This window comes from Folsomia candida, unplaced genomic scaffold (assembly GCF_002217175.1).
Source record: "Folsomia candida strain VU population unplaced genomic scaffold, ASM221717v1 Fcan01_Sc027, whole genome shotgun sequence".
Classification (NCBI taxonomy): Eukaryota; Metazoa; Arthropoda; class Collembola; order Entomobryomorpha; family Isotomidae; genus Folsomia; species Folsomia candida.
This window is the reverse complement of record NW_019091219.1, coordinates 1,917,110-2,026,224: the sequence shown is the minus strand read 5'-3', so window position 1 is coordinate 2,026,224 and position 109,115 is coordinate 1,917,110. Positions and strand designations below refer to the sequence as shown.

Genomic DNA, 109,115 nt, shown 5'->3' with positions numbered 1-109,115 from the left:
TCTGATTTTACAATGGACTATCTGATCTGATCTGTTATCTGTTCTCAGAATCAGATCAGATACTTCTCGTATCTGATCTGGCAATTATCTGACCTGATCTGATATCTGATCTGAATTATCTGATCTGTTCGGAACTATAACCATTAATGTACTACAGCTATTTTAAAATTATATGCAACCAACCCCTTTCAAAAATTTAGGAAAGTAGATGGAAAAAATGAGAAAGCCAATGTACATTGGGTAACATAAAAATTAGACCATAACTTGCATTTGACATTTGATTACCTATATGAATACGAACGTTATCATGCTTCAAAAGTTGCAAAATTCGAAAATCGGAGGTTTATTGACCTACACATAAATAATTAAAAACTCATGGCTCCTGCAATTTTATTTCTGACTACCTGACGATAAATTTTGCTCCTAGAGAAGAGCTATAATTTCAGCTTTCGTTGTCCGAATAAAAAGTATGGGTACCAGGAGATTTTTGGGGTCAAAGTTTGTGAGGGAGTGGCTTATACGGAAAGAGCGGTAACAAAATATAGCCATTGATAAATCGAGAAGCAAAGTGAGACATGATTCTACTACGACCTTGACGCGCGATAGTAGTGGACACGCTTCGAGTCCACTCTACCTCTTGCAAAATATGGAAACGGGTTTCGTTGCACATTTCCTTCGATATTCCTAAATAGTTGTAGAGAGCTGAAATTGACTAAATATGAAGCAAATTTCGAAATACCGATTTTACGACATCCACGACATTTACGACTAGTGGAAAAATATGAAGTGGAATTGAAATAAAATTAATCATTTATAATTCGACACATTAATTCGAGCTATACGAGGCTACACTGCGGGTTTGTAAGTTAATCTCACACACAGTAAGTCACGTCTCTACCATTTGGACAGTTCTTATCGACGGAATAAATTTTGAAAAATGCATAAATTTAATTTCTATGATTTATATGTGCATGCAATTCCATTTTATCAAAGTTAAGGAAAATTAACTTGCTTAACAATTAATAAACCGTTGCAAACGAAATGTAGCAAAGTGGTGAAGCGGACACGGTCACACGGCCATGGCATTTGAAAATAATGGCGGTTTCTGAAATCCCCCCCCAACTACGGCTAAGACAGTGGTAATAATAAATTCGACAATTTTCGACTTTGGCATCGTCTGCACTGTTACACGGTCATCACACGTCGAAATAATGTCGATTTCTGAAATCTCCGTCCAAAAATACATCTAAAATTGTGGGAACAAAATTCGACACATTTGAACGTTGGCGTCATCTCCGTGGCGCCGTGATTTATGACCTACAACGCCCATTTTCGAACACCCCTTAATGAGCTGAATAATATGCATATACTTCATCTAATATTTAAAAGCATAAAAAACTAATTTAGCAAGTTAGTTGTGGAAATTCAAGATTTTTAGAGGGACTGGGGCGCCTCATATGCTTGCCCAGGGCGCCAAAATCCAAGATCGGGCACTGGTGGTGTGACGGCCTAATGGTGGTTATCGAGGCTTTGATGGCTTTGCTGCCTGATGGTTATCAACGCCTTGCTGCGTGATGGTGGTTATCGGGGGATGGCGGCCTGATGGTGGTTATCGAGGGTTTGCTGCCTGATGGTGCTTATCGAGGGTTTGCTGCCTGATGGTGGTTATCGAGGCGTTGCTGCATGATGTAGTTATCGAGGGTTTGCTGCCTGATGGTGGTTATCGAGGGTTTGCTGCCTGATGATGGTAATCGGCGTGTGGCGGCCTGATGGTGGTTATCGAGGCTTTCCAGCCTGGTAGTTATCAATACTTTGCTGCCTGATGGTTATCAATACTTTGCTGCCTGATGGTTATCAATACTTTGCTGCCTGATGGTTATCAATACTTTGCTGCCTGATGGTTATCAATACTTTGCTGCCTGATGGTTATCAATACTTTGCTGCCTGATGGTGGTTATCGGCGTGTGGCGGCCTAATAGTGGTTATCGAGGCTTTGCTGCCTGATGGTGGTTATCGAAGCTTTGCTATGTGATAATGGTTATCGGGGTGTGGCGGCCTGATGGTGGTTATCGGGGTGTGGCAACCTGATGGTGGCCATCGAGGATTTGCTGCTTGATGGTGGTTACCGAGACTTGGCTGAATGTTAGAGCTTATCGGGTGTGGAGGCCTGAGGGTATGTAATATTTACATACCCTCAATTTTTAATTAGAGAATGACTACGTATGCATTCTGTATCTATGTAAGTAAACCCAGACTGATAAAGTTTTTGTTTTGTTTTTGTTTGTTCGAACAAAACAGAGATACTACTCTGCTTTGCCTGCAACTTTTATTCATATAAAAATTTATTTTGTAGTAAATTGACAATCATTATTATTTTGGGGAGATGTTACGTATGTACATAGGATTGGGAAAATGCGTATGTAAATATTTAAGGTGCAAGTTAACTGGCGCGTATTTAGGAAATATTTATTAAACCCTTAACCTAATAATCTACATAGTGATTTTGCTACTAATAGATTTTAACCATTCCTCTCCTACTAATTCATGGAATGAATCTCCTCCTTTAAGGAGGAGATTCATTCCAATTTCCCATTCTTCCTTGCGAATTGCAATTGCAAATTGCAATACTGAGTGGTTGCAAACCACTCAAAAAATCAAACCAGGGTTTGATTTTTTTAAATTAGAGTTTCCTACATAATTAATGTCTATGTCAGCTTAGCTTGCAATACCTCAAAAGACGGTTATGTAACTAGAGTACGGTTATTCTTTACAATTATGACCTTAATTTTTTACAGTACAATTTGAGTGAAATATTGAATTTTTTTGGACAGATACATCAGATTCATGGAAAAATAAAAGATGAAATGACTTCGGAAAACGTAAATACATAAAACGCAAATTTTGCATGAATAACACATCTTGGGGTATTGCAGATTTTAACAAAACGATGAGCAAGGAAAATAAAGTATGGTGATCTTAATATATAGTCTATCGGGATACTTACACAATGTGTGAGAGTTTTGAGAGGCTGACCCGTGACCATGAAGGTTTTGTGTGGGTCATAACCGGCACTCTTTGAATAGGGAGCTATGTACAACGTGGAATTCTGTACTTAACCATGCAAATATTATGTAGACGTTACTCATGACAAACATTAATCTCGTTGACGTTATATTTCATTCTGAGCCTGGGTAAGTGGTAACAACTCAGATCGAGCATAAAAGTTCAACAGAATTTTAAGACAAAGTGAATCAGATTACATTTTTGCAACAAAGTTGATACGGAATGTAGAAAATTGTAAAGACGAAGTGCTTGTGTACTTCAGTACACAAATTTGTGTAGTTATTTTATTTTCCGTTCACGGCGAAGTACACACATTTGTGTAGTATTTATTTGTCCGTTGACGACGAAATACATACACAAATGTGTGTACTGCAGAAATTTCCTTGACACCAAAGTTTTTTCAAAAAACGAATATTTCTTCGGTATTTTGTGGAAAACTCGATGGTGAAAAGTGGATTTTTTTCGACATTTTTCTCCCAAAATTCTGGAATTTTCCCTATACCGACCAATGTTAAAAAGTAGATTTTTCGTGTTTTTCGTCAAAAACTCGAATATTGGAAACTGGTGGAAAATTTTAATTGGTTGCTATCAGGTGTAATTATGAAATCAAAATCGTACCGAAGGGAAATTTTATTTAAAAATTAGTTGTTCTAAAGAGGTTAAAAATGATTTCGTAGCAAATATTTTGCAGAAATTGTCAGAAATTTTGATGAAAATTTAGCAAATTAAACGAATTTTTAATATTTTTTACGATTTTTTATTGGTTATGATTAGATTTTGCTAATTTGCTCGAATTGTGTAAAACTGGAAATTTTGATATTTTAAGAACGGTGGAAGATTTTCAGGGTGATTTAAAACCAATTTAGGGACCTGATAGTATCCGCATGGATAATCCAATTTACCGACCAGGTGACCGAAATGCATGAAAAAGAGACCCAAAAGTTTGACTGGAAATTCAGTTTTCAAACAATTTTGAGGAGATTTTGGGAGGTTTCCCTAGCAGAGCACAATGACAAGGTCTAGTGTACGTTGGTCAAGGTGGTTAGAAAATTTGTGGAAAAAAGCTTTAAAATTTTGAAAATCTATGAGCAGTGGCAGTGGGAGGAGCCAGAGAAAGTCTGCCGGTTCATCAATGTTACTTATAAAGGTTATACATAAATAGTAGTAAGTTGACCAGATGAAGTCAACATGTTGAAATAATAGATGGAAAACCCTGAAATACAGTGGCACTATAGATAATTAGTTTTTGTTACCTCGCTTTCGCCAATGTGATTGGAAACTATAGGCAAATTCCTTTTCTGGGTAAGCTAAACCCTATTTATTCCTTCGTTATCTTGAGCTATCCACAACTTGTTTTAATATTTATGAGATGGCGAGAGCAGCTTAATCGATACTTATTTATGCAAGCAAGTGTTACATACAGGTGTAGATATGCATGCGAATTATTTAGCCAATTCTCTATGTTTAAATTACTCTACCTCGTCATTGGGGATAATAATAATAATAACAATAATAATAACAATAATAACAAAAGTTATTATAATATCAGAATCAGTTAACAATGTCACTGAAGGTATGGCTAATATTGTTTTCCATTTTGCACAAATCTAACGAACGAGAAACGTTTAATGATTTCCTTAATGTCTTTACTGGTTGCACATTAGAAATATTCACGAGTAGAACTTACCTTTATGACGACTCCCGTTTATGGGTAGCGGACGCCAGCCTTACGTTTCCGAAGACGGTGAAAGATATAAAGTTGGAGATCGGCTTAGTGGTTGAAGCGCGGAGTAACGAGACGATTGAGGAAAATTTGTTGTCGCAGAAAAGTCATGAGTCGGTGAGGGCAAAGAATTATTGCCGAATTGGATTTATTGGCTTGCAAGGTTATGAGGAAAGGGAATATGGTCATAGTGCTGCAAACCTGTTCTCGCTAATGTATCGAACTCCTGAACCCCAACATGTCTTTATTCGCGTTGGAGTTCCTCTACCAGCTGATTTCGTAATGCCGACAATTCAGTTCGCATACCTTTGCGATAAGTTTGAAGGAATTACGTGTGAAATGTTTGTCCGGGGAAATACCATCTGGATATTTCTTCCAAAATCATATTTGGAGCTTGTCTTTATTGACAACGATAATACCTATTTTCCACAGGAAATACAATTTTCCTCTATATCAGCAGCATCAAGGAGACGGCTAAATTTCGAAAGAAGGCATCACGGAAGATTTAGCAACATGGAAGGCGTTCAAGTGGACGTTGGTCAAATAGGTTACAAAGGATGAAATAACTGGGTATCAGAAAATATGTGGGACATACAGGATCAAGAACTCGCCGATTCCATTGATATGCGTAGTGGTAACGCTAGGCCGTAATTTAAATATCACGTTGGGATTGGAGAAAAGTAGTAGTAATTTTTGGGTACATTACTCCATTATTAACTTAGTCTTCTTAGATGATTTCAACATGCGAAAATTATTCGACATGCAACCAAAATTCATTTCTCCAGCTGGTGGGTATAGTGAAGTAAAAACGGTTGTCTTTAGCAAAAAGCAGCAACCCGATGGTTTTGCTTTGTTAACGTCATTCGATTACTATACTTGGACTTGCCTGTTTGTGTTACTACTTTGCTTAAACCTACTTTTCAATCATGCTGGAAAACAAGCTATTTTCACATGGTCCATTTCCTCCGTACTTGTGAGGAGTTTAATGGAGCAGTCATTTGATATGGGGAAATCCTACGAACGTTCGTTCGAATTGTCCTAATGAGTTTCACGATCCTTTCGATGAACCTCGGAAACCTGTATCGTGGAACGTGTACTTCACAGATGACTACTAAAACCTTGCCAATTGTGCAAAGTGATTTAGAAAGTATAGCATTTTCCTCGCTAGCGATTGTAACTACTGGGAAGGATGACGAAAATTATCCAAACGGCACGAAGGAGATATACTCTTTTTTCACTGATATAATGCAAGAAAGATTAATTGGAGCTTCCCACGATTCTAATATTTACAAGATCTTAAAGAAATTTAGGGATCGCACAATTTTGTTTTTATCACCCTGGTATGATTTTGCACTTAATACAAGCAAGAATCATGGAATTAAAACTAACACTGGTTTCCAGCATCTGAAAGAAATATTTGTGTTCATTGATGACGAATATGCATGCAATGCCCTAATTAAACTTTTTAGATTTAATGATGTATATTTTCCAATTTCTTACCAGAGTTCAAATTTGTTTACGGAAAGGCAAATGTTTATTACAAGCAACCAAAAGCTTGCCAGAATTCTAAGTCCAGGTTTTTATGGCTTGCACGAATCTGGGATACTTCAATGGTGGAAGCACCGTTTGGATTTGAAAATGATGTGGTAGGGCTTGATCATTTTGTGATGTTTGGGTATTTATTGGTATTTTTGTATGCCTCATCTATATTTATAGTATTATATGAATTATTTTGGAATCGTAAAAAGATAAAGAAATATTGAATTGGTTCAAGTAACTTTATCATGTGTACCTAACCTCGATGTTTAACTGAAGAAAGAAATTAGAGTTTTTGAGTTTTATAGAAGTGAGAACTAATATCTGTAATTAAGGTTAGGGTATCACTGGAGGATTCGTTTTAACTGATTTGTATTAACAATACCTGAAAGAGTCTACCAAGGCTAATTTATATCTTTGAAAGTAAGTTGTTTTCCTTTCATAATTACACTTTAAAATTGCGGTGGTTACATTGTACACGAAATATGTTTCTCGAATTCTAATATTAAGGTTTCACAAAAATTCATTCAATAAAATTGTAATCTAAGAAAACATGGCCTCAACTCTTTTGAACTGTCAAAATGCATACTCCTCGAACTGCGCAATGAATCAAACGAATCAGTTCGAGTGTATGCAAACATATGTCAGTTACCCTTCTGACGGACAAGATAATACACTTTGCACATTCTTAAAAATCATCGTTTAATATAAAAGTATAACTTGTTGTTGCTCTTGTAAATTGAAAGGTTTATTACCCGAAACGTTTATCTTGACAACATTTCATCCAATAACAATTTATCGTGCCGATTCGCACATATATTTATATACTTACGTACTTATTATTACTCTGCGAATACAACCTATACTCCTAACGAATAGAATCCTGTGAAAAAGGAGCAATTCAGCTAGATATTAATAATATGATATTATTACAATTGTCAATTATTTTAAAACTTTCCTCCTCCGCATCTTTCGTAATTCCGGATGTTCCCTAATTCTTAGGGACAAAGGTCGCTGCTAACATCTTTTATCGTGTTGTACTGTTATATGTGTGTCATTTCAATTTTACAATTTTACAATTTTACGATTATCAATATTATGTAACCATTTATGATGTGCAAAGGCTGTTGGCTATGATGCAATAAATCAATTATTATTATTATGTGTGTCATTTCAAAACATAATTAGCATAAAAGCATAAAAATATTAGCATCAAAGCATAAAGTCAACACAATTTCGACAGTACCGGCACACCCAAGTTCAGAGAGTGTGGTCAGGGTGAAAAAATTTGAAATTCTTGTTTCTTACATAATGATAATACGAATTTTGCAGCTTAATTTGAGAAATTAACAAATCCACAATAATGATATGTACCATATTGCAATGTTTTGCAGCTCAACTTCGTACTAACCTAAGAACTTATAAAGAAATGTGATATTTTAGTCCATCATATATTCCAGTAATACACAGGAACATTTTTCTGCAAACTTCAATTCCCAAGCAAACGCTAGACAAACCAAGTATAACTCCACAGAGAATAAATATAGTAAAAATGCTTCCACTCAGGGCAACAGGGTCAGTTCCATCGGGTTCATGTTCCCTTGCCTTTTTCTCCCGTCCAGTTAAATCTCTTGCCCACTGTTCTTCTTCCAATCTCCTCCAAATGCCAGATTCAAGCATGGATTGAAAATTACGGGGAATGTTAGAGTTGTCTAAATCCACAAATACTAGTCTTAGGAACGTAACTTTCAAGATGTCCCGGCTCCTTTGCCACCTCTTCCAGTAGTAGATCCTAGATAGGTACATGAATTCTTGCGTGAGCTCATTCGACCCTGCGCACCATACAGTTTTTACACATTTCAAAATTTCGGCTGTAATCCGTTCAGAAATTTCTTTTTTGGGCTTAGTTTGATTCCTCTCGCTTAAGTCGCTCAGTTCTCTTGGATGTTTTGGACTTAGAAAGTGCATTTCTGGAGTTGTTGGAACGTAAAAATTACCAAACATAACCTCACGTTGAAACTCTAGAAAAACGCCCATTAAAAATTTGAAAAACTCGTTGGGTGGTAGGTAAGCCTGTCCTGCAAAATATGGAGGGTATATAGCAGGGGCTGAAAGGAGACGAAAACAATTATCCGATTCTAGTGGGTTCCACAGCTTTTTTGATTTTTCAATCCCCCTTTCTTTGTAGTAAAGAAAACGAAAACGATTTTGACCTTTAATATCTTTGGCACTGGTAGTAATTTCAACTTGCAATTTTGTGAATTAATAGGCACTAGAGTTGGTATTGTAAGTGCAAAATTTCAATGCTCTAGGGTAAAAAGCAGACCTTCAACTAACCCCTTTGAAGGAATGACATAAGAGTACCCGTACTAATGATTCCTTTCGTATTAACGTGCCGGGGACTAGATAAGAGTATGTATGCACTTATTAAACTAAATATTCGATTAAAACGGACTTCTTCCGCTGAGCTCCAATAAACAGTTCGAGAACAGTGTAATTATGACTTTAATACTGACGACACTAATTTATTATCGACACTCATACAAATTAATCGAACAACAATGCTTCTCCATCAAAGGCTGAAAGAAGAGAGTATTTCCTCTCACATAAAAAAGGTGAAAGGCACGCACACAGAAAAATGACGTATTATTTTAAAGAGAGGGTTAAAAAGCTGGGGAAATAAGATACTCGGTCTACAATACCCCTAAGAAAACAGTGATAACTTTTTCTGTTCCAGACATAAATTAGCCGATGTAAGCAAATGGAGCACTTGTTGATAATAAAGATGTTAGGAAATAGCAAATTGTGTGAGCCCTTGTCTGTAGTACACAATGCAGTTTAACTTTTGATAAAAAATAGCTATGTAGAGTTTCAGAGTAAAAGTTATAACAGCCCAAAATTTGTCAAAATTTCGCTAATTTTTCCCAAGTACCTCCATTACAGGAAATTAAACATTTGTAGTCCAAAATCTGTTTGCATTACCATCAGTAATGTCTCCTCTAACTGCAAAAATAATAAACATGAAAACAGTTCAACTATTGTGATTTATAAAATTTCATTTAACACAAAAAAAACTTTATTCACGCTTTTTTTGTACAAATCCACCTAGCATGTAATGAATTTAAAAAAATTGGGAAAATTTGAGTTATTTATGAAAGCCACATATATGCCAAAAATTTTCGTACCACCCACATAAAATTCCATAAACAATTCACAATTCTAGAAGGTTTTAAAAATATTCTGAAACTTTAAATTTATGCAGTTTTGGAAAGTTTTAGAACAGAACTATTTTTTCGTATGCATATATCTCTGGCGCCATTTAGAATAGCGAATTGAAATTTTGCACCCATAATGCTGACTATAAGGTGAACAAATCGTAAAACTTTCAATTCAAAATTTCTACTAGTGCCAAAGATGTTAAAGGTCAAAATCTTTTTCACGGATGTCGACTACCGTCAGGAGTAGAAGGTCACTACTTGTCGGGCCCCGATTTCGATCTCCTTTGGATATGTTGTAGTACTACATGAGTGTAGAAAAAGTGAAGGAGGGTTAGACTCCATGAGCCCATTTACGCCCGCCACACCCCCTCAAAGGCGCCCAAACCCCCAGAGTTGCCGCACTAAAATCATCGCCAAAAATCGAGTTTTGGTCAGATTTTCAAGAAATTTACATTTTTGTGATCCCAGATAGTTGCTCTATCATATCCAATAGCAAACTCAACTTTTTTGAAATTTTCAATATTTTCGAAGATTTTCTGACCAAGGGTATGTATTGAAAAAATTCGAAATTTCAAAAAAATTGAGTTTGCTATTGGATATGATAGAGCAACTATCTGGGATCACAAAAATGTAAATTTCTTGAAAATCTGATCAAAACTCGATTTTTGGCGATGATTTTAGTCCGGCAACTCTGGGGGTTTGGGCGCCTTCGAGGGGGTGTGGCGGGCGTAAATGGGCTCATGGAGTCTAACCCTCCTTCACTTTTTCTACACTCATGTAGTGCTGCAACATATCCAAAGGAGATCGAAATCGGGGCCCGACAAGTAGTGACCTTCTACTCCTCAGTAGTGGTAGTGATATCTTCATGTGCTATTTCTTAATCAAGTTAATTACTGGTTTGCATCCAGTTACACTAAAAAAAGATATTGAAAATACAGAAATTAATTAAGTCTAAAGAAAATTATGCTTACAAACGCCGTCCACGGCTACTTCCGTAATATGTACGAGTTCGCACATTTCTCGATATTTCTCGGATGCGCATTAAATAAAAATTTTCGTCAAAGATTTGTTGTATCATGTTTTCATCTAAGGTATTCCAGATTTTCATTGAGTAATAACGTAATGAATTTGTAAGTGTGAAAGAGTCCTGTGTGCATATGTATGTATTTACTTACATGCATGATTGATAAGTAAATATGTATCTAAATACAGATTTGTGACTCAGCCAAGGGTTTAGTATTTTGATAAAATTGCATTTCAGGGTCCGCAATAAAAAATGTGACCATTAAAGTCAGAATATCCACACTGTGTCCAAGCAGGACTTGGAAGGTTAGATTGAAACATGAAATCCTACCGATATCTTTCCTTTTTGCTGTATAAATAAGTACAACATATGTATTGCATAACATCAAAACTCTTTAAATGCAAAAATTAAGTATTTCAAAAAGAGAGCAATTTGTTTAAGTACATTTTATTGGAATTTATTTAGAAACTCAGTCTAAACCTTTTGCATAAGTAATAACACTAATTATTTGTAAAAATTGAAAACCGACTAAATTTTTTTATCTCTTCCCATTACCGAAGTCTAATTGTTTAACTTTTCAATTTGATTGTTCTATTTTCACATGATTTATAATTAAAATTAATATATTTGCAAATTTTACATTTTCAGTTAAAAAGTAGCAAGTCTTGTTTTGAGCTTTATTGAGTAAAAGTTTATGTAAGTAAATATTCTACGATAATTTTTTCTCAGTTGTATTTCGAGAATTTTTATTATAAATATGCATGCACGTCAAAATTTCTTTACATAGTACATATGCCTGTACATAGTTCCAAATTTTAGATATTAATGTTTCTCTAACCTAAATCATTGAATGAATTGGTGGCAGAATATGGGAAAACAGTCTTGGTGAAAAGCAGTACATAATTTTTTGGAAAACAAAAAAATGCATTTGAAAATTCCCTAAGTCATTTAAAATTGAAATCCTCCCTTTTCGTCTTCCCCAATTTCTGTTGTTGGTGAATATAAATGTTAGCTTCTTCTCTTTCTTGTTTCGAAAGAGTTGATTTTTCAGCGAACTCTATTCATGGGGTCGTGTATTCGTCTTACTCTCGTACTGTACAATATTTTGCATATATTATTGCTTACAATATTCACTTCTTTTTCTTCAAGTGTTCCGCTACAATGTGCTTATTGAGGTGGGTTTGATTGGATACGAACTTTCCGCACATGCGACACACCATAGTTGGATGATATTGTTTGAAGTGGAGCTCCATCTGAGTGCCTTCATTATTATTGCAAGTAACATGGATGATGTCGGCACAGGCCGGGCAGGCAACGGTGAATTCTGTCACTAAATATATTTCTCCATGCTCCTCTTTACAGTGGAGAAAAAGCGCGGACCCCAAAAGAAATTGTGCGGCGCAAAATGGACAGGGCAGAGGAGTCGTCTGGTCAACTAAGTGGTTGAGAAATTGGTGCCTGATAATTGGAGAGACATAAATTAGTATTTTTGTTAGTTGACTGCGACTTTAAGCCAAGTAGTCAGGAAACATTCTTCAAATTTAAAATGTTAGCAAAGCCAGAATTGAATCGGTTAGTCTCCGACTTCCGAACCTACCCGAATAATTCGATTCGCTTGTATATTTTTTCAACTGAAAGATTCGGTTAGGACGGACATTTTTCGTGAAAAAATTTGGATGTAGCTCGGATGTATTAGAAAAATGTGTAACCGACTAAACTCTCGTCAAAACGCTAAAAAACTGCAATATTTTACAGTTGATTTAAAAAATTCCTCCCATTTGGTATTCATTGTAGTGAAAATCAAGTATGCAACTCATGGGAGCGAGTAATTTAATACGAAGCAAAAAACATTCCGTTTTGCTTAAAAAACCCTTCCTGAGTACTTGGCTTTAACTTCCATATTTTTACTGAAATGGGTGACTCATTCTTCCCAAGTCCGTTTAAGTTTTTATCATTAAACTCTAAATTTCTCACCTCAAATATTCCGTTAATGAAGGAGAATCCGCTTCACAAGTTTGACACTTGTAAAAGAATGACATCGATTCGTCCTCATCCTCAACACACTCATCACTGGCTTCATGATTTTCTTGTGGTAGCTGCTGATATAATTGATTCACTTTACTAATTTCAATTTTAATGTCGTTTCCTCCCACAACAGTATCATCTGTCGTCTCTTCCGCGAGATGTTCAAAGTCGTCGGAAACTTCGTGATTTTCGAAATCTTCTTCCATTTCATGGTCAAGGGGATCTTCTTCCACTTCGTTTTCATGGGCAATTTCTTGCATTTCAGTTTCATGGGGAATTTCTTCCATTTCATGTTCCGAAAAATTTTCCTGAATTTCATTTTCAGGACAATGTTCTTCTAATTCACCTCCATCTTCACGTACATTTACTTTCACCTCGTGTGCTATTGGTGCTGACACAATTAATTTTGCAATATGTTCTATATTATTAACCTCTTCCGCCTTTACAGAACGCTGTCCTTGGATTTCTTCCCTCTCTGGAACTTCCTTCTTAACCACAATCTCCTTACAATCAGTATTTCCATTCTTTTCCGCTTGTTGCAAATGGTGCGATAGGGCATCCTTAAAGTAAAACTTAGCCCCACAACTACACCCAAACTGTTCCAAAACCCCGATCAAATCTTCCACTAAAGTCTTACTTTTTCCCGTTTTTAAACTAATTTTCGTTCTTTCTGTTAGCTCCTCCTTCTTCTCAATTTTTCTATCTTGTCCAGTAATCTTCTTGATCCTCGTGTGGTACGCCATGTGACCTTTGTACGTTTTCCACGTGTGAAAAACTCTTTCGCAAATATCACATTTTTTCCCAGTTTTTTCAATCTCCTCTCTTTTAAACCGTTTCTTTATCTCTTTTCCTCCTTTCCCCTTTCTTTCCAAGACTTTGTGATACGTCAAATGCCTGATGTACCCTTCCCGATCGGCGAACCTGCGTTCTGGGCACTTATCGCAGTTGTATTCGTCCAGATAAGGCACTTCTTCTTTCCAGTGCCGCTGCCTTGGCTGGATTACCCTGTCCCCCTGCCCCTTCTTGAGGAGGATGGCGTGATACCGCATGTGATTTCGAAAGGTGACACGTTTCCAAAAGTTTTTTGAGCAGGTGGAACAATGGAATTGTGAAGAAGTTCGGGGCGTTGGGTTGGAATTGGGGAAAAGTTTCATCTGTTTGCGGTGTTCGTTCCACTGCTCTTTTGATAAAATGACGCGGTCTTGGCCCTTCTTTTGGAGGGATTTGTGATGCTTCAAGTGGACGATGAAGGCGTCCCGGTCGGGGAAGAGACGTTCCGGACAAATTTGGCAGGTGTACGGGGTGTCCTGCTCGGGAACGAGGTGTTTCCACGTGTCGATGCGTTCTCTGGGGGGCGGACTAGGCTCAAGGTTTGGGTGGACTTGTTTTTCGTGCTCGTTTAGTTTTCGGACGCTTTCGAACTCTAGAGAGCACACGGAACAGGAGGATTGCTTCCGGTTTTGCTTGGACCATTCTTCTTTGCTGAGGACGGGACGGTCGCAGCCTTTCTTTTTTAGACTGCGGTGAATCATGAGGTGGGAAATGAAGGAGTCGCGGGTGGGGAATGAGCGGTCGGGGCAGGTGGTACAGGTGTAGGAGGGGAGGTTGTGGGGGATTTCGGATTTCCAGGTGGAGGATGAAGTGGGCGTTGCGATAGGGCGATCGCAACCTTTTGCTTGGAGTTGGCGGTGGTAAGACATGTGGCCCCTAAAATAAAAATTCAGCATTTTCAAAATTAGCAGGTACCGTAACCCGGCGTAGAATATTTAAGACAGCGGGCTCAGTTTTTCTCAAGTACTCTATAAAACTCAAAGTCATGGGGTAATTGAGACAGCTCAACTTCCCCAGTGGCGTGAAATGTTCACACTATTTGAGTTCATCACATGGAGTACATTACCTGAACGGGCCGAATTATTTTATTATTTTACACCTGTTATTTTTATTCTGGCGTGAAAATCATACGAAATTCAATTTCAATTTCGAATTCAATTTCGAATAATTTAAACGCCAAAATAAATATATCTGGTGTCAAAAAATAAAATAATTCGGCTCGTTCGGGTAATGTACTCCAATAACGTGAAATGGAGATTACGACACTTAATTTCCTGCCATTTAAGCGTTTAGATTTTATTGTACAAGCGCCACGTAAGAGCCTATTATAAGTTTTCTGAGTTTTTAAAATTTTAATTTTAAAAAACGTTTTCATTTCCCGATGTCAATTTTTTTTTATCTTATTCTAGAAAGTCAAAGGCATCTATTTTCTAAAATTTGACCTCGGGAAATGCAAAACGTTTTGTGTGAATTGACTTTCAATTTAGCAGTATTTAGCATTATCTTTTTTCAAATTTTAAAAAATAGAAAAATTTTAATGCACGAATTGGGTCCTAATGAAATTAGGAATACAATGATATAGGAAAGTATATGGTTTTGATGGATGGTTTATTCGTAATTTGAGAGAAAAAATAAAAAAACGAAATTTAAAATTTGTCATAATTTCGTCAGAAATTGAAATTTCGAAAAATGCGTTTGGGGTAATATTTTTCATCCCATAAAGAATTAGTATAAAAAGTTTGAGTGCGATCGGAGATTTTGATGCGCTCTCCATCGGAGTACTTGAGAAAAACTGAGCCAGCGTTTCCTTTTGTGCGAACACATTATCCATTATTTTTATGCATCGATAGTACGTAAAATGCGCAGAAATCCGAGGATAAAGGTGTGTTTATACTTCACGTTATCTTCTAATCCGATTTTTTGATTGGCAGACTACGACAACTAAAAATTTTACTCAATCAAATAATCGGATTTGGAGGAGAATGTGACGATAACGTGAAGCATAAACGCACCTTAAGGTTTCTCTTCGGGTATGAAAACTGCATATAATTAACTCCCGAGATTTTGGTAAACATTATGAAGTAGCACAATCTCTTACAACGGTGGGTAGATACTACTAGATTTTGCGCGTTTTAATGCATTTTAAAAAACTTTTCCGGATTTTTAGTGGGTATTAAACGTTACAAAACCTTTTTATGTCACAATAGACACTGCTTAAATTTTTAACTAATTTTCATTTCGAAAATTTAAAAAAATATATTTGCTCACCTAAATTTACCCTTATCGTTGAAATTCTTATCACAAGTCTGGCAATACAAATCTTGCTCGTCTTCCTCCTCCCCATCGTCATCTTGGTCATTCCTCTCCTTCTTCTCCGCAATTGGTCTGTCCATCCCGTCCCTGGCCAGGCGGGCATGGGCCCTTAAGTGATTTACGTATTGCAGTCTGTCCGTAAACGTCCTTTGGCACATTTCACAAAAATACGAGCCTTGCATCGGAATGTCGGGGCGCAACCGTTCCATTCGGAGTTTTCTCTTTTCTTCCGCTTTCTCCAATTCGTCATGGCGTCTCATATGGTAGCGATAAGCATCTCGAGATTTTCCTGGGTACACCTTATCGCATTTGGAACATTTGTACTCTTCCAAGCGAGGAATGGAAGAGCGTCGCTGTTGTAAGTTTGACGAATCTGGCCGACCTTCGCGTTCTTTCCGGCGGTGGAATTTCAAATGGCCTAAGAATTTTGTGCGGTCGTCAATTTCCTTTTGGCAGTTGGCATAGAAGCAGGTGTACTTTTCCTGCAGGAAAAATCAAACAAAATTATTATTTAAATATTGGCTTTAATGTCATAAATGAGTAAGAATAATCCAAACCGAAATTTCGAGGGACAGAAGAATTTACTCAGATTTGCAGTTTAGAGAGATGATTTTTTTGATTCCAACCGTGCCAATGATTTGATTTGACGCACCCCCCCCCCCTTTCTTAGGGGCCGAAATTTGCGAAAGTCTCGATAATGAAAAAAAAATATTCAGATGCCACAGGCACCAAAAGATTCGTAATTTTTTTTATCTACAACCATAATCGAAAGTTTTACGAAATTCGACAAAATAACTCCAACTAATTGTTCAAATATTAATTTTTGTAGTTTCTAGAAATGTAATTTTTGTATCTTTGGAAATTCCGATTTTGACTATTTTTACTGAAATGCAATATTTGTCTGAAATTCTTTGCATAAGGGACCGTCCATAAATTACGTAACGCAAAAATCGCGATTTTCTAGACCCCATTGACATGTGTAACATTATGTTACTAACATAGGCATGATATCATTAGAGCCTTAGCCCCCCCCCGCCCCTTTCCCCTACTTAATTCATGGACGTCCCCTAATTGAGATTGACCATTTTATTAGTCAAGACTTTACCTGTATTGGGATCGCACTCGACAAGAACATTTCTCCCTTGGTGCGGATAGGTCTGTCTTCTCCGTATTTCTTTCTCAAAAAACTATGGAAATTTCGATGGCCTGTAAACTCTTTTGCTGTAGTGAAAGTACGCCCATTGCAAATTTGACACGTGAACACCCCATCTTTGCATGAGGAAGTTCGCACCCCCACGCCGGTGAGGATTGCGCGACCGACGCGTTTATGGTAGTTGAGGTGAGCGCGCAAGAGAGAAGGTCTCGCGAAGGCGCGATCGACTTCGACGGAAAGGCAGATAGGGCAAGGGTATGGTTTCGGTTTTGGCTTGGGTGGGGGTGCGGGTGGGCTCAAGGGGTCGGACGGGGTGAGGTTGACGTAATCTTGAGAGATGCTGGAGGTGCAGGTGGAAGAATTTTCTGAAATGTTTAAGATAAGTTAAAATGGCATGAAATTATCGGACAAATTGTAAATCATTGCTGAGGCAACAAATGCGTTCCGTTGTGCTAAGTTCACTCAGAATGCAGGTCTTTAACGTGTAAAACCCAGATTTCTATCTAAGTGACCAATTTTTATTGCCATAAAAAATTAGTACATATTCGATTTTTTTATTTTTCGTCATGCCATAATTTGGGGGATTTTGGACTTACTTGATTTGTAAAAAAATTAATTATCCGGAATTTGAATTTCAGAATTTTTGTCAGTTTCGAAATCAATAACAGTCATAAAAATTCCTGGAAACTATCAAATTTTCAAAAACTATTGGAAATTGATAGAAAAGGATTCTCAAAATATTGACTAATTTCCGAACCCACGATCGGTGAGAATAATATACAAATTAATTTGAGAAGAGAAGGGTTGCACAATTGAGTAATATTTGATTAGGGACTGTGCAGAAAATATGTGATCGATTTTGGGGGGTAAGGGTCAAGACTGCTATCTTTCCCATGTTAATTATGTATAACATGGGGCATATAGATCACATCAAAGGGTCAAAATTTCCTAAAATTTATCACATGCTTTATGCACGGCCCCTTAGGAACGCTCTTTTGTAATATGGGCACGCAGAATGGCCGAGTTGCAAATCAAATATTTATTTTTTACATCGTCGGTACTTTTTTATGGAAGAATTTTCCCCATTATGAGATTTTCAGATATCATATTTTGTTCAAAAACTCGCCATCTGGCGCAACATTATTATGAAATTCGTTATTAAACTAATGAAACATTGGGGGTTGTTATATCTTGTTATTTCTCATTAATATCATTATAAACTTTGTAAGTAAGTTTACCGAAATCTATTGCGAGTGGGTCCGTGGGGTCGGGTTGGTCATCGTGGCTGCTTTGGATGAATTCCATGTGCTCCACGATTGGCAGTACTTCTACTTTGATGTCGATCGTGTCATCACAAAAATATTCTGTAAACAAACAAATGGATAAATGCATAAGGGCTTAAAATCACTTTATAAATTGCAATTGTTTGGTTGCCCCCGTCTGTCCGTCTGTCCGACGATAACTTTAGACCGGACTCGTATTTCGAGATTCGGTGTCTTAACATTGTCTAATTTTTGTGACGGACAAGTTTGAAGATGGGTCATGGTGTGAGTAAAGAGGTCAAACATGTTGCATTTTTTGCTACATTGCGTTTGTATGTATTTACATATTATTAACCTCTATGGTACTACTGATTTTTAAATAAAATACCCTTCAGTGAGATGTGGATTTGATAATTGCCCTTAAAACTTTCAACTAGTAAACAAATTTTTAGCGCAAACCACAGATTAGGATATAAACCAGGAAAAATCAACTTATCAATCAAAATATCGCACAAAATTCACTTTCCATCATGATAGAGTTTTTACAAAATACCAAAGCCATACTCTTATTTAGAAATCTTGGTGCAAAGGTAATTTATGCAGTACACATTACACATATGTATTTGTCTTGGTCGTTACTGGAAGAATGAAATATTATTTCATTAACCTCTCAACCACGAAGGCACACATTTTTGTATTTAATACAAAAATGTGTGCACTTCGTGGTTAAGAGGTTAATGAATTGTTTAATACATAATGATTACAAGATTTCCCTTACCAGACGTTGTCGTTGGGGGCGGGGGCGGGGGCAATAATGGGGGGGATGAGATTTTGAGTAATTTTTCATCCGCCAATTTCTTCTCGTCCTGCGATACTAACACCACCCACACCCTTCCTGTGATCTCTTTTATATCCATTCTACAAATAATTACAATCCATAATTTTAAATTACAAATTTTGTACATGTTTAAAAATTTCTATTATTTTATTCCGCTCTTTTCACTTACATATTCCCGTTTTTCCTTTAACCTTTCCTTTCACTTTGATATGCCAGCTACGCCGTACTTTATCTTGTGCAATGTTCCTTTAATTTATGAAATTGTTTCGCAGCTTTTTACGTTTTGCAATTAAATTGTGACTGTTTCGCTGTTTTACATTCACAGTTCTGTTCCCTGCACTCTTATACGCGTAGATATTTTACCATTCCAGCTGCAAGCACTTTTCTGCAGAGTGTAGCATGGATGGATATGCTGGAAGTGAGTATTGAGGAGATGAGAGGAGAATGGGGACAAATAAAGAAGTAGGAATAAAATGAGTGGGATAGAGCGTGGAGTGCAGTGGCAGGATTGAGTGTGAAGCAAACAGCAAAAAAGAAGAGAGTAGGGGAAACAAGCAGAACTACGTAAAGAGGATCGATGCAATGTTGAATGCGAGTATTTACTGATTGTGACGCTTCATTTGCAGAGCAAGTAAATATGTAGATAAGTTGACCGTAGATGTATGTCTTTGTAATTGACTGTCCGGTGAAGAATAAGCTGTATGGAAAAATAATGGTGTGATTACACACACAAGTTTTATTGCTATGCAGATATGTACATATGTATGTATGTAAGTAGAGATTGAATTAAATATGTATCTACACGGATGCTCGAAAGATTGAGTATGTAGCTACATACATACTCAATCTTATATACATATAAGTTTGCATGTATACACATATTTATGTACAAGTATTCATATATAACTGCGATTTAGTTGACTTATGAAGCTCAAATGTATGTAGGTACATATGTGCCTAAAATTTGGGGTTAAAATAAATCTGTAATTATGTAAATGAAAATAGGAAATAAGGTACAAAATATGTTTTCAAGCTGCATTTGATTTGAAATGCAAAATTGTAGTCTGTACCAGATTATATTTTCTCAATTCACATCAGTTCGGTTTTTTAAATAGTTGCGTATTGCCACACATACATATATTATGTATATGTATCTGGATGGATGGATGTATATATGTGCATATTTGCTGATATTGCCATCAAGTTATGCAAAAATTAATTAGCGTACATAATTCTGACTCCTGCACTTTGTGCGGCGACGAATAAACAAATCTGTGTAGCAATAGTGGAAATTAAAATCAGCTTGAAAACCTACGGAAATTTTTGGATTTGAATTTTGTCTTATAATTACAATGCAACTACATACATACGGGACGGAGCGGTTTGTGAAAAGCGAAAAATGGGGATGTGAATCGGTGCATAGATTTTCAGTCGACAATCCATACAAGTTCGGGATTGTACAATCCATACAATCATACAATCCATACAAAATATGTGAACATGTGAACATGTGAACTTGGTCCCGTAATAATTTCCCTCAAACGGGTCAGTACACAGAAAGATTAATGAAGTACGATTCTAATTTTTGGTTTGCACTTTTGATATAACTCGCCAGAAAATGGTGGTGTAGCTTGAAAAAAGGAATCATTGTAAGATACGCGTGAATATTTTTGAGAACGGTTTTCACCCAAAGTTTCCTAAGCAGTTTCCCTACAACACAGGTCGAAAGTGTCATTTTAATTGACCTTTTATTGGCATACATATGCGTGCGTATTTTTGATAAGGTTGAATTAAAAATTGAAGCAAGCCCGACGTACATACATAATTAGTCGTTTCCATTAATTCAACATAAAACCAAGTTATGTATCTTATCCTACGGCGGAGTTCTGATTATTCTAGCTCATTAATATTGACAATATTTTGGCATTTTTGCCACTAGGCTTATATTTTTCTTGGCACGTAGGCAAATATATTTTCGTGGCTAACTTCTACATATTTTGCAGTACATGATACACACGGTACATAATATGTCAAAATGGTGAAAAATATATTCATATTGAGGGTATTCATTACGAGTTCGCATGTTCGCATCGCAACATAACTTTTTCGACATTGCGAATTTTGCGAAGCAACGAAGTGAAGACACTTCGCAAATGAAAAAGTTCGTAAAATTTTATTAAAATGTCTCGAATTTTGCAATGGGAAAAATACGTTAATTTCCATTAGTTACCGAAATTTTGCATCTGAAATTTACCAAATAAGAAAATTCAAAAATTTGAATGGCACAACTTTGGTAACTAATGGAGATTTATGGACTTTTCCCATTGCGAAATTTGTGAAAAATATTTTGCGAACTAAATACTAGCCTTGGAGATGCGCAAGTTCGCAAATCAATTTTCAAGCCAAATTGTTTTGCGAACTTGCGAACTTTATTTTTTTGCGAACGTTGCCAACGATGCGAACTCGAAATGAATACCCTCAATATTTCTGACAAACTCGATTATACACGGTGTTGTTCCCTTAACAAGTTTCAACCACAATCCCATGTGTTTACTACAAGTCAGTTTAATGCAAGAGCTCGAAATAACTTTTCCATTCGTTCCATTGCTAAATTTACAGTACAATCACCACTTATTGTTCGCTCATCGTAGCGGGATTGCCGTGAAACACTTGTATTCCGAAGATGCAATTAATTTAGAAACTTTTCCATTCTGGAAGACAAGTTGTATCGAAATCGTCATATTTTATGAAGTTGGCGATAAGAATTTGATTTTTTATCATCTTAACATTTGGGGATTTCAAAGGAATGTCGTATTATTCATGGTATTTTCAACCTTTAGTTACAACGATTTGGCAAGGACTTCCAACTTTTTCGCTAAACTGTGCACTTATACTGTGCCAATCTATTTAATAAAACTAGATTTTGGACAACTAGACGCAGATGTCATGATGAGTACAGTGTTATTCAATCCGTCACACTATTCAGGTGTGAAAGGTTGGGAAATGTTCCCTGAAAAAGAGGGACAAATCGCCTCAAAGTTTCCATCCGGAGACGAGTTAATCAAATCCAGACGATTGTTCGACTACAATCAGAATCTGTTCAAATTACCGCTACGTTCCAGTTGGGCGTATTATATTGAAAACTTTGATTGTGAAAATCTTCGTTATTTTGTGTCCACCGGGTCACCCTGTTTTGTGGGATACGGAGCATTGCAGGCCCTTAAGAGGAGGCTAAATTTTACATTTTCTGCATCTCGGTAACGCAAATTTAGTTAATTAAAATATTTAAACACAGGGTGGATAAAATGTCACGCTACAATAGAGAATGTTTCAATGGGAAACCTGTAAATCTCCATTAGATACAAGATTTGGGATTGAGATTTTTATTGATTATTATCGAAACTGATGGAACACTGATGATAAAATTCCTAAAATGTTGAATTTCAGAGACAAATTTTCGGTAACTAATGGAGATTTAAGATTTTTTCCCATCAAAAAATTGTTCATTGTACCGTGACATTTTAACCACCCTGTACATTCCTTTATTCTTAATGATTGTCTTCGTAACGATGTATCGAACAAATTCTCAAAGTTTAAAATTGGCAAACAATCCGAAGACTTGCGTCTAGAAATCGGGGATAAATATCACATTGAAAAAACTTTGGATTATTATATGCTTTACTGCCAGAAAAATCCGACATTGTTGTCCCTCAAAATCTCAAAGTTTTTCACTATTATTGACCCATGGATTTGGTTTGCGTGTATTTTACTCTCACTATTTCTTGGGATCACAAAGTTAGGCGGATATTCCGACATTGCTGCAACATTTCTGAGAGAACCGATTCTAAATGGGTACATAGATAATTATTTGTTTAATAATTATCTAGGGTAAGTGGATCAAGGATAAGTGCCAACGGACTTTTCCTTTTGTACACGAGCCTCTGGAAATTAGTGGATGAAGCGGATGTTCGGAAAAATCCTGTATCAAAGCAGGATGATATTGGGGCAATGGGAAATCTTTTTGTAGCGTTTCAATTATTCTTTATCTTCATCGGGATCGCCATTCTGAGTTTTCTGGGAGGAGTTTTATTCTGGAAGGGTGGTTTCCATTTTAAGATGATTGTAACGTTTGCTAACTTTAGAAATCCCGTATTCAAGCTTCGAATAGTAGAATATTTATATTTTACGTATTTCTTTGGCGTCTTTAATCATTAATTTTAGGAAACATTTTTGATTTTTAGAGATATGGTAAATACATATGTTCGTCAATGTTCCGTTGCGGTAATTTTTTGACAATTCTTAACAAGTAAACCCTTATCGAGTAGCATACTTGTAGTTGCGAGTTGTATTTTCACATGACAATCATAAATCCGTACCAATTTTGATAAGAGAAGCTATGGTCGGAAGGACAGATTGACAGACAGACAGACACCACTGGTATATAAACTATGTACAGGTTATACATAAACTTTGGATTTGGTTGAAGTCGGGCAGGCATAGAGTAGTGGTTGATTAGGCAAATATGGATGGGGCCAATTAGTTCCCTTACCGGTGATGAAATTGTTATAGCGGTTAATGTATCATTACGATTTCTCTTTTTTGAGAACCTAGTTATATCATAGAAAATTGCAGAAGTTGTAGGTCAGGTGGCTCAATTGGCAGGTGTCTGCATTATTTACATACCCTCTTACTTACCCGCATTTGTTGTTAAACTAGCCATTTGCAGGTAAAGGTTGTCGCATTCTCATAAATTTTAAAACGTGGCCACTCTACTTGCAGCACGAACCAGTTCAAAGGCCAAAATGGGAATTGGTCCCTCATTAAGGATTTACCACCAGCTTCACTCCCGGGCTGCACGTAACATGACCCTTTTCTTGTCGAGAAGAAGCGCTACAATTTTAACGAAACACCTAACCCAACCGAATACGCATATGTACACAGGTATTTACGTAATAGAGAGGAGTCGAAACATGTATTTCCATACCGACACACTTTTATGTACATAGCTTCACGGCATTAAAGGCATATTTATGTATGTATGTATGTAGGTGACACTTAAACATGTCCATTTGAAGAGAACAAGTCCCAGGAGAATAATTGCCAATTAAAATTAATATGGGCCGGGTTACAAAACGGGGAAGGAATAGTGCTTAAAAGTTCGCGTGCATCGGTACAATCGAGGGATTTATGGATGAAAAAAGGTTTAATTGGGTAAATGTGATCTTGACGTCTCACTTTATTTTAGAAATTACACTTTAAATTACAAATCAAAAACTGAATTGTCACATATTCCTGGCTGCTTAACTTACTGGCTGATGTAACAGTTAAGTAAGGGAAAGTATCCGTTACACGGGTAGTTTTTGCTTTTAAAGGAAATTTATTAACACACTGTAAAAAAGGGTAGAATCACATAGGTACTCCGTACTGGTAGAAATTTTGTACCGATTTGGTAGTAATTTTTATCTTAGTGGTAAATTTTCATTACTATAGCCTTACTAAACCCTAATTACCATGCCGGTAGAGCGAAACGTGCACTCAAGACAGTAATATCGGATAGCATTTTCTAAGAGTTCATATTTCTGAAAAAAATCCATAACTTACAAAATGGGCTTTTTTAAACGCCACGTTCTTTTTCGCTTGAAAAACGCTCTGTTAACGAGAGCCTATAAAATGAATCTGTTCACCCTGGAAGTGATCTGTGCCTTGTGCATCGTACCCTTCAAAATATCGTGGGAGGAGGATAAGGTCGCCGAAGTTAAGGGGAAGTTGAGACGGGTCGTGACAAAGACGATGTATTGGTTTTATTTCGGAAGAACGGCTCACTTTCTGACGGGATTTGTGTTAAGGATGGCAGGGCTGCAGAGGGGTCCTTCCGGCGAGTATGACATGACGAACAAGCTGCTGGACTATGGGTGGCTGGGGCCCATCATGTGCACGATCTTGTTCCGTTTTGAGTTGACGAGGAAGGCGAAGGAAACGGTGGAGATGATGAATGAGGCGCATAGGCTGGAGAGAGAGGCGGAAGATGAAGGTAAATATTAGTATAAAACTATGTATATTTCAAAAGGAGGTGCACTTCCGGATATTTTTCTAATAGTTAAGATGGTTTGGATATAACTTAAAAGATGAAAAAATTATTTTTCACGTATTTAAAAGATTTACTCGAGGTGAAATCACTGTCTAGTTCTGCAACAAGCGACAAAAGCTCGATACACATTACATTGTGCGTTTGTATTTTGCACAATTTTGCAGAAAAATTCGATAGGGCATATATATTCTGCAGAAGCATGTGTACAATTTCTGTAGATTTTGCATAAATCGTTGCGCATACAGCTACGTATTCAGCCGAGCATTAAGCCAAATTTGTTCAAAGTTTTTTTTATCGTTTTTAATTCTACACTCAAAATAAACTGGTGTCAATCCAGTGCGGTGTTGTCACATATAGACACCACGCGGTGTTAATGCGGGCAATTAACACCGCGCGGTGTCTATATGTGACTTCACCGCGCTGGATTGACACCAGATTATTTTGAGTGTACACAAACTCGTGTTGAATTATAAACTTTCTTTCGTATAAGATGAGTTTACCCAATTTAGATAGATAATGTCAAATTTTCTACATTTCTGTTGTTAAAACAAATATGGAATTTATATATTGTGCTAAATACCTGAATTCCAGGATTGAATACGGTATACACGAAAGGGTTTTTCGGCAAGATTTGGCAGATTCACACATATTCGGCGTACTGGTGCATTGCATCTCTTCCCCCGGCGGCCGGCATGTTTTCCATGGTCAACCCGTGCGAACCCATCTTCATTTCGTGGAACCTGCTCGCCTGTAACTCGACGACTTGGACGCCCTCTGGGGACGAGGATTTCACAATCATCCTCATTTCCGGGGTGCTCGAAACTGTATTCTGGTACCAGTTGATCGCTACTGGCGCCATGGCGAATTTAGCGACCATGTTTTACGTCGCCTTGTCCTTGAAGACGTTTATGGTATGGGCGGCAAAGTAAGTTGGAGTTTGGGATAAAATAAAGCTAATGCTCGAATAATGCTAATAATTTTAAATTTCTTAAAGTGCTTTCTCAATTCTCGTAATTTATGTTAAGTTTTCGGTATGTACAGATGTTAAATTCTTAGAATTAACGTTAAATTCTTAAATATATGTAGCAGGTTGCAATCAGTAGATCAAGTTTTGCTTATGCCTCAAAGACTCTGTTTTGAAATTTCTCAGATTGAATTCCTTGAAATGCTTTCTCAATTCTTATAATTTATTTTACGTTTTCGGAATTAATGTGAAATTCTCAGAATTTACGTGAAATTTTAAAATATTGCTGGGTGAAATAAGTAGCGCAATTTTTGCTTATGCATTGGAAACTCTAATCTTCGAAAATGTTGTAAAATTTCTCAGAACGCACTTTTTTAATTTTCTACAGAACTAAAACCGCCTACTTCGAAAAAGTTACGCTACAATATTATCGTCGCTATCAAGTCTACACCACTCTGGTGAATTATTGCATGTCACACGTCATCACGCCCACGATGATTTTCGCCTGGACGACGATCCTCATCATCGGATGGTACACCCTGCTCCGCTTTTATGGTCGAGTCTCCTTCGCGCTGTACAGTATCCATGCTCAGCTCACCGTCAACGGGGTGATGTGCCTACTGACCGAATTCAAAAGCGCGGGAGATGCGTACGAAGGATCGCGAAATCTTATTTATAATTGGCGCTTTTCTGTGGGGAAAAGTAGCAATATGAAATTGTCGATGCGACGGTTGCAAAGTTGTTCCCCGCTAAAAGTGCGGATCGGTGCGACCAATTATTTTGAGAGTAGGACACCCATGATAATTGGAAGTTTTTGTGTGGATCAAATCACCAACCTTATTTTGGCAGAAGCGAAATAATATTGTGGAACATTTAGGAAATTTACTTCTTTTGAAGTAATTTTTGTGGCAGGAAACGTTTGGTACAAAAAGTTCAAATTCAAGACCTAAAATTCATGCTTAGGGGCCGTCCATAAATTACGTAACGCAAAAATCATCATTTTTTAGACCCCCCTCCCCCATCGTAACGGCATCGTAACGCTTCTCGACTACCCCCCCCCCCTCCCCCTTCGTAACGTAACGTAAATTTGATTTCACCGCAGGTAATTTCTTTAACAGTAACTTTCAAAATTTTCATTTGTTCCAGGCTGTGTAGACAAATGTCGCTTTTATTGCTTCTATTTCTTTTAAATTGCTAGATAAATTAGAATTTTGTGAATTTCTTGTTCAAGAACACCCGAAATCATATTCGACAAGAAATGGAAATTGTAAATCTGACAGGTCTCTCAACGTTTACCAAGACTCACAATGGAACCTTTTGTCAAGTTGCACCCGGAAAACTATCGTACGACCATTAATAGATGAGTACAATTCTTGACAACCATCATGGCGCCTAAGTGACCTCGTTGGGGCTCAGGTGATCGGCAAATTCCGATCAAATTCTCATCGTAAAGGTAAGGCTCAATTAATCGTGAAACTTACGTCACACCATCGCCCTCCGAGGTCACTGTGGAGGAATGATGGTTTACAAGTAGGCAAGAATTTTGCTCTTCTTTTAATGTGAGCACCATAATGAAAAACGTATTTACATGCGTACACTGAAACCTTCTGGATGACATGAGTTCAATCCGATTTTTAATCGCGTTTATGAAATGCGTTACGTAACAAATTTGTTATACCCCCCTCCCCCTACATAACAATTCGTAACGCTCTTCCCATGACCCCCCCTCCCCCCTCTTGCGTTACGTAATTTATGGATTATGTACATAATAATTATGGGTTTTTTAATTATTGTATTGCTGGTTAAATGGGTTATGTACGTAGAAATAACGTAATATATTAATTATTCTATTTAGAAAACCTTTAAATCAAATTAGGTAATAATCAAATTAAACAAATTGTTAATATACTTATTAGGGGCCGTCCATAAATTACGTAACGCAAGAGGGGGGGAGGGGGGGTCATGGGAAGAGCAAATTAATGTCTAATAGACATTAATTTGCACTGTCAACAGATTGTTAACATGTTGCGATAGGGAAATAAACATGCTTTACTCTACCTACACACATACTTACATACATCCAATTACTTAAATGTCATAATATTATTGAGCAAATATACACAGCCTAAAATAGATACTTTAATCGATTCGATAAACTCATCAGCCAGCCAAATTATTTCCTAACTGCTATAAATTATTCAATTAATCTAGATAATTGAAAATTATTAAATGTCAGAGACATAAATATTTCTTATCACTCACTCCAGTAGATTCTTATCCTTAGACAAACTGCCTGACTGTGTGTTTCGTGTTGAATGTTTTTGCCTTGATATTTCCGTGGAAAATGCATTTCTCGCTTGTCTTACTGATATTTACTATACCTTTGATATTTGCGAATCTTCCCCTCTCGAATCATCCCGTGCTGGATGTTTTAAACGGTCCCGATTATTCTAAAGACGTCCGCCCTCTACCGAATGAGACAGAATCTAAAATCCTCGGAAACAATGCCACCTTGGTAAAAGTGAATATAGCAATTCGAAAGATTTATCGAATAGACGATTTAAAAATGGAATTTGTCGCACAACTTACCTTCCGTCAAACTTGGCAAGACCATCGATTGAGGTTTGAAGGTTCCAGTCCAGGAGAGTATATCACGTTGAACGAAATGGGAGACAAAATTTGTAAGGATTTTAAAACCAATTTAATTTCCTAGGCCCGAATTCAGGATAAAGCTTAAACCCGGCTTATGGATTAAACCAGAGTTGCGGCGGTTATCGGACTTTCGGATAAAGTGTACATCCGAGCCGAATCCGAATCATTCGGTTCGGTTTGGATAATTTTTCAACAGAAAAATTAAGATTCAGTTCGGATCCGAAAAAATGTCCATCCGACTCAATTCTGGATTAAACCAACTTAGGCCGAGTTTTCCGTTTAATATTCCGGCTTAAATCGGGGGATAAGTGAAAGTTGCTGAAATTGGTTCCTTTTGTCCTTGTGTGGCAATAAATTAAACACTTCGTTCTGTCCTGTAGTTTTTTAAATTTTTCCACGGATTTTTTAAGTTAAAAAGGTCACTTTTCACTTGCATAGGGACACCCGCCTTATTTTTCATGAACGAAGCCACCTCCTCAGTCCACACCACCTTTAAAACCAACAGCTACAAACGCGTCTACTCCACAGGAAAGGTCGTCTGGAGTACCAGACTCACCGTCACATTCGCCTGCGAAATGGACCTCACCTACTTCCCTTTCGACAAGCAGATCTGCTCCATTCAAATTTCCGACTACTCCGGAACTTCTTCGGATATCATGCTCGCCTGGGATGGCGAGGATCCAGTCGATCTTCGCGAATCCAAGAATCTCCCCTATTCCCGCTTTACTTTGGAGGCCGTTAAAACATCCGTTGGAAGTCTGAATCCAACCAAAGTCGGCGAATTCAGCCATATCATTGCCGATTTCCACCTTCGTCGCCACTCGACCGCGTACATGCTCTTTATCTACCTGCCAACCACCATGTTTGTGGTGCTGAGTTGGATTTCGTTCTGGCTCGGGCCATCGATCAGTACGAGGGTTTCCCTTACGGTGACCTTGCTGCTCACAATGACGACACAGATTCAAGGTGCGAATCAAACTTTACCGCAAGTCTCGTACATTAAAGCGGTCGATGTGTGGGCCGGATTTTGCATGGTGTTTGCCGTGCTTTCGATTTTGGAGACGGCGACGGTTACGTTTCTTACTCAGGGGAATAAGGTGTTTGCGATTGGATGTGATAAAGGGGGTGGGGAGAAGGAGGATAAAAATGTGAGGTATGATTGTTTCGGGAGGAAGTTGGATAAGGTGTGCAGGATCTTGTTTCCGGTTTGTTTTACGGCGTGTGCAGTGGCATATGTACACGTTTATGTGTATTAAATTAATTGGGAAGGGATGGATTAGTTGTATAAATTGTTCACGGAGCCTAGGAATGAGTGATGAGTTTGTCAATGTGTAATTGTTCATTTATTTTTGGATTAACGTAATAATTGATTTTGTAGGCTACTGTATGCTTACATATCATATATCCTTTTTCATAGTCTTGTATGCAGTGCCGCGACAAGCCAATGAGGGGCCTGGATTTTTGAACAATTGTACGGCCTTTTTTTATAACCATTAAAATTTAATAAAAGTCCGGTCAAAACCAGGGTTTGGACTGGTAGAAACTCACATTAGCAGGAAAATGGGAAGATCACATTTTTCATATATTTTTCCTATTGGCCTTCAAATTCAAAACTTAACCAAAATCGCTAGATAAATGACCGAGAAATCGAATTATGTATGTTATTAACTTGGGGTTACAGAGCATAGATGTAAGGTGATTATCTCTTTCTCGATCAGACTAATTAGTATTGTTGAAGCATCAAAATCAACGGACCAGTATTTATGGGTTTTCTAGAATGTGTGTTGTATTTTCGCCTTTCAAGGAATTATTAAATTTATTAAATACACTTTTCGAATTTTAACCCGATTTCAAAAGTTAAGCACGATTCTTGCTCAGAATTACTCCCCTGTAATTATTAAAATTCATTTTTAAAAACTTTCAAAATCATTAAACATGCAGAAAACATTGAAAATTAAAACTGTTTTAGAATGGTTCGAAAACTTAGAGCGTTTTGAAAAAATCCTGATTTTGGCTGTAATTTTATTTTAAAATTCCGCCACAAGCGAACTGGAAGCGGAAAAATGTAGTTCCTCTTGTTTATTTCTGAGCGTGAACAATTTAAAATTAGTCAGGTCAAAATCCGAGATATGTAACTACCTCAGGCCTATCAATTCTTAGCCCTTTTTTGCTACTAGGAATTTGCTTCACTAAAAAATACCGGCATGAGTTTGACATTTTAAACATCTTTAAAAATTAACATTTCTAAAAATTGAAGTACATACTTGATGTCTGCATAAGATTAAAGTTCATAACTTTGGGAACATATCAAAGTTCTTAGCAATGCTCTGAGTTCGAGAAATTTTTGAAATTTACTTAATATATAATAATTAATATGTGTATAATAATCTTAAATCATGTCACGAATATTAATGTCGTCATTAATGTCGTCATGAATAATAATGTGCGTTACATATGAAAAAAATATTTGCCCAAAAAAAGTTTAAGAAACTTGTAAACAACTTATAAACATTTAAAAACAAACTATAACAAGTCACTCAGCAAGTAATTTTTGAAATTCTGTTACAAAACTTACTAAAGTCTTTAATTTTACCAGATTATTTAAGAACACAATTACACTTATTATAATGGCGTGTGAATATGCATGTGCATATACATATGTATATACTTTTATATTCAAACTTAATTGGAAATTTAATTCACTTTATGTTATTTTATATTAATTATTTTGTAATTTTCTATAATTTCGTAGCCTGAAGAAGCTGTACTTTATGGCGAAACCGGTCGCAGCTGGTGAATAAATCAGATTATTTGTCAATCAGTTGGAAGTGTTTTCTTCACACCTTCAAAGTAATAAAATGGTAAAGACACGCCAAAAGGAAGATAATAGGTTAAACTAGGCGAAATTCACCAAGGTACAAATTTGAGGTACAAAAATGTGGATTTCTCAAAGAAAAATACATACAAGGGCCTAAACAGTGATGGGAAGCCTTGGGGTCTTTGAGGATATTGAGGTCGAACCCAGGGAGGTCTGAAGCCTATATTTTGAAAACTAGACAGGCCGAGACCTGCCTCATTGACGCTTAAGATTCCCGATGTGAGGCCGAGGTCGAGGCTGTGTGAGGTCGTTGGCTTCACTTTTAAATGGAGAGGCCGATCTCTCTGAGGCCTATAGCCTCTGACCAGAGGCCTAGGCTTAAATTGTGAGGCAAAGGCCTTGGGCTTCCTCGGCATGAGAGGTCGTAGGCCTCACTTTTTTTCCGAGAGGCCTTGTGAGGTTACCCATCACTATGCCCTTTTCTCACCTTCACCACTGTTTCTCTCCTTTTCTGGTAAAAAGAGTTTTGAAATGGAAAAACAGACCCTAGGTAAAATGACTAAATGTCTAAGAAAACGTTAGAATATGTAATAACTAGAGGGTTGGAATGGATTCAGATCAACTCACTATGCAATTGAAACCAGCATAAATTAAGTTCTTTAAGGCTTACCCTCACGCTCGGAGAAGTTGGAGTTGGGGCAGTCTTCCCAGTTTCATCCTTCTCTCTCGCTTTGCGTAATGCATTGAATCGCCTATCTCGAAACTTCGCATCGACCCTGTGGGGGGGAGGAGTGGACCTCAGGGAAATGCATCCTCCGGTGTTTAGAATTTGCTTTTCTGCGTCTGATGGTATTTTTTTCAAATTTTTTGGACTGGCGCAAGGTACTCTTATGCCCCTTGCCAGTCTACATAAGGTTACATCACTTGATGGTAAGGGGCATAAGAGTACCTTGCGCCAGTTCAAAAAATTTGAAAAAAATACCATCAGACGCAGAAAAGCAAATTCTAAACACCGGAGGATGCATTTCCCTGAGGTCCACTCCTCCCCCCCACAGGGCCGATGCGAAGTTTCGAGATTTTCGAGATGCGATTCAATGTATTACGCAAAGCGAGAGAGAAGGATGAAACTGGGAAGACTGCCCCAACTCCAACTTCTCCTCCGAGCGTGAGGCTTAACTCAGTACTGTGTGCTCAGTTGTGGGCATGATCCACAAGTAGCACACGGCATCCCAATAAGGCTAATCACACACCATAATAATATTATAGGCTACAATCTAATGATAATATGTATATAGCAACAGTAGCAAGGGTGTAAAGGGAAAACCGATAGTTCGGAAAACCTCAACATGTATTGGGAAGGTGGCCCAAACTGGACACCAGGTAGGAAAATGTATGGCAGTGATACATAGGAGGATTCCGTGGGGTGCTGGTGATATCCAAATGAGGGTGGCGTCTGCATGCGGAAGCAGACAGTTGAAGGTTGTTGGGCGGGGGGTATCCACGGACCGTGGGATCTGCCCACGTCCCCCATGGAAGCCGTAGCCGGGGCCGATGCCGTTCCGTTGGGCTTGTTTTTAGGTTTTCAACACTGTCGGTGTCAGCGCATCATTGTATGGTACGGTCGACCAGCTTGTGATCAGTTTCGATTTTTATTGATCAATTGAAAAATGACGATTTTGTTTGTTTACAAAAATGTTGCTCAAAAATTGCAACATGCTGTTCTTGCCGAGCTATCATTTTGCCACATTGGGTTATAAAAAACTTTGAAACATGGTTTCTGATGGACAAGTGCACGGGGATTTCAATAAAAAATAGTACAACTCTAAACCAACTCTAACTAATTTTATCTTCGAGCGAAATGCATTGTACATTACATATGGCACTACTAGGTACATTCGCTAATGCTACCAATCTAATGAAAAATATTGCTTGCCTGATTGGAACTCTTTCCAATGAGGCAAGCAATACTTTAGTTATTCTGGATAATTTTCGTTTCGGCAGGAACGTTCTTGTTTAAACTAAATACACTCTTAAAAATCCGGTAATAAAATTTTAATATCGTGTGGCAATGTTATCTAGGGCTTCCCACAAGACAGGACAGTCTTGTCTTGTCTTGACCTGAATACTTCAGGACGGGATAACAAGACGGGACAAGACGGAAATTTACGTCCCGCGTTTTGGCAAGCAAGACAGGACACGGGACGGGACAAACAACGTCTTGTCCCGTCTTGTCTCGGCAAGACTGATGGTCTTGCGACCATTTTAATATGATACTTTCGTCTCGGAATTCATTAAAATTGAATATAAAGCTTAGCACAACGGTAGTATTTGTGCAGTAAAATATAACTTGAGTGAAATTGTAATTCCCTTAAATTGGGAATTCGATTGAACCAAACCATCAAATATTTTTCGGATAGCTTTATCTAATCCGTTATCATGAAATAGAATTTAGAAGTTAGAATTTTTTGTACAATACGAACATGAAGTCAAGTCTTGAGAAAATAAATTTCCAAACAAGCAGTTTCCGGTCAAACCAAAACAGAGATTTTCCGTTTTTGGGATGGCAAAGGTCTTTTTCCCACCTCCAGTGTAATGTGATTTTTACCAGTCGAAACCTTGGTTAAGTTATTCTGTAATTAGTAAAAACAATTTGTATCATGCATCCTGAAGCGAACTTAAATTATGTGAATGGATTTAAAATTCAACCCATTTAAACCATGTGCGTCCCGTGTTGTCCCGTCTTGCACGGGACGGGCAAGACGGGACGCAAGACAAGACGGGACAGCTTGTCGTCCCGTCTTGTCTTGATATTTCGTCCCGCAGATTTTAACAAGACGAGACAAGACGTATACTCTTGTCTTGGCCCGTCTTGTGGGAAGCCCCAATGTTATCCATTATCATCAGTCGAATGGGTTATAAGGTAGCAACCCAAAAAGTCCTGTTTTGATCAGCGTGCACGCGCGCTCACCTTCTTTTGCACGGAGTTATGTACATGACCCGAGCAGGTAGCGAGCGTGCACGCTGGCGTTTTTCCATCAAAACAGGACTTTTTGGGTTGCTACTAGGAATGGGTTCGGATCGGATCGGATCGGATTTTGGGGTCATCGGATCAATCCGACTCGGATTAATCCGGGTATCGGATTGATCCGAGGCGGATTGACCGACCAATCCGATCCGATTCGGATCAATCCGACGGATTTCGGATCGGATCGGATTACTAAAATGGTTATATCTATAGATAAATTTCATACAGTATGCATATTGGGGAGTATTATTATCCTCTCTTGAGTAGGTATACATAATATGTATTACATATGTATGTAAGTATTGCAAGTATTAAATTACATATATATACAGTATGTAACTTATTTAATGCTACGATTTTTGATTTCAAACTCAATTTCAATTTTCCCAAGAACAGGTAGATATTTCAAAATTGTTTTCATACCGATTATTCACCATATATTGGACTACATTGAGGCAAATTTTCGAACGGATGGAAATAAAACTGTTGAATCCACAAATATTTTAACGTTAAAATATTGCGAATTGCACGTTACATAATTAATGCTACGGGGGTGTGATCGGTTCAATATCTTGTCAAACTTCAATAGCTGATTGAAATCGTCTGTGCATCTAACCCACCAACCTTTCGGTTACGCTACGATTGATGTTTCTTAACTTTTCTGTGATGACGGTTTGCCGGGGAGCCATGCTTCTCGGTTTTGGTGTCGCAACCAGACGCTGCAGTGTTTTTGGGCTATGCTCAATCGAGTTGAAGTCAATAAATTTGAATGTCCAGTCCAAAAGCTTTGTATTATTGTCCTTGAGGCATTTTGAGATGATTTTTGTAATATTTGTCTAATATCCGACATTTTTCAAAATAAATCTCGGATAAAAGTCAGTCTTCGTTGTGAATTGCCTAAGATTTATTTCTAGCAAATCCAGGTAAACCTCTTTGGTCATGATCCCATCGACGCACGTCAGTGCTACTACCCGGTGGCAACATATACTGCCCCAAAACCTAACCTCCCTGCAGAATCTGGAAAGTTTCACACCAGGATTTGGCTGTACACATGACCTAGATTTATTTATCTCTGCTATGTTCGACAGTTTGTCTCAGAAATCAATTTCTTTAAACTTCTTTGGGCTAATTCTGCACTCTTACCGTTCCATCTGAGCTAAAAAGTTGAATTAGGGTCTAATCTGAGAACAAAAATTTTTTCCGGTAGCCATGGGATCATCTTATCTTTACATTGCCCACGCAAAGCGTTTCTTGTGATTATTCGCTAAGGTGTATGGTGTGGAATTTGGAATTTCCCCAGATATTCCTGCGAATATCAGCCTGTGTCTAATCATTCATAGGTGTACAGCAGTAAAACGGTCAATTTGAACATCTTTCGCAATTTCTGGCGCGGACAGACAAGCATCATTGTCACTGTTTTTACAATTGTCCCGGCCGCGTGTGGAATGTTACTGGGCTTTCGACCCTAACGATGACAACTCACCACAGCTCCTGTGGTTTTCCTTTCTTCGGCGAACCTTGGAACAGATCCTGTGTGTATTTTAAATTGTTTCCATATTTTCCTTAAAGTCAGGCGTTATTAATGGAGGGAGGTCACGTTTTCAATATTTTTATACTGAGAAACTGTGTCCTTGGGTATTTATTTATTTTAATTCGTCAGATTATTTTTATTTCTAGCAGAAATACTACAGAATTGTTTATCCCTACGAAACTATGCTCTGCACTTAGGAAAAACGGCAAATTTGTACCGGTTGTGTATCGTAGCATTAATTATGTAACGTGCAATTCGCAATATTTTGACATTAAAATATTTGTGGATTCAACAGTTTTATTTCCATCCGTTCGAAAATTTGCCTCAATGTAGTCCAATATATGGTGAATAATTGGTATGAAAACAATTTTGAAATATCTACCTGTTCTTGGGAAAATTGAAATTGAGTTTGAAATCAAAAATCGTAGCATTAAATAAGTTACATACTGTATATATATGTAATTTAATACTTGCAATACTTACATACATATGTAATACATATTATGTATACCTACTCAAGAGAGGATAATAATACTCCCCAATATGCATTATATACATATACATAAACAAGGTTCAATAATTAATTACCTATTAGTATATGGTTACTAAAAACCGACAAAGCAATCTAAATTTCACCCTACATATTGATTAGACAATAGGTAATAGGGGGCCAAATTAAATTGCACGATGGATGGAGTTTTTTATCTCACACAATGGCAACGATATCAGCTTGAAAATTTTCAGAGTGGTAGCCCAGAAATATTGGGGCTGGCTGCCCTTCCAGAATTTGAAAAATATCATCAGAGTCAAAGGTCACAATTTTTGACCCAAAAAATCACTTGAAGTTTCATGACGATATGTTTCTTTGGAGGCTTTATTTTTATCGATAGCGCAGTGAAATGTGAACACTTTTGATATCTTGTACACTTCCGTGCGATTTTTTGAACAAAGTAGCGAATTTTTTAATAAGGCGAGTTTTGACAAATTGTTAAAATTCGCATTATTAAAAAATCCACTACTTCAAAAAATCGTCCGGAAATGTACAAGATATCAATATGCTCACATCCAGTTGAGCTATTTATTTGTCAAGAAATAAAGCCTCAAAGGAAGCAAGTCATCGCGAGAGTTGAGTGCGCTTCTAACAATGGGGTCTCCCAACGTATGCTCACAGATTTGGACCAAACTAGCGTCAATCGATCAAAAATATAATTAGTATGAAATTTTCAAATGGAACTATCTCCCAATGCACAGGTTTGACGGAGATATTTGCATAAAAAGAGGAGAAAACGCACTCCCAAGGCTGGATAATGTTTCATTTTCCAAATTTGCTGCGCATTTTTCCCGCTTTGGATGCAAATATCTCCGCCAAACCTGCGCATTGGCATATAGTTCCATTTGAAAATTTCATACTAATTATATTTTTCATCGATTGACGCTAGTTTGGTCCAAATCTGTGGGACTACTTTGGGAGACCTCCATTGTTAGACAAAAATAGTGACCCTTACGCTTTTTGAAATTTTTCAAAAATAGAGACGTAATCCAATCACTTTATTTCTGGGATTGCATCCTGCAAACTTACAATCTATGATCGTGGCCATCGATGGAGATAGACCAGTTTATCCACCCTACACTTTAATTTTCTTCACTGTCAACTGTAATTAGTAATTAGTTACTGTTCACCAAATATTATAGGCGTGAAGAATCTAAAATGCTTCATGACAGATTATTTCGTAGTGTTTTCGAGCGACCAATAGAAAATTTATCAAGGAATTGCGACTATTAATATTAGCTGAACAAGAATTTTTTACTTTGTCCAATCAATTTTTGACGAATGTGTTGACAAATTATGTTAGAGGTAGTAGAGAGAAAGATTGTTTTTGAAATCTGTCGTAATTTGTGAAATAGTGGGTGGAAAATGTCGGGTGAATAGAGGAAGCAAGCTGGATTGATCCAAATAATACAATCCGAAATCCGATCCGAAATCCGATGGGAAGTATCGGATTGATCCGATCGGATTTTTGAACCAATCCGATCCGACCCGATCGGCCTCGGATCAGAAAAAACCTTGATCCGATCCGACATAATCCGACGGATTAGGATCGGATCGGATTTCTTCGGATCGGATTACCCATTCCTAGTTGCTACCTTATAGCCCATTCGACAGCGGTAGCTGTGATGTCTCAATTCCTCCACCACCGCGGTGAGGTAGGATTTAGTCTCGTGCCAGCCTTACGTAGTGAAGATAGGATTGCTACCATTCGGTAACAGTGCGGCTACCAGTACGGTAGAGTCATATATGTATGTTTACCGCGTGGTAGTAAAATTTCTTACAGTGTAGGTAGGAGAAAACAAGAAGGAGTACTTTCTCAACTATGCGGTTTTGCGAAAGTTACTAAATAAGTCATCTGGCTATGAGTAAGGAGTGTCCACATGAGGGTCGGAACGTTTTGGCCTGCAAAAAATGAATCAAATCTAATGAAATTTTTGTGCAATTTTTGTACATAATCAAATTCTTTTTGCAGTTTTGAAAAGCTTATAAAATTTGCCAATTTTTAAGCCTTTTAAATATCCAAAATTATTTTTTAACTGGCTGAATAAATACGGGGAATCTTGACCCTTACAATATGGGGACAGTCCATACTTTATCTGGCATGAAACTGCTAGAAAAAAACGTTGTATAATGATTATTTATGCACATATTTCTTTAACCGGCAGCAATTAAGGTTAATGTCTTGAGAGCCACGAAGATAAATACTTAATCATAGATAACTGGTTAACTACATACATACTTATCTAAGGAAGTTGGGGCAATAATATTTTGTAATTTATCGGTAAAAGTTTATAAATCCAAAAATCTTTATTACATTTACATACCTACCTTTACATAGTATATTTTGGTTTGGGTATCCGAAAGTAAAGCATGTCCCTTAACAGCCTTATTTCCCAGGTTTCGGTATCTTAATAAAATAATCTAATAAATTTTGTGGATTTCGGTTAAACCGATATAATAAAATGTTATCATTAGAAATATTCTTTGCCAATTCAACTTCTGGAACTTGCAAAGTCAAACGATATGGTTTAACACAATAAGAAGGGCTGAGTTGATTTAAATAGAAACTATGTTAGATATCTTGGAATATTTCCTTAGGAAATTTTTCTTTTTACCTTTTCCATTCTCCGTGTCAAACGGGACCGTAACCTACATTCGTCCATCCAAATTGAAACAACTATGGGAACATGTCGTTCACATTATTTATTTTGCCCATACAACCGTAACTGTCATATTGTTCATGTATCTGGATTTTGATTTAAAATATGAAAGCAACCATGGCCGGCCTTTGATCGACATAATGCGTAGAATGGCTATTCTTTACGATCTATTTATTGGTCTTACAATGGCCGGATTGGTGTCAGAACGATGGTTGTATCCTTGGGCTATTCCTCCTGTCCTGAACAGCCTCCAGACAATGAAAAGAAGACTTAAAGGTACGAAGAATATATCTAACAAGGCGATGGTTTCAAGTGTTTCCCTCCGATTTGGCTGAAATTTCAAAATTTTGTGGTCCAATTTGATTGGATTTAATTTAAGCCTTTATTCACGTGTTAATAGTTATCAGTTACAAAATTGGTTTAAAAACTATGACCAAGTCAATACAACCAACGTTTCTTGAGACAGTTTGTGTGATGGCTGGAGTTACTCAAAATATTTTAGGTTAAAGTTGAAAAATAGGTGATTTTTCCCTTTTAACGGAACGGGAGTGTGGTTTGATTCCTCTGCTTGGTAAAAATCACCCATTTTTTCAACTATGACTTCAAATATTTTGACAAATTCCAACCATCGCACAAACTGCCTCAAGAGATGTTTCTTGTATTGACTTGGACCACATAATTTCAAAATTTCAACCAATTCGGAGGGTTACACTTCACACCATCGCATTGGAAGTATCAAATTATGCCACGTATTTTTTTAGTATCTGATTTTCTAGTGTCGGACCACAAAGACAAAACGGCACGTATCGTCCTTAAAGCAGTTATTCAATGCTGTCTTGCCTCACCGGTGATTTGTCCGGTACTATCCGTCATAACAAACATCGACGCATTATTGGTATTCATTACTGAAGTGGATATAAACAGCACGTTAAATCTTCAAGAGTCACGGGTTACATCGACTTTATCATACGGTTTCCGATTGGGAGCTTTGATAATCTTCTGCTACGATATGGCATCAAGCTTCTCAGTCTTGGCTATTCTTGGTTACATGATTGTGGATGGATTGAAAAGCATTTTATCTCGTTTGAAGAAAAGGACTTATGGATTCTTTCGAAGGCAACAATTAATTCAGGCATGGGGCGAAATTCAAATTTGGATGGATTTTCTAAACTATTATTTTTGTTGGTTAGAGTTGCTAGCGCAAATTTTTGCGGGTGCGAATCTTACCGTCTTTACGACATACTGGTCAATCAGGTGTACATATGTTATGCAAGAGAGTGTGATTTTATACCTGCTGGGCCCTTACTCGAGTATCATGTGTTTTCTTGCGGTTGTACTTGTATTGCCGAAATTGGCAATGATATATTCATTTTCAGAGAGTATTCTGAAGGATTTGAGGTTCCACGCTAGGACAAAGTTGGAGCGGAGACGTTTAAAGGCTTTAAAACCGATTGGGTTTCAGTTAGGGTGGTGTGGTTTTTACCAAAGTGAACAACAGAAGGCATTAGTACAGTATATCGTTGATTATACAATTAATGCATTAATGACAGTGTAGTAGGATTGATTATAAATTTATGTTCGTCACTAACAACGCGATGGTGTGAATTGTAACCCTCCGATTTGGTTGCAATTTTGAAATTATGTGGTTCATGTTAGTACAAGCTTTTACCTCTGGTTTTTTTTGTGCAATTTTTCTAACATCTATAATTTAATTAAGTATTATTATTTTGTAATTTGATAAAAATTCGAATTGGTTAATAATTAGTTAGTTTAAGTAAGTAAATGTTGTTAGTTAATGTCCTAAATTTACTGACATTAAATAATTTTTCCCCGCGCCGAATTTGTACTGCGCAGTTGAGAATTGTTTTGAAGGTTCAATTGATAAAATTATTGATTTGACGTCAATTAAACACGGTAATAGTAAAGGCTTAGATAGGATGTAAACTATTGAAACATGCCATGCAGCTTATTTGTAGTGTAATGTGAAACTAGAGCTACCTTCTTTAGTCTTAATCATTTCTACCTGTATGTCATGGTCGTATAAATCAGTATAAAAATGTTATTATTATTATATTATTATTAATGGTCATCATCGCAGACATAAAAATTAGCACCCACTAACCATATGCATCGGAGGATTTCTCCTTCATTGATAGATTTTCTAAGGCTTCACTTAGCTTGAGTAAAACCTTCCCCATTTATTATTAGGCAGACAAGGGACAGAGTAACTATAAAGTATGATGCTTATCCCAATCAAGGAATTGAAATCAGAAAAATTGATTCACTTTGATTTTACAGTCTTAATCCCGATTGCTAAATAGCTTAGTCCTGGTGAAGCTATTTAAGCTATTGAACTATCAAAATAAGGTTCAATCGAATAATATTTCAATAAATTTATCAGCTGGTGGAAATTTTGATGACTGAAGTAGTGAAAACACTAAAAAAGTACGTTTTTAACCTTCAAGATTTATATTGGTATACAATCGGAATATCTGTAGTTTTCACCTCAAAGTGCAGAAAGTGTGGTAGGGACTTTATTGAAAACTCACATGTTAAGGGGCTTGACACACCACAATAATATTCACTCATAAATTTCATCATATTTAGCAAGAAATTGCAACGTACAAGACTAATTATTCTATGTATCTGTCTAAATTATTTTACATAATCAATGAGAGTGGTACTAGTATAAAATTTATGTATTTACATTATATACTTGCAAATGATAAGTAGTTGTACCATGAAACAGAAAATTCATATCGTCGTTGAAGGATGGAAAAGAGCCATCTCCATTTGGTGTTAAATAAGGAAAGAGCCTTCTCCATTCGTCGTCAAATAAAAAAGGGGCCTTCTCCAAACTCCGAGTTTTTCTTAGGTGAGGCGAAAGCCGGAAAGCGGGGCCCCACGCAAAAAGCAAAAATGAATATGCTCGGTTGGGGCCCGGCGTAGCCTGAGTATGCGAATCCACTGACCACCGAAAAACTCCCACAAATCTCACGCATGAACGATGCGTCCAAGAGAAAAATAACAAGAGACAAAATAGTTAGAGAATTATGTAACTTAATTTGGTTAAATTTGGTTTTTTGAAATTTTGAGTATTTCCATTAAAAATAGACGTTTGAAGATTTCAGATGGCTGAAGTCCACGTAAAATTTAAACTTTCTTATTGGACATAGCAGTTTTTTATATTGCTCACATTGAGATCTAACTTTTTCCTGTTACACTTTTTTATGTACAAAGCTAACTGACTGAGCAAAATAGTAATTATACGTTTTATGTAATTATTGAATGCTAAACAAATACGAGCTATAAAGAAGTCGTAGCAACTGAATGTACATAATGGTCTAGAGGTTAAGGGGTGGGATTATTGATCAAGGAGACGTGGGTTCGATTCTTCTGATTGTCTAATTTTTTTGCAGTACTTTATTTGATTCCTCATCCATTATTTAGAATGAAAGTCCCTTACGTCAAGGGTCAGATTAGAATTTGACATGTCACACCCCCTCGCCACGACGGGGGATGTGGCAATGAAAATATTCATTTTTTCAATTCAATTTTTCCTTCTTATGTTGTTCTAATGGGTAATCTAATGACAGACAATCAATTTATCTCAAGAGGTGTGGTCAGGGGGTGTGGCGAAATATAAAATAAATATAAAATGCTTACTATTGTTGGAATCCTTAAATGAGCTGGCAATCCTGCCGTTCGCAGATTCTCCCCACCACTACCCCTCTTTTGGGGCTAGTGGTGGAATAAGAGTCTCTTTCAGTTGCTACCTCTCAACATGCACGCTTGGCACAGTTGGTAGCGCATCCACTCTTCACTCGTGGCGGCGTGGGTTCGATCCCTAGCCTACTCACATTTATTTTCGCTCAATTTTTTTGCAGTTTTTATTTCTATTATAGGTTGTTATATATTGCTCAATCAATTGCGAAAAACAAAAACAACAATTCGAAAATTTTGGCGTTCAATATTGTTCGAATTTTACTTTATAAACTCTCATTACAAGCTATTATTAACTTTCATGCCAAATTTAATCTCGACTGGGTTATTTTTGCAAAATCATTCAATCCATCAAAAAAGGCATTATTTTATTTGAAGTGCAAGGTGGTGGTGATCATTGGTGGGAATGGTGCACATGCAGCAAAGATGTGTGTGGGTGATGTGCATCTTTTATAAACGGTGATCACAAAATTCAATTGTAAAGCATTTTATTGATTTATATTTTTTAAATTGATACAGAGATATGAATGACTACTATATTGCTACGAATGGCTACTCTATTCCTACCAATGACTACTATATTGCAACCGATGACTACTATATTGCTACGAATGACTACTATTTTGCTACCAATGACTTCTATTTTGCTGCCAATGACTACTAGATGGCTACGTATGACTACTATATTGCTACGAATGAGTACTATTTTGCTACCAATGACTACTAGATGGCTACGTATGACTACTATATTGCTACGAATGACTACTATTTTGCTACCAATGACTTCTATTTTGCTGCCAATGACTACTAGATGGCTACGTATGACTACTATATTGCTACGAATGAGTACTATTTTGCTACCAATGACTACTATATTGCTACGAATGACTACTAGATTACAACCAATGACTACTATATTTCTACGAATGACTACTATATTGCTACGAATGACTACTATTTTGCTACCAATGACTACTATATTGCAACCAATGACTACTATATTGCTACGAATGACTACTATATTGCTACGAATGACTACTATTTTGCTACCAATGACTACTAGATGGCTACGTATGACTACTATATTGCTACGAATGACTACTATATTGCTTCCAATGACTAAACACCAAGAATTAGTGGTAATTTATTTATTTAAATTTACACCGAGCCACCTCCTCGCCCCCTGCCGCGCCCCCTACCTCGTCCGGGTTTTGCAAAATTGAGACGCTTTACACATGTTTTCCTTCGTTTTGGAGAAGGGGGAGCAGATGTATGCATAAATGCTCCAATTTCTCGCTCGTAATCAAATTGGGCAGCATCCTCAATGTTGCAGTCATTTATCACCTGCAAAAAGTATGCAAATATGCTTTTCATTCAAGTGTGCAACATGATTTCCACTAACCTGTGCAGTAACTTGACAACTATCTTCCTCAAAATCTCCTGCTTCATCATCTTTCTCCTCCTCTTGTTCAGAGTCCTCTTCTTCGTCCTCCTCTTGCTCGTCCTCCGTTATGATAACTGGTGATTGGGCCATAGCGCCATCAAACCATCCATCTTCTTCCCAATATCGTTGTTGCAAACTGAAACATATACCAAAAGTCATTGAGAACTTAGTAAACTTAATCAGGGCTTAGTAAGGGCTAAACGGAGAAAGTTCTAACTTTTTCACATGGGCCCAAAAAGGTTTAATCTGAGCAGCTCCGAATGCTCGCAATACTTCTTACGCAATCTGTTTAACTTCCTTCAAATTTTGATGGGCATTTCTTTTCCGGATTTCTGCCTTAATCATTTTCCATACAAACCTACATGTGACCAAAATTGAATTGTAGACCAATACTTTATGTAGCAAAAGGCAATTAAAATTAAATCGTGATTACTCAACTCTATGACATTTAAGTCACATCCATATGGGGGTAATCTGAGAATGGAATATCCTCTCTTGACGACCTCTCGGTCGACCTCATATAGATCGTTCTTTAATCCACCCTTGTCAATAATCTCGGTCACCATTTCCATTATTTCCCATTTGTAATATTTGTCTATTGGTTGAATCGACCTTGCGGGTGAAAGTTTGTTTTCATGAAGCTTCAAAAAATCATACCAAACTTTCTTCTCTCAGCCACTTTGGGTTTTAGCGATGTAGAATGGTACCTTTATATATCCAAGGCATACAATAAATAAGAAAAATAATTGGAGGATGGAGTTAATGCGTAACCTACGGTGCATTATCCATCACAATTATATACGATTCATTGGTCTTATCCAAAGCAGGCAATAGTTTGGTATTCAACCAAGACATAAACACATCCTTGTTGACGTTTTGGTGGTAATCTGCTGAAGCATTTGTGGCTGCAATCTCGTATACAAGACTTGCTTCTGGAATTATTCCAGATTCCGTGCAAGCACTCAGAACGATTAGCCTGAATTTAACAATTAATTATAAAATATTAAAGATTTCATAATAAAATATTAAAGATGTCCCCATGCTTCCGAGACCACTGATTGCAAATATTACTAATTTACCTGTTTCCTCGAGATACTTTATGATCTTTCCAGCTGTAATCCGCCATGTCCTTCATTTTCCTGCATTTCCGTGGAATCCACCCCTTTGACACTCTTTGGTTAGGGTCTTCACAAGCAAAGAATTAAATTACTAACACATGCATACTTGGCAGAAAGTACTACAAGTATTACTCACAAGGGAAGATACCGAGGTGTCCAACGAGTTAAGGGTCGACACCTATACCAAAATGACCACAATACATGACTTCTTAAACAAACTGAAGGAATTTCCGTGTAAAATTTACTTTTCGTCACGTTTTGACGATATTTGTTACGAGCGCATGACCATAGGCTTGCCAGAGAGGAAGAGGTTGGCCGCTGAACGATCAGCTTCTGATACAGAGAAGCGTCGTCGTCTTCATGTTATCTTCCGAGATTTCGAATTCTTTCAAATTTTGAAACTATGTTGAAATCTTGAAGAAATTTTGGAAAGATTTTGAAATTTTGAAGAAATTTTGAAATTTCGAAAAAATTGAAATTTTGACAGTTTTTAAGTTTTGGAAAAGTTTTGAAATTTTGAAATAATTATGAAATTTTGAAAAAATTAGAGGTGTGTAGGTTATCTGAAGTTTGAAATCTGTGAGGATAAAATGTGGTCGACCTGATCGTTCAGCGGCCGACCTCTTCCTCTCTGGCATCCCAATGGTCATGCGCTCGTCACAAATATCGTCACAACGTGACAAAAAGTGAATTATACACTGAAATTCCTTCAGTTTGTTTAATACGTCATGTATTGTGGTCATTTTGGTATAGGTCTCGACCCTTAACTCGTTGGACACCTCGGAATGTTCCCTTGTCAGTTACTTGAAAAGGAAAGTATTACCAATCCATGTTTCGTCAATGTAGCTTAGTTTTTTAGGCACGGGGGAAGCCTCATTCGCTCTAACGTCTCTTAGAAATTTCCCTCTCATTTTTAAAATATCATCCCTTTGACAAATAACCGCTCGAGTTTCAACCTTTCCGTACTTGAAATTCATTTCTGTTTTTAAGAATTTTCTAAACGTCTTACGGCTCATGTGAAATACTGGTGGAGGATCGGTCGTTGTAGATGTTGAAGCAACTTGTCTTGTGGGAGATGAACCTGATGTTGATGGCGTAGTGGAATTGCTACGGAGAAATGTCCCAGGCTGTAAGGTGTGATTAGTCGCATATCCTCCAGATATCGTTGATCTATTTCCCAAAACGGGAAAAGGAAGGCATACTCTTGATACTTCTGGTGACAAATCTTGGCCATCTGTTTTGTAAGTCATGAAAGATTGATACACATTTTCCAGAAGGGGTATTTGGCCTTGTTTGTAAAATGAGGAAATCTTTCTCCGTAGCCAATCTTTATCAAAATCGTCTATTTGACTTTGAACCCGGCAGAACGTTTTGCGTTTTTTTCCGGGTGTAAGAATACTATTGCTTCGACTTGCCGAATTGATTCGCTTAATCATTGCTTGCGTTATTCCCAGTAACCGGGCAGATACGGCTTGTGGTTCTCCATGCAAAATATCTTGGTGTATCCTCCTCATCTGGATAGAATACCAGACATTCATTGTTCTACTCCGTCGGTGGATTTATGCATTACTTTCTCCATCCTTCGACGAGCCAAGTGTACACTTCCAATGATATTCAGTTATGGTCGTATCTGTAGTACGAGAATTACATATGCACCAAGTGCAATCGTATTTTTCCTTTTATACTGCGTGGAACCACATAGACGAGTTAATTCAATGAATTGGAAGTTTGTTGTGTCAAGTCCAATTTCATTTATTAGTATGTGGCACCTTTCGTCTGATTGATCCTCCTCGTTATCTCCATCACGGTCTACATGTCCAATAATATGTCAGTGTTTAATAATCATATTAACATTAATATTATCATTCGTTTATTCGTTTATCATTCGTTTATTATGTCGTTTATTAAATACCTATCTCGGTGTCAATATCAGTATTAGCTGGTGGAACAAATGGTGACGGAGTAGTACTTCTCGTTGGAGAAAGTGGTGACGGAGTAGCAGTTCTCGTTGGAGAAAGTGGTGATGCAGTAGCAGTTCTCGTTGGAGAAAGTGGTGACGGAGTAGTAGTTCTCGTTGGAGAAAGTGGTTGAGCACGACCACCAGAAGTAGGTGATGATTGTGAAGATGTAGTAACCACCTTAGTGGTTGGTAGTTGGTTGCGACCAGGGTTTGTGGAAATTTCTGGCCCTTCCTGTACCACGATGGGACGAGGTTTGCCTGATTCAATGGAATATTAATGGGTCTCACTTATTATCTAATGAACTAAAAATGAATTAACAAACCTTTTGGTTGACAGGATGCAAGAAGAAATATAAGCAGCCCAAACGAAAATATTCTTAAAATTTTAAACTGCACCATGGTTAAACTGGTGTTGTGGTTGACACGTAAAAGAAAACTGCAAATATGGAGCGAAATATTGCGCAGCGGTGCTTGCTACTCATCAGCAGAAGTCGAGGTCGAGGGTGAAGTGCGTCACATCAAGATGTGATGGGATTTTCTTTGCAAAATCAATAAATGGAATCCTGAGAGCAGCAATGCATTTGGTGGCAATATTTCCAGCGCATGATTTTACGTATAGCTGTGGTTTTGCATAGAATATTTGCATCCTATGATTAATTGTTTTATACATTGTAACCTATTATTTCACGCTGTATTCATTACATAAAATGTGAAGACAGGGAGGAGCATCTAACCAGTGTCGGAACATTCTTCTCATGTCCCCAGACTTATTTTATGAGTGCTGGCTAGAGGTGAGCGCGGGTTCAGGTCCAACCCTGTAAACCCGACCCGAACCCGAACCCGTTCGGGTTCGGGGTCTGGCGGGTTTCAACGATAACGGTTTCGGGTCGGTTCGGGTTTTGACAAACCCTAACAAACGGTTTCGGGTCGGTTCGGGTTTTAAAAAGAGTTTTCGGGTTCGGGCCGTAAAAACCCGAAAACCCTAAATTTGTTTAATTTGGAGGCATATACTTATGTTTGTACTTATGTCCTTATGTTGTGCTTATATTGTGTACTTATATTGCAAATACTGTATGTACATAAATATATTTGCACATTATTTAACTGCATTTGATTATTTAATTTATTTGTTTAAGAGTTATTTTATTGTAAGCTCAAACTTTTTAACAGGTTTTTGTTGGCAATTATTAACTTTTCTTCTTTGATAAAAGGTTTGAGTCTTTATTAATTATTACACGGTTTTAAATTTAGGAGTAAAACTCCAATAGGATTTATTAATGGGAAATTCATCGTTGATTTTTATCACAAATGTTAATGTCATATTAAGATTTTGACGTGTTATAATATTTACACGGTCATTACAAAATTTCGGTTTCGGGTTCGGGTCGGGTTTTACATTTTTATGATTTTCGGGTTCGGTTCGGGTTTATTACCCGCGGTTTCGGGTTGGTTCGGGTTTTTGTTTTGGAAATTTTCGGGTACGGTTCGGGTCGGGTTTTTAAAATTTAGATCCGCCCTCACCTCTAGTCCTGGCAAGTTAAAAGTGCAAAAAAATTGAGCGAAAATAAATGTGAGTAGCCTGGGGATCGAACCCACGCCGCCACGGGTGAAGAGTGGATGCGCTACCAACTGTGCCAAGCGTGCATGTTGAGAGGTAGCAACTGAAAGAGACTCTTATTCCACCACTAGCCCCCAAAAGAGGGGTAGTGGTGGGGAGAATCTGCGAACGGCAGGATTCCCAGCTCATTTAACGATTCCAACAATAGTACACAAATGTAACTTTAGAATGGCTAGATATTTTTGAAATAGTAGAAAGCTGAAATTTGGTACAGAGGATGTAAATGGGTCCTAATGGAAGAATATGAATTGAAATTGGAAAATTTTCAACCGGGGGCACCCGAAAGGGGGGCCCATACCGATTTTTCAAAATTATCCAATCTAGCTGAAATTTTATATTGAGGCTACTAAAGGCCCCTAATGGAACAATATGAAGTTAAATTGGTAGAATTTTCATATGCCGCGATCCATTTGGGTGACCCATACCCATTTTCATAACTTTTCGAAAAAAGCTGAAATTTGGAACAGTGATACCTAATGGCTTCTCATGAAATTATATGAAGTCAAACATGAACAAAAACTCACCAGTGGGGCACTAAGGGGTACCCATACCGATTTCTAAGAGTTTATATATTCAGCTAAAATTTAGTTAGGAGTCGAAAAATAACTTTGGTGCCAAGTAATACTTGACGTTAGTTAATGCAAGAGTTAGTGAAAAATAGTATAACATTCTGATAAACATGGGTTTACTAATCAGCCCTGGTTCGGGCTAAAAAAAGTTGTACTGATAGGTTTTACTTCTCGGTCGAGTTCGATAATAGGGTCAGTCGGATCACATCATACAGGGGATGTGGTAAATATTAAATTGAACTTTAATTTTCATATCTGATATCATTTTAAACGAAATTTTATCATCAACGTCGTTAATATTTTTGACCATGAGGACGATGTCAAGGTATTATCAAAAATATATAATTATAGATACGATGTAATTTTCAAGGAAATTTCAATCGTTCAGACGGTACTTTTTAGGCCTTTTAAGATGGCCTTATAGATTTACCAAGATGTCTGTCTGTCCGTCCGTCTGTGCGTCCGTCTGTGCGCACGATAACTCTCTTTAAACACAAGCTATCGACTTGAAATTTTGCACACTTCATCTTCGGGTCAAAAGTAAGGATGAGTTCGGAGATGGGTATGATCGGTCGAGTGGTTGGCCAGTGGGGGTCATTTCCACCCAAATGTGTTGCCATAAACTACCAAGATGGTATTAATGCCATCTTAAAAGGCCCCGCAAAGTTGCTTGGAGTAGGTTTTTGTGTATATTGGTTTCTAAGGGTTTATGTATAGTAAGTATTAACATTTAAAAACTACAAAATAAATTATTTTTACAAAAAAACAGTCTTAGGTGAGACGGTACGTCGCGAATAAAAAAATAAAACAAGAAGTTTATTACATCTTAGCCTGACATGCAATGGATGACATGTAGATCATTTGCATGCACAATAATAATTGTGGTGTTTCCATTATTCACATTTCCTCACCGTGGGCCCATCAGGGTAAAAATCTAGACATATTTTGGGTTACTATTAGTTTTCCCTGAGAATATTTCACGGGAATATTGGTAAATAATAGTGACAATTCGTTGCCAATTTTATGGCACATTACAAATATCTGAGTTATTTAGCCAAATTGGCAAGCTTGATATATGGGTAGGGATCATTACGACCTACGGATTCGTGATAGCTATAGAGAGTGAATGCAAAAAAAATATGCTCCTATACAAGAGAAATCATTTTAATGCTTTCAGCAAACCTCTCTAATTTATGTGAAGTTATACGCAATTTAATTCGTAAACTAACAATCAATTAATTTGCATATCTTAATATATGTATATGTATCGAATAAGTACTTTAGTCTGATAAATAATTTTATAATGATGGGCCCACGGTGAGGAAATTTGAATAATGGAAACACCACAATTATTATTGTGCATGCAAATGATCTACATGTCATCCATTGCATGTCAGGCTAAGATGTAATAAACTTCTTGTTTTATTTTTTTATTCGCGACGTACCGCCTCACCTAAGACTGTTTTTTTGTAAAAATAATTTATTCCAGGAGAGTGAGAAACAACAAGCAATCTGAAAGTGTGAAATCAACTCTAACAAATATTTATTTTGAGAAGTATATAACTTATTAAAAATGATAATAATCGCGAAATAAATATATGTTAGCTAGAGTTGATTATTATCATTCTTAACAAATTATGGCACGACGTATATACAAATTAGGTATGTGGCCACTTATCATAAATGATAACTTTTTGGGATCACTGATTTGAGATTTAGGAGGTCTTTAATTTTTCTTAACATTATCTTTTGACTTAATAATTTATAATCAGGCTTAACAATTTACATCTGCTGAATTTTCTTTTATATGTTCAGTTTTCCTCACCGTTTTTATGCCTCGATGTTTTTCTTTCAGCCAAGCCAAAAAAAATTGAAGTCATTTATTCTAACATTCACTCCAGTATATTTTTTTTCTAATAAATGGTTGGCGACTTGGTAATTTAAATGACAGCTTATGATTTAATAAACAACGCTGCTCAATTATTTACTTCCCTTGAATTGGAAGAGATTCGCTCGACTCGAGTCGGGCGGAATCATATGTAAACACCAAATGCATCAACTTTCCAATTTTTTTCTCGTCGATAATTAATTTAAATAAATATGTGATATATTTTCTGATAAATTAGACCACGAGGATTCTGAATTTCCAAAAATCGCAGATTGCCCCTTAAGTGGAGAAGGCCCGGTTTTTATTTGACGACGAATGGCAATAGCTCTTTCCTTATTTAACACAAAGTGGAGATGGCTCTTTCCTTATTTAACACAGAATGGCAATAGCTCTTTTCCATCCTTCAATGACGATATGCATGTTTGCTGAAAAGAACATCTTATACTAGCCAACGTAAGAATAAATAAGTTTCTCATGAAGGATGAAGTCGATTTAATGTATTTAATATTGTACATACCTAAGTTAGAAAAACAATACCAATTTTGAAAAGATAACCACACTAAAGTAACATAACTAAACCACTTACAAGGGAATGTCCCCGACTGCTTATCGTGTCCAGGGTACCCACTATGTTTTTTAGAGGACCCCAGATTAAGGATTCATTCATATTTTCTTGTAAAACTCATATTTGAGGTCGTGACGTGGCGCCAAATTCGTTAAATTTGAATGTTTTTATTTTTGAAACCGCCATAACTTTAGAAATCCTGGACGGATTTTCAAAATTGTTGGCAAAAATCATGACAAGGACTTTAACTTTCGTATCCCATGACATTTTTCGAAAAATTATCACTTTTAAATTTTCGTAAAATTTCGTAATTTTCTTAGGAAGGGGGGTTCGTCGAAAAAATGATAAAAATATCTAAAAAATTATAAATTTTCATTTTTGTTCTCTAAAATTTCGACTTTTGTGATCATTTTAAGCATAAAATTTTGAAAATCAGACATACATAAACTGCAAAAGTTAGGGGAATTTGAAATTGGTCGAAAATGTAAAGTTTTAAATTTGGCGCCACGCCATGGCGCCAAATATGAATCTTACACGGAAATATGAATGAATCCTTCATCTGAAGTCCTGGTAGATTCTAAAAAAACATAGTGGGTACCCTGAACACGATAAGCAGTCGGGGACCTTCTCTTGTTAGAAATATATATTTGTCCTGAGTATCTAGAACATGGTTTATGATAAGCTCTTTCTGAATATGTCCAGTTAAACAGCTACACCATTCCTTATCAACCCAACTAGTCTTGTCTCATTTATACGTCAAGAGTAAACTTATCGTATTATCGGTCACCCTTACCAAATAATTCGCAAAGTACTCCATCTTTACCCCATTCAGCGAAGTATCCACCGAACCCACAACTTCCAAGTTGACATAATTTGGCAACAGACATCTCAAAGCTCTCCGTCTATACTTGTTTTCTCCATGTTTCAACCGCATCTCGCGAAGAAACTCGTTGGACGCGGTGGACGACATCGCGGTGAAGTATATCGCAAATATTTCGATCCACACGCACACCAGGATCAGTGCGACGCAGGAAAAAACGAGGATAACAGACATCTCATTTCCCTTCGCTAACTCGGTTATCATGCTGTACAACGCGCCCGTCGATAGCACAACGAGCGTCGCGTGGTGCAGGCAGATCGCGACGAAATCCCGCGCAATTTCGGAATGCAAGATCATCACGTGGCGGAGGCAGTGATACATGTGGAGAGCCGTGTTAAACGGCAATTCTGGGCCACCACCTGGTACGATGGCCAATGTCCAGACGTACAAGCAGAGCACGCCATATCCCGAGATAAGGATGCAGGTCCCCATGGTGGCCATTAAGAAGACGCCCCCCAAAGAGGTAGGAGCTCCAGTGGTTAGAATTATCAAAATTGTGACCAAATTTGATCTTGAGACGAATCTCTCGATGTGCAAGATGCGGTCTAGAACTTTCAAAAGGGAGCGGATAGCTGTGTATACTGGGCTGACGGGGGAGAATGAGATGACCGCGAATATTAATGGTGCCATGTAGTCGACTTGGTAGAAGAAGGTGGTTATTAACTTGCTGCAGGCCTTCACCGCAGTAAGTGCGGCAGGGTTGAGATGGTAATTTTGACAGATAGCTGTAAGCAATTAATATAGTTAATTAATAGCTACTTCCGATTAATATATAAACAACTGCAAACAAATTTCGCAAGGTTTGCATCAAAAAATATCGTGGGAAAGCTTTTATCAAAACATCCTGCTTGACAATCGTGTACAGAATTTTTTGCAATTATATCTGCACGGAAACCTGACATGGCTCAACAAAACAAATCCCTCTGATCTAATCTACAGAACTCAGTGTACATATTTATCATATATTTGTGTAGTTTATTTACATATCGCTCGGTACATAAATTGAACCACCTTAAGTACCCTTACCTTCAAAATGCTTTTCCAACATTATCGTTCCCAGATATACGTTCACAAATTTTTTCGGGCCGGACGATTTCTTGAAGATCCAAACCATCGGGACGAACCCAGTCACGACAATCGTCGCTCCGTACGTGACCCCTGTCGCGGTCGGAGTCTCTTCACCAGGTGGTGACATCGCCAAGTGATAACTTCTCGTGAGAAAGGCAGGCGCCACGAAAAATATGAAAAGATGGCAAATAATTTGAAAGTTTCGATATTTCCAACCATTCCCGAGCGGGATGGCTTGATTCGTTTTGGTGTCCCACTCGAAACAGTACGCCAAACCGAAACAGCTTAGCTGAATGACACGGACAGCACGACGGAGGTGTTTAAAGGCTTCGTCGTGATACATTTTTTTGGGAAAATTTGAAATTTAAGATTATATTGGTGGGCTACATATGTAGATTTGCATATATAGTTCACTGAATAGGATTCGATTGATGAATAATTTTTCAGCCAAGGTTTTCATGTGGCCTTAAATAAGTAAGTATTTGCATATTCGGTCAAATGCATAAGTTGAGATAAATATTTGCAAAGGTTTTGTACAGTTGCAAACTTATGTACACGTGGAATTAAATTGTCGAATTAACTTACTGGTTGAGGAAAGTTTCTTTATTCTTTTGGTAGCTTTAGGAAGAACGCCCATATCCTTTTCAAAGGCATACATACTTCTATTCGTTAATTAATGTACTTTCGCTAATGTAACCCATTTCTAAGTTAACATAAAAAGTATCAATGCAAAATATTATTTGGCAGATTGGGAAGTTATTCTGGATAATTTGTTATTTCCGGCAGGAAAGTTCTAGTTCAAACTAGGCGGAAACACTTACAATGGAAACGAAAATGACCACAAATAAAATCAATCATGGCGAATTTTAAAGATTTTTTGAAATTATCCCAAATTTAGCTTTTTTCGGGAAATTCTCCCGAAACGGCAATGTTAAACTTTTTTAAATTCACTTTATTCAAAAATATATAACTTAGTTAAAAAAATGGTAGACAGGTGAACCAAAAGTCAAAATGTGCAGCATGAGTTGGGCTATGAAAACAAGCATCCTGGGTGAAATCACCCAGGAAACAAATTGCTATTGTGGTAACTGAAAAATGAGCTTTTGGTCTAAAATTGGACATTTTTCAAAAACACCAGCATGCAACCACAATCTTCTTGGTCTTCATCTAAATACACAAAATGTATTCAGAACTAAAATCTTAAGCAGTTTCAAAATAACCCAGATCAAAAAAAAATTTGTTACCAGCTTAGTCTTATAAAATTTGCATCAAAATTTGGTTTATTATAAAAAGCGTACAAATATGTAAACAGGAGTCACCATAACAATGACCAATTTATCGATCCACCAGTTACTGAGGGTTAGGCAAGATTATAGAACGTGTAGCTATTTGCCCATATATGCTAAACAATGGCGCTAATTCCAAATATTTGAAACTTTTCTGGAAGCTTGGTTCAAGCTGCGCCGTGACCCAAAAGCTCAATTTCGAAATTTTGTAAACGATTCCAAAAATGGACCCCAAAGAGCTCCATGCTGTTAAAACAGTTTGCCAAGCAATAATGACGTACAAAAAAATACTAAACCAACTCCAGCATGAAAAACCTAGCAACTTTGCGGGGCCTTTTAAGATGGCATTAATACCATCTTGGTAGTTTATGGCAACACATTTGGGTGGAAATGACCCCCACTGGCCAACCACTCGACCGATCATACCCATCTCCGAACTCATCCTTACTTTTGACCCGAAGATGAAGTGTGCAAAATTTCAAGTCGATAGCTTGTGTTTAAAGAGAGTTATCGTGTGCACAGACGGACGCACAGACGGACGGACAGACATCTTGATAAATCTATAAGGCCATCTTAAAAGGCCTAAAAATTATCATTTTTAATGGCCCAATGTCTAAATTAAACCGTAGTAACGTTAGAAGTAGCTCACCATGGAATAATAATTTGGATATGGTTTTGCACCGAAGGTGCAAAATAAGCGGACAAAATGGATACATAATTTTCATATAATGTTGCACCAATGGTACAGAATAAACGGGGGATAACGGAAATATGATATAATGTTGCACCAATGGTGCAGCCGAAATGGTTAAAATTGGGACTAAATTTTGACACGATTTCAAGGTTAAGTTATGTCAGACAAGGCTAACTAAAACTTTCAGTTAATCCTAACCATTGGTGCGGAATACATCGATTCCTCAAATTATTTCGCACCATTTTGCGTTAACAATTGTTTGATACCAATTGTGCTACAAATTAGAGTTAAAATGGCCGTGGGACTTATTAATTAGCATCAATTGATGCAAAAATATCGCTAAGAGACAGACAGACAGACGGACGGACGGACAAGAGGAAGTCAATAGCTCTCATGCTACGCAGGGTGAGCTAATAAAGGATTCAGTTGAAAAAAGGAACCAGGCTACAAATTTGATGGTGCCACACTCGTCGAAGGCATGTCCCCCGAACTGTAAGAAACCCGACGCTCGTGAGAAAAATTGATGTGGACAAGGCAATAATTTTTTTATCAATACAAAATCAACTGGCCACGAAGTCTCAGATCCCTGGACGTACACTGAACTGAATTAATCATCAAGATATGCACAACGTCAGCGAGAATCAGGAGATATGAGGTTCACACGAAACTTTTTTTCTGACCGTGCTCGGATTACCGCCCAGTACGCAGCCATTCTTTTTTTAATATTCGGAATTTAAATTATTTTGCATAAAGATAAACGTTACGTCCGGTTATGCGCCTCCAGTGATTTAATTCTGATTTGAAACTTCAGATCGACACTTTTTTCAAATGGTCATAAAATTTTTTTTATGCATTTTGCAAACTTTTAGATGAACAGTGGTTCAAAGAAAATCTGCTGTCGGCTTTAAAAGCCCGGCTTTTTGGAAATGATAACTTCATTCCTCATGAGAAAAGGATGAGGAATACGATGAAATCATTCAAAATATCCAGCAACGAATATTTCGCCCAAAAATTAATAGTTTTCGACACGTTCTATAATCTTGCCTAACCCTCAGTACTAATAAATCCATTCCATTAAATCTTTATTTCTTAAAAAATAATTATTATAGTATTTTACGTACAGATAAATACAAACAAAAATCCGTACAAATTTATTGCGTATTTTAATTTTTCCTAAAATACATCACATTCTTCATTATCTAAATAATCCTGTTCTAGTTTGACGGAAGGGTCCTCAATTTTTATAATAGATGTGGCATCATCCTCGTCGTCGTACTCAATTTTAGTTTTGACTTTACACCGTTTTCGAGCCTTTCTAATTTGTGGATGTGGCGTTTTAGGTTTTGAACACACTTTTTCAAGTTTTTGACGCGCTTGCTTTGTCTTTGGTGCACCCTTTGGGTGTATAATTTGGCCCATTTTCTTCACTCTGTTATAAGTTCTTACTATTTTGGGGACATAGGTCACCTCCTCCGAGTCAGAGTCTGGGCGGCCATCCGTTATCTTATTTCTCTTTGTCCTGTACTTCGTCACCTCGATCCTAGCCCGAGCCTCGGCTGTTTCGCCTTTTGCCATCAATTTGTGCGTTTCAGACTTCTCGTGTCGCCTGAGGTGCTCGGGCTGCCGGAAATTCATGTTGCACAGGGAACAAGGGTAATTCCGAGTACTGGCGGTGTGCTGTCTTTTCACGTGGGCTTTAAGACGCTGAAGATTTTTGAATTCTCTCGAACACTGGGAGCACTTGCTTATCACATTTTCCCTGTGCACAGCTGCCACGTGGTGACGGAGTGACCACCTTTCTTGGAATTGAGCGTCGCATTCTTTACACTTGCTGAGAGGGAGGGGCAGGTTTAAGTGCTTCTTGTGCACGTGGATCTGTGAGATAGAAGAAATTTAGGTTAAATAAATGTAAATTTAGTTTAAATTAGAAATTTATGTAATTTGTGGAACATTTTTTTAAATGTGTACTTAAAATATTTATGATTTTGTAGAAAATGGTTATTTTAAGGGATTTAAAACCTGGGTCTTTAAAAAAAGTTGGACCAGCATATATTTACATATTTCTAATTTTCACGATTACTTGTTTTGCCTGAATTAGTACCTTTAAGCTTGCGGAAGACGAATACTCTGCGTCACATTGTTCACAAAGAAATTTCTTTTCACGGCTGGCCTCTGTACTTGTAATGTGTCGCCACAGGGATAACTTATCTTTGGCAAGGTACCTACATTTCGCACACTTTAGAGGATTCTCGTCAGAATGGAAGGTTGTCACGTGTTCCTGGAAAGTTGTGTCGTCAGGGAGGGTACGTAAACCGCAAAAGTCGCAGAGCAAATCCTTCCTCGTGTGTTTGAAGGTGTGATGATTTTTAAAGTAGGCGACGGAGGAAACTACGACGGTGCATAAGGGACACTTAATTTTCCCAACGGAGGTCTGGATCACCGTTATTTCTTGTCCAAATGGTAATTCCACCGTCAGCTCGGAATCCTCGGTGGGTGACGACATTGCAGCTGAAATTTAAAACAAAATTTAGAAATTTAAATTCACGGCGTAATTTGTAAATGTTGTTCATGATTACAATTATGTCATAAATTCTCCAAAACTTACGCCTCGTTTTAATGATGACAATAAGTAATTATTAAATTATATTTGCCAGTCTACTTGTTTTTAATGGAGACAAAAAATTTAAAATATTATCAGAAGCTTTAGAGCTCCATTGGCCAAGTTATATCGATTTAGTAACGTTTAATCCATTAGTGTGAAAAAAATGAGGTAGAAATTAAAATATTTCGAATACAAATATGTATTTACCTTTCTCTAAGTTTGTGTACCAAAGCTGGATTACTATCAGAATGTCAGGCTGCAAATAATATGTAAATGATAATTGATTTCACCTTAGGGTTTGGTGTAATAAATATTTTTCAAAATTTTTCAGCCGAAAGGTAAACATTTCTCACATGTTGGTTAGGTTACATGTAGTATTTAGTTATTATATAGACTTGTGTGTAGGAGAGAATTAAGTTGCATGATTTCAACCACCGACTCGGAGAGAGTTGTGACGAGTCGTGTAACGAGCAGGTTTCAGAGGGCATTGCGTGAAGGATGAATTTCTTTTTGAGCTATGCAAAATAAGAACGCCTAGATGATCCCAGCATTGCATGGAAAATGGATCAGGCAATTATGAATTTTGAAGTTGCAAACATTTTTATAATCGGGTCTCGTATAATACATACATAAATAAATATTTCTTTAAATTAGGTATGAAATTTTAACTGATTCATGAAAAATATGTCGCAAATTTCCACGAGGGCCAATTTTGTCTCCAGAAAGTAAACTATAAAATTTGGCATAGAAATCTCATTAACTGAAGATTTTGATCCATTAGTATTCCACTTTTTATTGGCAAAATTGTTTTTACGGTTTTTCCACTATGGACACATACGTTTTTTAACATTATTTAGCAGATATGTACATATGCGACGTGGATATGCGTAAAAGCCTTATACATACATTAATTTTGCGAAGAAATGTCTAAAATCACTCTTAGAAATAATGTTATTCTTTGGAAAAGCAAATGCAAAGCAATGCATTTAAATATATGCATTCGCCTTTATCAATTAAGCTCTGTATTAATACGTAGAGTTAACGTTGTACTGGATTTGGCATGTAGAGTTTGAACCATAATCTCCATTTACATTTGTGCATTTGTAAAGATTAACATCACTTTTGAGAATGTACATACATACATATGTTATGCAGTTAGTTAAATTGCTAATACATACATAAATATTTTTTTAAAAAAGTGTTAAAATACATTTCATGAATCCCTTAAATCGACACACAAGTAGCAGATTGTCCATAATCATGGTAGATATGTAAGACCGGTTGCTCCTGTGTAATTAAGTAGGCGAAAGATTGCAAACTTTGGGCGATATTATTTTCATTATTGGGGAAAATTGTATGGTATTGATATCGTAAAAATATTGTATTTGCATGTTGTTCTTACATATATTTTCTACGCTTGATTATAAAAGAGATCATTGACTAAAATAAATATTTATTATTACGTTCGCAAATTTTATATAAGTGCATGCAAAACTTATCTTGTCAGCCAGAAATACAAATTCGTCAGCTCGTTAAATAAAACCATGATAACCTTTTAATAACTACAGATTTCCCCGTCAATCCAGCATGCCAGTGGGTTCGAATTTTCGATAATCTATTACTTTATCTGACACGATTTAATTATGCATACGTGGAAATTCCATCATATCCAAACCCACTTGAATGCACAGGTGCGACGCATGATAGTCGTCAGAAAAAAGTGAATCTGGAGCACTCAATCGGATATAAAAGACCAAATTTCTCACATTCATACTGCATTTTGCGTTTTATTTAAATTAAGCTTACACAATTATGAAGCTGCTGCTCATTTTTGCTACCACGTTGACCGTGGTTCTATCCGGTACGGTTGACCCTTCCCTGAAAAAAGCTGTCGATCTTGGCCTTAATACCGTCGCGATTCTCGAACTACCCCAAATTGTGGGGCAACTGGAGACCAACCAAGCCCTTCAAACGCTCTTCGGTGACGCCAAGGTTGCCACCCTGGTCGCCACTTTGAAAGGACTCACGTCCGCTGCGCAGGCGCCGTTCGTCTCAATCGCGGCGTCTCTTGGGCTTGAAATTGAGCAATATTGGATTTCCAATGTCATTCTGGTTAAGGGATTGACACTCGAAAAATTAGACACATTGTCCAAAACTCCGGGTGAGTTTATCCTCCGGAAACAACATATCGTCACCCTTGACCATATCCGGTCTGGACGTGAGGAGGTTGCGAACAATTTTACGGTACGGAATCCACAATGGGGAGTGGCTAAAATAAGGGCACCGGAAGCATGGAGTCTCACCACAGGGGAAAATGCGGTGGTTGGATTTATCGACACGGGTGTCAATATTGGCCACGTCGCGTTGTCTGATGGCTTCGCGGGTGCGTGGATGGACCCGTATTACAATACGCTCGTACCAACGGATGTGCAAGGTCACGGGTAAGTACATATGATTGGAACTGATCTAATTCATTACAATTTTGCGCGATGAATAAGTTAAATATCAAAATTATTGAATGCATTAACATCTAATGTATATATATTTATTCAAATCGTACTAAGCAACAATGAAGGAATAATTATATTCATTACTAATTTATTACTAATTTGTTTTGTTACTATGTTTGATACAAAAAATGAAGAATGAGCAAGTATTCATATCTTTTCAATTTTGAATTACTGAATGATCAATGAGAAATTCCCGTGTTTGAATGAAGAAATATTTCATTAACAGGTAAGACAATAATAGTCTGATTTCTCATTTCTCCTATGAAAACGTTTTTGGTCAAATTAAGAAAATTGTAAGGATAAAACACGCTTGGCGAATTTGATACACTTAGGATTCCATTGATCTCCAAAGTTGCGATAATTTTGCACGAAATTTGGCCCATTATATGAATCATTTTCATTTTAATGGCAGCTCCTTTGTCGCTGGAATTGTTGTTGGGCGTGCAAACGGGATAGGTGTCGCACCCGGCGCGCAATACATCGCCTGTCGCGGAATGAATAATCAGGGGTCCGGAACTGAGGCGGCTTTAATTCAGTGCGCCGAATTCATGGTCACGGCCACTCCTCGTCCCCAAGTTGTCCCAAATGCGTGGGGTGGTGTGCCTGGAGCCTGGTTTGAGCCAATCATTTCTGCCTGGCGAAGCGCGGGAATCATTCCTCTCTTCGCAATTGGTAATTCTGGGCCTAACTGTGGAACCATTTCGGCTCCAGGAAGCCACGGCGGCGTTATCGGCGTTGCGGCCACCTCTGACACGGATGCGGTTGCAACTTTTTCCTCGCGTGGACCAGGCGCTGGAGGTGTACTTAAGCCAGACTTTGCCGCGCCAGGTGCAAATATTTTATCGGCTGGGACCGGAGCAAGTAACTATGTGACCATGTCGGGAAATGGAGCGGTACGGACTTGTTTCTATAATCTGTGATTTTGCATGAATTGACGTGATAATATAATAGGGAGATTGCGAATTAAGGTTTACACACTAAACTGTCACGAAAATGGTACACGTCTCATTTATGCTAATGATAAATTTAACGTTCCCAAGAAAATCTAAGGTACAAACGTTAATTCGCAATCTCCTAATTAAAATTTTTTCCCTGAATGTTCCAGCAAACGCTAAATTAGCATAAGCGTAGAGGATTTAGTGAAGAAACCCTTAATTCTCAATCACCTTAATTTCAGGGTCCACACACCGCAGGTGCGATAGCCTTAATTGTCTCCCTCCATCCAGACTGGGGCTATGACGAAGTGTACAACGCGTTAGCGACAAGTGCTGCACAGCCACCACTTTCAGATAATGATCGAGCTTGTGGACTCCCTACGCCGGGAGTTGACTATCCCAATTACGTATATGGTGAGATACTTGAGAGACTTACTGCTCAGCTAGTATTAATAGTTTCCAGGGTTGGGCAAAATACATGAGTTTCAAAATACAAAATACAAAATGAAAATACATTAGTGTGAACCTTCAAAATACAATTACAAACTACAAAATACTCGAATCTCATCAAAATACAAAATACTTTTGCCCAAAATCGTCGAAACCTAAAAATACAAAATACAAAATACAAAATACGTATTTAAAATAGATTTCAAAATACAAAATACAAATGCCAGATTTGACCCTCAAAATTCAAGTCAAGCTCAAATTTCAAAAGTTTTGCTAACTTATTTTATTTCGCAGCGGTATTTAGAATTTAGTAATTATGTTTCTTATATCACGGGAGGTCATATCTTATCTAAAAAATGATATGAAGATGATAAGCCCGCTTTATTTTCAATCTAACTAATTTTTATCTTTCTCGCACTACAGTGTCCATAATGAAGTAAAAATAAGTTTTAATAACCATCCTAACACTTGAGAGAAATTTGAAAATAAACAAATTAATCATCTGCATAAATATAAAATATTATATGTAGTTTTCTGGCACAGCCATGAGTCCAAAAACTGAAATAATCCTGTATAGCTGAAACCTTAAATATTAGAAATGGTTTGCAATAGATATACATATATGTATTGCATGGACCAACTCTTGTTCTTCTCATGAGTTCGTCTCATATTTGCCAAATGTATTTTGTAAAGTATTTTTGTATTTAAAATACATTGACTGACCGAAAAATTAGAAAATACAAAATACAAACTACCCGGCTAGCTTCAAAATAAAAAATACAAAATACGTTGATCTGAACCATGGGCCTCAAAATACAAAATACAAAATTGTATTTTGTATTTTGTATTTCAAATAGTATTCTGGCCAACCCTGATAGTTTCAATTTCTTGGAAATTTTTCTGAGAGGTTATTTGGTTTTTGGAAAATAATGTAATCTATCTGCCAGGAAACCTTTCAGATTTTTTCCAGACTATTAATTTCGGCTGAACAGTAGGTTATTATGAACTGGCGTTGAATGCTTTAATCAAAAGAATCAATTAATAATTTTAGGTCACGGTCGTATCGACGTTGCAGCTGCTCTTGGACTTTAATGGAGTACAATTTCATTCCTACTGTAGCATAGTTTATCATTTGAATAAATTACAAGCAATCGAAGATATTTAATTATGTTTGGGAGTCATAATTAATGTTATCCTGCATCCATCGATTCTATTCATCCTGCAAGGTGCGAATAATCGGGAAGGATGTTAAAGAATGACAAGTGGTTGAATAGGCGAGTTGGCATCTTGGCCAATTTTACACTCTTCTAAAAGAGGTGTTAAATTATCATTATTGCTCAGAGTAAAGCTGGATTTCCACTGCCGTGAGTCGTTCGCGACCTACGACGGAAAGTGTCCGACGATGGCATTTCAACCAAAGCAGAACAAAATCCGCTCGACGCGGCGGAGAGTGAGCTGAGTTGAGCGGATTTTTGCCTCCCAGTTCCACCAACCGACTCATCTCAGCGGATACGATCCGCGCGGACGAAAAAACTTTGAGTCGATGAGTTGATCTTGGTTCAACTTTTTTTCGTCCGCTCGCCAAAATCTATGACAAATTCTCATTTCCTGGAGCGGAATATATAAAATCACATAAAATCACTTCTTATTATTCACATTCCGCTAACATCAATTATTTCATAAAATTAGAATATTCTAAAGAAATATAAAATGTCGAGTGACAGTGAGGAGGATGGAGGGAGTTTGAACATCAACGAGGATGGGAATCAATTTCATGTAATGGGGGAGGAAATACTGGGCGCCCAGGAGGAGAATAGTTGGAGAAATGAAGACATCGGATTACTTATAGATACAGTGAGATCAAATTAAATTTTGTTCGATGCAAAATCAAAGGATAATAAACACAGTGGCAAAAAGGAACTTGTGTGGTTAAATGTTTCCAGCACTGTAGGGAAGGATGGTAAGCTGTATAAATAATATTTAGTATGACTCTGTAGCGCCACGTAATAATTTATCTCTGTAATTATTTGTTTTCGTAGTTCCTGAGTGCAAGAAGAAGTGGAAATATCTACGGGATAATTTCAATAAAGTCATTAAAAAGAAGAATGGCAAGTCAGGCAAGTCCGAAAAGAATGAAAAACAATGGGAGTATTTCGAAATGCTGAACTTTTTAAAGCGGTTTGTAATTGCCAATACTGAGTATGTTTATCATTGACTAAATATATATTCATTAATTTTACTAACTAATTTTTATTGCGTCGGCTTCGTAGGTCTTCCGGAAATTTGGAAAAAACTCCGGCGCCGGATGAGACGACTAATAGACGTGACTGACATCATTCCCGGGGCCCGGATTTAGATGAGGATGACCCCATCAAGCCCGAGACCATATCGAAAAAGATGAAGATGTCAGAAAAAGTTGATGCAGCATTATTGGGATATCTAGAAAACCAGAATATCAAAGACTCGAACCACCATTTCTGTATGGCTCTGGCGGCTCATCAGCTCATCACTGGACAAACGCCTTCGGCTCGGATGTCTCTGGCACTAGCGCGTACAGGATCCGCTACTAACACGTGAACGCGGTCACTCTTGAATTGCTCCAAAACGGGTTGGGGTTTCGGTTCCAAATTTGGAGCATAGCGACATGTGATTATTGACAAGGGCTGAGCAAAAAATTAGCTCTCTAGATTCAAAAATGACCCTACCATTGACCTTAGAGTAAGAGGGTACCATAAAAACACTTTCCAAACTTAATTTTTCGTACACAGATATAATTAACCACTTCAAAATTCAAGGACAACAAGTTTCGAAAACAAGGATACATAAGGTACTGATAAATGAAGGTCAACAACGACAAGCTCGTACCAAAGGACAACCATCATGCCTCAAACCCGAGTCCGAAAAGTGCTAATTCGGCCCGTGCTTAAGAAAATTGACCTATTGACCTCTAAGGGCAACTCACCACCCCAGAGAGCAGTGGCACGTCTAACCAAAGTGTCATAGATTAGTGTGCGACGAGCAATTAAAATTTTGCAGAAGCAAAAAAGAAGAAAAATCCGAGTCCATCAGCTGACTGAGAAGCATAAACAAAATCGTCGTCTGACCTGGAAAAAATTTTATATAAATTACCTGACAAAAGATAAAAGTGACTTTTTAGTGTCGTTGGATGAAGAATTATTTTCTTTAAAGATACCAACGGTCATAGAAAAATTTACTATACAACCAAAGAAGAAAATAATTCCAGAAGATTGACCATCCCGCACACGGAAAACTTTTGCAACAAGTTCATGGTGGTTGGTGCATTATCTGGTCGTGGTGTCCTACCACTTATCAAAGTTCCACAAAAAGTGAAGGTAACTACGAAGTACTTCATTGACTTTGTCTTAAAACCGCTTTTGGAGATTCATGTCCCAAAACCATATGGCAAGGACACAAAAAAAGTGATAGTTCATCACGACGCAGCGTCATCACACACCGCCCTTTTGACCCAGGATTACGCCAAGGACCTGAAAGCTAGACTCGGGATAACAATCATCCAAAATAGTGAAATGCCTGTTAAGTCACTCTATGTAAGTCCTATGGATTTATTCGGCTTTGGATATCTGAAACAAAATCTTTTCTCCGCCACCCAAAAACTTTTGACGGAGTTTGGAAAGTTATGGGAGACGAGTGGTCTAAAGTTGACTTCGCCATGGTCAAATCAGTGTACCGAAGTTGAAATCGCCGATGCCGACTTGTAGCTCGAAAAAAGGGCTTTCACATAAAAAATGTTCGGGACCTAAACTCCAAGCCGTTCAACCAGTAATTGAAGGTCAAAAACGTTCACGTGTTAGTGGCCGAGGCTCCGTATGTACTTTCATAAAACCTACAACAAAATTATTCCTCTCCTAATTTGCACCACTTGAACAAATAGTGATATAATAATGTCAATTTCCTTGCCTAGGAAAATACATCGGATAGTATCGTGCACTGCTCTATGAAACAATGCAAAAAATGGATGTACAAAACACTAGAGAAAGCATTAGAAATTCTTAAACGGAATTACTCGGCTCATTCCAAAGAACTTGCCAAGCGCGACATTGAACCAGTTTTGTGGGAGGAAAGTGATGCGATGGGAGTGGAGGCTCGCCAGCGTTTGGGATTCTTTACACATATTTCTCAGAAGCGGACCGAAGTGCTGGAACGGGGATTTATATTTCCGGATCTGCTCAAAGAAATGCAACTCCGAATGCCCAATGGGTTGAAAACACCACCAACACAACTCATTTGGCCTCTGGAACAGTGTGTTGAGCTGGATCTCAACTGGAGTCGGTCCAAGCGTTTCAAAATCGTGGACCTGGAGCCAGAAGCTAGGGGTGAGCGACTTGCAGAGCTCAAACGACAGATTCTCCCAGTCCCAGTGTTTCCAAACGGCGCCGTCGATTTGATGGAAACGAATCGAGGTCTTGAAGAACAAATTAAAGAACTGAATAAAAAATTGGACGCCCTGGAAGTTGGTGGAGGTGGCAGTAGAATTTCCAGAAACAAGAAGTTTGACGACTCCACCTGCTTTAATTGCGAAAGTGCTTCACATTTTACAAATGAATGCAAACTTCAATGTTTTATTAGGTAAGGTATTGTAACCTCTCTTTTTCATAAATGTGAAGATAATCAGGAATTTTTGTCTTTTTATATCAAATCATGATAAGACAACCCACGGGAAATTTGAACCTCTAGGAAGACATTCCTTTCAAATGCGACTACCCGGGCGCCCGGCAGCAGAGGTGGTATCTTTTTATGAAGAATTGTTGAAGGTCAAGCTGAGTCGAGAAGAAGTCCAACTTGCCTTTGCTTTCTACTTCTTTGATGAAGGTTGCTGGAATTGTGCACATCCCTTTCATCACCTCCCAGATTGTGGTAAAAATTTGAACAAGGCCCTTCATGATATAGCTAAACGGATGCACGAAATAAATCATCCCCTGACGGACGAAGCTCGAAAGAAGAAGCTTGAAAGGAAATTTCTGTACCAGAAACCGGGGCGTCCCAACTAAAATAATAAAATTTAATACAAATTCTCTAATTAATTCTCAGTTAATTAATTATTTGACCACCTATTTACAAGTATTATATATTAAAATTTGAACATACATAGTAAATATTTGATTACGTGCTCGAATTAAATTATTTCATTCATTACACAGTTGAATTCACTTGTCTGGTTAAGTTTTTAAATATATGCCTGCATCATTCCCTAAAATCTGTTTTGGTTTGCGATTAATTTTATAAACGAAGGAGCATTTCCACCCGTCCGCTCTACGCTGCGGATTGTTTCACAGCAAATCGTCCGCTTCCGTTAGCGGATGATCTGCCCAAGGTATCGCATTGGTGGAAATGGACTTGGAGCGGAAAATGTAGGTGGACGCTGTCGGATACTTTCCGTCGTTGGTCGCTCACGACTCACGGCAGTGGAAATCCAGCTTAAGTAAATACTATGACTTAACTGGCATTCGTTACCCGGTAATAGTAATGATTTCCATTCGGTGATGTTGCTGGTAATGAGGAGTTTACAACACAGAAACGAAACAAATTACTGCCAATCATGTCGAAAATTCCTGTCAAGTAAATACCAATATTGCACTCATTTCATGGTCGTTACCCGATTTTTAATTTCAAACGCCAGCGTAATTAAGAGTTTGGGATATTTATGTATATGCAAACAGGTTGTTTCCTGACCGACATATATTTTGTGCATCGACGAGTTTAGACCCAATTTAACAACTTCAATTAATTCATATTTTACATAAGTAGGTACATATGTGGTACATTTTCAAATTATGTGCTGGCAACTAGTTTTTGAAGAAATTGGATTTTCGAAGCACTAATTACTAAGCCAAATAACAAGTGACTATGTAAATACGTAAAGATGAAAGGTTATTTTTAATCCACCAGCCTTTTAATTGAAATCACATTGCGAAATATATTGAAATCGCATAACTCGAATTTCCATTGGTTTATTTCGATTTAAAAATTTTAGAATTGAAATCTGACAGACCTTTTAAAACCAAACATTAAAAAAATACCTTTAGAAATTTAAGGAAAACATCATTCATTAAGTTGAAATCTTTCGTAAATAACTTTTGCAATAAGCAGTGCCCCTTCTTACTTTTTACAGGACCTTGTTCCATGTCGATGCATAGATATTTAATTTAAAGTACAAACTTAATCAGAGAGAACAAGCCATTTTCAAAAAAAATAAACCGCACGGTAAAAGTTGTATTGTGTATATAGGTGTACCAATGGGACGTTTATATTATTGTTAAATACATCCAGATTCGAAATTTATATTTACAATTTTCTGCACACACGAAATTATGTACTTAAACGCAAATAAATAATTTTCTTAAATAAACTACAGCAAATAGTTTCCACTAATAATTTTTGGACATTGGGTTAGGTTAGGTTAGGTTACGTGTTACGAAATGACGTCTTCTCTACATAATGTCGACAATATGCTTTTTATCAATGTTAATAATGCTAATCAATCCCGGATTTTAGGAGTAAAGTAGACTCATCTAAATAAACATGGAGATACGTCACCTATTCGGAAAACAGACCTTCCGAGAATTAAACTTCATTAGATTATGTAAGAATGGATTACGCAACGAAACACCTGATCAAATTAGCATAACTTGAATGAATTATGTATACGACCCAAACAAAAAATAGATACTACGCAGATTGAATCGCATCACTGATTAAATTTAAAAATTATAAAGCGACTAAAATTGGTATAAATTGAATGTCTGAAGTATGAATATGTACCTAACGAACCAGAAATTTGCAGCGCCTGGAACCCAAAATGAGAAGATTCGTGTACTCCGTCTACGTCCTCGTGTACTTGGGCAACATTGCGGCAGGCCAGGTTCTCAAGGAATCTGACCCAACGTTGTTGGGTAAGCACGTTAGTTACATAAATACTTACTAAAACACTAAATTACAAATTATTTCCACATAAGTGAGGAGTATCGAGACAAAATGTCATATTTGCCAATTTGTCCGTAATATTTGTCATAAATGCCGTAAGTACTGTAAATATTATAATCGTGACAAATTGGACGGTCAAGTTGACGAATATGACGTTTATGACATATATTCGCTTGAGACGGACAAGCTCATTATTATAGGGTGAAACCCTATTATGGATGTGCCTTGTCCGTCTGTCTGTCCGTTCGTGCTCTAACTATTGAACGGATTCGAATTTCGATATGCGGTTTTCGCCATCGTGTTTCTAATTTTAAAAGTACGGACAAGTTCGAAGATGGGCATTGTAGGTCGTAAGGTCACGTCGCCACGGCGACGACGCCAACGTTCAAAGATGTCGAAATTTGTCGTTTCGACCGTTTTAGACGTATTTTTGGGCGGGGATTTCAAAAATCGACATGGTTTTGACGTGCGATGACCGTGTGACCGTGTAGACGGACAAAAAATGTCGAATTTTGTCTTTTCAAACGTTCTAGACGTATTTTGGGGCGGGGATTTCAAAAATCGACATGGTTTTGACGTACGATGACCGTGGGGATGGTATTTACGTAAAATATTTCTCTTGATAAAAAAGATTCCACATGTAGGCGACTTCAACATAAAAGTGGTGGAAACATTAAATTCTCCAGTCGGTTACTCATTTTGCCCCACCGAGATTATATATACCGGGATAAAGAATACGGGGCTAATTGAGAAATTAATTTCAGCAGAGAAGTACAGTGTACCCTCATATGTAATGATTTATAGTCCGAAAGTTAATATTAATTAAAAAGTATGTGCAATTTTATATTCAATTTTTTTAATTTTGAGCAAAAAGTTATCTCATGTGGTTTCACCCTATTGCTACATTTCGTTTGCAACGGTTTATTTAAAAATGAAGATTTTTTCAGGTTTTGAAGATCTTATTACTGTAAATTATTTGAACGAATCTGAACTTTCCGGAGAATGTACATAGATACATAACTGTATCGGGTATTTTTTTTCCTTCCTGTACACAGGGAACTATAATGTCGATCCTGATTCCATCTCCGTATCCGGATTTGCTTCCGGTGGATCGTTCGCTACACAGTTTCACTTCAGCTACTCAAGTCTAATCAAAGGAGCAGGAATTTTTGCGGCATTTATAAAACCACCCCCACCCCCACCCAAATCCACCCCCACCCCCACCTAAATCCACCCCCACCCCCATCAAATCCACCCCCACCCCCGCCAAATTTACTGCAAATGGTTGGCAACTTTGCATCTTCCCATAAAATTGACGAGGTCACGAATCTCAATGGTTCCAAGGTGTATGTGCTTGGTGGGACGAGGCATATCGTCGTTAATCAAGGTTCACTGAGACTTTTAAGTGGGATGTACAAACATTACGGGGCTAATGTCCTGGAACAGTTTAGCATTCCAGTCGGGCACGGAATCGTAAGTATTGGTAACCAATGTAGGTACAGGGTGATTTAAATATCACGCTACAATGAAAAATTTTTCAATTGGAAAAATCCATAAATCTCCATTTGTTATAAGGTTTTTGGTTGAGATTTTTATAAATTTATTATAACTGATGGAACACGAAATTCTCGAAGTGTTGAATTTTAGAGACAAAATTTCGGTAACTAATTGAAATTTATGAATTTTTCCCATCGAAAATTTTCCATTATGTATGTACAAACCAAGATATACCCTTATGTTATTCGTGGGATACATATGGCTAAGTACGTGACCAAATGGGACGGCACATGTTATCTTGTATCCGGAGCTGTGTGGCTGGGTATTGTTGGGTGTAAAATGAATTCAATTAAACAAATTTCCGACACGTAGTTTAACATATACGTTTTGCGTTTTTAAGTTTTATATCCCAGCCCGCAAGTTTTAGGCTAGAGCTTTATCGACTTCCCAGGTTTTGTCCATTGTTGTAATATTGTAAGGATACAAGTATGGGCATATCTTCGTTGTGCATCTACGATTATACGATTATCGACAACATATTAAAATCATATCTATTTATATAAATTACCTGGTAAACTTGTATGTAACTAATAATTTACAGCCGGTCAATAACGGCCGTGGAGCTGCGTGCACCCCAGTAGCGCCTTGGTCCACCGGATATTTAAACGAATGTGGGGTGAACAGTGTTTTCCAAATGCTCAACTGGCTATATGGTGGTACCTTGGTGACCCCAAGAGCCGGAATTCAGATGACAGGGAGACTCATACCTTTCCCACAATCTGATTTCATAAACGGGTCAAGTACTGAAATTACTAAAGCATAGGGGGGAAATGGGCACATCTACGTCCCTCTTGCTTGTCAACCTGAAAACAGGGTCCGATGTCGATTGCACGTTGTATTTCGCGAATGTTCTGCTGGCCCTGACCCTCTCAAGTATTCTGAAGAAGAGCAAAAATTAATTGTACAATACGCCGAAGTAGCCGACTTAAACAATATTATCATGTTGCATCCAGCATTGGAATTAATACCTGTACCTACTTCTATGGCCAAAATTTACGACTTGATTTCATTATCATCCGAAAACCGTTTTCCCCTGATGTTTTTCTTTAAGTTTCGAAACGAATAATAATCACTAAGGGACAAGTCTGGACTGCACGGGGCGTGGTTTGTGCAGGTAAAGCGATTTTCGTCTGCACTAACCCTCGCAAAATGCCAGGTATTAGGTGGCGCGTTGTCGTCTAAAAAAAGGCCAACTCTTTATTTTGACCCCACGTTTCTTTTCAACCGGAGGACGCAGCTCCTTCAGGGTTCCTGCATACACGGCCCCATTTATTGCAGTATTTCCAGCAATAAATTTTATAAGGAGGGGACCTTTGGTATCCTTGAAAATGGTCATCATCAAATTTTTTGTCAGATTTTTGCACTTTTCAATTCACGGGCGGTGGCAACCCCTCGTGCTTCCAATGAGGGAATTATTATTTGGTCACCGGGTCATAATAGTAAACCCAAGTACCATATGCAGCCAATAAAATATTGAGCAGGTTCCAGTTTTCATTTAATAGGTTAAAATTTGCATTGCAAAAGTCGACTCGATCCTGTTTGTGAGATGCCGAAAGCAATTTTGGTACCCAACGGACGGAAACCATTTTCATACCTAAGTCTTCAGTTAACATGGAACAAATTGCTGGTTTTGGAACACCCATCTCATCTGCTATATAGGCCAGTTTCAATCGCGGATCTCTCATTATTGGTTCCTCTAGTTTCCGGAGCCTTTCTGTGGAAGAAGCGGATTTTGAGCATCCTTGCGACTTTTTGCCCGAGACCTCGTTTCGCCATAATTAAAAATTATTGACCCAATTGAATTTGTGTTTCGTGTTGGGCAGTTTTCATTGTACATTTTAAGCATTCAACCATAAATCTGCGACACGTATTGCCTATCCAGCATTAAAAATTAAATCACACTACGATATTTAATTTGCAAATCTAGCATTTTTTCCGTCGAGGTAAAGTTTGCCGATTTATTGCTAGTGTTGACGTTAACCTTAAGAACTGAAAAAAATCACAGCCTCCTAAATGTATTTGAAGTTTGTTATTTCATCACAATTTTCGTCAGAAACAGTGCGGAACATACCTTTTGAAAATTAATAATAAAACACCTACGTATGTACCTACGAATTTAGACCCAATTGGTATACGAACGTGGTAGATTTTCAAATTAAGTGACGGTAACTAAATAGCTTTTTGAAGAAATTGGATTTTTCGATCATTAATTACTAAGCCAAATGGCAAGTGGCTGTATGCAGAGATGAATATCTGCATACGTGTAAGTACCAAACAAGACTATTTTTAGTAATTCCGCAGTTTGGCCAACTTGTCGAAAGAAGTTGTCATAAATATTTCAGCCGGTGAAGAAAACATATTAAGAAATTTTATTAATGGATCTAGAAAAACAAGGATAATTTTAACATTTTAGAATTGCGAATATTTCCATACAAATTATTTAGTTTAGAAATATTGATTGGCAAGTAATTCAGCTTTTGTTTGGTTAATGAGTAAATCCTTCTCTCAACGAAATTTATTATTAATTTTTAATCCAATACTAGTTTTTGGTGTGGCTTTAGAAATTAGCCTTCCATCTTGACAAATGCGGAATTTGAATATTCTGAATTATTAAAAATGTTGTTTTTTCTCGAACATTGAGAAAATAATTGTTTGCCTCGATGAGCAGTTAAGTACTGTATTTTATTTCATATGTAAATATGTAGTTTATCTCATAATTTCCAAATATGTAGGAGAAGGATTTCGCTTTCTAACTTACATATTGATTTTGAATAATTTAGCTAAAAAACAACCTTTTTCAAGCTACATATGTACATCAGGATTTTCTGGTGAGTGCAAAAAGTAAACCGAAAATTTCCATATATGTAATTCCTAATTTTTGGCTTAATTTTTTTACGTTTTTTTACCAGAAAGTTTCCATTGTGGGTTCCAAATTCACATTGTTTCAAGATATGTATGTAAATTTGTATGCAGAATTGTATTGGAGTCATCCTTATGTATCTAATTGTACAAACAATACATAATTTAGGTCGACACAAATCCAATAAATGAATAATTAAGTAAATAATGTCTGTAGTTAGACACAAACTTCTGTGGGCGATGTTGACTTCATTGGCCGGATGTTTGTGAATGATAAGACATGAGATTCTTTCCAGGAAATGTTGGAGTCATTCACTAAATCAGATGCAAATTTTGACAAGGTGTATAAACGTAAAAGATATGAAAATCTACATAGTTAGAGCTTATGATACCTGACATGCATCCGGTATAATTAGACTTTAATTTACAACCTGCTTCTCTGCACTGGATATTTATGAGTTCATAAATAAAGTGATTTCAACGATCTAAAATTAAATGTGTGCTTTATAAAAGTAAACTTTATATCGAGGCAGAATGCTCACAATGGTTTCTTCATTCCACCCGCCCGCATACATTTAATTAATTACAATTATAATTAAAAATGAGTCTAACTTCCATCCAAAATTTAATTCAGCTTCAATTAAAATTGATCTCTGTAATGATCGAACCGCCAATTTATATCAAAATTAAACCATCAAAAACTACGGTTACCACGGTAAAATTAAGTCTCGCAACAAAAGCCAAACTCCTGGTTCTGGTGACATACGCAATATTTATTTTGTTGAATAGCTTCTGGCAAATAAAGAAATTACCGAAAAACACAGATCCAACAGTTTTAGCGATTATTGGACTCTTTTCGTCCGGAATTTTTATAGGAATTCATATGTTGGTGAATACTTTATTTTTAAAAAGTGACGATGTGGCTGCCCAGTTAAATTTAATTCTTAACTATGAGCAGCAAAATTTGTGCAAAAAATTTGTCAGTGGAAATATTCAAAAATTATTTAAAGGGATCGTGTTCCTGTTGGGGAGAGGATTTCCGATCTTTGCTCCGATAGCGATAGGATTAATAAATGTGATGGAATTATACATGCCACCCTTCATCGGGTCGGTTCTTCCCGAAATTCGGATGGACGGGTGGGAAAATATTGGTGAAACGGTGCTTACCTGTGGGGCGCACTTTGTAGCAATTTTGATCCAGGCTTGGATGGTTTATATAATATCGGGGACCGTGATGATGCTGATATTTCATTTCCTGGTCGGATCAGTGTTCAGTTTGTGGGGGAGTTTGAATCAACTTACAAGGTTTGGTGATTTAACTATTTTGTCTGAATAAGTCTGTTATCATGGATTAGTTTAAATAAATGGCTCGTTCAATTAGTAATATTTTTCTTACCTTGTCGGTAATAACTCAAAAAATGTGACTAACTTACGTGCGTCCTTACGTAAGCATAAAGTTGTTATCGCATTAGTTGCAGTGGCCTAGTCAGGCTGGTTCCTCTCAGATCTTCCCTGCCTGTCAAATTCCACATCTATATTATAAGCTGGAAATGTTTGTCTCCAACGGAAGTGAAAGCAATTTTCCGTGACGGAAACTGAAGTGGAGAGACTTTCACTTCCCTTGCCAACAGACTTTTCCGCTTCAAATATAGATACAATAACAAAAAATTCGGTGGAATTATGAACAATCCTACTTAATTTTCATCAAAATCAAATCAGCCCGTCGCCAGGAAGGAGACGGGCTTATACGCTAGTATCCAATAATTGCGAAATTTTGTGCGTTAAAATTGGACCCTATTTTGTATGGGTTTCTTATCAAGCATCGCATCTTACTGTAAAGTACCGACTATAAGAATTGTTAATTCAAAAGTCAGGTGCGTTCGCAAAAAAGAACCACCGAGTCTTTTAAGATAAACATATTTAAACAACCCTTCTTATTCTTGAGTTAAAAATATTGCTGTTTTTTTTTGCAAATCGGCCCGAGTTTTGCATTAAAAGTCATTTGTATTTAATACATGGGAATGTATGCATTATTAAGTATGCATGCGGGTGGAATAGGACATGGTAAGAAAAACCGGAAGTAACACGCATTCCATAGATATATACCAACTCTCAGAATATTGTGGTTAGTTTATTTTTGAAAATGGTTGTTGTGTAAATTTGATTCTCTCAATTTCAGTTTGACGAAGAAGGAGGGTTCCAAACTTCTTCGAAAGTCAGTCATCCTCCACCAATTGAGACATTTCCGGCAATTGAAGATAATCGAGGCCCAAATAAATTTCACGATGAGCACAACGTTCCTTCCCTCCGTTCTTGTCTCATTCTGCTTTGCAAATATCATGTCGACTTTTCTCTCTGTGTCGTACTTCCGGAAGGGAAGGCTGTTCGATAATTTGGGTAATTTCATCTTTCTACTGATCAGTTGGCAAACCAACATTGGAATCATGTGCTTCGGAACGATGCCCGGATTGTTGAATAAAAATTCGATAAAATTCCTCGGAAGTTTTGGAAGAAGAGAATTCAAAAATGAGAATCTTGGAGTTTCGTTGAAGAAAGATGTAAAGGCCTGTGGTCAAATGAGGATCAAATTTGGGAATAATTTCGTGGGGATTTTAACCCCTTTGGTAATGATTAGTTTGTGCGTCAAGTTGACAGTTAAGCTGCTATTAGTAGCACAGTAGTGGTACGAAATTAAGTTACATTACTACTACTAGCGGAACTTTTTTTAAATGCCACACCAGGAATTAAATATATTTTAAAAAATCAAGCCACCTGAGAGTTAATTCTTGCCTTTATCTTTTTATCTATTGCTCACTAGACAATGCAGGTACATATTTAGCTTGAAAAAAGATTCCCTTGTAAAATGTATGATTTACATGTGTGCTAAATAAAATTACGTTTCTCCAATTCATGCAAGTTTCCCAATCCATGGGGTATAGTGCTCATGAGTCATGACAAAATATAATTGGGCTGGGCAACCTATGGAATCGACATTAATTCTTGGTAATGATCTTGGAAGAAAGAGGAGGGATTTGGAAATAAATTTCAGAACTAATAAACACGTAAATTTTTAACATTAAACATTTGGTAAGTACTTTATTTGTCTGTCACCTCCTAAGTAAATCGCATCTCACTTCACAAAATTGTATCATTTACGACGAAGTGACAAAATTACATATGTGAATTTATAAATTTGACTGGATTATTTCGGCAAAAAAAATAAATTGATGATGCATAATGATCGAGGTGAAGCGGTAGCCCTGGTAAACAGGCAAACAGGCAAAATTTTTACTAGTCGCTACAGGCATTCCCAGAAATCTTAAGCTTCTCGGATAATTCCAAAGCTGTGAGATTATCCACATATACTTACGAGTTTCAAAAAGGTTTCATTGTTAATTCGAAATTCACCTTGTGTTATGGTTCATTTGTATGCAGAGTTATATAGAAATAACCCCATGTATTTAATTGTACAAACAATGCCAACTTCCGGCCGACACAAAGCCATTAAATGAACAATTAAACAATGCCTGCAATTAAATACATATAACATTACTACATAATTTATACATAAATTCTAACAAAAAGATGGGGGGGTCATGGTGGTATATTTATATCCATATCCATATTTAACGTCTTACCCACTGATTAACCCTGTCGCGCTAAATGAATAAAATTATCTCTAAACAGACAAACTTGCAAAGCAATAAATACATAAGTACTGTCGACAGTGTACAATGGAGGTCACCCAACGTATGCTCACAGATTTGGACCAAACTAGCGTCAATCGATCACAAATATAATTAGTGTGAAATTTGCGAATAAAACTATCTGCCAATGGTCAAGTTTATATGAGATATTTGCATAAAATGAGGAGAAAATGCACCCCAAAAGCTGGCAAATTTTTCATTTTCTAAATTTGCTGCGCATTTTTCCCGCTTTTTATGCAAATATCTCTGCCAAACCTGCGCATTGGGAGATAGTTCCATATGCAAATTTCATACTAATTATATTTGTGATCGATTGACGCTAGTTTGGTCCAAATCTGTGAGCATACGTTGGGAGACTTCTATTGTACGTACATGTTGTGATTCTGATTCACAATTCATACTCTGTAATGTGATCAAAGTTCAGAGTCTGGCAATTTATCCAGAATAGTGACTTATTTGTCTACACGTGTGGCTGATTGGCAAATAATGTTTAATTACTTTATCTCCAATACTGCGCTGCAAATTAAGTAACGCTCTTGGCTCGATGCAAGCATCAATAATTTTGCGATGTCTTGTTCATTGTGCAATCTCCAGTAGTCAGAGGACAAATTTTATCTGGTGAGTGCATTTTTATAAGAATATGAATGAATCAGACCATGTTTTCAATTATCCAGTGAACTGAACTTCATACCCATGCATTGAGTACAAAATCATGCCATCATCATGTGATCAATTATGTACATTTCTTACATGGATACAAATCCTTAAAATAAACCGTGGTAAACGCACATAAAGAAGTACCTTCAGCCTCACTTCCCCCCAATTTCAGTTAAATCTCAATTTGCCCCGACCACACCCTCTTGAGTTGAGGGGGTGTGGCACAACTCGGTATCACTTAATTTCGCTCTATTTCATCTATAGATTCGATTTTTTGTTAAAATCTCATTTTCCCCCGACCACACCCCCTGGTGCCAGTGGGGGTGGTCCACCTGACCCCAAAAGTTGATAGGATCCTCCCCCTGGGGTCATATGTATAATGTCGAAAACCGATTTCGATTATCTCGATCCGTTCTCCCGTTATCCTGCTGACAGACGGACAGACAGACAGGCCACGGACTCCAAAATGGTCATTTTTTTGTTCAAAATTTGTAAGGAGCATATCCTATCATATATATATATATGTTCTTGACCAGGGTGACCCAAGGAATGCGCCAAATTTTTTTTGTGAGGTCACACCCCCTGGGGGGCGAACCACCCCCCCTGTGGGGGGAACTTGAGACTGACCCCTGAATATTGTTAAGCAACTATCTTAGGTGCTATGTGCCAAATTTCAGTTTTCTAACCCTCATAGTTTGGATGGTGCATGCGTTTAAAGGTCAGAAAACAGGTGTTTTGGGGCCGTTTCGACCACGCCCCCTGCCTGAAGTGGCAGACATGGGCAACTACACTAGGTGCAGTTAGACTCACCTTCAAGAGTACTACAAAATCCTGCAAGGGTTCTTTGGAAGTGAGTAGGATTCTCTAGATATTCCACATTGAAATAGTCCAAATCGTCCAAACCACGTTTTCAAACTTACAATGGAGGTCTCCCAACGTATGCTCACAGATTTGGACGAAATTAGTGTCAATCGATCACAAATATAATTAGTATGAAATTTGCAAATGGAACTATCTGCCAATGCGCAGGTTTAGTGGAGATATTTGCATAAAAACGGAGAAAACGCACCAAAAGGCTGGCATATTTTTCATTTTCCAAATTTCCTGCACATTTTTTCTGCTTTCAATTTAAATATCTCCGCCAAACCTGCGTATTGGCAGATAGTTCCATTTGCAAATTTCATACTAATTATATTTGTGATCGATTGACGCTAGTTTGGTCCAAATCTGTGAGCATACGTTGGGAGACCACCATTGTTAGTAAAAAAATATCATAACAAAAGGCGAAAAAAGCTTCGTAAGTAGTTTATGGCGAGTGAAATGAAGTTTCTGATCAATTGCAACATTTTGTACGGTTCTGGATTTGAAACAAACGTTGCAAATCTGGTTAATTTTTCACTTGGAATTGAAAAAAATTCTCGAGATTTACGTTGCTGTTGTTTCGAAACGAATTGAAATTTCATGTGGAGACGTCTGCTAAGCCTTCGTACTGGCTTACCCAGGGCAAAGGATCGATGACCTCTCTCCACTTGTTGCCCCGCAGGCCTTTTTTGGCACGGACGGTACATTTGATCAGGCCACCGCTAGCCAACATTTTCTTATTCCAGAAGTTCGTTCGCCAACTCGATTTCTTCGAGCCCGGGGAACTCAATGGATTTTTTAACCAAGATGTCGAAACCCTGAGACTGAGAAATAGATTCAGAATCAACTACTTCAATCATTTCAATAACTTGAGATGGAAAACTCAGCCTCTTTGATTCTTTAAGTCGCTTGTTGAGTGAATAGTTGGATATTAGAGGATCAGATGAATCAATACATCTATTGAACACATCTAATAGGTTTGCCGTTCGATTTATCTTACGGGAATGATATTCTCGATAGAATTTATATAGTCTGTTTCTAGACTCGCCTGCTTGCTCACTAAGCATACCTAACGGAAGGGTTGACTCTTTTATTATTTGCTCCCCATGAATCAAAAGTTTGTGGATTGATACAGGCATGTAGTACCATTTATGTTCTTTTACATACTTTTGAGCCAGCTGTCTACAATAGCTGCCAAACTTCTCAGGATTTATAGGAAGTTCTGTAGAAATGGCACACAGAATGACATGCAAGTCATGTATCAACCAAATCTCCAAGTCCAGAATACGGGCAAAAGTTTCTTGATTAGAAAAAGCTCTTCTGGCCGTATTTCCATCATTGCTTGTTCCACTACCTCCAGCCCTAGGAAAATCAACTCTTAGCCCGAGCTCAACAATTAATTTTTGTTGAATATCTCGTTTCCGGGCTTCCAGTATAGATTTTTTGTTTGGCCCTTCGACCCTCCAGCACCTCAAGCCATCGCAGTTCCTATATCCCAAGTGCAAACAAAACTCCAGAGCTCTTATCCAAGCATGAAGGGGGCTAATGCCGAATTTTAGTCGACCATCAATTGGCTGGAAGGGCAGACTTAACTGATTGAACTTAGAGGGAGTTTCTGAGCAAATTGGACAAGATTGTTGAGAAGAAGTACCAGTAACGATGCTGAGTACTTTGCCATCAATTACGGTAAAATTTAAAATTTACCGATTACGGTCAACTGCAGCCTTCTCTCTCAAAATTGACTCCTTCGACTCCTTCGCGAAGATTAACCTTAGAGGTCGACAGTATCTTACCGATTGCGGCGTTCGATTCTTCCACAATACTGTACCATTCGATTCATTTGATCTTAATTGCAGAGGTATTATTGTGGTAGCAAATAGAGAGCTGTCATCAAATCCTTCAATATTGGAGGTCTGTTTATATTGAGATTGGCCAGTCCTACCGTCAAATCCCCAAGAATAGATCATTGTTAAGTCCAATTCCTTTGACCGAAATATGTCAGAATATCTACTAAATACATCCTCTTGCAACTCAACAACCCTAGATGTTGTATGATTGACCAAATTCTGCAAGGAAATTTGTACGGATGTATCAGTAGCTGTAGCTTTAACCGTTGGGCGACACTTATCTTTGGCCTTTGCCACTAAGTAATAAGGTGGGTATAAATTGCAACCACGGGTTTTTGCTCCTTCTCGTATGTTGTTGTAGGTGGCTACGGACATGTCATTATCGATTATTAGCGCTAGCGCTTCCTCGGGTGTGTAGGACGTGATGGCAGTTTTGTCTTTAATCTTGGACACAATCTGAGAGCGAGATCGAGGGCTACTCAAAGCTTGGCTTAAAATAAATGAGATGTCGGACTCGCCTTCCCTTTTTGCTGATAACTGGGCAGCTTTGACAATTTTTTCAAGGGGTTCATCTTTGGTAGCTTCAATAACTTCTTGAACTTTCCTTCTCTTAGATGAACCAGAAGATTCATCCCAGGTCAAAGTTGGCCGCCCGACTGGCCTCGTACTTCGGGTTTTAGGAATTAACCAGTTTGGATTTAGTTCAAACTCCAAAGCAAGCCAATCCTTTTCCTTTGCTTCAAATTTAGACATTGTTCGACTCGAACTTTCCCACTTCGTGCTAAATGTATTTTTTAATCTACGATTTTTTTGTAACAGTGCAGATGCATCTTCACTAGATAAATCTATCAATAATGGTTTCAGTAGGGCAATACATTGCTTTTCTTTTTCCGCTGAGTCATTCTTTTTTAACTTTGGCAACATAAAAATTTCCACCAAACGACGATTACTTAGTTTTTTGCCATCTGTATCATCCAACACGGGATCTATCTCCATTCCTACGAAGGGTTGTGTCAATGCACTATTTTCCTCCATGTCAAGCGTAGTTTCATTCATTTTAATCGCAGAATCCACAACTCTAATCGAGATAAAGGCTAATCAAGTTACGAGGTGCAACTAGCTCTAGCAGAGTCCTTTAAGAGGCGCCACCTCTGTGGATTATCTATAAAATGTGCCTATTTTGCTCTTATTCTCGCAAATCTACACGCTTTCCGGCCCTATCAATTATGTGCCCGGGACCATGGCTCAGAATTGCCTGCTCCGCCTTGGGGTACAAATGGAACCGGGGATTATTTTACAGGTCTGGGGCATCTTCCCGGTCCTCCCGCAAGGAATCATCACAGGATTGGGCTCTTCGCCCTTTGACGCCAGTATTGAAAATGTGTGTATTCTGCTGTTGGATTTGGATGAATGCTTCCCGATTCATTTCATTGTTGTTTTATTTTTTTATTTCTCCCCTTTTATTTTTTCTATTTTTTTATGGGGCAATTCTTCTCCCCTTTTATTTTTTCTATTTCTTTATAGGGCAATTCTTTCCCCTTTTATTTTTTGTTGCATTATTTATCGGGAAATTCTTATCCATTTTATTTTTTCTTTCCATTATTTATGGGTCAATCCTTATCCCCGTTATATTTTTTGTCCCATTATTTATGAGGCAATTCTTATCCCCTTTATATTTTTTGTTGTATTTTTTGTGGGACAATTCTTCTCCCCTTACATATAGTTTCAAGTTTCTAAATATTTTTTATTTTTTTAAGACATTACACGACAATGTTTACTTTCCAAATGGGGTCTGTGTGAACTTCAACACCTTTTCAGTGCGAGTTATTTGAAGTTATGCCGCTAGGATGCGGAAGCGCAGCCAGTAAGAGGCACACCTTTGTAGCGGGGTGGACTCGCTCAGTTATCCTGAATGTACAAAATATCGCAGTAAAGCATAACAAGTAAATAAAATCTTAAAACCTCTAAAATTATACGTAATTTTGAGAAGTCATTCCGCATATGAAACCCTAAATAAACCACCCCATCTTAGCCCAAAAAACTAATTCCCCGCCACCACGAGGAAGCCTGCCTCAGGTTAGCTTTGTGACCGAAGGCCTCAATTAGGCCTCAGGTCAGCCAACCCTTCTCTCAAGGGACGACGAGAACTCTCACCCCCAATCATTTGGTGTATGGTGGCTGGATAGCACCAGGTCAGGTTGGCCCGGCTGCCTCAGATGCAGTGCAATCTCGGCAAGCCCTTTCGTTCCATGGGCAGCCGTCATTGACCTGGTGGATTCAACCCTTGATATTTTTCAAAAAAAAATATCCATTTTGGAGTCGGTGACATTGGACCGCCCATACAACGTAGCGGACTCACTGAACGAGATTTGCAACGTTTGTTTCAAATCCAGAACCGTACAAAATGTTGCAATTGATCAGAAACTTCATTTCACTCGCCATAAACTACTTACGAAGCTTTTTTCGCCTTTTGTTATGATATTTTTTTACTAAGTTTGAAAACGTGGTTTGGACGATTTGGACTATTTCAATGTGGAATATCTAGAGAATCCTACTCACTTCCAAAGAACCCTTGCAGGATTTTGTAGTACTCTTGAAGGTGAGTCTAACTGCACCTAGTGTAGTTGCCCATGTCTGCCACTTCAGGCAGGGGGCGTGGTCGAAACGGCCCCAAAACACCTGTTTTCTGACCTTTAAACGCATGCACCATCCAAACTATGAGGGTTAGAAAACTGAAATTTGGCACATAGCACCTAAGATAGTTGCTTAACAATATTCAGGGGTCAGTCTCAAGTTCCCCCCACAGGGGGGGTGGTTCGCCCCCCAGGGGGTGTGACCTCACAAAAAAAATTTGGCGCATTCCTTGGGTCACCCTGGTCAAGAACATATATATATATATGATAGGATATGCTCCTTACAAATTTTGAACAAAAAAATGACCATTTTGGAGTCCGTGCAAAGTCTTCGCATAAAGTAGCTGAAGCTACTTAATAATATGCATGACATTGAGTTTATATAATTTTTAAGAAAGGAAAAGGTGAAAGATAAATGGATCGGGAGATTCTTCAACGTGCCCAGTTCTCTCTGAGTTTTGAGAGGGGAAACATATTTCAATTTTTGCTAAGAAAATTTTATCGAGCTAGATAACGCGATGCAAGACAAATCGTGTATTACTTTTTCTTAAAACTACCGTAAATACTCTATTTGTAGTCGGGGCTAAAATCCGAAAATGAGGGTCACAGACCCGGCTAAAATTTGTCCCACAAAAATTTTAGATATTATAAAATTGCGAATAATTAATGTTGACTCGAGTTGAGTTATTTTATTTAGCAAAATATGACATAAGTTAAATATTGGCATTACATTTTAGACGAGGTTTTGTAATTTTTTTAAAATTTCTTGTCTTGATTATATGCATTCTTATTACGATCTTAACACAAAATTCTGTAAATTTTGATCCTATTGGTTGATTAACCGGATGTTCAGTTTTTCTATGATTGGGTATGAGCGGGGACACAGCGAAAAATATCGGCCATTAGAGACCAGTAATAATTAGGAACTCGGGTAAAATTTTGGAAATCTTTGACTTTAGACCTAGATTTTGGAATATGGCTATAGAGTATTCACGGTAAATTAAAAAATCAGAAATATATAGTAATGATAGAGGGTACATAACTATTAATAATTACCATTATTATTTATAATTATAATTAACAAATAATAAATTTGCAAAATAATAAATCAAAACATAAAATCTTAAAAATCTACAAATAAATTCTCAAACTAATAAATCGGAACATAAAATCTCAAAAAATAGTCAAAAATAAATTTGTTTAGAATTTATTTGTTTGCATGCTCTTTTTAATAAAGTTGTTGACATTTTATGATTTGTTTTATTATTTTGAGAACTTATTTTTTGACCAATTTTTTGAGATTTTATGTTTTGACTTATTATGTTGTGAACTTATTTTTTGACCATTTTTTTAGATTTTATTTTTCTACTTATTATTTTGTGAATTTATTTGTTGACTACTTTTGAGATTTTATGTGTTGATTTATTATTTTGAGAACTTATTTTTGACTACTTTTTGAGATTTTATGTGTTGATTTATTATTTTGAGAACTTATTTTTTGACCAATTTTTTGAGATTTTACGTTTTGATTTATTATGTTGAGAATTTATTTGTTGACTACTTATTGAGATTTTTTGTTTTGATTTATTATTTTGAGAACTTATTTTTTGACTACTTTTTGAGATTTTCTGTTGATTTATTATTTTGAGAACTTATTTTTTGACTACTTTTTGAGATTTTCTGTTGATTTATTATTTGGAGAACTTATTTTTTGACCAATTTTTTGAGATTTTACGTTTTGATTTATTATGTTGAGAATTTATTTGTTGACTACTTTTTATTTTGTGAACTTATTTTTTGACCAATTTTTTGAGATTTTATGTTTTGATTTATTATTTTGAGAATTTATCTGTTGACTACTTTTTGAGATTTTGTGTTGATTTATTATTTTGAGAACTTATTTTTTGAACAATGTTTTGAGATTTTATGGTTTGTTTTATTACTTTGTGAATTTATTTGTTGACTACTTCTTGAGATTTTTGTTTTGATTTATTATTTTGAGAACTTATTTTTGACTACTTTTTGAGGTTTTATGTGTTGATTTATTATTTTGAGAATTTATTTGTTGACTACTTTTTGAGATTTTATGGTTTGGTTTATTATTTTGAGTATTTGTATGTTACAATTTTATGAGAGTTGAATAATGACTGCTTTTTGCACAACGGGCGAAACTCGGTTTAGTTGCAATTTGCATTTATTTATTTATTTTTGTGAAGATAATTATATCTAGACGGGCGCGGGTAGGAGCTAATTGCGGGTGAAAGATAATCACGGGTAACATGGGTAGGCAATGATGGGTGGGGAATAATTGGTAGGAGTTTTCCGCAAACCAAATAGAAATGTAGTGACTCCAGACATTCTCGTAGTCTTTTACAAATACAGGGTGGTTAAAATGTCAGGTTACAATGGACAATTTTTCAATGGGGAAAATTCGTTAATTTCCATTAGTTACGGATTTGGGATTGAGATTTTTATTAATTTTTATCAAAACTTATGAAACACTGATGACAAAATTCTTAAAATCTTGAATTTCAGAGGCAAAATTTCGATAACTAATGGAAATTTGCGAAGTTTTCCCGTTGAAAAATTTTCCATTGTAACCTGACATTTTAACCACCCTGTACATGGGCATTCTTACACTAAGATTTTGTAGACCACATTGGCAACTCGTTTCTTCGAATGCAATTGTTACATATTTATTTTTATTATTAGGCGTTGGTTCCTTGCCCTTGCTACAATCTGGTGGACTGGAGTACTTGTCAATTCGCAACTCTTGAACTTGGCACCACTTCTTGGCGTACGTCGTAAATTTTAATTGTTTATGATCAACTTCGATGAGTCATTCCATCCCGTCCAATTCCGCCCCATGTGCCATGTTTGCTTATCGAGAATGAAAATTAACTGTTCACTGTTAAAATTCATTAAATTTTAAATGCTATTTAAAAAAAATTAATATTTTTAATTTAACAATTCCTTTCTCTATTGTTGTTTTGCCCGTCCAAGGAAGACAATTTGTGTCCAAAAATCTGGCTGTGCAATTTTGTTAAGTTACAAATGTAGAATTTTTTAAAGTAACAACATTAAAATTTTATTGAATATTAACGGCGAAAAGTTAATTTTCATTCCCCATAAGGAAACATGACAGATGGGGCGGAATAAGACGGGCGGAACCATCTTAACTTGTTTACAGAAGTGTAAAATATCCGTCATTTTTATTACAGTGTGCGATTAATGGTTGTGAATCCGCAAACTTTCGTTGTGGACCCGACGGTATTGTTCCGTCCTGCAATCACACCCAAAGTGGGTGTGGCTCCTCAATTTTTTCATACGCATGCCTATGGCCCCTAAGAACTAATAATATGCAAAAATATATTTTACAAAATGCTCGTCGACTTTCTTCCGTTCTCATGTATTGCCATTTACCACTGTGCTTTGGTGACTCATATAGCCACCGCCATAGTTTCATGCCGACTAATTCAGTGCGTACTTTTTAAAACGAGGACAATCGACATGTTTACCTGATCTTCGTTTCAAATTAGATTGATAATATATAAATTGCAAATAATTTATCCAATTTGACTTGTAAATTAGTGCGACAACCGGCAAAACAAATGCGACTCCACTCCCTGCGGCAACCTTGAACGAGCAGAGTGTATCCTGAACAAGTATGGCACCCATTGCAAATGTATTTCGCTGATAACTTCAACTTACGTAATACTTTACTTCGTAACAATTTTTCATTCCTTTCTCGGTTCAGATTCAATTAACGAAATTAAAAACCAATAACTTTAGTGCAATACTGTAAACACGTCATGCAGCTTGCCGTATGTTAATCAAGAAGATATCCAACACTTTCGCGAAATTTGCCAGAATCTGGGTCAAGGATATTTTGCTGAAACGTGCCGTCGAAATGGTGAATGTCGATGTGACAATACCTCACCTGTTGTAAGAATCTTTATTTACCTGAAGTACAACTACGCGTGCTTATGTAGGTATCAGAATATATAATAAACTACTTGCAGTGCGAATCTCGAGTGTATGACACACCGGTTGGAATACAAGTTCCCGAGTATTGGGGTAGTACGTGACAAAAGCAATACGCAATCGATAATGCAACTGTTTAAACGGAAAAATTATATAAACTGTTTTTACTTTTACAAGTTAATTGTTTCTTTATTTATTCTAAAATTGTTTCAATTTATTTAGGAAATATTTTCCACGTGCGTAGCTAGTAATTATTTCCTAATAGTTGCAATTAGTTAAGACTATGTTGAAAGCTATAATTCTATAAATTCTAAAAACTATTTAAGAAAATTCAATAATAATAAGATTGTTCAGTAAAAAAGGATGCTGCTCCATCGTTTAAGATATTTTGAAGTTTGATATCTTAAACAGTTCGCAAGAACAATTTTTTTCTACAGTTCTGAGAGAAGAAGATCTCCTTCAATTAGGCGATGCCAGATAAATTTTAGTTTCATAACTTTTCAATAACATAAAATTAATTAAAATTACAAATTCCTCCATGAAAATTATTAAGTATCGTCATCTGAATAACTTAAAACCTTAAACACATCACATTATCATGAAAACTGAAGGCTACGCATAATTTTTTGCAAGTATCAAAAACTAATTAATTTATAAAGAGCAAAAACAGTTTCCACAATTTTGAGTTTAGTATATTTTATTAGAACCATTGATTTGATTTTGTCTCCAGGTGGTCCCGTAATTGGTCCACATCTCACGGTAACGGTAACTGGATGTCAGCGGCGTAGCCAAGGGGGGGGGGCTAGGGGGGCTTGGAACCCCCCCCAGAGCCCGAGAAAATGAAAAAAATACTTAAAAAATAAAAATTAAAAAATAAATAAAAATTATTATTTATTTTTTAATTTTTATTTTTTAAGTATTTTTTTCATATAAAAAAATAAAAAACTAAAAGTAAGTTACGTATGAATTTATATGTTACACATTAGGGGAATTCGTTATTACTTCGTACTCTTAGGATTTGTATTTTTTGTATCGAAAAATAAGTTACGACGGCTAACAAGGGACACTCACGACCTGTCGTTTGAGTCCAGAGTACCCACTATGTTTTTTAGAATCTACTAGGACCTCACATGAAGGATGCATTCATATTTCCGTGTAAAACTCATATTTGGCGTCGTTCCGTGGCGCCAAATTCGCCAAATTTGAATGTTTTTATTTTTGAAACCGCCATAACTTTTGAAATCCTGGACAGATTTTGAAAATTTTTGGCAAAAATCATGACAAGGAGTTCAACTTTCTTATCCCATGAAATTTTTTCCAAAATTATCGCTTTTAACTTTTCGCAAAATTTCGTAATTTTCATAGAAATGGGGGTTCGTCGAAAAAATGCTAAAAATATTTCAAAAATTGAAAATTTGTTATTTTTATTTTTTTTCTCAAAAATGTCGGCTTTTGTGATCATTTTAAGCATAAAATTTTGAAAATCCGACATAAACTGCAAAAGTTATGGGGGTTTGAAATTGGTCGAAAATGCAAATTTTTAAGTTTGGCGCCACGCCATGGCGCCAAATATGAGTTTTACACGGAAATATGAATGGATCCTTCATCTGGGGTCCTAGTAGATTCTAAAAAACATAGTGGGTACTCTGGACTCAAACGACAGGTCGTGAGTGTCCCTTGTAAGAGATTTTAAAAGCGTCGTAAGACTGTAATAAACAAATCACGCTACTACCAATACGTATGTACTAAATTTGGTGTTTAGTATGTAAATACCAAATGGTTTCCTCTGATTTTAATAGGACAAATTTTAAATTGTTAACGAACAAAAATTAAAATATCTACAGTTTTGCTTTTTCATATATCAACGTGTTTGTCCTTGTGGCGGAATTTTTAACCACAACCAGAATCATTAGAAATTTTATTTTATTATATTGTATTTTAACTTTTTCAATTTTAAACTGATTTCAAAATTAGAGGACATTTTTTGTATTTTTAAACTTCTAAAGTATGTAGTATGCAAATTTCAAATTTTAAAAGGTTCTAGTAAAGTATTTGTTGTGTCTGTAATCGGGTTAAAATTGGAAACGTTACAGCGTTTTGAAAAATCCTGATTTTGGTTAAAAGTTTGGACAAAGGAGAAACTACGCGCATTCAAGAAAATTCAAAAAGATGGGCCCACTTATTTCTGCGCACGAAGTATTTAAAATTTATATTATCTACGTTGACCCTGAAGAAGGCAATATTTATTTGTCGAAAGCTTGGCGAAGCAAATAAAACTGTAAAGTTTACAAAATAGTACTCCTAGACCGTTTCACAACATTTTTGTCCGGTCGAAATCGCAGAAAACCATTCCAGGTCTCCGCATTGTAAGCTCACGTTGTTATGAGCCTTGACGCTCAGTTTTTGATTTCTATGCTATTTTACGATACTAAGAACGCGAAGGAAAATCTGGATACCGGTTTTGAATATGAGGCGTGTGTGTATTTAAATCGTCGTTTAATTTTTCATTTGCATAAATGTTTGAGGCTTTTTTTAGTCAAAAATACTGTAAGTTTCGTTGCCAAGGTTTCTATGTACTTATTAGACGTATGCAAAATGTGTAAATTTACTAATTTTTGATAACGGAACATTATTCACTGCAAATAAAATCTTTCTTTCTCGAAACTGCTTGTACTACAAATCTCAATTTTTTAAAGAAAGGACACGTCATTCTTAACGTTATCAAATCCTCACTTTTTCACGTTGACGTTGACGTCAATGGAACACTTCCGTCAATATTTTGTATGGGCACATGATTTTTTTCGATTATGTTGTAAGTCCTGCGGCCATATAATGATTATCGGATTTTCGGTTACTTTGATCTGATTTTCGTTTAGCCCATTTTACGTCACTTGCATAATTTGGACAGGAATTTGGACTCATATTATGAAATATGAGTCTTTTTCTGGTAGGGGAGACTATTTTAGATCAGAGCTCTGATCGTACCTCGGAGCTCACCTCTGCGCAGAGGTGAGCCAATTGAGCGGTGTGAGGATCTTTGCCCCCCATTAAAAGCTACCCATGAAATTTCAACCAAATCGGAGGGTTACACTTCACACCATCGCATTGTTAGTAATTTTTGTTGTTAGGTATTTGCCTCACTAAGAAAAATAGAGGGGAATCGAGCAGCGGTTTTCAAAACCTCGGCTCGCTCAAGCACGGTTCGCAAAAAGTACGAAAAAAGCTCGACTCAGGAAAGACTCGAAAAAGCTCGACTCAGGAAAGACTCGAAAAAGCTCGACTCAGGAAAGACTCGAAAAAGCTCGACTCGCTCAAGCTCAATTGAACCGAGCCGAGAACTAGCAAGCCGCCTCAACTTTGGAGATTCACGGGGAGATTTGCGGATCTTTGCCCCCCATTAAAAGCTACCCATGAAATGCTACCCATTATATGCTACCCGAGATGATCTGCCCCCCATTATATCCTACCTGCCCCATTTTCACTTTCTTCTTGCAAATTAAACCAAAATGGATACCCCGTTTTGCGTCGTAGTGCAACATAAGAGTTACTGTTTATTTACGCAAAATTAGTCAAATAATAAATTCTCAAAAAACGAATCAATACATGAAATTTTGAGGACCAAGTATGTCATATCACGTATTTGAAAATAATGCAAATTTCTCAAATTTTCTTAAAATGCGAGTGCTTCTTTGGTATTTTGTGGAAAACTCGATGGTAAAAGTTGACTTTTTTTGGATATTTTTCTTCACAAATTCTGGAATTTTCCCTATACTGACCAATGCTAAAAACCTACAGTGCAGACTTGACATAGCCCGAGTCAAGGCTAGTTGTGATTATCACTCTCATTCGACTTTTTTGCATGAAATTTTATCGTAAATGCACATGAACATATTAAAAGATATAGGGATATCCACTGATCACCAGTATCAGCGGCGTAGCCAGGATTGGGCCTTGGGGGGGCCAGCCCCAATAATATTTCGATTACCCTTTTTAGGCTTAAAATCTCTACGTTCACTCACTCACACTGCTTTTAAACAGGGTGCAAATACATAGTTACCATATCTTAGCTTTAAGCGTCAAAAACCACTAACTATAGCACGCCGTATACAATGCCTGACCCATAAACGCCTGAAACATTTGTTATATCTTGTTGTACATAAGCTGTGTGTATCTACTTCATCCAAGTGGTTTTTTATGACAAAAAAATCGGATTACACATTAACGATGGTCTGCAAATTTGTGTTAAACTTTGTTGGTACCAAGTGTTTTTAGCGCAAAGCGTGACACCTCAAATGGTAGTGGCCGGCTAAAAAATCAACTTTATGTTCCTTTGATAGCCTGTTGTGCATTCAAAGAAAAATTGTACGAACAATTCCGGGCAACATGATTTTAATAACAAAATTTTAATGATTACTTAAATATCAAACCACTTGCTAATCGACATAAATTTGCTAATTTGCTAAAGGTCATCAACAAAGAGCTTAGGGCATGATCGGCATAATTGGTCCTACATAATCGTAAGACTAAGGACTAATATAAATGGTGTAAATTTATTCCGGTAACATTCATTTTTTGGCGCCTGCTCGAGACAAGATCAGCTATGTATAACTATTGATCCCGTCAATATTTTTCGTTGAATTTTTTACCATGGGTGGAATGAAGACAAGTGCTGATTTACAGCACCATAGCTTTCAGATGCAGGTGCTAGAAGCGTGTAAATCTAATTAAAAATTAAAATCACTCAAAATTCGGATGTGCAGGAAAATTTCTGGCAATGCGAGAATAACAAGTTTTCCAAGAATGACCTAAATAATTCAAAATAGAGGTGAGTCGAGCAGCGGTTTACAAAAGCTCGGCTAGCCCAAGCACAGTTCCTAAAAAGCTCCAAACGAGCTAGACTCAGAAAAAACTGGAAAAAATTCGGCTCGCTCAAGCTCGGCTCGCTCAAGCTCAGTTAAACCGAGCAGAGCACGAACAAGAGCGGTTCAATTGAGCTCACCTCTAATTCGAAATTGTGTCATATACCAGAAAAAGACTGTTTATTCTTAAATTTCATGAGATAACTTAAAGTTCTTGTGCAAATTATGCAAGGAGTATAACAACGTAAAACAGCCTAAATGAAAATCATATCAAAGTAGCCGATTGTGGTGAAAACTATAGTTAAATAATGCGTCAACGATTTGAAAAAGTGAGAATTTGATAACGTGAAGAATGGCGTGACCTTTTTTAAAAAATGAATTTTTTAATACCTGCAGTTTCGAAAAATAAATATTTTCTTTGCAGCAAAAAATGTTACCGGATTAAATTTTCGCCCTCTTGCATATGCATGTCTAATACGCATTTGTCTAATACGAAACCTCGGCCACGAAGCTTACAATATTTCTGACTAAAAAAACTTTCGAACAGGGCAAGGAAAACCCTGGGGTTTTGCTATTGAAAACCCATACCCCGGGGTTTTACCTGGGTTTTGCGGGTAGTCGGGATAGTCGGGGTAGTCGGGATAGTCGGGGTAGTCGGGATAGTCGGGGTAGTCGGGGTATAGTCGGGGTTTTGGGGGCAAACTGAGTCAGTGTCTCATGTATTAAGTTCAAAAATTAATGAAAAAAATCAGTTTTTCAGTAATTTCGCAACAAAACTGCTTATTAATTATATTTTAATAAGCAATTAATTTGTTGAATTGCTAGTAATGCCCTGCTATCATATTTTGTAAAATTTGAAAACCCCGACTACCCCGACTACCTGTAGGTATTGCTCAAATTTGCTACCCCAAAACCCACCAAAACCCGCAATACCCCAATACCCCAAAAACCAGGGGTAGCATACCCTGCTCTCGAACATTTGAATGGAAAATTAAACGACGAACTAAATACACACGACTGACATTTAAAAACTCTATCCAGATATGTCTTCGCACACTTACTGTAGTAAAATAGCATTGAAATAAAAAACGAAGCGTCAAGCTTCATAAAACCGTAATAATGCGCACGAACTGTTAAGTTTGTACGCAGAAATATATGGACCCATCTTTTTGAATTTTGTTGAATGCGCGTAGTTGCTCGAATTTTTAACCAAAATCAGGATTTTTCAAAACTTAGGTTTAGATTTTCCGCTGTAGGTTTTCCAATTTTAACCGGATTATACTTTACTAGAAATTTTTACAATTTTAAATTTGCACGCTATTTTGGAAGTTTAAAAAATGTAAAAATATCAAACTTCTTAACATTACAAATTTTTGAAAGGTAATTCTTCTCATTAATTTTGTTAATATCTGAAAGCCAGTGAAAGCTGTTGAAAATTAAAAAAGTTATAGAATTTTGTATGATTCTGAGCTTGGTTAAAAATTCCGCTACAAGGGCAAATACGTGCATCCAATAAAATGCAAAACTAAATATTTTAATTTTTGTGCGTAAACAATTTAAAATTCCCCCGCTTATAATCGAAGAAGACGATTTGATGCATATATACATACGTACATATGTACATATTGCTAGTAGCGTGGTCTTTTAGTACAGTTTTACGACGCTTACAAAATTTCTCAACTGTCGTAACTTATTTGTCTATACAAAGCATACTGAGGGTACGAAGTAATAACGTAAAAAGTTGAGGCGGCTTGCTAGTTCTCGGCTCGGTTCAATTGAGCTTGAGCGAGTCGAGCTTTTTCGAGTCTTTCCTGAGTCGAGCTTTTTCGAGTCTTTCCTGAGTCGAGCTTTTTCGAGTCTTTCCTGAGTCGAGCTTTTTTCGTACTTTTTGCGAACCGTGCTTGAGCGAGCCGAGCTTTTGAAAACCGCTGCTCGATTCCCCTCTATTTTTCTTAGTGAGGCAAATACCTAACAACAAAAATTACTAACAATGCGATGGTGTGAAGTGTAACCCTCCGATTTGGTTGAAATTTCGAAATTACGTGGTCCATGTCAATACAACCAACGTTTCTTCAGGCAGTTTGTGCGATGGTTAGGATTTGGAAAAATATTTGAGGTCAAAGTTGAAAAATGTGCAATTTTTAGCACGGAAATAGAATTGAAGTTGAGTTTGCTTCCCCCGCCTGGTAAAAATCGCCCGTTTTTCAACTTTGACCTCAAATATTTTTCCAAATTCTGACCATCGCACAAACTGCGTGAAGAAACGTTGGTTGTATTGACATGGACCACGTAATTTCAAAATTTCAGCCAAATCGGAGGGTTACACTTCACACCATCGCATTGTAAGTATACTATCGTTAAAAAAAGTGTAATTTTACGATATCTCAGCCATTTCTCAACCGATGTGGATAAAATTTTGCACAGATCATTTTGAGCCAATTTAAAAAAGTTTATCGAATTTTTGATTTTTACCCGAGTTATTAACCAAAATGCACCCCTAGAAACACATTTATATTTATAGTTAATTACTGGAATATCGCAGCGAGAAACCAATTGCACAAATTTTAGAGTAAATTTTTGTACAAATATTAAGTGTAGTACGATCAAAATCGGTTCATAAATGACGAAGTTTTTCCTATGAGATGGACAAAAAACGGGATGAATAAAATAGGAACACCATTGACAACAAAACATCCAAAAAACTATTAATTACAAGTATTAAATGAACAAGGTCTCAAAAAGATGAAAATCTTAGTGAGGCAAATGCTGCTCCGGAAAATTGCTTTAATATCTGCAGTTGCACCAAGCCTCATTAAGATTCCGATCTTTTTGGGACCGCTATTTTGAATTGTTCAGGTCTTTTTGCATCCTAGGAAAAATTGTTATTCCCGCATTGCTACGACATTTTTACGGCACATCCGAATTTTTTATGATTTCAATTTTTAATTAGAATTTCCGCTTCTAAGACCTGCATCTCAAAGCTATGGTTCTATTAATTAGCAATTATCTTCATTCCACCCTTAGCAAAAATTTCAACAAAAAAATTCACGGGATCAATAGTTATAGGTGATTTTGTCTCGAGCGAGGGCCAAAAAATGAATATTACCGGAACAAATTTACATCCTTTATATTAGTCTTTAATGTTTGGACCAATTATTCCGACCAGGCCCTAAGATCTTTGTTGATGATTTTTGGAAAATTTTTCTCAAGTAGAAACTGGTTTGATATTTAAGTAATTTTTAAAATTTTGTTATTAAACCTTTCATGTTGTCCGGATTTTTTCCTTGAGTGCCCAAAAGGCCATCAAAGGAATACAGGTTGATTTTTAAAGTACCCACTACCATTTGAGGTATCACGCTTTGCGCTAAGTAAAGCCACTTAATACCACCAAACTTTAACCCAAATTTGCAGACCCTCGTTAATGTGTGATCCGATTTTTTTTGTTGTAAAGCACCCATCTGGGATGAATTAGATACACACGATTCAATGCATATACAATAAATGTTTGATGCTTTTATAGGTCGGGAATTGTATATGGCGTGCTATATTTAGTGGTTTTTGACGCTTAAATATGCGTAACTATATTTCCATACCCCTTGTTAAAGCGGTGTTAGTTAGTGAACGTAGAAAATTTAAGCCCAAAATGGGTAATCTAAATATTTTTTGGCTGGGCCCCCCCAAGGCCAAATCCTGGCTACGCCGCTGCTGGATGTGAGTCGTCTCTCCTTCGCTGTGGGCGTAATCAAACTGTCCCAGCATGCGTTACCGCCACAAACAAATGCCGATGCCTTAACTATCGGGTAATTTTTTAGCTCTTACAAATCAATCCTTACAATTCTTACAATCCTTAAATACAAAATTTCTGTATTTTTAAGTGTGACAATCTCCATAAAAACTGCAGCTCAACGGTATGCGGTCAACATAAAACACCGGAATGCGTCTTTGATCAGGATGGTTCCAGTTGTAAATGTGTAAATCCTCGGCAACTAAATGTACGAAGGTTTCCATGATAAGTTTTCGGAGTTTGGTACATTAATTTAATAACTCAAATTAAAATTTAGTGTTTCAGTGCTGGACAAGTGGAGTTGTCGGGACTTTCCCAGTATTGTAGCCTGGTTGATGAGGCTAGTATGCTACAGTTCGACAATATATGCGCCCAACTAGGATCAACTTACTTTGCACGCCCCTGTAGTACAAGAACATTAAATGCACACGAAGAATGTAGATGCAAGCATCTCAGTGGAAGCGTAAGACTAATACAATACGAGATAATTGGTTTAGAAGAAAAGTAATTTTGGCCGCATTATACTATCAGTGCAGGCAAAATGGTGATTGTCCCTTTCCGGCGGGACACGTTGACGAATGCAGTTATCAACAATGCTCTGGACGTTGTAGGGTGCGTTTGTGTGGAATTGTTTTATGCGAAAAATAATTGAAACATGTTTTAATATTCGCTATTAGTGCATAAGCGATGAGGCCTGCAGTGAGCGGTGCCCAGCGGGTGAAATAAGTTTTTGTCGTGGAGTCAGTCACCAATGTACCAGCTGTGGAAAAAGTGTAAGATCAATCAATTGAATTATGCCGCTAGCTCTAGTTTCTCAACCTTCCATTGAAATACACAGTTTCCGCATTCGTCAAGTGTAGAGTAGCTGCGACTTCTGAAGTGAATTGGAGGAACCTTCATGCAAAAATCAATTTTCTTCAATTGGTCACGGACGATATCTGTCGCGATCGCAAAATCATTGGCGAATGATTGAACATGCATCAAAATAACCATTTTTTGTCTGAGATGATTAACTCTCTTTCTCCTTCTTTCCCGCTCAACCTTTTTCATCATAAATATAAATAGCCACCGATTGACGAAAATTGTTTTCCACGGAATGACCTTTAATTTACTTAATGGATCGCGTAATTAGCTGATTTAATACTTGGCGTGGGTGGCAACCTTGTATTCGATGGTTGCCTCAGAATTCTACGTTAGTGTCCCAAGTAACATTTGTGCCTTGGCATTGACTTGGCCCGGGTCCGGCTATGTGGCTCACCTTCGGCGACGTCAAAAAAATAACCAAACGTGGATGGGCCAGCATCGGTTCAATTCTAATTCTGAGTTGATGGAAAATTGGCGTGGCCCACATTTGGCATTTAACAAAACCCCAAGTAACCCCTCGCTAGGCATCCTATGATTGTGGCCCAAATCAAGCTTGACGGGCATGGGCCAAGTCCGTTGGGCCGAACGATGGCCCAAATAAGGTTACACGGCAGCCGTGCTTTCTTCTGTCTAGCAGTTCCGGCATTCTCCGTTTTTCCAGTCATGTTCCATTCGTCATCACGTGAACATATATAAACGTGCTCTGATTTTTAACATGTCGACTTTTAACTTAGAGGCATTTCCATTTTGTGTCGTTGAGTTTGTCGATGATAAGGACAAATTAACTTACGTCGAAGCCGTCCCTCGATCTTGGGTCAACGAGGAAAGTAGGATGTGTCGCTGGCCAAATATAGCCGGACCTCAACTTGATAAACTACGTAAAGTTCAGTCAAGTCCCGAAAACCAATGGATAACCTACAATAACATCAAGATCTTGAAATTATGTTGTAAGCTCGTCATCTTGTAAATTGAAAATTGAATTTGAATTTATACTTGAAATAATAACTAATACATTATTTCAGCCGACTTTAAGACTGCCAGAAGTAAGGCCATTTTAGCGGAGACAAAAAACTCGCTGGATACAAGTGAAGATCTTAATAAGGGGAAGAAAAAAACACGGGGTGCTAAAAATCAATTAAAATCAACACGGGACTTGTCATCAGAAAGGGATAATAGTTCATCATCATCGTCGTCATCCATTTTGGCAATAAATTTTTGCTCCTCACTTGAACCGCCTACGTCGATTTTTGGTAATTTGTTATACCACTATAATTTCAATTTTCAAATTCCAATTTTAAATTTTTAAGTTAATTAAGTTATTTTCTGACGTTTTTCATTCCAGTCGATCCTCCGAGCAATAATAATGATCAAATTATTATCCCCTCCACATCACTTGCTCCACATGTTGTTGCATCTTCTACCGTTGAATTAAATGAGCCAAATTTCCAACCAAATGTAGCAGATAACTCTGAGATTATCTGTTCTGATAATTTCGTGGTCGTTGATGATGGTCTATTAGCACAGTTGACTCAGACAATTCAGGGTAAAAGTAAAATTCTCAATAATTATTTCTAATTTTTAATATTGCAATGATATAATTCCAGATTTTAAGGAAGTGATTCTTCGAGAAATTCAAGAAGTGAAGAGCGATATTGCTATTATTCGAGCTCAAGTTTTGCAACAAAACAAGACCGCTGTGGTGCCAGCCAGATGTTCTAAAATTCCTATGAAAACTGTAGAGGATTGGTCTGAATTAGAAGTTTGGTTGGGATCAGTTGAAGAAGCAAAACAGATTATTGTATGGTTGTATTTTCAAATTATTTTATATTTTTAATTATTATTAAAATCTTTTGGTTATTCTAAATTTTATAAATTCAGGTCACAGACTTGGAATTGATTGGAGGCAATGATTTGAATGACCTTACGAGAAGACTTCTTGCGCGAATAATGACAGCGGAATTATCGAAGCAGGTCAATTTCACAGGTTCAAACGGAAAATTAAACTTTGGCGCTTCACCCTTCTACAACATTTTGATTGGTAAAACGTGTTTCAAAATTGTTTCAGCTTTATCGAACATAATGAAAAATGATTTTAAATAGAATATGGTCATTTTTATAGAATCCATCCGATGTTATTCCGACTACAGCAACACGCACGAACGGAAAATACGTGAATGTGTCATGCGATGGTTTAATAATTCAAGTGACCGGGGTGGAGGAAGAGAGAGGCGTAGAAAAAATAATCAAGCCGAGACGGTACAATAACTGCTAAAAAATGGACCGATTTTCAGAAACAACGAAGCGTCGAAGAATTGCAGCTACTGTTTCTTCAATCCTTAATGAGTTAGATGTAAAAAATACTTCTAGATTTAATAGCACTCCAATAAATACAAATAGTTTAGATAGGATTTTAAGTAATCAACAACAAAGTAGTTTAGTTACGAGTAGTGCAGAAAATATAATTTCAGATCAAAATCAGGGATCTTCTGTTAGCGTGGCCAGTATTTATGGAGATAATTATTTTCAAATTAATGAGAGCCTGTGTTCACAATGTGAGTCCAACTCAAGTGATAGTGACAATGAAGAGAAATATGACATCAGAGCGAACTTAGCCAGTTGGTCTGTTCGACACAACATTACGCATGTAGCTCTTAAAGAACTCATCCAAATTTTTCGAAATCTTAAGCCATTTGTTGACCTCCCGCATGACCAACGCACACTTTTAAAAACCCCCAAAGAAATTATTAAAACCCCAATAGGTACCGGGTTTTATACCCATTTTGGAATAAAAGCTGGAATCCTTAGAAAATTAGCTGAAGGTCTTTCCCAAAAAACACAAAAACTTTCTTGGCTTAGTTCGCATATAAACTTAATATCAATTTGCATCGGAATTGACGGTCTCCCCCTCTCAGGATGTAGTAACACTCAAATATGGCCTATTTTATGTTCTGTTGATCAATCTATTTGTCAAAAACCATTCTCTATTGGAGTTTTTGGTGGAAAACAAAAGCCTGAGTTATTGAACTTGTACCTAAAGGATTTTGTTTCAGAAATGGTAGAGTTAGAAGATTCTGAAATTTTGTTTAATGACATCAAATACGTCGTACGAATTAGGGCAATAATTGCTGACGCTCCGGCAAGAAGTTTTCTTAAGTCATGTTGTCAATTTAATGGCTACAATGGGTGTGAACGGTGTACTGATAAGGGAAGGTACGATAAAGAATTTAGAAAAGTAATTTTTTCAGAGTTAAATGCCTCTAAACGAATTGACACAGATCTGACAAGCCCACACTTTACAGCAATATCCCCTCTGACCTCCCTCAAATTAGGAATTGTGTCACAATTTCCTCTTAATTACATGCATATGTGTTGCCTGGGTGTCATGCGGAAGCTCATGTACATTCGGATTAAAGGTGATTTAGTATACAGACTGTCTGCAAGCCAGATATTTCAATTATCTGAACATCTTAAATCTCTCACCCCATATATTTCTCATGAATTTGCAAGAAAGCCAAGATTGGTTAGGGAAATTGACCACTGGAAAGCCACCGAATATAGACAGTTACTGCTATACACTGGAATTGTTGTTTTAAAGAATCGTCTCAGTGCCCCAAGATATCAACATTTCTTAACATTTTGTGCTGCCATGCACATTCTTCTTTCTAAAAATTCTTCTAATGAAGGTGTAAGATATGCTGAAAATCTTTTGAGGGCGTTTGTTCTTGATTTTATTACTTTGTACAGCAGAAAATTTCTTGTATATAATATTCATAGTCTTATTCATTTGGCGGATGATTATAGAAAATTCGGATCCTTGGATAATATTTCCGCATTCCGGTTTGAGAATGAAATGCAAACTTTCAAGCGAATGACTCGTGGTAGAAATAGAAAGCTTGAACAAATAGCTCTACGGCTCTCTGAAACTAACAGTGTTGGTCTGTTTAACCATAAAAGAATCGCAGCTAAACACCGTAAATCAATAATTATTCCAGATATTGGTTACGCTAACAGTAATACAGGAAATAATTGCTTTTTGACACAGTCTGGGGATATTGTCTTGATTAGTGAATTTACAAATTCTAAAAAAAAGTGTGTATGTAAGAAAGTTTACTGAAAAATCGGGCATAAATGATTTCCCTTGTGACAGTACAGTTTTTAGGATTTATTTATGCAGTAAACTATCAAAACATGTATATTGTTATAATTTGAGCCACATTGCGAGAAAATGTCTAATGTTGCCTTATTGTAGTGACACATTTGTTGTTGTTCCTCTAGTTCATAGCTTAATTGAATAAAATATAAATCATTAAAAAAATAAAAATTCTCATTACGGCGTTTATTTGGATGGGGGCAGGCAAGGGAACAAAATTACGAACATGGGCCACAGAAGGGGTATTCATGGGCACGCGTATGCATGCCAAGTCTGCCCCACACATGGGCCACTTATGGGTTAAATGCACTGATGAGTTTCGGCTCACCACTGGTGGCCACGACCGGCAGGGGGCACAAATCCTTACTTGAGCCGCGGGCAACCCCGGAACTCGCCCGAGTTCGGATGGCCGTGGCGGCCCTAAGAAAGGCCAAGGCCAAAATGTTACTTGGGGTGTGACCAATATTGCATTTGACTTTTTTTCAACATAAATTATGTGTGCATGTAGTGCCGTCGGGATACTGAATGCCCAGATTGTCCTGGGGATTTGAAGGAAACATGCCGATGGCCTGGCTACTGTCAATGCATCCGGCAGGATCAGGTCTGAATTAGCACATTTCGTTTATCACAAATTGAAAATGCCACTTTTTTTAATTAATCTGACTATTCCTATCTTCTTATATGCAACTACTGGTTTATTTTCACTTATTAGCTCACCCTGCGTAGCATGAGAGCTATTGAATTCCTCTTGTCCGTCCGTCCGTCTGTCTGTGTGTTCACGAGTTTTTTGCATCAATTGATGCTAATTAATAATCCCCTTGACCATTATTGAATGAAGTAGGTGCACCATTGGTATCGAACAATCCGTGGCGCAAATGGTGCGAATTAATTGTACAAATGGATCGAGAAAGCACAACAATTTTGGAATAGGTAGCACCGTTCGTATTGAACAGTTGGCTATCCAAGCTGATGCGAAACAATTGGGTAAGCATCAATTGATGCTAACTAGAATGGACCAGGTCCATTTTTTAATAAATTAATAGCACCGTTGGTATCTAACAATCGGTAACACAAAATGATGCGAAAAAATTGGGTTAATTGATGCAAAACGCACCAATGGTACAGAATAGCCCGGAGAAGGGAGTATATAATTTTGACACAAATTCTTACGGGCCCCCACGGTTAATCTCCAACAGTGGTGCAAAATACTTCGCCGTGTTCCTCGTTTTTCTGCACCATTGATGCACAATTGCATACAAATTATTGATCTATTTTGTTGAACTACTATAATTTTGCACCCAAGGTCCAAAGTTGCAAGGTAATTATGTATTACAGGGTGAGCTACTTCTAACGTTACTACGGTTTATTTAAATTACTGCTATGTAAGGTTGCCGCGGGTAGTTGCACTACCCGGCCGGGTACTACCCGGCCAATATTTACCCATTACCCGAACCCTGCCGGGTACCCGCCCCGGCTTTCCCATAAATCATGCGAGTATAGTTTTAACAAGAAATGATTGTGACGTTCTTCTTATTAAGTAATGTAGTGGAAATTCATTAACAATTTAAGTTAGGTGCAAGTTTGAAATGTTTTTTTTTACAAAATTTATAAAGGAAACAGTCAATATGGCAAAATTATTCTCTGTACGATATTCCTCAATTTTTGATATATGTATTCCAGTTATTTAGCAGTAGACTCTACAGCGTTTCCCACTTATCGGAAACGCTGATCCCCTGGGATTTCGACCCCAAAACAAGCTTGGGTAGGTCGATTTCAGCTTCATGGGAGTCTTTGGTTCTACTATTAAATATCTACACATATCAAAAATTGTGGAAAATTATACAGACGAGGATTTTGTCTTATCCTTTCTGATAGTAATAGAAATATTTTAAGGAGGCTCCGACAAATTAATTATTTAAATGTTCATTTAAATAGGCATTTAAATACCATTTCTTCAAAGAACTGATATAAAAATATATAAGTACGCGTAGAAAACGTAAGAAATAAAATTGAAATTACCCGGTCGGGTAATTGACAATACCCGGTCTTTTTGCGCAAAATGGCCGGGTAGCAGGGTAGCCGGGTACCCGACCCGGTACCCGCGGCAACCTTACTGCTATGTATGTACGTAGCTACTGTTTGCATTATTAGCTCACCTTGCGTAGCATGAGAGCTATTGAATTCCACTTGTCCGTCCGTCCGTCTGTCTGTTGACGAGTTTTTTGCATCAATTGATGCGAATTAATAAGTCCCTGGTCCATTATTACCGGTCTGAGGAGCATCATTGGTATCGAACAAGCCGTGGCGCAAATGGTGCGAATTAATTGTGCAAATTGATCAAGAAATGACTACAATTTCGGAATAGGTAGCACCGTTAGTATCGAACAATCGGTTATCCAAAATGGTACGAAACAATTGGGTTAATCGATGGTCCATTCTTTAATAAGTTAATACCACCATTAGTATCTAACAATTGAGAACCCAAAATGATGCGAAATAATAGGGGCTAGTGGATGCAAAACGCACGAATACTGCAGAATATCCGGGAGAAATAATCATACAATTTTGACATAAAGTTTTCAGAATTATGTAGCCGGAGTGCCGCTAATGCTGCACAAGTGGTCCAACTAATTTCTCCGTTTATATTGCACCATTGGTGCAAGAATATATAAAAATTATGATCTATTTTGTCGGCTTATTGTGCACCTTTAGTGCAAACTTCTATCTAAATAATTTTGACAGGGTGAGCTACTTCTAACGTTACTACGGTTTATTGTAGTTAACCGTATTGCAGTTATACAGGGTGGTCCAAGAAGCTGAATAAAAGTTTAAGCCACCCCACTTTAAAGGCGATACGATATAATTCCAATTTGATGTAAACATCGGGTAGTGCAGCTCAAGGAATAGTTTTATGATTTTTTTTTGTAAACCTAATTTGAAAAGTGCCTCTACGGAGATACATAAATACATAAGTACCTACATAAATACACGAAATAATATATTTACTCCGGTTTTTCGTTAATATCAAGGCCAAGTATCGATTCTCACACACACATGAAGATGCGCTATAAAAATAACCACTACCTTAGTGAATAAAATTAGTATACAGAAGGTGGGCCCAGAAGCTGTATAAATTTTCCCCAATTTTTCTAGCTCTCAGGCGGATCTTCTTGAATGTGAAACTTGCTGCATATAACGGGCCTTGTTCTCAACTTGAAGAATATATCCCTTTTTACCCGATAAAAATACTTCCAGGGACTTGTCTTTCTTCGACTCATTATTTTAAAAGATACGTAAAAATCCGTAAATCCTCATATGAAAAAATTGTCATTTCACGATGAAAAATCCGAAATGATCCAATCGATATTTCTCCGCCGTGAGCAGAGAAGAGTTTGTGGTCTTTCAATACGTAGACCTACGGAGGTCATTCTTGCTAAAGTATTTCCTAAATCAATTTTAATCACTATGTGGATAGTTGATTTATTGTAATTTATCAAATGAACCTTACGAGGTGCCAGTCGTGCCCAGGGTACCCACCATGTTTTTTTATAATCTAGGACCCTAGATGAAGGATCCACTCATACTTACGTGCAAAACTCATATTTGGCGATTTATGTATGTATTTAAGTATACATTTAGTTGGTTGAATTTTAGTCGTTTATTCATAATGGTTTGATAAAACAGCGAGATAATCATTCCTTATCGCGTGGAATATCTATGATTCTCTACCGTTCTGGCTAAGATTATCTCAACAAAGTAAAACGAAGTTTACCTTCTAGTATTTACGTTGGGTTTGGATACTACTAATTAATTTAAATTGAACAGGCAGTCCTGTCACCATTCGACGATAACTGTTAGCCAACGGGGTAGGGTACTGTAGATATTCAATGCGATAACAACTTACAACTCCGCTATTTTAGGTGTTCAATCATGAAAAAATGAATAACATTGAACCAATAACGTATATACATGAAATAAGGTATTTCTCTCAATTTTGTCATTACTGCCAACTTTCACATGTTTACAAATATGAGATGTAAAACCTATAATCACAATTTGTGTACTATCTAGAACATGTTTCCTAAGTAATTACTGACTTATTAGCTCACCCTGCGTAGCACGGGAGCTATTGAATTCCTCTTGTCCGTCCGTCTGTCTGTCTGTCTGTTAACGAGTTTTTTGCATGAATAGATGCTAATTAAAAATCCCCTTCACAATTATTGATTATGTTAGGCGCACCATTGGTATTGAACAAACTGGATCGAATTTTTTTAGTAAATAAATAGCACAGTTGATATCTAATAATCGGTAACACAAAATGATGCAAAATAATTGGGGGTGGGATGCAAAACGCACCAATAGTACAGAATATCCGGGAGAAATGATCATACGGTTTTGACAAAGTTTTCAAAATTATATATCCCGAATGGTCGCTAATTCTGCACTAATGGTGCAATGGCGGGTACCGAATCTTTTGCACCATAAACGGCATATATATAATGAATATATAAGAGTTGTGATCTATTTTGTTGGCTTATTCCGCACCTTCGGTGCAAAGTTCTGTCTCAATCATTATGACGGGGTGAGCTACTTCTAACGTTACTACGGTTTATTAATTCTAGTGTTACAAAAACGATGACTGTAATAATGCGAATGGACATGATTGTGGTGGTAATCTTACTCCGTCATGCTGCTGGGAAGAGTGTACATCAGGACGATATTATTACAACTCGACCTGTCGTTGCGTACAAGGAAGCGGTTTGCGATGTAGTAATGGGGGAGACCGTGTAGAGTACTCTGGCGCCTGTTGAGTAGAATGATTAACATAAGGCAAAATCAACTCACAAAATAATGTTCTCTATGTTAAATCTGAAGAATAAACTGTTCAATATAAGTAATTGGTTTATTTGTGAGATTGTTTGGCATCAGCCTTATACAATCATATATTATTAGCTCACCCTGCGTAGCATGGGAGCTATTGAATTCCTCTTGTCCGTCTGTCCGTCTGTCTGTCTGTCTGTCTGTTCACGAGTTTTTTGCATCAGTTGATGCTAATTAATAAGTCCCAAAACCATTTTAAACCAAATTAGTAGCACAATTGGTATGCAATAATCTACGTCAAAATTGGCTAACTATTTTTTCCGCTTATTTTCCACCATTGGTGCATAATTCTATCAAAATTACTTAATTTTACCAACTTTGTTCGCTTATTCTGCACCTTTAGTGCAAAGTTATATCCAAATCATTTCAGGGTGACTCCGATTATTCTGCATCAATGGTGCAAGGGATTCAAAACGCACCAATGGTACAGAATATCCAGGAGAAATTATCATACAATTTTGACAAAGTTTTCAAAATTATGTACCCCGGATGGTCAATAATGCTACAGTAATGGTGCAAAGGCCTGCCGTTTATGTTGCACCATGGGTGCAAGAATATATAAAAGTTCTGATCTATTTTTTCGGCTTACTCTGCACCTTCGGTGCAAAGTTCTGTCTAATTCATTACGTATGACAGGGTGAGCTACTTCTAACGTTACTACGGTTTACGGTTTTTTTGCATCAATTGATGCTAATTAAAATGTACCAGCTCCATTTTTTAATAAATTAAAAACACCATTGGTATCTAACAATCGGAAACATAAACTGATGCGAAACAATCGGTGGAACTGATACAAAACGCACCAACAGAGCAGAATATCCGGGAGAAATAATCATACAATTTTGACACAAAGTTTTCAAAGTTATAAATGCCATTTGGTCGCTACTGCTCCACATGTGGTGCAAACTAATTCGGCGCGTGTACAAATTTTTCCGTTTAAATTGCATCATTGGTGCAAGAATACCTACATACAAATTATGATCTCTTTTGTCGGCTTATACAGCACCTTCGGTGCAAAGTTATATCTAAATTATGACAGGGTGAGCTATTTCTAACGTTACTACGGTTTATTATCATCTAAACTTGTATTACTACGTCTGCTCTTCCTCAAATTCCCAAATTTCATTAACAGAGTTTCTTATACTCATAATAGAGACGTTGAGCAAGAGTACAATATTGTAAAAAAATGATTGTATGTAGAATCACAATCACAATCTATGATTGTATGTTCTTGAGGTTGAGCAAGAATATTTTATGGGAGGATTGTAATTCTCATTAATTTCCGGCGGCAGATTTGAAATTCCTTCAAGTTGGGTATATGAGTACAATACAATGCTGCCTGGAGACGGGGATTTTTAATCCTGAGTTTGACTAAAAGTTTGACTAATTTTGATTTTTTCTGCTGTGTTTACAATCGCAAAATACAATCATGTACTCTTGCTCAACCTGTCTAATATTATCGAAAAAAATTTTGAGATCATAACATTTGAAAAGTAAGTATATCTACAATAATTATAATTTTGACATTTACACATACATGCCATGGTAAAGTGTTTCTTCTTTTCCTTCGTTGCATACTTGATATACATATCTTTGTTTTCTGTGGATAGAATCTATGATTTAATTTGTTAAATTTATGGACTGTATCCCCTAAACCAATCTGATTTACGTTACAACGCAGTTGTGCCGCGATTCTTATCTGACTCCATGCTATACATATATTTAAGCACGGATCTGGGTTAATATTGGTTTTAATTAACTTATAATATTCATATTGTAAACTTGCATTCATTTTCTCGATATCATTATTCATAACATCTTACTTATAGCTAAGTTAATGCGTTTACATATTTGTATCTTATCCACCTCAACTGTTCAATGTAAACAATACTTGGAAACCATGGTTTTAAACTAGTTGTTTTAATGCTTTACCACCTCGCATTAAATGACCATACTGGTCTAGGGATAAAAGGCAGAAGTTTTGTGATCTGAATTAGATTATCTGGAATATGTGTATGGGCTAACAAGGGACGCTCACGACCTGTCGTTTGAGTCCAGGGTATCCACTATGTTTTTTAGAATCTACTAGGACCCCAGATGAAGGATTCATTCATATTTCCGTGTAAAACTCATAAATATTTGACGCCATGGCGTGAAGTCAAGAATTTACCAGTCAGCAATGAAGAAAATTACTACCATTCCAATCGGAAAGCACGGTCAAGTCAATACCAGTATCGAGTTGATTTATAACTATGTAACTTTACCGAATTTGTTTTCGGGACTTCATTCTGGGATATTTGCAAAATGTACATAGTTTGTCCGAATTTGGACCCAATTTAACAATTTCAGTCTAAATACGGGGTGGACATTAAAATTAAGTGATGGTAACAAGTTTTCCAAGAAATTGGATTTTCTTTAAGCTTTAATTACTAAGCCAAATAACAAGTTGCTAGGGAAAGATGTACATATGTGTAGCTTCTAAAAAGTCTATTTCTCAGTAATTCCGTAGTTTAGGTATGTATGTAAATTGAGACAACGTGTGGAAGGAAGTTGTCCTAAATATTTGATTCAGTGAAGCAAACATATTATAGAATTATAGAATTATATAGAATATATTATAGAATTATAATACATATTATAGAATTATAGAATTATAGAATTTGATTAATACTACAAAAACATGGATAATTTAAACATTTTAGAATTGAGCATATTTTGCATATGAATTTATGAGCCTATTTATTTCACCAATATTGCCAACTTACTAGCTTTTCTTTGTTTAATAAGAGTAAATCCTTCTCTCAACGAACTTTATAAAATAATTTTTAATCCGATACTAATTTTTGGTATGGCATTAGAAATTACCTTCATACATTGACAAACAGGAAGGGTTTGAATGCCATTAATTATTAAAGATTATTGTAT

At 37.0% G+C, this 109,115-nt stretch overlaps 8 protein-coding genes across 14 annotated transcripts; 5 read left to right on the top strand and 3 right to left on the bottom strand.

Annotated features, from left to right (window-relative positions):
- Positions 1 to 10,995: 10,995 nt before the first annotated feature.
- LOC110859632 (zinc finger protein Xfin) lies at positions 10,996 to 19,404 on the bottom strand. The gene is made up of 7 exons (XM_035859634.1): positions 19,156 to 19,404; positions 18,927 to 19,066; positions 18,125 to 18,250; positions 16,839 to 17,251; positions 15,689 to 16,215; positions 12,539 to 14,296; positions 10,996 to 12,022 (listed from the first exon to the last, which is right to left on the bottom strand). Exons 2-7 carry the CDS (start codon positions 19,063 to 19,065, stop codon positions 11,695 to 11,697), a joined length of 3,291 nt encoding a protein of 1,096 aa, XP_035715527.1. The 5' UTR covers position 19,066; positions 19,156 to 19,404; the 3' UTR covers positions 10,996 to 11,694.
- A 9,200-nt stretch (positions 19,405 to 28,604) lies between these two features.
- On the top strand, positions 28,605 to 30,648 carry LOC110859631 (glutamate-gated chloride channel). Its single transcript, XM_035859631.1, is given in 3 exon segments — positions 28,605 to 28,719; positions 29,129 to 29,874; positions 30,553 to 30,648. Coding segments are annotated over 3 exon segments (957 nt in total).
- A 12,741-nt stretch (positions 30,649 to 43,389) lies between these two features.
- Positions 43,390 to 48,177, bottom strand: LOC118438830. The gene is made up of 9 exons (XM_035859612.1): positions 47,843 to 48,177; positions 47,472 to 47,777; positions 46,383 to 47,368; positions 45,521 to 45,626; positions 45,217 to 45,417; positions 44,880 to 45,148; positions 44,659 to 44,799; positions 44,400 to 44,577; positions 43,390 to 44,341 (listed from the first exon to the last, which is right to left on the bottom strand). The coding sequence occupies exons 3-6, from the start codon at positions 47,095 to 47,097 to the stop codon at positions 45,085 to 45,087; spliced, it is 1,086 nt and encodes a 361-aa protein (XP_035715505.1). The 5' UTR covers positions 47,098 to 47,368; positions 47,472 to 47,777; positions 47,843 to 48,177; the 3' UTR covers positions 43,390 to 44,341; positions 44,400 to 44,577; positions 44,659 to 44,799; positions 44,880 to 45,084.
- Positions 48,178 to 55,369: 7,192 nt separating this feature from the next.
- LOC110859665 (zinc finger protein 729) lies at positions 55,370 to 59,136 on the bottom strand. 4 transcript variants are annotated; one of them, XM_035859677.1, is made up of 5 exons: positions 59,043 to 59,136; positions 58,897 to 58,945; positions 58,189 to 58,595; positions 57,137 to 57,962; positions 55,370 to 55,460 (listed from the first exon to the last, which is right to left on the bottom strand). In XM_035859677.1, the coding sequence occupies exons 3-4, from the start codon at positions 58,588 to 58,590 to the stop codon at positions 57,261 to 57,263; spliced, it is 1,104 nt and encodes a 367-aa protein (XP_035715570.1). In that variant the 5' UTR covers positions 58,591 to 58,595; positions 58,897 to 58,945; positions 59,043 to 59,136; the 3' UTR covers positions 55,370 to 55,460; positions 57,137 to 57,260. The 4 variants fall into 4 exon arrangements, with proteins under 4 accessions (XP_035715570.1, XP_021964330.1, XP_035715571.1 ...); XM_022108638.2 differs by having other exon boundaries at positions 58,897 to 59,122; XM_035859678.1 differs by lacking the exon at positions 58,897 to 58,945 and having other exon boundaries at positions 58,980 to 59,093.
- A 1,269-nt stretch (positions 59,137 to 60,405) lies between these two features.
- On the top strand, positions 60,406 to 63,749 carry LOC110859657 (bacillopeptidase F). Its single transcript, XM_022108627.2, has 4 exons — positions 60,406 to 61,130; positions 61,612 to 62,092; positions 62,377 to 62,548; positions 63,636 to 63,749. Exons 1-4 carry the CDS (start codon positions 60,502 to 60,504, stop codon positions 63,674 to 63,676), a joined length of 1,323 nt encoding a protein of 440 aa, XP_021964319.1. The 5' UTR covers positions 60,406 to 60,501; the 3' UTR covers positions 63,677 to 63,749.
- Position 63,750: 1 nt separating this feature from the next.
- LOC118438864 lies at positions 63,751 to 67,679 on the top strand. The gene is made up of 5 exons (XM_035859664.1): positions 63,751 to 64,544; positions 64,624 to 64,762; positions 64,855 to 66,430; positions 66,528 to 67,192; positions 67,273 to 67,679. The coding sequence occupies exons 3-5, from the start codon at positions 66,311 to 66,313 to the stop codon at positions 67,298 to 67,300; spliced, it is 813 nt and encodes a 270-aa protein (XP_035715557.1). The 5' UTR covers positions 63,751 to 64,544; positions 64,624 to 64,762; positions 64,855 to 66,310; the 3' UTR covers positions 67,301 to 67,679.
- Positions 67,680 to 70,792: 3,113 nt separating this feature from the next.
- Positions 70,793 to 76,870, top strand: LOC118438853. Of its 3 annotated transcripts, XM_035859643.1 has the most exons (3): positions 73,086 to 73,932; positions 74,014 to 75,268; positions 76,143 to 76,870. In XM_035859643.1, exons 2-3 carry the CDS (start codon positions 74,565 to 74,567, stop codon positions 76,642 to 76,644), a joined length of 1,206 nt encoding a protein of 401 aa, XP_035715536.1. In that variant the 5' UTR covers positions 73,086 to 73,932; positions 74,014 to 74,564; the 3' UTR covers positions 76,645 to 76,870. The 3 variants fall into 3 exon arrangements, with proteins under 3 accessions (XP_035715538.1, XP_035715537.1, XP_035715536.1); XM_035859645.1 differs by lacking the exons at positions 73,086 to 73,932; positions 74,014 to 75,268 and adding an exon at positions 70,793 to 71,020; XM_035859644.1 differs by lacking the exons at positions 73,086 to 73,932; positions 74,014 to 75,268; positions 76,143 to 76,870 and adding exons at positions 70,793 to 71,020; positions 71,646 to 72,056.
- Positions 76,871 to 84,149: 7,279 nt separating this feature from the next.
- Positions 84,150 to 88,013, top strand: LOC110859717. 2 transcript variants are annotated; one of them, XR_002548893.2, is made up of 6 exons: positions 84,150 to 84,702; positions 86,381 to 86,465; positions 86,890 to 86,968; positions 87,260 to 87,379; positions 87,461 to 87,613; positions 87,691 to 88,013. XR_002548893.2 is itself a non-coding variant. In XM_035859665.1 (5 exons), the coding sequence occupies exons 2-5, from the start codon at positions 86,900 to 86,902 to the stop codon at positions 87,754 to 87,756; spliced, it is 408 nt and encodes a 135-aa protein (XP_035715558.1). In that variant the 5' UTR covers positions 86,231 to 86,465; positions 86,890 to 86,899; the 3' UTR covers positions 87,757 to 88,013. The 2 variants fall into 2 exon arrangements, 1 of the variants encoding a protein (XP_035715558.1); XM_035859665.1 differs by lacking the exon at positions 84,150 to 84,702 and having other exon boundaries at positions 86,231 to 86,465.
- Positions 88,014 to 109,115: the final 21,102 nt, after the last annotated feature.

Coding starts and splice junctions, on each gene's coding strand:
- LOC118438853 (XM_035859643.1), top strand. CDS start 74,565: ATGAGTCTAACTTCCATCCAAAATTTAATTCAGCTTCAATTAAAATTG. Junction 75,269..76,142: donor AGTTTGAATCAACTTACAAG/GTTTGGTGATTT, acceptor TCTCAATTTCAG/TTTGACGAAGAAGGAGGGTT.
- LOC110859717 (XM_035859665.1), top strand. CDS start 86,900: ATGGTTGTGAATCCGCAAACTTTCGTTGTGGACCCGACGGTATTGTTC. Junction 86,969..87,259: donor GTCCTGCAATCACACCCAAA/GTGGGTGTGGCT, acceptor CTTGTAAATTAG/TGCGACAACCGGCAAAACAA. Junction 87,380..87,460: donor CGCTGATAACTTCAACTTAC/GTAATACTTTAC, acceptor CAATAACTTTAG/TGCAATACTGTAAACACGTC.
- LOC110859632 (XM_035859634.1), bottom strand. CDS start 19,065: ATGGATATAAAAGAGATCACAGGAAGGGTGTGGGTGGTGTTAGTATCG. Junction 14,297..15,688: donor AACGATAAGGGTAAATTTAG/GTGAGCAAATAT, acceptor TTTTTATTTTAG/GGGCCACATGTCTTACCACC. Junction 12,023..12,538: donor TCATTAACGGAATATTTGAG/GTGAGAAATTTA, acceptor TCCAATTATCAG/GCACCAATTTCTCAACCACT.
- LOC118438830 (XM_035859612.1), bottom strand. CDS start 47,097: ATGAATGTCTGGTATTCTATCCAGATGAGGAGGATACACCAAGATATT. Junction 45,627..46,382: donor CATTGACGAAACATGGATTG/GTAATACTTTCC, acceptor TTGCTTGTGAAG/ACCCTAACCAAAGAGTGTCA. Junction 45,418..45,520: donor AAAGTATCTCGAGGAAACAG/GTAAATTAGTAA, acceptor TGTTAAATTCAG/GCTAATCGTTCTGAGTGCTT.
- LOC110859657 (XM_022108627.2), top strand. CDS start 60,502: ATGAAGCTGCTGCTCATTTTTGCTACCACGTTGACCGTGGTTCTATCC. Junction 61,131..61,611: donor ACGGATGTGCAAGGTCACGG/GTAAGTACATAT, acceptor TTTTAATGGCAG/CTCCTTTGTCGCTGGAATTG. Junction 62,549..63,635: donor CTATCCCAATTACGTATATG/GTGAGATACTTG, acceptor TAATAATTTTAG/GTCACGGTCGTATCGACGTT.
- LOC118438864 (XM_035859664.1), top strand. CDS start 66,311: ATGCCGACTTGTAGCTCGAAAAAAGGGCTTTCACATAAAAAATGTTCG. Junction 66,431..66,527: donor GTGTTAGTGGCCGAGGCTCC/GTATGTACTTTC, acceptor TTCCTTGCCTAG/GAAAATACATCGGATAGTAT. Junction 67,193..67,272: donor AAACTTCAATGTTTTATTAG/GTAAGGTATTGT, acceptor AATCATGATAAG/ACAACCCACGGGAAATTTGA.
- LOC110859665 (XM_035859677.1), bottom strand. CDS start 58,590: ATGTCGTCACCCACCGAGGATTCCGAGCTGACGGTGGAATTACCATTT. Junction 57,963..58,188: donor CGTCTTCCGCAAGCTTAAAG/GTACTAATTCAG, acceptor TCTATCTCACAG/ATCCACGTGCACAAGAAGCA.